The 135,677-nt window shown below is 40.7% G+C and overlaps 7 protein-coding genes across 10 annotated transcripts; 3 read left to right on the top strand and 4 right to left on the bottom strand.

Annotated features, from left to right (window-relative positions):
- The first annotated feature begins 24,829 nt into the window (after positions 1 to 24,829).
- On the top strand, positions 24,830 to 33,172 carry LOC310994252 (keratin, type I cytoskeletal 18). Of its 2 annotated transcripts, none has more exons than XM_083982861.1 (10): positions 24,830 to 24,873; positions 26,446 to 26,727; positions 26,876 to 27,001; positions 27,433 to 27,515; positions 28,005 to 28,161; positions 29,255 to 29,419; positions 29,802 to 29,927; positions 30,798 to 31,015; positions 31,554 to 31,582; positions 32,773 to 33,172. In XM_083982861.1, exons 2-10 carry the CDS (start codon positions 26,464 to 26,466, stop codon positions 32,886 to 32,888), a joined length of 1,284 nt encoding a protein of 427 aa, XP_083838987.1. In that variant the 5' UTR covers positions 24,830 to 24,873; positions 26,446 to 26,463; the 3' UTR covers positions 32,889 to 33,172. The 2 variants fall into 2 exon arrangements, with proteins under 2 accessions (XP_083838987.1, XP_083838988.1); XM_083982862.1 differs by lacking the exon at positions 32,773 to 33,172 and adding an exon at positions 32,443 to 32,601.
- Positions 33,173 to 39,156: 5,984 nt separating this feature from the next.
- Positions 39,157 to 40,377, bottom strand: rbp4l (retinol binding protein 4, like; the record flags this gene model as incomplete). Its single annotated transcript, XM_083984064.1, has 4 exons — positions 39,157 to 39,380; positions 39,471 to 39,583; positions 40,024 to 40,160; positions 40,261 to 40,377. 4 exons carry the CDS (start codon positions 40,375 to 40,377, stop codon positions 39,157 to 39,159), a joined length of 591 nt encoding a protein of 196 aa, XP_083840190.1.
- Positions 40,378 to 45,858: 5,481 nt separating this feature from the next.
- On the top strand, positions 45,859 to 54,457 carry LOC310995100 (rod cGMP-specific 3',5'-cyclic phosphodiesterase subunit beta-like; the record flags this gene model as incomplete). The annotated part of the gene is made up of 23 exons (XM_083984029.1): positions 45,859 to 45,965; positions 46,127 to 46,438; positions 48,035 to 48,187; positions 49,096 to 49,185; positions 49,320 to 49,460; positions 49,553 to 49,627; positions 49,762 to 49,826; positions 50,006 to 50,072; positions 50,199 to 50,246; positions 50,353 to 50,502; positions 50,683 to 50,826; positions 51,021 to 51,086; positions 51,245 to 51,394; positions 51,518 to 51,625; positions 51,733 to 51,842; positions 52,300 to 52,387; positions 52,479 to 52,579; positions 52,697 to 52,804; positions 52,884 to 52,947; positions 53,032 to 53,106; positions 53,661 to 53,744; positions 53,996 to 54,134; positions 54,405 to 54,457. Exons 1-23 carry the CDS (start codon positions 45,861 to 45,863, stop codon positions 54,455 to 54,457), a joined length of 2,496 nt encoding a protein of 831 aa, XP_083840155.1. The 5' UTR covers positions 45,859 to 45,860.
- A 2,314-nt stretch (positions 54,458 to 56,771) lies between these two features.
- On the bottom strand, positions 56,772 to 58,687 carry atp5mea (ATP synthase membrane subunit ea). Its single transcript, XM_083983208.1, has 4 exons — positions 58,627 to 58,687; positions 57,931 to 57,985; positions 57,007 to 57,105; positions 56,772 to 56,862 (listed from the first exon to the last, which is right to left on the bottom strand). The coding sequence occupies exons 1-4, from the start codon at positions 58,660 to 58,662 to the stop codon at positions 56,837 to 56,839; spliced, it is 216 nt and encodes a 71-aa protein (XP_083839334.1). The 5' UTR covers positions 58,663 to 58,687; the 3' UTR covers positions 56,772 to 56,836.
- An 817-nt stretch (positions 58,688 to 59,504) lies between these two features.
- fyb1b (FYN binding protein 1 b) lies at positions 59,505 to 74,403 on the bottom strand. 2 transcript variants are annotated; one of them, XM_083984282.1, is made up of 19 exons: positions 74,004 to 74,403; positions 68,172 to 69,162; positions 65,557 to 65,692; positions 65,390 to 65,463; positions 65,011 to 65,033; positions 64,651 to 64,700; positions 64,039 to 64,171; positions 63,601 to 63,760; positions 63,381 to 63,501; positions 62,944 to 62,963; positions 62,765 to 62,837; positions 62,543 to 62,629; positions 62,082 to 62,122; positions 61,525 to 61,597; positions 61,314 to 61,413; positions 60,912 to 61,074; positions 60,746 to 60,779; positions 60,623 to 60,654; positions 59,505 to 60,536 (listed from the first exon to the last, which is right to left on the bottom strand). In XM_083984282.1, exons 1-19 carry the CDS (start codon positions 74,004 to 74,006, stop codon positions 60,514 to 60,516), a joined length of 2,337 nt encoding a protein of 778 aa, XP_083840408.1. In that variant the 5' UTR covers positions 74,007 to 74,403; the 3' UTR covers positions 59,505 to 60,513. The 2 variants fall into 2 exon arrangements, with proteins under 2 accessions (XP_083840408.1, XP_083840409.1); XM_083984283.1 differs by lacking the exon at positions 62,543 to 62,629.
- A 1,550-nt stretch (positions 74,404 to 75,953) lies between these two features.
- ccdc80l2 (coiled-coil domain containing 80 like 2) lies at positions 75,954 to 82,332 on the bottom strand. The gene is made up of 12 exons (XM_083982986.1): positions 81,531 to 82,332; positions 81,361 to 81,449; positions 81,015 to 81,188; positions 80,700 to 80,851; positions 80,008 to 80,337; positions 79,583 to 79,823; positions 79,254 to 79,407; positions 78,351 to 78,487; positions 77,912 to 78,060; positions 77,633 to 77,736; positions 77,282 to 77,362; positions 75,954 to 77,003 (listed from the first exon to the last, which is right to left on the bottom strand). The coding sequence occupies exons 1-12, from the start codon at positions 81,814 to 81,816 to the stop codon at positions 76,672 to 76,674; spliced, it is 2,229 nt and encodes a 742-aa protein (XP_083839112.1). The 5' UTR covers positions 81,817 to 82,332; the 3' UTR covers positions 75,954 to 76,671.
- A 3,014-nt stretch (positions 82,333 to 85,346) lies between these two features.
- nnt (nicotinamide nucleotide transhydrogenase) lies at positions 85,347 to 117,571 on the top strand. Of its 2 annotated transcripts, XM_083983071.1 has the most exons (22): positions 85,347 to 85,585; positions 87,750 to 87,965; positions 92,084 to 92,313; positions 92,860 to 93,077; positions 93,548 to 93,635; positions 93,737 to 93,825; positions 94,193 to 94,380; positions 94,869 to 95,002; positions 95,172 to 95,363; positions 96,886 to 97,039; positions 98,309 to 98,470; positions 102,113 to 102,223; positions 104,689 to 104,834; positions 105,111 to 105,306; positions 105,946 to 106,179; positions 106,726 to 106,886; positions 108,233 to 108,412; positions 108,745 to 108,904; positions 111,631 to 111,712; positions 112,946 to 113,064; positions 113,838 to 113,953; positions 114,991 to 117,571. In XM_083983071.1, the coding sequence occupies exons 2-22, from the start codon at positions 87,812 to 87,814 to the stop codon at positions 115,135 to 115,137; spliced, it is 3,261 nt and encodes a 1,086-aa protein (XP_083839197.1). In that variant the 5' UTR covers positions 85,347 to 85,585; positions 87,750 to 87,811; the 3' UTR covers positions 115,138 to 117,571. The 2 variants fall into 2 exon arrangements, with proteins under 2 accessions (XP_083839197.1, XP_083839198.1); XM_083983072.1 differs by lacking the exon at positions 85,347 to 85,585 and having other exon boundaries at positions 87,628 to 87,965.
- Positions 117,572 to 135,677: the final 18,106 nt, after the last annotated feature.

The raw sequence follows: 135,677 nt of genomic DNA, 5'->3' as shown, positions 1-135,677 counted from the left end.
AGAGGAGTCGTATCGGAGATGCACAGCAAAGTATGTTATTGCTGCCGGCACACGTGCGCATCCACATGCGTTAACTCATGACCCTGAATAGAAGGAGATGAGAGGCCGATTCGAAGACACGTTGTGCCTGTGGAACGTTAGAGGACTGTGCCAGTGCCCACACACACACACACACACACTCACGTACTGTACCACCGGGACATTGGTCCAAGATCAAAGCTGGACTATAATGAGGTGAGGGATTTTCTACTTTATACAAGTTAACACAAAGGGCTTGTCATTTTGTTGAAGTATGCATATGATTTGTTTGAAATCTACACTAGAAATACTGGTGATTTGAATTTGCTCTACCACAAACATCAGGCGGTCGGAGTCTTTAACCTTGGCCATGTGCTTGATTTCTACAGGGACCAATAGTAATGCAAGATTTGACAGCTTTCTCATACTCAGAAGCAGAGATGTGACCCCAGGGCGCTGTTTCAGGGCACAAAAACACAGGGGCTTGACTTATAAGGGAGGTCGACGGCTATCAGCTCTCAGACACCGCCATTTTATTCAGAATATGTAAAAATACACCTTGAACTTTTTTTGTTTTGTTTTTGCTTACTTTAGATGGAGCTCTGATAGTGTAACTACTAACTGCGTTTTCTGTGCTGGACGTTTTCGACTGTTTCCCACAAGTGTCTTTTCATCCAGTAGACAGCAAGTTCAACAGTGCACACAGCTTATTGCCAAAAACAACCATATATTTTCACCATGTACAGTAGCTCCATGTATACATGCTGCAGACAGGAGTGTGCATGTCTCCGTGTTTCTACGGGGCGTCACTGACAGTAGTTGCAGAAATCCCCTTCACAAGGTGTGGTCTGAACCTGCAGCTTACACAGGAAACGTCTGACAGACCTCCTGACCTGGACAGTGGGACAAAGGGAGGAGGGGAAGAAGGGATGTAAAGAGAAAAGGAGGTGTGGACAAAGGGAAACATGGAGGAGATGGGGACAAGGGACAGAAAGGAGGTGGCAAATAAGAAAACAACGAAGAAGGATAAAGGGAGGGAAGTTAAGTAGAAGGGAGGTAAGAAATTAAAGGAAAGTAGATGGGACAAGGAAAAAGTGATATCCAGAGAGGACAAGGTGGGGGAATGACTTGAAAGCAGACAGACAGCAGACTTTTTTTTGAAGGGGGGGGGGGCTTGGAGGTTGTTCAGTGGCTGGCGGTGAGGCCCTAGGGCTCGTGGCAGGCCTGTCTCCATGCGACTTGCAGGAAGCAGAGGGTCATCGTTGTTTGACATGGGACCGCCACAGGAAACGGGCTCTGGCACAGGAAAGAAATACAATACAGGGCTTTCACAAGGCTACAGCCCGCCTGGGAGCCCGACGCGCTAAAATACTCAAACAACCAGGCTTGTTCATAACACACGACTGTCAATATTCCCATTGTTCGGTGTCACGTTTGACATAATAATATGAAAGTTTGACGCGGGGATGGTCACTAACAGTCAGAGATGGAAGATGTGAGGTGTGTTTTTCCTCCCTCAGTGTTTGAAAATGATGAAATAACAAAAAATTGATTTGCAGCAGCAAACACACCCCAATTATACTCATGGTAAATTAATCGGTACCATAAGACTCCCCTTATTCAGGATTTATGAATGGTTTATAACTACTTAATTAATTGCAACTCATCTCTAAGATGTTATGACATATTAGATAAAAAGAACAACAATGACTTGTCACTTGCCAACTCGTGAGCCCACTTGCTTCTATACCATCAAGCCGCATATCTTATTGGGGCTGAGAATTTTTTGTTTTCTCCATCAGCATTTGTGTCTGCCCTCATCAGATATTAGTCAAATTAGTAGAAGTTCCACCTCCACCACATCGATAAAAAGTTTCACATCAGGTAAAATGATACAGTATTAATTTGATCTCACCATAGTGAGCCTACATCAATATATGAAAACTGTGTTACAACTTGTTTATAACTGTTTATTTATGATTTAGAGTTTCCAGCTGTATTGATAACCTATTAACAAACATTTATGAATCATTTATATAGGGAGTCTCGCTGTAAATTGGTACTAATTAATCTATAAAAAAATAAAAAAAAACGTGAACACTAAATTTCTATTTTCTGGATCACGTTATCAATACATTTCCTAAGTAATCTTCTCTCCTATGAGACGTCTGCGCCTGTCGTGACATTAGAGAACTGCACATGTGGGTGCACTTGATTTCACAAACTTTGAAAAATGTAGGTGTGCTTGATTTGTTTATGTTGGTGTGCCTCCCCAGACGGCTTCTTCTCTTTGTGATCTTTCAGACTGTACATGTTGCTGAGTGCAGCTTTCATGTCTCCTCTCATCCCCTCAGACTGCACAGGGCGGCTTTGAACTGACATGCAGGTTGCTATATGTGTAAAACACACCACCAAGCACCAAAAGGCTACAAGTACCAGCACTACATCCATGACCACTGAGAGCTTCAAAAGGGGGTAAAGTCACACGCACACACACAAACACATGTGCTCACATACACAGCAGACAGTGTTGTTTTTAATCTCTTGTGTTTTCTGAGAAGAGACTGGTACATCTCTGAAAAAGAAGATTTGAGGTTACTTCCATAAGCTTCAAACGTTCAACAACCTCATCTTACTAGCATTTGAAACAGTCAGAGTTAAGACCGAAAGTAATTAATTTCAATGCAATAACTGTGCTCTGTGCTTCATCTTCAGAGACCAGATGTATTTACTCTCCGTCTTGACAGTGCAGGTCTTTGAGGGAACAGAAAATCAATGTGAGGAAACCTTTCATATTATCTGTGTTGCTCCACACAGTTTTATAAAAAAAAAAAACCTCCGTTGACAAGGATTTGAACGACTGCACACAAGAAATGCAGCACGGTCTGTGCCGAGAGGTAAGATCCGGGCCTAGTTCGAGATCTTCGTGAGGATGTGGAAATGAGTTCTGCTGCTCTCTGGTGCGCCCGGACGCTGAGTAATCTCACTGTTTGCCAAAGTCAGGGATGTTGTGGATGATGAAAGAAAATGTGAGACATATCTGGTCTGAAGAGCCAATTTCCTGTGTACAAAGCTGTTTGCTGAAGGTCTGATGATTTTTATGTTTTATTCATCCTGGAGTCAAGCTGTTTTAATAATGGTTAATGCAAAATAGACTTGAGTGGTAGAAGGCCAAGACTGTGAGATGTAAACACAGAATGCTGGAGATTATTACATTTCATATGAAGTCTTTAAAAAATCTAATCTATTTTATAAGTTGATATAACAGCTGTTTATTCATACTTACAGTATATGCGCATATGGAGGCACATTTATCTTGAGATGTGTTAATGGCCACTGAATTGCACTATGCTCAAATAATTGGTTCTATAGCTGATAAATCCTGCGATATGTTGAGCAGCTATAGTGGCTATAGTCGGTTTATGCCGAGCAGAGATTTTTTTTGCTGAAAACCATGATGAGAAAAAACAAAAACAGTGAAGTTGTGGGCTGGAGATCTAAAACGATGAGCTGAGAGATGCTATAAGAGATACTGGTCACTATAAGAGAGACTTGCACATTGTAAGTGGTCATTTAATCCACTGTTAACCAAAAAATATAACTACTATCCACTTTAAATGTATTTGTGAATGTATATGTTGAGGATTTATTGTCTTTAACCACTGATAACACGTTTGCACAGCGACTGGGATTAAGGGGAGTTTTTAGAGAATTCACCTGAAGATCACAAACACCCAGAAAGCTCCCACTGCCTAAATCTGCGTGGTGACAGAGTGATGACCATCACTTGTGTTTTGCATTCCAGTCGGACACGCTTCACAGCCGCTCTTCTCATGCTCCGGTTTTGCCAAACGCCTCTGAATGCCGAGCTTAAGATAACATTTGGCAAATTTCGAAAGTTTCACTCAAGGTGTGAGCTGGTCAAAGACAAGACGGAGCAGGAGAGCTCTCGCTCCACAGCACTCTAATGACGCTCAGTCACACACTCGTGGACAGACACTGGAAAACACTGACACATGTGAATGCAGATGAACACAAGTGAACAAATGCATAGCAAAAAAAAGACACATGCAAGTGTGCACATCAACAGCAGTGATAAATATCTTCCCACCACGCATGAGCTGTGATTAAATCTATAGGACATAGCTGACATTTTTGTCCATATTTTGATATAATTACAAAGCAGATGTTTTATTTGTTTTTCATGGTAGGTAATGGAGTTGTATTTTAAGTGATTCAAGACATTAAGAGGGATTTTCTGAGGGCTCAGTGAACTCTTGAGTCTGTTTAATCCGTGTGTTTAAAAATAAAACTGCAGCCATTTCTTTTCACTGCGTGTTTATTCTGTGGTATCTGAGTAAATGGACTAATGTGAAGTATGTGATGAAATGAGATGTCGAAATGACAGCTCGGCCTGTTGTCGCACAGCTTAACACTCAAGAAGTTGTGGTCTCGGAGCCACACAGAGCAGTGTTTATTTGTCTGCAGGTGTGTGTGCACGTGAGTGTGAGAGGATCACATAAAGCGATCGCAGCCACTGCGTGTTTGTGTTTTGCTTGTGCATTTTTGTACATACTATGTGTGTGTGTGTGTGTGTGTGTGTGTGTGTGTGTGTGTGTGTGTGTGTGTGTGTGTGTGTGTGTGTGTGTGTGTGTGTGTGTGTGTGTGTGCGCGCGTGCATTTGTGCATGTATGTGAGTGTGTGTATGTGTGTGTGGTGCTACAGCTCCTTCTGGGCTGGCCTGTGTTTATCTTGGCCCGATCCCAGACCTTCATCACTTCTCTGCTGATAGCTCCATTCCTCCATCCCTCTGTCCCTCCGGCTATTTACAAGTCTACCGCAGACTGCCTTTCCCTGCGTGCCAACATCCAATCCTTTTTCTTCCCCGTCCTCTCCTCTCCTCTCCTTTCCTCTCCTCTCCTCTCCTTTCCTTATGTGAAATCCTTTCCTTTTCCACTCTGCCACTCTCTCTCATGAGTAGGACATGCTACAACACAGCTCTCACAGTTAGATGATTAAGTTTTTACACTAGTCTCACTATGCGCACTTCCATTAAAGGCAGGTGATCATTTCCCAGCAGACTTTTAGCTTTGTTCTATGACTCTATAACAATGAAGCAGCATTCACAATACTAGTCACCATTAACTTTATATTATACAGCAGTGCTTTTCCAGCTGTGACATGGCAAAATAACTTAATTGGCCCTTTTTATGTCATTATTATAAGACAAATATTGCATAAATTGTAGTAGTTGCAAGTTGTAGTTTTGCTTGCTTTAGACTTTGAAGTGAAATTGGCTTCATGGTGATATTTGACATCTCAGTCAAGTCCAAGTGAAGTCTTCAAGTGAAGTCAGTAAACCCTGCAAGCTCGTGTTGATGTTGTTCTTCTGCATACTAAGTCTCCTCTATGCATTGGCCCTAATAATCAGTTGTTTATATTGTGTCACTATGCGAGACCCATCTGACAAGGTCGTAACTTGGAATTTGAAAGGTTTTGCAAGTAGGTCTTGAGTCATATAAGGTCTCTCTGGTGCAGCCTGTGGCTGTGCAGAGTAGTGAGGAGCCGTACAGTGCAGCTTGTAGCCTCTGTGCTTTTACTCTAGATTTCTTACTCACTGACAAACTAATGATAATCAGATCACTGCTCCTTGTCACCAAAGTTCAACACTTTCCTCTAAAACCATATGACGGCTGCTACTTGACTCAAGTCTAACATGACTCAAACCACCTCCAGTCACTTCAACTCTTATCATTCTGACCGTATTAAGAGATCAAAGGGAGGTCTGTTAAAGGATCCATATACTGCACATACACTACCAATACAGAGCAGCTGAGCATTCACACATGAAAGCACACACTGAACTCCAGCCAGCAGTTAAAACCCCTGCTAGTAGCCAGAGTTGACCTGTTCCCAGGCACTGGGAAGCCCATGTCGCCCTAATGCTGTTGTGCTTGCGGTTTCTGCAAGGTATACTGAAGCATTCCTCGACCGTGCGCTCATCTAAACAGTGCTAGTTAAAAAGGACGCGCAGCGGCTCGGGCTACACAGTTGTGGCAGGGCTCCTCTGGGTGGCTCCTATCTGACAGAGGGCTCAGAGAGTTTTGGGTTTCCTACGCATGTCAAGGTAGGTTAGCTATTCCCAGTGTCGGGCCACTCCGAGGCCCTGGTGGGCTATCACTCACAGCAGGGCCCTCTGGAAGCCTCTTTCCCTCCCTCCACGCCCTCCTCCCACCCACCGCCTCTCATATACTGACGCACAGCCTGTCTTCTGGCTGTCGACCCTGGTTTACATGTCAGCTTTTTGCCCCCTTTTTTTTTCTTTTTTTTTTTTTACTCCGTCTGTGTCTCCCAGACCTTACATCCCCTCTGTCTTGCTCCGTGTTTTCCACTCAGATCACAGTGTGTCAGAGTACGGTTCTCACTTGTCATCTTTAATTTGTCTCCAAACCAATTCTGCATTAAAGTAAACTCCTGTTGCTCTCTAATTGTCTGCAGTCCGCAACAGGCCATAGGGAGAGCTGGGTTACACTGCTGTAGGTGTTGAGGCCACAGTGAGTCATCTTTTGTTTTTTCCTGGAAACATCATGCTCACCGAGGCTGCAGCCTGAGAATAAGATATCAGAATCGATTAATCACAATGTCTTTAAGTAAAGGGAAGGACACCTCGTCCTCTCCTCTCAGTCCTCACTGCAGTGTCGCTGTGAGGCAGCGAGAGAAAGAGAGAGACAGTCCAGTCCTCCCATCTCACTCGTCCACGCCTCAACACATAAATAATCACACCACTTCCAGGTTTACCTTGCCCGTTAGCATCCTGCATTACACAAACCGAGCTACAACACTGTTGCCTAATTGTGAATGCAGGCAGTTTGTGAGTCAAAACTAAAATAACTTTTTGCAAAAGAAAAATAAACTGACAGGGATTTTTCCTGAGAGGAAACCTTTAGTTTACTATATGACATGTTTCTTAATAGTGCTAAAGTGTTCAGTGTTCTTTAAATAAACAATGTGGAGTTTTGCATAGTGGGGCATGAAAGAATGCAGGAGTCTTGCTGCCCCTCTCACACATGTCAGCAATTTGGCTGCCTTGTGTATTTTGGATGTTGAAAAAAAAGGAACATTTCAAAGTAAACGAAAGAAGGAAAGTCTTATCCGCCTGGCAGCTGCGCTCCGGACCAAATTGCTTTCAGCTGATGCGCTGCAGCTCAAACTTGCTTGGGTAATGTCAAGTGATGCATTGCAATACTGAGAAAACAACACAGACAAAAAATAAATAAGGAGGAAAAGAAATGCTGGAAAGTTCCAGTGCTTATTCAGGCAAAGCCCACAAACCCCCCAACAAGTCGACATGAAGACATACTCATGAACAGTTTTACTTTGAATTTGCACTTTTTTTTTGGTTTTAATGTAATCTTCATTTAGTCATGTGGAGAATCAAACACAGCAGATGTTGCATCCGTGTAATATATCCATCCTATTATTATTTTTCACATTTTAAGCATCTACAGAGTGATACATGTAAAGGATCAATAGGATCAATTTATTCATATAAAACAAGGAAGAAATGAAAGGAAGTAAAACACATATATAATATTTATAGCCTACTTTAATTTCAGATGGAGTTGTTAAAGCTAATTTGTCTGTGGATGTGAAGGGCATTCAATGAATAAATAAATAGATTTAAAAACTCAATAAGGTCAAAAAAAATCAGGTCACAACATATCGGTTTATCAAAGCTCAGAAAATTCCTTATCTACCGTACATATAGTCCTGGACGTAATGATGATGATAATATAATTTATTTCATACAATACATTGTGTAACTACACGCTGGCATCTGGAGCTACCTGACAAACATGCTGCGGATGCCAGTTCAAACAAACACGCAGGCAAACAGATGAAGGAGCAAATCAAGCATTACAAAAGATTTGTTTTTCTTTCAGCGCACAGGCGTGCTTGCACAAATATACAGAAATATTAAATCTTCCAGTACATCAATAAAACCTATAAATCACAAATGCACAGGAAATATACACACTGATATGTTTTCCACACACAGGCATAGAATAAATACAATTATGTTTCAAGTTTTTTTTTTTTTTTTTCCTTCAGCAGACTGGTGAATATAATTTTCCATGTTGTGTGGAGTTTTTAGTGTGTGTGACATTTTCACCAAGGATCATCTTCAGTTTAAAATATAGAGCTCAGGTTTTAACACATGCAGGATTTCATATTTACACCTTGAGGTCACAACATTTCCTCCAGTGCACAACTGTCATCAAGCTCATTTGTACATTTCATAAAATTTTTCACACGTGCACATTTTTCATATCCAATAAAATGTCATAAAACTTTTTTTTCCCCCTCCTCCTCCATAATGGTTTCTCTGTTTCTCCCTAACCACGGTGTTGCTCCAGTCAACAGTCCAGAGGTCCAGCAAAGCTATTATGTAATTTGTTGAGTGCACCGTTTAAGAGCTGCTGGGCTGTGTGGATTTTAGGAGAAGTCTGTGCACGCCAGAAAGCGAATGACACCAGCAGATACTCGCCTCCGTTCAAAGAGAAAATAAAGAAAGTAGAGGCAGAAACAGCTGATACTGTTGTACAAACAGATTTTCTGACAGACTGATCATCTGTTTACAACTTCTGTTTATTGTTTAATGTGCAGAGCTGCACCCCAGACTATTACTGCATCACTGCTGTACTCAAAATCACACTTAACTACACACTATAATGGCTATAATGTTATTATAGCTTATAGTATCACATATTATATATTATTCCTATACCATAATATTCATAATAATGTGAATACTGTAAACACCTAGTGCATACTTTATAACAATAGCTGTACAATTAATCTACCTCCCTCATGCTGCAGTATGAAAAATATGGAATTAGGAGACTGTAGAAAGATGTAATAGAACAATTTAAATGTCCTTTATATGAAGCCACACTGAGGTGTTAAAAGCCATTTATAATTTACACAAATGTTAATGTCAATGTCAAGTTCAGGTATGCAATCACACAATGAAGCAATAGCACAAAGAAAATATTGTGGTATTAAAATAAAAAAAAATAAAATCTTGTTATATGGCTCAATATAGAGACAGAGGACATATTTCACTAACCCTAACCCTAAGAAAATATGGGGAGAGAGTCTGTGTCTGGGAACACTGGGAGTGAATGGTATGGTCAGTATCCAGTGGCCACCAAACATACCAAGCTAAGCAATTTGAAATTATATCATGTCTTTAAAAGGAAAATACATCTTTTTCCTCACTGTTGTTAATTTTAGAACATGGAGAAATAACTCCGCTGGTGTCTGGTTCATCTCAGTATTCTAGCTCTGACAAAATATTTCCCCATCACGAGTCACCACCTGCACACCCTTGACTTTTTGAGCAAAAACAACATAGTACTTTAAACTTGGCACCAAAAAAAAAAAAAAGTTTAGGAAACCTTGGTCCCGGCCAACTAATCCGACCAGACTGGTCCGAGCTCTGTTGTGTGACAAGAACACAACAGGTTCACTTGCTCTCTCCCAGCCCCCAGCTCTGTTTACATTCTGCTGGCAGGGGGATCTGGAAGTGTTTGGCTCGGCTCTGCACTCACTGGGAACTATCAGACAATTCACATTTTAAACTATTTTGATATCAGCTCTGTGGAGAGTTGCTGTTTCCCTGAGAACATGACTTGCCTCTGGGCTCGGGGGCCTGCTGCACCGCCAGAAGAATAAACAGAGGGAGGAGGAAGAGAGAGAGAGAGAGAGAGAGAGGCGGGGAAAGACACAGAGAGGGTGATGGGAAGAGAGAGAGAGAGAGAGTTCCTCAATTTCCACAGTAAAAAACAAAAAAACAAAAAAAGTGTAATTACACTGCAGCCACAGCCACTTCTCAGTACCTCTTACTGTAACTCTGAGGATGACCCAGTGTAAACACACCATGTAGACAAAACCGTGGTTGAAGATCACAGACAGATTTCACAATGTTGGTCGAAGGATGGAAAAAAACAGATAAACAATAAAAGGAGGAAAGTACAGAGAGACTGTATATGAGAATTTTAAAAATGGTTGTAATGTATTTAGAGAAGTGTTCTCCAGGGTGGAGGTGTATGAGGTGAGCAGCCAGATCTCTTGTGTTGAGGTTAAAGGTGCCAGAGTTAGAGGGGAAACCTTCAGCCTGTGTTAATTAGGTGAGTAGTTAAGTTTAACCCTGACCATGGAGCGCCTGGAGCTGTGTGTGTGTGTGTGTGTGTGTGTGTGTGTGTGTGTGTGTGTGTGTGTGTGTGTGTGTGTGTGTGTGTGTGTGTGTGTGTGTGTGTGTGTGTGTGTGTGTGTGTGTGTGTGTGTGTGTGTGTGTGTGTGTGTTGACATACAGGGTTTGAACAAAAATAATAATAGAAAGACCTTAATAATAAAGTCAACAGCTCTGCAGTTTGAGCTCATAATGTTCATGCTTGAGAGGTGTCAGAGGTGTTGATCCGTCCCAGAGATGAATAAGTGTCTTTCTGTCTTTCAGTGAATGTCTCTAAATTCACGTGTTTATACTTGTGCTGATATGTGAATACTTGGTGATTCAGGTGCTGGATTATATTACAGTGTGTGTGTGTGTGTGTGTGTGTGTCAACAGTGCTCTACTTAAGCATGGTCTTGACTGACTTGTAATTTACTTCATTTTGATCCTGCTTCAGTTCTAAATCAGATGAAGTCTGACATGACAATTTGGTGAAATGTGATGTTTTGGCTTAGAATAAAACATCAAATTTAATGTATAGTCATAATGATGAGAGATGAGAATATTTTACATTTTACATGGTGCTGTAGCCTATGTATGTTTTTGATTTGAGGTTAACATGTCAAATGCGTTATGTCATTTTGATGTTTGATTTTTATTTAATTTTAAATCTTCTTCTTTTTAAAATCTTTTTAATGAATTATGAACAAATTGTCTGATGGATTTTTTATTGTTGTTTTCTCTCCAGTCAGTGTTGCATCGTATTTAAGAATTTGACTAACAAACCAGAAACGACGGCCGTCCTCAATCGTCTCGTGTTGCTTTGGAGGCTCGATTAAAGCTGACACACAAGCTGCTAATTGCAAGTCAGCTGCATGACTCACTTGTGTAACTTGTCTCCCTTTAAATTGTGATATACAGTAGTTCTTATAATTGTCCATGACATTGCTCATAAAAGATACATCCACACCATTATGAGCTGATGTGTTGTTTTGTCCATTCTTCTGGATGCATTTGTGCACATCTGTGTGAGTGCACATGCACATGTTGCAGGCTCAAATCTGTAACAACCCTCTGACAAGTCAACAGGCCCACCTTCTCTGCTTCAGGTTCGAATGACCTATTAGCCAAATGTGTTTATTCAGTGTTTAGTCACTATTACCCTCAGTATGATCCCTGCACTAAAGGGCTAATGGCTGAAAATTTCCCCCCAGCCTGACTTCACCGTAAAATAATTGATCGCATGTGAGAGCAACTGGCACGCGTTTCCTCTTGTTTTCTAAAAGAGGTGATATCATGTGGTCCGCCTCCCTGTTCAGTTCAATACAGTTCAATTGTATTTATATAGCATCAAATCATAACTTTTACCAGCTCGATGCACTTTATAGAATAAGGTCAGAGAGAGAAACCAAACAGTTGCACCACGAGCAGGGGGAAACTGAGCTGGACTCAGGGTGGGTGGGCCGCCTGCGTCGACCGGTCAGGTTGAGAGGAGAGGAGGAGAAATGTGGGAGAAAGAGCAGGACCAGCTGTACATACTGTTGCATTATCGGACTGGTTGCTGTAATGGTAATAACAGTTTGTTCGTCACCGAGATAACCTGATTGCTTCCGGTGCTGTAGAAAGAACCAGAAGGAGGAAACAGAGGGATGGATGGATGGATGGATGGATGGATGAATGGGCGGGCAATGTGGTTATCAGTGAGGCACTATGTGGCATTAAATCACACATCAGATCATTTTGATTTTATCGTTTAAAAAAAAAGAAGAAAATACACAAAACTGCCCCAAAGTTTCCAAGCTGTGTTTTAAACACTCTGTCATTACGCTGGCAGGAAATTGTCCTTTATCAAAAACTAAACTAAGCAGCACAAGTTTTGCCTCTAAAATACATCCCCTGGAGATAAAATTTTCTGCTGCAGGGGTTTATTATTTTTTCCAGAAACATAACAGTAAATTCAAGAGAACTTTTAAATGTTTTTCTTTCTTTTTCTTCTCTGTTTTGACATGTTTCTCTCACGTTAGCCATTGAGACGACATGGTCAAATACTTCCCCACTGATTTCAATTTGACCTTCAACATCAGCAGAGAATAAATACAGAGAAAAACAACAAAGAGTGGAAGTGGTTTGCATTTTGACACATTTTGTGTGTAAAATAATAGTCTATGTGAACGGCAGGAGGATGTGTGTGTGTTTGTGGTGATCGTTTCCTCTGCTTAATGTGTGTGTGTATTTGTGATCATTCATTGTGTCCATCCCATGTAACACTACCCTACGTTTGGTGTATTTGTCCACTACATGAAGGGGCGCACGGCTGTGTATGTGTGTGTGTGTGTGTGTGTGTGTGTCCCCTATATGTTACATTTACCTAAACTGCTGCTCTCTCTTCTTCCTGCTTCATTTTGACAAATTTGCCTTTCCAGGAAGCCGCTGAGGTCAGCACAGCATCTGTTGCTACTTAGGCCCATGATGCAGTCATGACCACTCATGTGCACACACACTGACACACATACACACAAACGCACACACACACATGCACAATTGCACATACATGCACGCATGGTGCAGGAGCTGTATTGTATAAATGACTGAAGAACTGAGACCCAATCAGACATGAAGACGTGTTTAAAGTTCCCGAAGTGACTTTAAAGAGGAGTCCAGGTCTAGACCCTCACATTTAAGGGGAGGGGGGGTTAAGAGAGTGTATGTGAGGGGAAATGGATCATTATTTTAAAGGGTTTTAAATTAGAGTTATGGACAATTTTTTTGCATTATAGCCATGACAGAAAAGGAATATGAATGTTTGAGAAGGTTCAGTCTGTCAGAGGTCTCAAACAAAAGCTCTATGACCTCATGCTGTCTTATCATCCTCATTGCATGTGTGCATGTATGTGCGTGTGTTTCTTCTTCATGTATCAGATTACAGACAGGCGGACAGTTGTTGGTTTCTCAGAGCTGCAGCCAAACTGAACAGCACACCTGGATAGTTACGTTGGCAGCTCTTGTCTGGCCAGAGCCGTCCTCTGCATCAAACCTTCACTCTCAAGTATTTAACTCTGTCAGTTTTCATTCCCTTTCATTCACGTCTCTTCGCCCAAAACCACATTCATGACCAAACATGGCCTGATCCCATCAAAGTGATGCTTCAGGATACCTCAGAGAAAGCCTCAGATGCATGGGAGGAGAGAAGAAGATGAAGAAGAAGACGCCCGTATTGCTCCCCTGGTTTTTCTGGAACTGGATTGAGGAGACAGTGAGATGAGAGAAGCCAGACAGACGAGAATCTTTCTGGTTTTTCCTGGTTTGGTCCGAAGCCACAGGAACTGGGCTTCACAGCCAAATCCCCGAGCAGAACCGACGTAACCTCAGCGGGTTAAATAGAACCCAGAACCGCAGATCGCAGACCTCTGTCTCGGTATGCAGAGGGGTCTGGATTCCAGTTCAACCTCATGTTTGTTTTTTCACATCCATGCCACGATGAGAAGCAAAGATTAAATCCTACATATTGTAATTGATGATTGATCGAAGTGAAAACAGAATGAAACGCTCCATTTATCACCTGTGGATAAAGAAACAGAGAAAACCTCAATCTGCATCCACAGGGCAGCGTTATTTTGTCTTGCTAATGGACACATAGTGGATCAATTATTATCAATTATGCCATTTTGTGCAGATATTTGCATTTTTACATCCTTTTTTGCATAGAAAACACAAATGAGTGATGAGTATAGGTGGATTTTTCACCTTTCCACATGCTACACGGCTTGCAATCTTTTTCTCTACTTCCTGGTAGGGGGAAAAAAACCCTCCTTTACTCTTAAAAGGTGAAGAAGCTTTGGCTGCTTCTGCTGCACAGCGAGGAGATGTTGAGATGTTAAGATGTTACGATGCTGCCCCTCAGGGTGACGGACTGTGCCGTGGCCTGCCGTGTTAACAGGACAGACGTGTTAGAGGAGCGTGGACCACCCCATCGCGGCTTCCCTCAACAAAACTCAAACAGATGTGTAATGAAGGCCACTGCATGCATGAGGATGGCGGGTGTACATATATATGTGTGTGTGTGCGTGTGTGTGTATAATCGTTCTCACCTGTGTTGCGATGGGTGTTAATACAGCCCCCTCTGTGTAGAGGCAAATGGATGCAATACAGTGAAACCCCTGCAGAGTTCGACCCAGTCAGCAATACCCTTTTCTTTTTCTTTTTTTTTGTCTCTCTGCCTCTGCTGATCTTACATCACCTCATCCTACACTTTTCTTTTTGTGGCGTCCAACATTTTCATTTTGGTTTTCTATTTTTATGGTGTTTTAGGTTCTTTTCCCCCTCAGGGTTTACATGAGGAGTTAATTTTCATATTCCTTTTGCATGATTCCCTGTCTCCCAAAATCCTACCTCAACTGACAGCCCCCCTCCTCCACTCCACTTCTCCTCCTGTACCTCCCCTCCTCCTCTTCCTCCTCCTCCTCCCCATCATCCCTACCTTACAGCTGTTGTTTTGGATTAGTCAAATAGCTCCTGTCAGATCCAGTGATCCCTCTCCTCTACCACCCACCGAGCTGTGCCACACACTCCACACACTCCACACACTCCCCGTCTGTCTCCCCCACTTCAACCTCTTCTCTCTCCGCCGGTGCACGTGCACACAAACCGTACTGACGTTTCTGACAGGTGCGTGTCAAGGTGCGTCCGTGAGGGGCGGGGCCGTGAGGTTGCCGTGGTTTCAATGGGCTCCCCCAGGGTTTTTATTTCATTCTTTTCATGTCCAGGAAGGCGCGACGGTGCTGGTGTACCACTCACACCTCTCAGCAGAAAAAAAAAAAAGGAGGGGGGGGTTTGTTGTTCTAAACCGGACAAGGAGCGTCATAAATTCCCAACATTTTACATCCCTGGAATTCACCTTTCTGCTCCCCTCTTCTTCCTCTTGTGTCTGGAGGAGTCTTTTCACAGACAACTTTATTATTTTTCTTCTTTTTTTTGTGTGAGATTTTGACAGCTGCAGGTCTGGTCATCCATGCTGGGCGAGACAGACTGACACTGAAAGGGATTTTGACATGATGATGGCAAGAGTAATAGTGTTATTTCAGTCATTTGGAGAAAGGGAGTTACTGTGTGCGAGTGAGAAAGAGAGAGGGGGAGAGACCAGTTCCAATAGCATAGCACAGCAAAGATATGCATTGAAGCAGAATCGGGAGAGGTGCTGTAATTTGACAGCAACATGTCAAATATGATGTTGTTTCAGTGATTACAGAATTGGTTTCGTTTGGAGTTTCACTGATACAGTATAGGGGCGCGGTGCAACGATAACAAAGGAGTAGATGTTACTGTTGAGAGTGAGAGGCAGAAATCTGTCTCCTTATCTAAATGTTATTTATTGAAAGGCAGCTGATCTCATATGTCTGTGTCTAAGATTTGTGTTTCTGGAGACCAACAATCAGAATTGAATCCAACTATAAAACTGAGAGTTCACGAGAGAGTAAAAGCAATGATTCACCTATCATTCACTCCGGTTTAAACATGTTTACCTCCTTTGTGTATAGGCAATGTTTACACTTTAATATATTATGATAAAATGGCAAAATTAAAAGCTGGCGCGGTGGTCCACTTTTCTACTTCACCCTGCTTTCAGCTCACTCAGTCCATATTTCTTTTTCCCGTTTTAAAACAAGAGTAAAAACAATATTCTTTTAATTAGACTACTGTCTGCTTTGTCTCAGGCTGCACATATAATGCATGGTAGCTGTCAGCTCTTTATGACCATATGTATCAATCACATACATGTATACACACACATAGATTGATGTGGTGGCTTTAATCAGCTAAATAGCTCCACGCTAATGAACAGTATTTCTAACCAGTTAGCAGACACTATTATAAAGCCATCAGAGTTGAACGAGCTGGGTGTGTGGGTGTGTGAGATTGTTGAGTTATGGTGAATATACACTGACTGTTTTGATCTTTACATAAATGTATGTTACGCCAATTTTAAAGTTTTCCCACAACCTCATGGTGTTTGATTTTTCAAATTTATAATCTCACCAGAGACGCATGACGACCACGTCCAGCACCTTATGCAATTATCATTAAAGATCTTAATTTATGGCCATAACACTACCCTTTTTCCTCCCCCTCTTCCTCTCTTGCCTCCTCTCAGCCTCATCTTTCCATCCTGATGTTTTCTCTCCATCGCTCCCTACTGCCCTGCCTTCTCCTCCAGCTAAGGACAAGATCCAACCTCCTAGGCTTCCTCTGTAAGACAATGGCAGGGCAAAGGAGCTGTGTGTGCGCAGTGGCATGTGTGTGTGTGTGTGTGTGTTTGCAAGACTGTTTATTTTTGCAAATATACTACAATACAAAATCTGTACAATTTCTCTGATTTTTATCCGTTCATGTTTGTGGCTTTTGTTTATATGTGGCTTTTGTTTACAAAATTTGAAGCAATCACGTGTGTGTATGCGTACGTGTAGATTTATGATGCCGGAAACAGTGCCTGTGTCACCGTAAAACAATAGAAGATTCCTAGTGTTGTTGCAAACACACACACACACACACACACACACACACACACACATGTGCACTCTTTTGGCACTCACTTCTCCTGAGACTTCACTGCGGCAACCACAAGGAACTCCCTTCCTGCTGCAAAGCTGGCAGAAACCCCCCCCCCCCCCCCACACACACACACAAACACACACACTGATGGACACATCCCCCTGGGCCCACAAGTCATCAGGATAAAGCTCCAACATTCATGTATCCTCTTCTCAAAAGTGCGGGTAAGAAATGAAATGAATAAATACAACAAGGGAGACAGGAAAGTGAGGATGCAGGAAATAACAGTGAGAAATCTTGTACGTCCACGTACGAGCTGTCAGATTTATTTATTTATGAGATTATGGATGTGAGAACAGAGAAAGAAAAGTGTCAGGTGTGCGCTGCCCTCGTATATCAGCTCATTGTCCTTTCCTGCTTTGACAAACTATGTCATATGCAGCCATGTTGGAAATCACTGCATTATTGTTGCAAAGAAAATGATAGATTTGCAGTGTCTTGTGTTAGCCTATAGCCCGCAGAGTCTGGGCCGTCTTCATGAGACAATAGCCTTGAATACCAGTGTTCTCTCATAGAGGTATAATAATCTTTCTTTTCATGTAACCCTTCCCCCTCTGTTTCGAGGGAAGCACTGATGGCCCACTTCAGATGGACAAAGATGTTGTAGCCACCGTCCTCTCCCCCCTCCCTCCTGTGAATGCAGACAGTCACCCTGACATAAAGCTGATATAAAATACATCAGATTAAGGTTTTTTTTCATTGAGATTTTCCTCCAATTCTCTTTCACAATGCAGTAACAGTCAATCAGCTGCATAAAACAGCCTAAATATAGGGTTTAAGACTTGTTACACTACTACCCACAGCCGCGGCTTGTAATTGAAACTTTTCCATTCTGTTTTTTCTTTTTTCTTTTTTCAAATGCTTTGGCTGCCGAGGGGAGATTGGCAGCTCTGAGTGGCCAGCAGATGAAGCGGCTGGCACGCTAATGAATAGAACGCTGATTGCAGGATCCCCAAGATGCAAATTACTGTGCCTGCCACCCCTGACGACCGGCAATTACCGGGCCGCCGCGGCGGACGCCTCGTGCATATTCATCTCACCCGCTGGGCATATTGATCAACAACTTACTTCAAGCAAGAAGCAGTGAAATGTATCATGTCGCTCAGTCAATGCTAAAAAAATAAAAATAAAACACTTTCTTAACCTGACGTCAAAATTGGCAGAGTTAATATCTAGTAAGATGGGCGCTTTAACTATGGAAAGACTATTAATTATAATCAAGCTCAGGTACAGGCTAATTGCTAATATGTCACATTGAAGAAAAAGTGATAACATGTCACTCATTACAAAATTATCTTAGTTCAAATATTGATTTTGGTGAATATTTTACCTCATTAACTGCGGCTTTAAAGTTCACTGCCCACAGCAGCTTTAATTTTTGTCTCACATCTTGACAAATATTTCACTTTCACTAATTTTCTACATTCATTTTGTATTTTAATCGTTTTCAGTGGATACATTCAGGGGGGGTATTAATAGCAGTGCATGTTTTTCCAAATTTACTTCAAGGCTCTTACACTTTATTAATTCAATTTTATTTGGTTTTAACAGGCATTATTACTCAGAATTATGTCATTATGATAATAGCTGTTCATTAGCGACTGTGTTAAAGTGACGAGCGGTGTTCCTGTTTTCATGCTGCCAACACACACCTTTACTTAGCACATTATTTCAGCCATCTATTTACCCATCAGTGTGACAGCTCAAGTTTTCTTGTTTTACTTTGTATTTTGTTTGCAAGTGATATTTTGGAGAGCGTACTTTTTATGGAGTCACTCCTGAGGACATGCACATACACATACACAGAGAGAGAGAGGGAGAGGGAAAGAGAGAGTGCAGACTTCAGAACATGGATTTATGAATATGAAAGGGCTTCTTTCAACAACAACGGAAAAACAAGAGCGCTGCCAGAAGTTAATGGGACCCAATGAAGGAAAGCTGAGCAACATTGGATTTTGAGCTCTCTCCCTCAAAACAAACATCCAATAATCACATTAGCAGTGGATCACAGAGCTGTATCATTATTGTCTTGGGTGTTTTGTCTAGTTTAGAGCCTGAGTTGTTTTGAAAAATATGATATGAAAAGAAACTTACTCTCTTCAAATTTCTAAAATGATTTGGAGATTTTGTCCCAGCCTCATTTATTGTGCTCACTTAATTGAGTGGCCCTAAATGCCACAATTCCTGCAGTATATATACTGTATATATTATATGCAAGTATGAAGATATATCAACTGTTATTTTCTAATTTTAGTTACCAAGAGCAACGTGCAATTTAAGGGGCAAATGTCTGCATAGCTGTCCAGTATTGTGTACATACCCTGCCAAGACTCCATGTAGGGCAGTAAACAGCAGACTATCAGTTTCCTACAGTATATGACCTGAGAACCAGAGAACGGCTGTTCAACAATTACTTTAATGCATATTTAAAATAAAGCTTTGGAACAATAGGTTACATTAAATTACAGCATGTTTATGGAAAATCATGGTGTAGAGCAAATACATAAAACAGTAGTATCGTACTATGGGTTCGTGTGGCATATCATTTTCCAACTCCAGTCAATCCCTTTTCAAGCCAGTGAGAAAAGCAGAGCAAAAACACAAGATACAAAAAAATCTCTTGTGTTGTGTCCCTTTTCCAAAATTACCTAACAATGCAAACCATAATAAAGTAATAAAAACAGTAATAAAAACAGATTAGCCTATTTCCCTGCTTCTTAATCGAGAATTGAGATAGTATTAAAAGTGAAGCTTTAGCCTTTTGAATATTCGTATCAGGAGCTCATGGCAAAACTTTCATTAAAGGTGCTGCCAGTGTGCCACTGAGCAAGGCACTATAGACTCACTTAAGTGTAGCAGTGGCTCAGCTGTCAACAGAGCTGCTGTCGTACCACTAAGCAGCTCCCAAAGGTGCCGTCCTCCCTCCTTCTCCTGCTACTTCCCCAGGCTGTGAACAGGATAAGAGTGTGTTCGTAGCCAAGTTTCCCCTCTTAACACACACACACACACACACACACACGTCTTTTCCTTTCAACTTTTCATACACTCACCAGCTATGCATATAGATCGGTATCTTAAATATTACCAACCCTTCTGATAACAATCTCCACACACACACACACACACACTGCGTGGTCTGACGTGTTTCTGTCACACAAAAGCAACCTGCACTCGGCCTGGGGGGGTGGGAGGTGGTGGGGGCAAATGGAGGAGGAAAAAAAATAGAAACTGGTATTTAAAGCAAGAGAAAAGAAAGAGCACATGCAGGTGCTGACCTCCAGAGTTGCTCACATATGTCGTTATCTGTGTGTAATTTCTCTGCTGCAGATTCTTATCCGCTTATCAGAGAGCGGCTGGTGAACTGAAGTCCACCCATCAAACACTGACTTGGGGCCTCAAATTACATCAATCAGAGTCTGGAGTGGAGCGGCAGTTTGAGTTCCTTAAATTGGTGGAATAACGAATCTACTTCCCTTCATTACCTTAGATTTAAACTTTTGATGGGGAACTGTGAGAAACAGAGCAGAGGCAATGAATAAATTGTAGAAATATTTAAAGCTGGACAATACAAAAACCTCTGGGTGAGACTTTTCTCAATAACATAGTTTAGTGTCGTAAAATTAGATGTGATCATGTTATTTATTAAGACAAAGTAAGTGATTGTTAACAACAGATTGCTTTATGCATAATTTGGTCTACAGAGTTTATCACATCTCTTTTCATGTCTCTTTGTCATCGTTTGACACAAGTTTTGGGATTTGACATCGTACTCCTATGATCTGTAGTGATCTCGTTCAGATTTTCTTTGCTAAAGAGAGTGGTAGAATAAATCTTTAATGCTGTCAAGGGGTCATTTGGCCTTCAGGCAACCTCCGGTCGATGATACAGAAAAACATAGTGATTGATAAAAACAGTGCACAACTTACTATACTTGACTATTAGAAACATATCTGACAGCAGAAACCTTGACTTGTGACCACAGGAAAAGCACTTTAACAATGGAGTCAGCAGAAACAACCAAAACCCCTGACACTGAAGCATCTTAATGGAATTCAGCCATCAATCGTTCTGTTGTTTACACCTGACTGTCAACATGTCTTATAAGATCCTATTATGCTCATACATCCTGTTAATATTCTGTGATTAAGATTTAAGGCTGCAGAAAATAATCTGAACCAAGTGTGACTCACCTGGAGCAGTGACACTGCATGAGTGGTAAAACAGCAGTTTCTCAAATCTGTGGATGTGTGCCCTGCTTCTATACTGTAGCCAAAAGATGAAGATCATGAATCTAAAAAGACAGTGAGGACTGAGGAGGTTATTTATAGAAGAGACATTCTGCTGTCTATGGATGATTTAGATGACTTTTAAATACCCTTGATATCTACAGTAATGTATGTTTTATTAGCACATCCACAAAGTCAGGCTCCATCATGTATCTCCAAATTTGGCGATTTGACAGTTTTGAGGAAAAGGATTAAGTGTTTTCACTCAGCTGAGAAAATTCTCAACTCGCCTCTGAAGCCAAATAAACATTTTAAAGCCCAACTGATTACCCTGCTTTTCTTTGCTCGTGAAGAGTCGACAGTAAACAAAATCAAACAGTAACTGGCATTGGTGAATTCTCTGTCTGTCTGCCTGCCTGTCTGTCTGTCTGCCAGAGTGAACACTTGTGAGTCCTGCCTGCTGCAGAATTGCAACAGGAAGCAATCACTTCAGGAGCAAAACGACTACTGCGAAGGCGTCAGCTCGATGATTTCTCCCTTTTCACAGGCCTTTACCTGATGCTGCTGACGAAGCAGCTCATGCCGCTCTACAGTGGATTTGGTCTTTTGAATTGTTTTTGCATTAGCTATGGCTGTCATATTACAGTAACCTATCTGTGCTTTGTTACCACTTTGTTACAGTAACGCTTCCTTCTGCATCACTACAGTACATCATCAGCAACTTGCAGCACAGCACATCCCTGCAAACTGACAGGAGGGTTTTATGTGCTGAGCTGTCGTGCTGATTTTAGAGTGAATGTCATGTACAAATTTGTTTTTCAGCACCAAGAGTAAACCATAACATTTTCTGTCTGTGTGATTTATTATTTTTTCAAGGCTGTGCGAGTGATGACCCAGCCCAGCAACGTAAAGTCAGCATGGGACTTCTCTGTGTCTGCGTGTGTGTGTTTTGCTGCTGTGGTCACATGATCACTTGTGACAGGGGTCATGAGGGGTCAAGTGGGGTCATGAGTAGTATCCTGACATCCTGCCAGTCTAATCACCTGTTTATTTATTTAACTACCAAACTCTGATCCAAACTGACCTGAGAGTGAGGTGAAAGAGAAAGTGAGAAAGTGAAAGTGAGAGGAAGGGTTGATTAAAGTTCAGTTTTGATTCATCTGCTGCAGGGACGAGTTCCATCCTTAGGAGATTTTGGTCTAATGTGCACAGCAGGCCTTGTTTAATTACGTTTACATGAGTCCTTTCTGTTAAGTCACATTATTTACTCTGTAGATCAAATATGCAATAAACTGCTCATGGATGTTAATGTGTATGAAATGCTCTAACTTTTCCATCTGATTCCATAATGCTGCAATTAAATATAATTGTTTTGGATCTGAGGGCACACAGATCTGAAACAGTAAGCTACAATAAGAAAAAGTAAATTTAGACACTCAGCTGAAATAATGAGGAAAGTGTGGCACAGTCACCACAGTAACATGGCTTGTTGCTGCCCTCTTTTGGAAAGTATAGGAGCCAGTTGGACTGTTCACTTTGCTTGTGTTTACCAGCCGTCACCACATAGTGGAGACAGATTACAGCTTTAAATTTCAGTCCAATGAGGGATACGATCCAACTGGAATGTGCACTGGGACAACAGCAACTTTATTTTCCACCAGAGTAAATGGGATGAATTTATGAAAAAAAAAAAAAAAAATTACAGTATATGTCCCACATTGAAACATGTTCACTGAAGACTGTGATTTTACTCCATAATCATGAAGGACCTTTCACACATTTCACTTTTTTCTTCACTGTTGATTTGATTCCTATAATTTGAAATTATTTAGTTTTGAGAGGTGCCATACAAATAAATGATCATTGTATATTCTAAAATGTTGGAAGTTCACTGCCTCAGTCATAGCCACAGCACCAGCAGCTTAAAAGAAGTAAATATTACAGCAGGCCTGCTATGGCCACAGTTTTTATGACAATGTGTTAATTTAAACATACTTTCAACAGAGCAGTATAGCAGTGATGTCATGATGTCATAAAATGTCAGAAAAACTATATAAAAGTGATTAACTAATATAACCAGTATAGCTACTCACTATAAATTCTCAAATGAAATTCTCAGGAAGAAAACACAGTGTAATGCAAATAGAACCATATATGCCGAGAAACACAAATAACATTTTCTTCCATTTCCCTTGAATTTGAATATGCTAATACAAGAACCACAACGGCTTCACACACACATTTGTAATGTTGCACATACCTCTATGTTTCTATAGGACTTTGCATAGTTAAAGTTCACACAAGGCGTTGTGGGAGTGAAAATGAGAAGTAGCCTACTGCATCATCAGTCTGACCTGTTTTCTTGTGTCATTTCCTGTGGGAACATGACATGGGGCAGCAGGACACTGTGTGGCCGAGGTCAATAAAGGAAGTCAATATTGACCATAGTAACGTTGATACTCTACAACGGTGACTAGCTCACAAACAAACACACGTGCATACACACATTAGACATATTTGTGGGTGTGTACAGAGTAAACAAATAGTAGTAAACATCCATTGATGGATTTTTAGGGGGAGTGGTGAAACATCCAACTTCAAAACATACAACTTGACATCTAAACTGTGTTTGCACATAAACTTAGCACAATGTAGTGACATTCTGGCGGCTGGCCACACTGACCTGTTTGAATTGAGCCACCAGAGCCCACATCATGTTTGTTTCAGCTTCTCTGCCTCTGAGTGACTTGTTGAATATTTTATCTCTAACAGGTAGGGTCAGGTTACAGAGAATGACTAACAGGGGAGCTCTAGAGAAGTGGCTCCACCCACCAACAATAAAGGGATGGTGACAATAATGAGCTCTTTGCTGGGGCAGGTACATGGGAGGGATTGCTTTAGCTCAGAGATGCTGTTAGTTTGAATACTAGCCTATAGATTTAGTGTTGAAAGCTGCACTTAAAAAGTTTTTATATCTGTAAAATGTCATGATCAGTTTCCCTAAAGGAACATAAAAATGGCTCTCAGCTCAATTGTTTTGGTTTTACAAACATCAAATATACCCTTGTGGTTTAGCCTCACCGCACTCACTGCAGCACCACCCCACAGTTAGCAGCTATAGCTAGTGAACATAGTTAAGTCTTGAGCAGCGAGGGACAAATGCTTATATTTATGCTGTTCAGTTTTGGTAAAGCAGCATGAACACTGGGCTCAGATGCACCAGGTGATGCTAATGTTGCTAATTTAGATGCTTCCTGACATATGAGTATCAACTTTTACTGTCAACATTCAGTTTATGTGTCGATGATCCCCCCAAGGTTTTGAAATCAGCTAATTGGGAGTTGGTTTGCCACTTGAATATTCTGCAGAGTTGGACACTGTTTTACCATTCTTCTGCTGATGGAGAAAATTTTCAGAGCTCACCTGAAATCCAAGTTTTAAAGGTCTACGTGTGAGCATTATTCATTATTTAAAGTCACATTTACACAACTGTGATGAAACGACTTTAACTTAAAATTTTCATAGATGTGGATTTTAGCTCAGATAGCTTAGATCAGAGAGGTCAAGCTGAAATAAAAAATGTCACCACTGACATACATTCTACATTTTTCATTACAACACTCCTGCGCAGGCTTCTCAGGTCACTCAGATGGAAAGACACCTCCCGACTAGAGTTAGCTCCTCCCATTTCCTGCACACCTGCATATAAACTCACCTGCTGCTCTGTGGCTCAGAGCCTCCTGCATTCCTCTGGATCCCACCCTCACTTTAACACTGAAGTTAATCCTGGTAAGTTTGATGTTTTCATTCTTTTTAACCATTAGAATTATTGAAATTGATTATTTCATTATTTTCAGCAATTCTACTTTGAGTAAGTTTAATTAAATATGTTCAGATAATAAAAAACGAAGGCACTGATCTTAATCAAAATGAGAAAAGGAGATTAATAGAAGAAGAAAATCTGTTTCTAAAAGCCTAGAAATGAATTGTATTTTTCTTGTTTCACTTTCTTTTGGAGTTTACAGCACCACTAACTGTCAAGTGAGATTTAAGGAAACAAAACAAAAAAACAAACAAATGAAAATCATTTTCCGATTGAACAAAGTGCCTCCTTGTGAAACAGGAATTCACTCTGAAATTTTTCCTGATCATTTTCCCAAGCTCTATCTTCCATCTGAACAAGGAGCGTCTGTCTCCTGCTGGGTCCTTTGTAGTGTTGTGGGAACGATGTTGCAAGGATCAAGTGACAGAGACACAGAGAGGTTCCCTTGACCGCTAATCTGCCACTGAAACTCTGCTGAGCAACACACAAAAGCAAGCATGCGCGAAACCGCACGCACACACACATGCACACAGACAAAGATACCCTGTCCTGTGTTTGACATTCAAACACAGACTAGTCTTTGCTTGATGTTCAGGAAGTAATACATTTAATCCGTCATCAAATGAGGTTAAAGATGTTAAATATGAAAACCATCTCTGTAAATGTTCTTTACATGGTAAATGGTAAATGGTCTGTATTTATATAGTGCTTTTACTATACCTGAACGATACCCAAAGTGCTTTACAGTACATTGCATTCACCCATTCACACACACATTCACACATGTTGAAAGAAATATTTATTATTCCCAAATTTTTAATTTTAGAATTTCTTTATGAACATTTAACTAGAAATATTTAACAGTCTAAACCTTGATGAAGCCTACGGAGCCATGTTTCATCTTTTGTTTTTGTTTCTGTTGGATGAATCCTCCATTAGTCTACTCTTAAATATAAAATTCATCTTATTATCATAGTAATAGGCTACATGAGTGTCCTCAGTCCTGGTGAGAGGCTCTTCTTCGCCCCAGGGTTGAGCTCTGCTCATTTACATTTTGATATTACACTGACTCTTAGAATGACAGACTGAAGTGACTCGTCACTCAGTCATCTCTTCCATACAGATGGTTACTATGGACTTATTTCATCATTTACAGTGGCCGTTCAGCTGTCTTGAACTTGAGGCCCGACTTGTATTTCCATTAAGGTCTGGCCAAATACTGGAATAAAACACATTTGCTAAAAGGGCCACAAAGGAGCTTTCACTGGAGCCAGATCTCATGTAACACTAGATTTAAATGACTGCAATAGGTCAAACACTCTGGCGCTTGGGCTTGTGTATTTTCCTTGTGACGTCTGTAATTTAAACATCCATCCACTCTCTTCTCTGAGAAATGGACCTGCAAGAGCTGTAATAGCCACAACATCTGTGATTGTGCTCTTGTGCTGTTTCTCTCTTCACATCTTGTCTTTACAGGTTCGCCAACACAACATTGTCTAATTTCCCACTCTGTGCACTGCTCTCTGTTTTCTCTCCAGCCTTCGCAGCCACCCATCATGGCCTCCAGCATGTCAGTGAGGAGTTTCTCTATGAGCCGTCAGCCCTCTTTCTCCAGTCGATCTCTGATGGACACCAGCCGCGCCCGCTCCCGGGCCTCGGTCTCCTTTGCAGCAGCCAGCCCGCTGAGCCGTACATCTTCCATCAGCCAGGACCTCAACGGGCCAATCAGCTTCCAGCTTAACGGTCTGCACGGCAACAGCACCAACGAGAAGGAAGCAATGCAGAGTCTCAACAACCGTCTGGCCAACTACCTGGACAAGGTTGGGGACATTGCACAGTGCTGTTAGTGCTGGGATGTTGGCCAGAAGCCAGATATGTGATGGGTGTATCTCAGTTCGGAAATGAAATGATACGATACGCAACGAGCTGATGTGCTTTGATCACGAAACTCGGTTTGTCTGTCTACAGGTGCGGTCACTGGAGCGCTCCAATGCAGACCTGGAGATGAAGATCAAACAACTGATGCTCGACCGCGTTCCCAAAGGTCGTGACCTTGATTCCATGATGGCCCAGGCTCATGCTGTGGAGCAGGAGGTAGGAGATGAGGAAACATGGTGCCCCACAAACATAAACTGTAATGTTCTGTCAATGTCCATCGACAAAGCTCAAGGTTATGATGACATTGATTATTTTACATAGACAAAACATTCATGCAAATGCACCACCATCTCATTCCTCAGAGGCTGTATCTGACCTGCATTTGATCTTTGAGTTAATTCTGTACTCAACAGGGTCAAGGCGAAGTTAATAATTGTTTTAGTTATTTTGACTAAAGGGAAGTAGTTACAGGTTAATGAATTTCAAAATGTGTGAGCTTACTGTACAACAATGCAAATCTTCAGATGTCTTTTCACTTTCTACTATAGGAACAGACCACAGACTGTATTCTTTCAATAGAGTAGAGTTTGCTGTGGAGACAGGATGCTGGACATACAGTAACTCTGTCACATGTTAATGTTTGTCAGGTGAGGAAGAAGACTTTGGAGAATGCTCGACTCATGCTGGAGATCGATAACGCTAAACTGGCGGCTGATGACTTCAGAATCAAGTGAGTGATTACTGATTACATTCTGGAGATGACCAGCTCAAACTGGCTTTGGTTGGTTTGTCTATTAAGATAAGATTCATCAAAACCTTTTCAATGTAATCCATGTGTTCGGTTTGAACGATTTAGTGCATTTTTTCACCTGTAGATCACACTTACCAGACTTATAATTTAATAATCAAATATTTTCAACATCTACAAATGTGATATTATGCAACTCAATTTAATGTAAATTATGATTATTATTGGAAATTATTGGGTTTGTACAGCAAACGTTTATTTTTACCTTTTGTGCAAGTATTTTGACCCATGACTATAATGCAAAGAGACATCAGGGACAGTTCCATCTGCAGGAATCTGAGCTTTGAAATTTCTGCATAATTATATGAGGCACTTTATGCTACAATAAAAAAGAAAGTAAATAAACACTGTGTAATCTGTCTGCAGAGGTTTTAGCACACTGTTATACACTGTTGTTCCTTTCATCACAAGGTGGGAGACGGAGCTGGTGATGTGTCAGTCTGTGGAGCGAGACTGTGTCGCTCTAAAAAAGGCCAAGACCGACCATGAGCAGATCATTGCCTCTCTGAGGGGAGACCTGGACAGCCTGAAGGAAGAACTGTACTTCCTTAAGAAAAACCATGAGGAGGCAAGTCTGTTTGTCACTTAGGCCTCTCTGTTCTCACTTCTTTTAAAACCTTCTGTGGTTATTTTACCTCTCTGACATTTGACATTTCATCTCATTTTCCTTTTGGACCTCTCTCTCTCTCTCTTACTCTCCAACCGGCTCTCACAAACAACAAGATGTTTGATTTCCGACTGACCCAATTTTACGTACTCACAGGATCTTTTTTAGAGAGGACAGAAAAGGACGTGTAGGGAGGGAGGGAGAGAGAAAGGAAGAGGGTGGTCCTCTGGTTACTACAGACAAAAGGAGCTGGTAGATCTGGTTTCTCAAACCTGTTCTTTCTGTTTAATCAGCTGATCCAAGGCGCCGGACTACTGTCCTCTGGGGGGAAGACACACTAAGATAAACTTACCCCCTCTCATCAAAGGAAAGAACGATCTCCCTCTTAGTGAATCAACACTACACAGATCCAATTCATTTATGATACCGGAGCCTCAGATCTGCTGTTGGATGAATTTCAATTTTAAATTTTACACTCGAATGAACAAATGAAGCCTTATTTTATTTATTTTAGGTTGTCTGTGCCTTTTTTCTGTAGATCATTTCTCCTCTGAGAGAAGTTTGACTCTCACAGACACACAAAAGCAGCATCTATATAAACTAGTAAACCAGATCACAGGTTCCAAAATAGATGCTGGACACTTGAGAGTTAAATATATATCAAGAGTTAGAACAGGCTACATCACATTAAAATAAACGGTATGTGGCAAAACCGCAATGTTAGAGAGAAGAGAGAGTGAAAGGGATCCACCGTGAGTGTGCTGGATGTATGTATGAGGGTTGAAAGGCCAGGGGTAAACTGAGCTCTGCCCCATCAACTATTAATGGAGAACATCTGAATAATGAAGATGCCCTCACATCCTCTCTGCCATCCTGTGGTGTAGGATTCACACAACTGCTCTTGGTTCCATATGTCACCTGTTAACAACACAGACTCGTCCTATACATCCAATTATCCACCAATATCCAAAGATGACGCCGTGTTACCATTTGACGTTCTTCTCATTTAAATATAAAAGCAACACAAATTATATGAACTGTTTTCTTCCTGCAGGAAATTGAGCAGATGAGGTCTCGTATCGCCAGAGATGAGGTGAACGTGGAGGTGGACTCTGCCAGTGGCCCAGAGCTCGGCACTATTTTGTCTGACCTGCGTTCGCAGTATGAGGGGATTGTCAAGAAGAACAAGGAGCAGGCGGAGCAGTGGTACCGCAAGAAGGTGAGTGGGGAAAGTGCAACCAAGTGAATCAATGAACACTCTTGAATCAATCATGCCCAGGGGTGGACAGTAACAGAATGGATTTGGTAGTAAATTTGGTCGTATTTTGTAGTTAATTTGATTAATTTTATATAGAGAGCATATAAAACACTGTGTTAATTACATGTTTAATGACACTTTCTTTAGGCTTTAGGCTCTTTATGTTCGACACTCAGTCAGTCAGGCTGTGTCAGTCATTAGGTTCTGTAAACGTGGAACAATTTGCCTGAACAACTTTGACTTGTAATGGACTAATATTTGACCAGGAGGTTCGAAACTTGCGGTTACACTTATGTTGAATGGCAAGACTGATGTTTTGTGTGTGCGTGTGTGTTCCCTCTAGCTGGAGACGGTGCAGAACGAGGTGAAGGAAAGCAACGAAGCTCTGAGGGGAGCTCAGGGCGAGCTGACTGAGAGGCAGCGCTTCCTGCAGACCCTGGAGGTGGAGCTGGAGGGTCTGCACAAGCAGGTGAGCTGCAGCAAGAAAGGAATGTGATGAGTGGAGTTAGATTAATGCCACACAGTCTGTAGGGTCTTAAGGAACTGAAGGTACTTTTTGGCTCCATAAGAGCTAAAAACAACAATGAGATTTGGGACGTGAGCAATATGAAACTTACCAAACAGCTGTAAAACAATTGTCTGAGTTTTGTTTGTGCATTGGGAAACTGTGAAAAAACAATTCTAGGGAACTCCAATTAGTGCTGATTCCAAAATATGATTATGAGTATTAACTTTTCGCAAAGCCTTGTTGATTTACTGTGTTGTGTTAAGGGGAGTCGGATTTTATAAGGGATTTGTTGAATAACAACACAGAGCTCAGGTTCAATCTCAGTCAGACCTGTGTCCTAATTCAGGCATTTCCATGTAACCGCATCGTACCAGCGTCTGGGGAAAATAGTTTTGTTTTTCTCTTGTGGTAATCCCGTGTTGACAGTCAACACATTCTCCCACACTGCCAAGTCATACAAGGACATTGTGGATTGAGTTGCTGAATTGTACTGAGGATGAGTTTTGGTGGTGAGATGGGTAATCATGTCTGGGCAGCCAGTGTTTGCTTAGGATGCCAAGGCCTTGTCAGCTCACAGTATCTGTGGATAATGGTTTAGGAAGTAATTTCAGAATCAGGAGGTATTAGTGAGGTTTTCATTCCACTGGTAAACACCTGTGGAGACAGGAGGAGGGTGAAAAGCTAGAACTATTTTATTGTACAAGTCACTGGTCAATTTCCTGACTTGGACAATGGACAATCATAAGCAACATTTAGCCAACTTAAAAAAAAACACAATGGGAACATTAGACACAGGTGTACAGATACTCTCTTCTTATTTTCTCTCCTCAGATAGCAGCGCTGGAGGGTAATCTGGGCGAGACAGGTCAGAAATACTCCGGCGAGATGGAGCGGCTGCAGGCCACCCTGAGCCAGCTGGAGGACGACCTGTCACAGCTCAGGCTGGACATGCAGCGCACCAAGACCGACTACGAGCAGCTGCTCCGCATCAAGCAGAACCTGGAGATGGAGATCGCAACCTACAGGCGCCTGCTGGAGGGAGAGGAAACGTGAGTTTTCATCAATCTCATGAAGCAGTTGGAGCTCATTCACTTTTGCTTTTAACATCACCATCATCTGACTGTTCTGGAGTCTCGCCCAGTCATCATCCACTGTCACCACCATTAAGTCAAATTCCCACATCTCAGCAGTTACCCTGGGGAGAGTGTTGTAACAAATAGAAATGACAAAGAACTACAAAAATAAAATCAAAGTGCCCATCAAATTCTCAGATTTTTCCTTCAGGGTTGAGAATTAAATGAGAAAATCAATAAATGTTAACCTACAAGCAGACGCCCTTCACCATAGCTTTGCACAAAGACTGGGAACAAGGGGAATCAACTGAGCCCCAGCTCTGTCTGAAGGTGACAAATCCCCATTAAACCATGTAGGTTGAACAAATTACTATGAATTTATGATCTTACTATATTTACCGGTAATCAGAATGATGCAAATCTTCTCAACTAATAAGCATACCCCAACATTTTTCTATATGTATGGCTTTTGTATAAAGGTTGGTGTTAATTCTGTTTCCTCTCTGTCCCTCAGAATCAAAGAAGTTCCTCCACCACCGAAAAGTGAGTCGCCGGCTTTCGATTTTTATCAGATAAAAGAGCATGAAGTCACTTTCTCTATGTCAGAACAACAGACAAACCCAGTGTAGTAATACCACAATAGAACAGCAAATATGGCTGCAGTGGTCAGGAATTCAGTCTGAATGCATCTTATCACCACGTGAAGGAAACACCAAGAAGGTAAAGAGTGATTCAAGTAATGATTAAATGATGAAGGAGATAAGTCGGGCAAATTGTTCACATATATTTATTTAATAGCAGTGGCACAATCACAGTCGGTCAAACCTTGTATGGATTCATATGGGAATCGGAGACACAGTCATACTGAGACAGACATATGTTCTTTCACACGCCCCTTAGAGACGACTAATGATAGTTTTATGAACTTCCAAAGAATGCAAACACCACTAACAGCCTAGGTCCTATAGCATTAAATATGGGTGTGAAAACACTTAAGCCAGTGTTGTAACTGCGTGTTAATCCGACTGAGTCATGCTGCAGGATTAAGAAAGTGGAGGGTGTTTTGAAAAGGTTCGTCTTACAACATCTAAAAACAACACACACACAGTCTAAGAAAGAAAAATCTTCATGAGACACAACATGTCTGATGGTCAAAGCTGTTTTTATGAACCAAGTGTTTTCAGTGGGGAACCACAGGAGTATATGGATAAACATGAAATATCTCATTATTTCTCATGTCCCCTCATGATATTTGTTCTTCTTCCACACTCTTCTCAACTTTCTTTTCTTATCACCTCTTCCACCTCATCATCTCTCACCTCTCACCTCTTCTAATCATATTTCACTCTTACCATATCAATTTCATAATCTGTGCATTATCTACTCTTCTTTTGACATCTCAGCTTACACCCTCAGCTGTGTAAATCTCATATAATCTAATTTAAACCAGTCTTTTCTTATCACATACATTTCATATAAATACATAATAAATTGTTATATGTGTTATTTCAACTTCAGCTGTTTCAAATCATTTGTTTCTCAACTCTACTCATCTCCATCTAATCTTGATCTCACCTCATCTTCCTCTTCATCTTCATCTTATTCTCATCTCATCTCATCTCATCTCATCTCATCTCATCTCACCTCACCTCACCTCACCTCACCTCACCTCACCTCACCTCATCTCACCTCATCTCATCTCATCTCATCTCATCCGGTCTTTTTCTCTGCAGAGGAGCCTGATGTTCGAACCAGGAAGATTGTGAAGGTGGTGACACAGACAATGGTCAATGGCAAGGTGGTGGATGAGTCCAGCGAGGTGGAGCAGATTGAGGAGACCAAGAAATAAAGGAAGCAGATGAAGATTAAAAAAAAAAAAAAAAAAAAAAAACAACACCACCAACAACAACAGGAAGGTGCAGAGTTCCAAGTTTGAGAGAGAAAGAGAGAGAGGAGAGATGTAAAGCTCAACTATGTTTTATCTTTTCAGTGAAATGTTTCAAGGTTTGTTTATCAGTGACAAAATGATTTTTGATGGTAAAAAACAATGAACACTATGTTCCATATTGTTGTTACTGTAGCTATGCATGCTTATATCCATTTTGAATACAGATGTGTGTGTGTGAAAGGAACCGACTAACCAGTGCTATATTCTCATATTGTTTTACTAATACAATGTTCTGTAACCAACATATTTATTTCTTAGTGTGGTGAAGTTTACTATAGTGAATGTAATACATGCTTCTTAATCGTCTTTGCTGTTTTTGTGTTTGTATCCTAAATAAAAAGTTTCATTAACCAAGTGCATGTTTATGTCTTTATTCTGATGTCACACAAAAAAAAATGATTTTTTTCTATAGCTACTGGATTCATGAAATGGCAACATACTATACTTTGTTATAACTATTTAAAGTAAATAGTAAAAGTAAAGTTTTGAATCTTGCAGTACCTGCAGAAGGTATAAACAAGTGCAGATGAGATTTGAGATTTATTCATTTTAAAAAAAATGGGACACATATATTGACATTTTCATGTAAAGATGTTTGAGCCAAGACTAATTTCTGTCTCTAGTCTAGTAATTCAAGTTCATTCATTTGAGATCCTCTGTAAGTCAGAGCTGTACAACAGTATCAGTTTACATGTGAAGATTTTCAGTTTATAAAATTAATTACACTTAATTATCAACAAAATGACCTGCTTTTCAAGCTCCCATTTCATAAATCATGAAAACTACACATGATCAAAAGCGACAGTGCTGCCAACAGCAGTTACACTGATAGTACTTATCCTCTTTCCAGATGTATGATGGAAAGATGATACCTACCGAAAAATGAGATGAAAAGAAAAGAGACAGCTGCCGTACAGTTAGTTTTGTTAGTAAATGTCAAATTGTAGGCGAGGTTGTTATGTGGTAATATCCATCAGTCAAAGCATGTCCTGCAGGTGTTTTATGGCACAACAATTCTGATAATGAGGTAGGGGGAAATTTCTTCAATGAGATATACGGTAATAAAATCATTTCCTCAGAAGTGCTGGGTGATGCAACTCTACATTACTCAGACATTGATTGACACTGGTTTAACTGATAATGATGTGACTGCTTGTCACAGGGAATTTTTTCTCTGTTCTTATAATCCCTTAATAAGCACCTTCTAAATGAGCACACACTTTGCTTGTCATGACTTATAAACGCCACGGTGACCCCTAGTAGCCTTATCATTTAACTTTAAACAGGTTTCAATCTTAATTTGAAAATCATTAAAGGGACAACGAGGAGTTTCTATTTGGTTATAAAAAAGTCTCACGTTAATGTGGATGAATCTACGTTACCCACACTTGTATGGGCCCATTTTAGATAAATATATGGTTTTGTCTCTATCGTTATTTTGTTATTATTAGTGGTGGTGGAAATGCTGGGCGAGCCGACCAGCGTTTCTTTACTTTCGGTTTCGTGGCGAGTCATGAGAATAACGCAGCCGAATCGCTGTTTATGGTGGGAACTACGACGGTATGTGATCGTCTTTGAACCTCTGACTTTAATTCTTGATGAATGAAAACATGAGTCTGTCTTGCGCCGGTCAAAGAATTTCACGGTGCGCGGAGGCTCATAAATGTAGTGTGGAAACACTTCGCTTTTCCAAAACTCCTCGTTGTCCCTTTAAAAAAAACAAAAAATATCAGTGAGAATAAGTTAAAGACAACTTTTCAGGTTCTTTGGAGCCAACAACTCTACAGAGACACGTTTTCACAATTTTCACATTTTCTCACGCTGATCCTACAATGTTAAACACAACAGCGCCAGTTATCTTTTATTGCCGATAACTGTGCTACACCCACTGTGCCTTTATACCTATTAATTCTGCTAAAGACATGTTGAGAAATCGCTCCAACATGAAACCCCTGCGCTGTCAAACTAATTAGAGGCGACCATCTTCGTGATAAATGTAAAGATTAAGTGGACACATCTACTGAAGCTAAACATTAAGCCAATAAAAATATCTCATGTCACTGTACAATCAATGGTGCCTTAGCCTGGACACCGCTGATCCCATGAGCACCTCATTGCCCCTCCCCCACAGCTGTGATGGACTGACAGTTTGCAGAGCAGCTGAGTTAGATGAGATCAAAGAAGCTGTAAAAACAGAGACAGAGAGTCGGCCATCACAGTTAGCTAACAGCTCAACAGGTTGCCATGATTTGAATAATGAAAATTTAGAATATTTACAGTATGTCTTACACATAGCCACTGATCTAAATAGAAAATGATATAGCCCTTTGAAGCAACAGTTGTCCTCAAGTGGAAAGTATTTGAAAAATGAAAGATAAGATCCAACGTTTTAATATTAAGGCCAGTGCAGCTCAGATGGTTTATATCAACTAACCCCACAATAAAAGCTGTTCCCAGATTCTAAAATGTACTTTATGCAAGTGAGTGTCTTTAAGTTGCATTATTGTATTTTCATATATCTGAAAACATTCAGGTACTACTTTCTCGATATAATGTGTCAGTCTAGTGCTTACTCCCACTATTTGTCCCTCAGCGTCTCCTCACAGAGTGAAGGCCGAGGTCTCACTTCAGTTCCTGTGATGTCATCCACCATCTATTGGCTGGAGCTGTTCAGTCAAATGTCACTACACAGCCAGTAAAAGGTGATGCTATATTCAAAGTTGTTGGGGAACCAGGGATGCAGTAGATGGAAATAAAGTTATAAAAAGTTTTGGCAATTTGAGTGGCCACATAACACTGTTGTTAGTAATGTTAAATGTTGTTTTACTGCACTCTGGTGGGCACATCCTGTTATAACAGCTAATAAGTCATCAATACAGAAAAGGTGGCACTGGCGTATCTTCATATGCATAGGATATATGTGTATGAACACTGATACTGAATGATTAGAGAGACTTGACACTGACAGTAAGATTCATGATTGTGACTGCAAATGTCAAAAAACATAACTGAATGAGAAGCGAGACACTGATTCACAGTAGGCTGAAGTTAGGCTAGTTTAAGTGTTGTGTAAAGTCTTTGCCGCTGGAGAATGACATAACTCTGACAGACACTCTAGCTATAGGTGTTTTGCCTTGGAGCAAACTCAAGCAGATAGATCTACTAATATGCTAACCTCTGTCTTATATAGTCTACAATGAAAATAGTCTTTACAGTTTAGGTTTTAAGTTGGAGTTTTAAAAGCAGCTATGGGTCTGCAGTAAAGGTGAAATTACATCACCAAGGTGGTAAAAGGAAGTAAAGGGACATTTTAAAATTTGGGCCAGATCCAGTTAATAATTCAATGAATTTGAATTTCATTCCGGTGAATATTGTTTGACAATGGTGGAGGTTTGTGTTCTCTGAGTGCATCTTGAGTTTGTACATCCAATCGAATACAAATCATAGACTAATCCAAGACTTCAACAATAAAATATGCCCTGGAAGAGAATATATTGCTTACATGAGATAAGCCATTACACAAGTATAAAACATTGTTTGGGTTTAGCTGTTTGATAATTACAGATGGTCTCACTTCCAGTAAGGCCAAAGAACTGATCCCATCAGAGGTAAGCTTGCTTTGGCCTGCTACCCCTAACACACTGTCCAGCCAAGCTGTGTATTCACTCACAGGGAATTGGCTGTCACACAGCTCCATTGTACAACTGAGATGCTTTTCCAAACAAAACACTAATACTGCTGAATTCTTTACACAGTGCACGTTTCTAAGATCTCACTATAATGAAAATGTTATGATTTTAAACTGACAGAAGTAGGTATAAGTTTAATAATATTAACTGACTACTACAGGGTCATGTTTGCTGCATTAATAGGTCAGAGTAAAAAGAGCTTTGTAAATGTAAGATTTCTTTCTTTGTCTAAAAATGACTGTCCTACACATTAAGTGAGCTCCTCAGGAGTAATATATTGATTTACAGCAAAGCTCTGCCATTATTGGCTCTGGACCACTGCCTTTCAGCTTGTTGCATAACACCAGCAGGATTACACACCATCTATAGAAAAAAACAATCTTGGTTTGTCTCCCTGCCTTGCTGGCTGTCTCTAAGTATTGACCTCATGTGGCACCGTGGTTCTCCAAGACAACATGAGTATTGTTAATAGAATATAACAAGCATCAAAAAGCTGCTTTCTCCAATGTGTAGTTATCTTTGTATTCCAAGTAGGGTTGCCAACTCTCTGAAGTGAAAATAAGGGACAGGGGACATCGGGCACGCACGGGGAGGCGGGGGCGGGCGCAGGTGCAGGTGCGGAAGGTTGGGCATAAATAAATACAACATGATTTTTATTATTATTATCATTATTAATATTTTAGTCAAGCAGTCTAACAGTTAAGGTTACTTTGAGGAGCAGTGAATTACATGTGATTAAACATCTTGCAACAGGCCTTCCTGACAGCTTTGCTGTGGTTCATCAGTGGTTCCCAACCTTTTCTGGCTCGTGACCCCTTTTTGACATCACAAATTTCTGGCGACCCTGTCAATCCAGATGCACCAGCTCAGATATTTCTAATGCTGCAACTCGATTTAAATTTGAGAAAGTGAAACTATAGAATACAGTTGTTTAGGGTTGTGTGTGGTGTTTTAATCATAATTTTAAAAAGAATAATAATTAGTTTAAAAAATATTTTTATCAATTACTAGACATTTCAGGCGACCCCATTTGAATTCCAGGCGACCCCACATGGGGTCCCGACCCCAAAGTTGAAAAACACTGAGCTATACTTTCAGATTGCCGTCTTCTCTGTCACTGCTAACCTATCTATCAACCAGATTTGAGTCAAAATAAATATATATAATTATTAATACATGCTATATCAGCCTCCTGAAATAGCCTACCTGGTGAAGAACAAACTCCCTAACTCCTCTGAAGATCTCCTTCCACTGTGGTTGTCTGAGTCCTGACCCAGGCTGTTTATCCTCAGAGATTCCTCCGTGACTAATGCAGACATTTAATTGGGAGATGTGCGGTTGGCTCTGTATAAATGATCTCTCACGTTTTCCTGCCATTTGTGTTTCTTTTCCCGTTCTTTTCTACACGTCTGCGGTCGTTTTTTTTTTCGCCACCGCACTTGCATCAGTCACATCAATGAAAGCGGCTTCGCAGGCGTATCCGAGCAACACTTAAGCGACCCAGCAACATAACGGTGTCCCATTGGTCAATGAGAGGCTCATTGAGACAGGCAGAGTCAGCAGCGGCAGTCACAACTGCACTGGGTCATTAATAAAAATCGCCCGACATGGATTTTCAAAAATACGGGACAAAGTGCGTCCCGTATCAGTTCAATAAGGGACATGTCTTTTAGTCTCCAAATACGGGACGATTCCGTATTTCAAGGGACGGTTGGCAACCCTAATTCCAAGTGAGACGTGACTGCAGAAGGCTCCTGACACGACCCTTGACCCGTGGAGCACACTAAGTACCCAAATAGTTGTGTTAGCATAATAGGACTAAGGTCTGGAAACATCAGACCACCAGTAAGCCCATTACTTCTCAGTGCGTATTGTGTTGGGTTTGATGGCTTTTTCCTGGGGCTCAGGAGGGATCACAGTCACTTACATGGCCAAAGTGCAACATGTTTTCAAGGCTGAGCAGGTGACCAGTATACTTTAAAGTATTCATACCTCAAACAGTCTGTGTCATTTTTTAAAAATGTTTTTAAAATGCAGGCTTGACAGTGAAATAGCTACACAACGGCAAAAAAGGACAAACTTTCAATAGTTTTTGTTTAGAAAAATATTTTTATTATTTTATTTTTCGCATTCACTCAAAACACCATGGCAACAGTGACAATTTCCATGGACAAATAACAACAACATGAGAGACAGAGGAGGAAATTGATTTTTTAAACAAAAAAAAAAAACAGATGCAGTTCTTGGAAAATCTTGAAGTCGTGGTTGAACATGTGCAGGTTTTTCTCCATCTTCGCTTTCTTCCCAGTCTCTCTGTTGTTTTGCATCTGTCCATTCACCCCACATGATCACTCCCACATACACAACAATATCTCTGACATTCACTCTCTCACTCCCTCCCTGTTTCTTGCTCTCCAGCCACCCAGACTGCAGCTATAGCTGGCGACAGTCCCCTGCCTTCCTTGCCCTGCTTCTTCTCTTTAGCAGGCTCCAGACTGCAGCACGGGCTGGAACTGTCCGACCATGCAGATATCCTCCTGTTTCTGACGCACGACGCGCTGAATGGCGGGGGGCAGGCCGCGGGGGTTCCTGGAGAAGATGAGGGCGTAGCCGTCTTCGCAGCTGCCATCTTCTTTCAGGGTGCGGCAGGCGTAGGTGATGGCGTAGTTGTCGTAGTCGGTGTCGATCACCCAGTAGTTGTCACCTGGTTAGAAGGAATGGGAGATGTTTGAGTAAAATAGAAATTATAGGGTGTAAGAAGGGTGTGTGGCTGGATATGTGTGCACTTTTTTACCTCCACTGGACAGGTAGCTGGCCAGTCCCTGGTAGTTCATGAACATCTTGCCAGGGGTTGTAGGGTCGGGGACGGAGTACTGGGCAGCCATGTCAGCGCACACAACCCAGAAGCTGCAAAAATAATGATTCAAACATACCTTTTAGTCATAAGCACTTTAATTGTATGTTTTTTGTTTACAAGAGTGAATCCAAGCCAACATTCCTGGGTAAAATCCCACCTCTTCTAATAGTATTTCTTCCTAATCCTTCCTAATCCAGGGAAAACCCACTTTGTAGCTAATGCTGTTCAGAATGTGCTTCTGGAACATCATACCTGCCTCTATCTTAAATCTTAGGGTGGACCTTGAGCAGAACCTGAGCACTCTTCTTAACCTTTGATCCCAGAAACGGAGTATTTGAGCTGCCCACACCCTAACCCTCCCCCCAGAGAGTCAAGAGGGTCTTTGTGCCTGAACTGACCCTTTACCCTAACCTGAGGGGCTTTAAAGAGGTGCGGGACCAGCAGGTTTTGCTTTGGGTCGATAGAGTTCTATCATTTTTTGTGGACTTACCCAAACAGAGTGACACGTCCCTTGGATGAAGCAGTCATGGAGCCATCGTCATCGATGGTGTACTCGGCTGAGATGTTGTCCTGCAGGAACAGGCCCTCTGGATCTTTCTTCTGCAGTGCGTACCACTTGCCTGCATACTGCAATAGAAAGACGGAGAAGAAGAAAGTCAGAAACTGTTTCAAACTCTCTCTGAACATACAGAAAAATGTTGTTTGTGGGTGTTTTGATTCAACGTACCCTCTTGGGGTCAAAGTCTTCCTTGACAGAGAAACTGTCAACGACACAGGAGGCAGACAGAGCCCGCTCTACACAGGCAACCAGGACCAGCAGCAGGGCCAGCTTAGAGGATCCCATCCTGAACTGAACACAACCATGAAGAGAAATCATGATCAGAGGAGTATTTTATTTTTTATTTTTTACTCATGGATACAAATCTAAATACACATTTTAGGTCCACCAGCAGCTGATATATAGAACAATTGTCAATGCACTGTCAATACTGAAATATATAATATGAGATAAAGAAAACAATAGCATGTGAAGTTCGATTTCAACTTATGCTAGAGCAATAGAAAATGTGCAGTGCAGTCTTAAAACAAATTCTGTTTTAAACTGACAATGCCAAAAATGCAACTTTAATCTAAACATACAACGACATTTCCTACAAGACACCAAGATCATGGTTATCAGACAGAATGCAAAGAACAACAACTCTCACTCCAAAATCCCCAAATCTACAAGGTGAATTGTCTTCAAATGAGTAACAGCTCAGTTTCTTACCTGTTCTGGTTCAAAGTAGCGACAGTGATTGAACTTCTAGTGCTGTTTGTGGTTATCCACCAGATTGAATCAGAGGTGTCAGACGCTGCCTTTATATACACCCTCCACAGACAAGCTTATGGCTGATTTTCATTGCTTGGAACTAAATAAGGTGCTTAAATCTAGAGCTAATCTTGTTGGGTTGAAATCCTTACTGTAATCTGGCTTCTATGTTCAAACCTGCACAAGACTGTAAAAACAATTAGACCTTTATGTAACTGAGTGGAAGTGCAATAAAGCTCAGACACAAACAAGCTGACAAATGAACTGTACATATACACAACATACAAGAAGTGGTTGATTGCATTAAAAATTTGAAAGTTATCATTTTATTCAGTTTGGATCATATTAGCATGTATGCTGGACTCTTGATTTAGTGAAAGAAAATGCTAAACACCATGTCCAAATAGCTAATGCAGAGACTGGAGACACGTTTACTCTTTTTTATCAGATGTGTGGTTTATAAAGAAATGCATGAATATTCACACATGTGATATGATACATATGATTCCCATAGAACTGATTCACATAACTAAAATTGGTCGCACCATAAAATCTTAAGGATCCGCATCACAAATGCATAAAAAGATCATTAAGATAAAATATGTACTTAATGCAGCCATTTCTGCATACAAAACTACAAATATATGAAGTTGGTTTCTAGAGAAAGTTTCACATATAAGCCACTGCCAGCTGACCACAACAGTACGAATGGTACTAATCCATGTGTGAAACAAGACCTGAAAAACTTCCAAGACTGTGTAGGATCAACAAGAAAAGGAGTTTAGACGCTGTGAAATTCAATTGGTTATTTACATTTTCTTTTCTTTTTTTCACTGAACTGGCATTTCATTGCAACAGGTATTGAGTTAGTAATTACACTTTCAGAGACTGAGCACTCACAGCAACAGTGAAGTCACAGAGCATGACAGAATGATTCAATGTCAGGCAGAATTTCGAGAATTAAGAAAAATGCTGCAGAAGCGAGATTATTTTAATACTTGTGTCAAGGTGTAGTTGTATTAAAAAAAAGTTTTATATTACTTTTCAGACTTCTTGGCCACTCACAAATGGCAACTATCTATTTACACAAAAGTGCCACACAGGACTAACAACAACAATATGCAAAAAGACTTAATGGACTTTATACGTCTACATAGAATTTGAAATCTCAGTTTATTCAGTTGATTAACAATTACAAAAATGTACTTCATTTCCACATGTATCTTACATGCTTGCACATGCATGCATGGATACACCAAACACAGAAGACACTGCAATTGTGAACCTGTAGACAAAAGCTATAAGAGAATTAAAAACAACATCTCCTGCCACTTCTTATTTGAGAGACTAAATAATACTGACTACCTCATTAACTTACCTTCTTTTGCTGGAACAATTAATCCGTAATCCTCTGAGAAACATGCGGTAAGCACGTCTAAATCTTACAATCAATGCGATGATCAGATGATAATAATAATATCATCATTGTTAATACAGTTACATAATGGTTTATACACACTACACTGTGTTTATAAGACTTTCACCACAAAAAAGGATCATGCAGGTAATCTATATTAAATATCATGACAAAAGGAGAAGTGGGTTTTATTGTAATTATAACTTGTGGTTATGCACCTGCACACAGACACATACATCTGTGGTGAACTACGAACCCTCATTTCCTGGATTAACCGCAGCCACATGAGATTACAGCTGTCATAATATATCACGTAATGATGTCTAGAGTCTTCTCCACATGTAAGTCTGTTCTCATATTATACACATTCATTTAATTAAAGCTTTAATCTCTTGCTTTTGCTTAAAATAGAATCATTAGATCACTGCTCTGGTCTAAAACTATATGTAATAGTCTCTTCATTTAGGATACAGACAAGCCAATGAAGACAGACCATCTATTTTTTGCACTGACTGTGCTGCTCAGTACTATAATCCTACTTGTGTAGCCTGAAATGGATCATAGACAGAAATAGACTTACTATACCCCTTTTTATAGCTAGGCTAAACACACCTCAATTATCAATTAAATGAGTAAAAACAAAGTGGACAAATATGGAGGACCAGAGATGTCAAATGAAAACACATTTTCCATATTCTTATAGGTACAAAAAGAATGTATAAATCAACTATTATTCCATTAATAAATAGATTTAACAATGGATTAACAAATTTAAAATATTCACATTCTGCTATGCAATGGGGTTTCATTTAGTCTGTATTTTTTCTTTAAATATTTATTGATGGATTAATATAATAAAGTTCAATAAACCCTTTTTCACAATGTCTTTTTTATGCCTTATGAAATTAATGAAAATACTTTATTGCACTTATATCCTGTGACATCCATGGTCCCTCCCCCAGGTTAGGAAATGGACCAGAGTGATTCGTTGGGTGAATTGATAGAATTATATGAGGATTTAATGACAAGTCAGTGTCTGACCCGATATCTCTTCATAAGGCCACTTACAGTAAAGAAGTGAGTGATTGATAACAAGCACTTCTATTGGTTCCAATAAATTAACCTCTGATCTGAGAACTTCTGAGCCTAAACATTGTTTCATCAACAGAGCCTTCTCAAGGCTGGCGGTCATGACCATCAGCTGATTTTGATTGGCTGATGACCAGGATAGACCCGTGGCAAGAGCTAAGAGGATGATTACACCCTCTGCTGATCTTCATGACTACTGTGTTTATATCTGTTTAAGTACCGTCACGTTCAGCGGCTGGGCAAACATACCGCTGCGGCGCTGCCTTAAACCTTAAGCTTATACTGTAGGCCTACATGCCACTAAACATGGAGGCACCTCCTGGTATTCATGGTTGTGACCCCATGGCTTGTGTGAAGGGAACAATATCCCTAGTTAAGTATTCTTATTTTATTAGCCACTCTGTGTGGGATTGTCACCATTGCCATTACTATTATGTGCATGAAACAACCTTCTGCGATCACAACTTATCAAACAGAAGAGGTCCAAGCACGTCAGGGTGTATTTGAGGATGTTCTTGGATTCAAAAGATATGGGTCTGCTGCCCCCCTGTGGTGCTGGTGCATGATAGCACTGTAAGTAATAAGTGGCTTGTAATGTACAGTGGTAGTGTACAGTCCTGGCTGCATCATTACCTACCATAATCACTAAGCTGTCACCAAGCTTAGTAGTTGTAAGTTTGGCCTTAATGATAAGTGTCATGTGTATAGTGAAATCTTTACTACAGTGTCAATGTTCAACTGTGGTGGCTGCAAAACTTTGTCTCAGTATCACCAGTATTTTATTATGGTTTTGTGTGTAAAGCTGAGATCAAACTTGTCAACAAATCACATTTTTTGTAAAAGTCTTTATAATTTTTCACATTATGGCATTTTTTGTGCATCAGTAATGTCTCTATTTTAGCCAGTAGGAATATAAATGTTGTCTGTGTCACTCGGTTTGTTCAGCTTTTTCATCCAAGCTACAACAATCTAAATCTATGTATAATGACATACATTCATGGTCCACAGGGGACAAACCCCACTGATTTTTGCGATCCACTCCAACAGGTGCACATCAAATACACACTCTTATGAAACAGACAACCTAAATCACTGTCCCCTCCCTCACTCATTCTGTCTCTCCATCTCAGACACACACCTGCCGTAATCTATTATAGTGGACGCAGATTATCTATTTGACCTTTTGTTTAAGATGTTTATGAAACCTTATTACAGACCGGTGCTCCCTCCTCTGGAGAAACACAGAACAGGCCTTTTCTCCCCACGTTGTTTGTTGCTGACAGAACTTATCTCATATTGTCAAATTAGCATCTGTCGTCTGGTTGTCTTCACTCTCCCGGTTTTATCATAAAATCAATGGTAGTCGGTTCCTCATCTCCTACTGTAAATCTATTACCAGTCAATGTTGTGCAAACTCAGAAAAGTAGTGTGAGTGAGACTGCATTAAAGATTGCATGTGGAGAAAGGTGGAGAGTTGGGGTGCTGAGATAATCAGCTAGTGTCCTAACTAAATAGGGCTTATGCCAGAGGAGGCCTTGTTTAATAAGGACTTAAAGAGCTTGTACAGGTAGGCCGACGTGTCTGAGAGACTGTATGTTGTAATGAAACATGACATACAGCATGAAAAATATGGGAAATATACTGCAGATGTGATAAACAGGAAACATGCATCGATGTGTGTACTGTGTGAGCTGCATCTTCATCTCACAGCAGTAATGATATACTGAAGGGGGGTCAATCACAGAACAGATGTTTGGTAGGAATTTGTCAACAATATAGAAAAACCCAATAAAAACACAGGACAAGTTAAGACCCGTCCTGGACGATACATATTGTATAAAACAATCAAACTGAACTTGTCTGAATTGTATGTGTGGAATAAATTTTAATTTTCACCCAAGTGCCTGTTTAAAAAACGTTGTGTAACCATAGAGAATTATATTAAATCATATTAAATCATACAGTTTATGTGATACATACAGCAGATATTTCATCCTCAATGCAAATGGCAGTGTGTTTCTTTGGTGGTACACTTATCAGCACACAGGGGGCTGGATCATGTGGCCCCGTATCCATTACCAGATGATCAGCTGACAAGTTTAGCATGGGCAGATCCCTGCTAACCTTCAGCACTATCTGCTGATGACACAAGGATTGTTTGGATCCAGCCCTCTGCCTTCTCCACAGGGCTCTCCCTCACTCAGTGCACTCATCCCACCAACAGGGGGGGGATTATCTTTATTTTATTTTTTTTTTACCTGTATTTGAATGTGCCCGCTTCTGTCTTCCCTCTGCAATACTTGGATAAGATCTGTTCTTTCTTTAGGGGATAAAGTGGAATAAACCAGCCGCTGTGTGGATTGTTTCAACTATTTAGTCTTTTGTGTTTGACTCGGAGAAGCCCGGACGGAGCTCATTTGGAGCAGTGTTGGACCTAGTGGGAGCTCCATCACTGATCTGAAGAAGGAGAAAACAGGAGTATTCGCGAGAAGAGGAGGAAGAAGGAACCATGAGTGCGGAAAAGGAAGATGTGGAGAAGTTTCTCCAAGGGAATCCAGCTTTTGCCTCTCAGTACTTTTCCAAGAAGGTCAGCGAGTTCCAGGAGCTCAGTCAGGTAAATGAAATTATTTCTCCACTTCTTTATGAGGTAGAAAAGGAGCTGATAGAGACAACTGGATTTACCTGCATAAACTTTTATTTTTATAACATTTATTATGATGGTCTTAGATCTTACTTAAAACCAAAACTTGTTTGTTTTTTTATCTCTTTGTCAAGATTGAGGAAAGTCAGATCTTGTATGACCTGATCAAAGACATGCAGGAGAACATCAATGTGGAAAAGGTGGTCTTCAAGATCCTGAAGAGGATCACCGCTCTCATCCACGCCGACCGCTGCAGCTTGTTCATGTACCGGCAGCGGAACGGCATCGGAGAGCTCGCCACAAGGCTTTTCAATGTCAGCGTGGACGCAGAGCTGGACAACTGTGTGGTGCCACCAGACTCTGAGATCGTCTATCCACTGGATATGGGAATAGTCGGGCACGTGGCCCTGACCAAGAAGACTGTTAACGTGAAAGATGTGACAGAGGTAAGGGGAGAAAATGACCCAACGGCAAATAAGCCAAGGCTTGGAGTGAGTAAGCCCTGCGGCTACAGATGTTATGCAAATCTACAGTATTGCATAGTGAAATTAGTGACACCACCACCAGGTGTCACCACAAAGTTCATCCTTTAAATCCCACACATGGTGGCTTTAACTAAATAAATAAATATGTATCTTTTTAAAGGCAAACTGGTCTGATAGTGGACCAGTTTTTGAAAATCCTTGTAGCTCCTAGAGCAAAAGTGACACAGCAAATAAATGTGACTGTGTTACAGCCTTCCTGGAAATGTTAAAACTGTATTCTGCGCAGAATCTAATGTTTTGAGTTGGAGTTCAGAATTTCTAAATCCAAATTTAAAGTAAACTCACCCGTTAAATTTACTTGTTCGATGTTTTTCTCTCCAAGAAATTATCCCAGTAAACTGGATGTGGGTCATAGCTAAAAAATGGCATGTTAAGTGTTGATAGTCCATATTTGGAAAAGGCAATAAATCAATAATAAAAGACAGACACAGATCTACCGTTAAAAGAAAAAAATTGAACTGGGATCAAACACTATTAACTAAATGATGAAACCTGTGCAGATGTGTTAACTCATCTCCTTAATACAAGAAAACAACCCCTTAGCTAGTAGTTTTTGAGATGTTATACAACTGATCAACCAATCAATATCCTATTCTGTCATGCAGATTTGATATGTACAGTGGATATCAACAATATGAGGTGCAGAGGAATTGTAATAAAGGCATTTTAAGTAGAGGAGTTTTACAATTACCCATCTGTTTATGCAAGAAAAATTACATTAATGCACATATAAAAAAACTGAGTGTGAATATGTATTCATAAATTATAATTTGCTAAGATTTTATGACTAGCGCTGGCCAGTTGTAAAAGAAGCACTGATGTATCTATGCTCGACCAAGTGAGGGTGTAAATCTCCTTGTCAGACATAATCCATTTATTTCCAGATCCCATCAGCCTCTGCTCTAGCTGTGGATTAGACGCCTCTGACATTTAGTCAGCAGTCAGCAGGAATCTAAAACAGATCAAAACTAGTTCACTTTACACTGGCCTGATACAGTGTGTCAGTGGTATACTGTACCTTTACATCAGCATTTTAATGGGCCAGACATGTATATCAGGTTCAACATCTTGATAAATGTCTTCAAATGAATGATGCAGAATTATGTCTTTCCAAGTTTAGTATGGTGATTTCAGAATATTCATCATTGGGATCAAGGGATTTTTTTTTAGATTCTTCATTTTAGTCTATTTTGCCCATTCAAGGCCTAGAGCTACCTTTCTATAACAAGGCATTAAAAAACATTCATACCTCAATTGACTTGATAGATAATATACATGAATATATATAATGTTTACTAATACTACTAATAGCATGCCAGAATAAAAGGCATACTATACTGTAGCTACTAGAAATAAATAAAGTGTTGGATCAAACTTCTTTTTCAAAGCAAATATTTGAAATAAGAAAGTGTTAGAGTAACAATGAGGGTATTTTCAATTACAGGTGCGATACATGTAGCTACATGTACTAAAAACATAACATTTTCTCTCCTTTAGAACCAGCACTTCAGCTCCTTTGTGGATGAACTCACAGAATACCAGACCAAGTGCGTTCTGGCTTCGCCCATTCTCAACGGTAAAGATATGGTCGCCGTCATCATGGCTCTAAACAAGACCACAGGACCACATTTCACTGCTGAGGATGAAGATGTGAGTTCCAACCACACAAAGCACACACTTCAATTTAATATCTACTTTTGTCTCAAACCAAAAGATAGTCGGGTTTTGATTGTGGCACTATAGAAATAAATACAGCTGCTGTAAAAAGACAACTGAGTTGGTTCAAGAGTGTCACTACAGCTGGGAGGGAATTCCCCTGCAGCCAACTGGTAGATTATAAGTGTTTGAGTAGAGTGAGTTCATATACTGTACGTCAGTCACGTCATTAATCCATCACGGTTGGTGATGTCATCCCAATTAGGAGTACACTAAGCTTTGAAATGGAGGTGATGACGGGTTAGTAATGAACCTGGAGCCACAGCAAGTTAATGACGTAACTACATAACTGCTGGACAGTCCAAGTCACACACAGCAGGGCTCAGACGGCTTAGACAGGAATATATCATTTTCCCATGGCTGGTACTGTGACTACTGTTTGCTGCTTAATATTTCATTTAAATTAGTCAAATAAATCAATGTATTTGGCATGCTTGTTACCATCGGTTGATATTAATGGATTTCATCACAAACGTTAAATCAACACATTACATATTTGGCTCCAGTGATGCTGTTTGTTTTAACCAAATAATCTAACTCAATATTACCCTTGATTATATAAGAAAACATTTCATGGTTTTTTTTTTTTTTTAAAGAAATTAAATGTTTACACCATATTGGAACAAACCAACAGAAGACAAAATAAAAAGTAGACTGGAGGAAGCTCCATGGTTAAATAACACAGACTATGAATCATTACTCACTCCTTATCATGTAATCTGTTTATCTAGATTAAATCACATCAGACATCATCACATATCATTGTATCATAAGGTATCACTTCTGTTTTGAAGAAAATCTTTTTCTCATATCTCTTTCTTTTCTCTCCTTTATTCATTTAGCTTTTTTTAAAGTATCTGAAAGTTGCCACATTGAACTTGAAGATCTACCATCTGAGTTACCTGCACAGCTGTGAGACACGTAAAGGAATGGTAAAGGACACACACAGATGCACTAATAAAGCAACATGTATTTAAAACCACTGCATTTACTTTGTGATTTTGTGGCTTAATGAATAACCCCCCACCTCTGTGTATGTGTGTGTGTGTGTGTGTGTGTATCCTAGCTTCTTCTATGGTCTGCCAACAAGGTATTTGAGGAGCTGACAGACATTGAGCGACAGTTTCACAAAGCCTTGTACACAGTCCGAGCCTACCTCAACTGTGACCGCTACTCTGTCGGCTTACTTGACATGACAAAGGAAAAGGTACTTTGTGTTTTTGCCTGTACCATCCCACATTTTGTGTTCATGCATTTATCACCAAAACCAAAACTTTCTTCCTCTACGTCTCCTTCTAGGAATTCTTTGACATCTGGCCTGTGCTGATGGGAGAGCAGGCTCCCTACTCTGGCCCTGTAACTCCTGATGGCAGGGTGCTGTTTTCAACTCTTTTTTTATTCCTGTAATATTTTTTATCAACATTGAGTTTGTAGATATTTGTGTACTTGATGCTGTCCTTGTTTTTTTTTTCTATTCTTATTTCTGCGTTTTAATTTTTTTTCTTCAGGAGGTAATTTTCTACAAAGTGATTGATTATATTTTACATGGTAAAGAAGACATCAAAGTCATACCGTAAGTGCACACGTTTTTTCTTTTTTTAATTCACCTCAGTCTGAACATGCTGTGATGATGTAGAACTCATTTGAGAAAATGCTTAAAAACAATGTCAATTGACCATTAGCAGCTTGGACACAGTTTATGTTCACAATCACATACATGCTGTCTTGTCTATTCCTACATCTGCCACACAGCAATCCTACTCCAGACCACTGGGCCTTGTCCAGCGGCCTGCCAACTTATGTTGCTGAGACTGGTTTGGTGAGTTATATATATATGTTTTAACATACATTTCAACAAGCTGGTGATTCAGTCAAGACTACATTTAACCATTGGCAAATTTGACCCATTAATGAGTTCTTTTGATTTGATTTTCTTCATTTCTAGATTTGTAACATTATGAATGCAGCTGCTGAGGAGATGTTCAAGTTTCAGGTAAGAGACTGGAAGAGAGAAAAAAAATCTTATATAGGTAAAAAAAAAAAAAAAAAAAAAAAAAAAAAAGTGTGTCACATTTCCACTGCTTGTTCTCACATTGCAGACTGAGCCCCTTGACAGCAGTGGTTGGACCATAAAAAATGTTCTGTCGCTGCCTATTGTCAACAAAAAAGAAGAGATAGTAGGAGTGGCCACTTTTTACAACAGAAAAGATGGAAAGCCTTTTGATGATCATGATGAGCAGCTCATGGAGGTAACTAATTCATTCATACATCACTTACTTAATTACAATTGCATGAACGTCTATTACTGTAGTATCACTGCAGTTCTTAATAATTTAGCCTCCTACACTCCCTGGGATGCTGTATCTGTGTTATACAATAGGCTACACACTGTGCCATTCCTGACTCTTTGCGGTTTCCTTCTTTCTCAGGCTTTGACCCAGTTCCTGGGCTGGTCAGCTCTCAACACCGACACTTATGACAAAATGAACAGGCTGGAGAATCGGAAAGACATTGCTCAGGACATGGTGCTCTACCATGTCAAGTGTCGGGATGATGAGATTCAGAACATCCTGGTCAGTACTGCATTTGATTGAGAGACTAACAACACGCATCTGAAATAGTCAAGCACCCAGCTGATAAAAACCTATTGTTACACATCCTCTGTTCAGTTTGTCTATTTCACCTTTTAGGAGGTTTAACTGTATTTATGCTTAACTAATTTGTAGATCCAAGCAAACAACTGCAATGTTTTTCTCATTTCTCCCAGAACACCAGAGAGCTTTACGACTTGGAACCCAGAGATTGTGAAGAGGAAGAGCTGTTAGCCATACTGGTAAGACTTTACTGCACTGTATAGTATTTTAATGTGTCCCCTGACTCTGAGTGGCATTAAATCTGTACAAAAGGTGACAGATTTGAGACTTGACATGTCACTTACCAGGCTTGAATGTGCTGTGTACTATTTTATCTCACTGTTCATTTGCCCCACAGAAAAAAGACCTACCTCAACTGATTAAGAAGTATGAGATCTACGAATTCCGCTTCTCAGATTTCCCCTGCTCAGAGATGGACCTGGTGAGGTGCGGGATCCAGATGTACTATGAGGTCGGGGTGGTCAAGAAGTTCCAGGTCCCTCAAGAGGTGATCTAGAAACACAAATCAACATGAACAAGTTTAATATATTTTAAATAACTCTTGAATTTACAATCTCCAGCTCTACTTATATGAATATAATTCATTGGTTGTCTTCTCCTGACCTTTCAGGTGCTGGTTCGGTTCATGTACTCTGTCAGTAAAGGCTACAGAAAAATCACCTACCACAACTGGCGTCACGGCTTCAACGTGGGACAGACCATGTTTACACTATTAACGGTATGATGTGGTGCATTATTTTAGCCTGCACCTACAGAAGAAGATGCAGTAGTAGTAATGTCTTTTCTTCTTTGATGTTATTGATTTTGTGTATTTTCTGTCCCTAGACGGGAATGCTGAAGCGATATTATACTGACTTGGAGGTGATGGCCATGATCACAGCAGGCTTCCTGCATGATATTGATCACAGAGGGACCAACAACTTGTACCAAGTCAAGTAAGTCGCTTGAAATCTTTTCACTTTTTCAACAACCTAAACTTTGGCTCCACAACAATGCTAAATAACGATTGTACATGTGCTGAAAAAATGTTTTAATTTAGTTTTCAAATGTTCAAAAGTGCCATCACATTCATTGTTCATCAATTTACAGCAACTTGAAACTTTCTCTTTTGTCAGTCACATCATTTTGCAGTGGTAATTGAAGTTTAAATGTGTCCACATTCATGGTGTGTTCATGTGCTGATGTCTAGATCAGAAATGTGGACTTCTGACGCAAATGTTAGCAAGCCAAATATTCAAAGGCATGTTAATCCTTTAAGCTGCATGACGATCTCCTGATAGAGTGTAGAGACAACAGTGAAACCAGGTGTGAGTTTCCCTGTTATGTTAAGGCCCCGTGCTTGAAGCTGGTGGTGGTTGTTGTTAATGTCATGTTTAACCCTACTGATTCCAGATCTGGCAACCCTCTGGCCAAGCTACACGGTTCCTCCATCCTGGAGCGACACCATTTAGAGTTTGGAAAGTTCCTGTTGGCTGATGAGGTGAGAAACTTAAACCTAAATTTGACTGAATCCTCCTCCTCATCACTAACTGTGACCAATGACCATTTCTCTCCTTTCATCTCACCTGCAGTCACTGAATATCTACCAGAATCTTCACAGGCGACAGCAGGAGCATGTCATTCATCTCATGGACATTGCAATCATCGCCACCGACCTGGCTCTTTATTTCAAGTCAGCACTGTCACTTATTTACTAACTCTACCTGCTCCTTCATTCCCTTTATGTCTGTACGCTGGAAACACACTGGTAAAAAAAACAACAACAACAACTCTGCATTTACCTTGTTAGGAAAAGAACCATGTTCCAGAAGATCGTGGACCTCTCACACACATATGAGGATGAAAAGAAATGGGTCGACTTCATGTCTCTAGAAACAACCAGGAAGGAGATTGTCATGTAAGTCAAACAGACACACACATAAAGTTAACTGTTTATTTCTTTGTTCCACTAATTCCTGACATCTTTTCAATTTCAGGGCTATGATGATGACTGCATGTGACTTGTCTGCTATCACCAAGCCTTGGGAGGTGCAGAGCAAGGTGAGGAACCCAACAAAATCTTGTAAATGAGAGTCTCAGGAGAGTTTTCTGTAAAGATAACTGTTGCGTTTGTGCATCTTTCAGGTTGCCTTGTCTGTCGCAGCAGAGTTTTGGGAGCAGGGTGACCTGGAAAGGACAGTACTGGAGCAGCAACCCATTGTGAGTCACAGTGTGCAATGTGCATGTGTGGGAAATGTGCACTTATCAGTAAATAACCATGTGGGCTGCAACAAACTTAAATATTTAAGTTTTCTTGTTTAATCATTTGTTGGATGAAATGTCTATCCCAGCGGCAGTCTAACACTGCAAAAAATATTTTATTTTAAATGATACAGAGAGCAAAGGACAAACCCTCTCATTGGAGAAGCTGGAAGCAGATGCTTTAACTCTTTTGCTCAAAAAAAAAAACTCTTTTGTGGGTCTATAAAGCGGAATTCAATAAATTCATGCTGTAGTGTCAACAATTGACACAACTGTTGAAAAAAACATGATGTCCCAGGCCAGGTCAACTCATTATACTTTCTTCCTCCTCACTCACTTGCTTTAGTGCTGCCAGTAATGACATGAAAGTTGTATTACAACAGTAGTAATGTTGCTGTGCAAAGCCAGGAGCGTGGCCTCTTTTACCACTAAAACAGCAGTTGTTATCACTGAGGTAGTGAACAGATATGTTGCTCTTGAGTGGAACAATTACTCTTTGTTCCTCCCACCAGCCCATGATGGACAGGACCAAGTCAGCTGACCTTCCAAAGATGCAGTGTGGTTTCATTGACTTTGTCTGCACGTTTGTCTACAAGGTAACATTTCACGTTGGCTGTATTTTTTCACTTTACTCATTTTGAATTAGTGTATATCAATTATGCTTCTTACACACTGGGTCTGAAACAAATACATAAAAATATAGGCTTTTTAATGAGTTGATGATTTAGTTCTCACTGACAGTAATTTTAATGGAGCATGAACAAGTATGAACAACTTTAAACCTGTTACTGTTACTTCTGTAACGTAATGTATTTGCATTATTTATGTATGACTGTTCTCTGTTCAGGAGTTCTCTCGCTTCCACCCACAAATCACACCCATGCTGAATGGCATCCTTAATAACAGGAAGGAGTGGAATAATAAAAAAGAAGAGTATGAAGCTACACTCAAGACCGTGGAGGAAGCTCCTAAAGAGCCAGCTAAAGGTGCAGTAATACTTTATCACACAACTGCAATGAATAGCTAGTTCACCTGATGTTTCTGTCCTTGCCTGTTTGAAATTGCGGAGTTGGTACCGAGAGCAATAAGAACACCAAAGCTAAAAAGTTGAAAAAATGTTGCTATCATATAGTTAGGCCCTATTTGTTTATCAGATGTAGCCACAACACAAAAAAGAACATTTAACCTTTTTTCCTTTAACCTTAATTCAGAAATATACTGAGTTTTTTGACTTATTCTTATTCTTTGTCCACCAGCTGCAAACAACGCCGGTGGTGGAGGTGGCTCCAAGACCTGCACAGTGTGCTAGAAGGTCAAAAAGCTGTGCATCTCATGACAGACTGGCTTCATCATCACTTTCAGAGCCACAGCCAGTCAGTCTCATCGCCAAGAAAAAAGAAATGCAACTAAGTCAAGAAGGTGGATGAATGAGTGAATGCAAAGCACTGATAGTATGTCCTCAGTGAAACTGGTTTCCATCAGAAAAAGGCCTGAACTGGAGGAAAATCCTCACTTCAAATTCTTTGTTTTTAAATATAAATTAATACTCAAAATGATTTTTGAATCTCAGGTTTTCACTCATCCTCACACACCCATTTCCTGACATTTTGAGTATGGATTATGGATTATGTTCCGTACAAGTTTTACTGCAAAGTCCAAGGCACTGTAGATAATATATCATGTTTGGGGCATTGTTTTCAGACAGATTGTACATTGTACATTAATGTAATATTCATTTTAGGTTTTCAGAGTGTAAATTCTGATACTTGGTAGACTGATCTATAACTGAACTACTGTACATATATTCGAAATGATACTTTCATGTTCACTCCTTCCAGTCACAACATTTACAAATGAGAGTCTGTTTACCTTGACTGCAGAGAGCCAAAGGTAGATGACGAGATCAGGGCTGCTTCAGGAAAAGATGCATATTTGTGAAGAGTTAAGTTACCGCATAGGAATATTAATGCAATGGCATAGACATTTACTGCCTGCGAAGAAGCCTGTAGTTGCTTACTCATGATGCCTTCTTACTGTAAATACATGTGAGGAAGTAGCCAAGATTGTTATTGTATTTCATGAATATTCAGTTACAGATGTCTTAAATGAAATAGAGCACAATGAAGCCCAGTTACAGCTCTGGAAATTAGTTGGTTCCATATAAAATTTATTTTATTATGAATAATTGGATTCCAATTGTTTTTAGGCATAAAATAGCAGGAGCGACTGTGTTTCCTCCAACTGCTACTGCTAGGATTTCACCCGAGGTGAAATTTAATACGTGACTTCATCGTCCTTTCCTAAAAGGAGCAGGGTTCAGCCACAATGCACCAACTGGGGACTGACTCCAGCTCTGAACCCAGTGGCTTCTTAATATTCATAATATGCAACATAAAAATGGATTTCTATGCGAGAGGAAAACTAAACATAAATGCAGAGACCTGAACTCTGTAGTGAGGCACTGGTGCAAACCACTAGCCCATCATGTACCTGCAGTAACCATCTCTGCAGACATTTAAGGTTCCAAGGGAACAGAGCTGTTTAAAACAGCACGAGGGAGCGAATTCAACTTCTTGTAAAAACTTGTATATATTCCATACCTCCCTGTAATTATAAAAAAAATATTTTTCTAGGTGAAATTTAGATGCTTATTTTTTAATTGGGGAATTAGTGATGCATGCAGGCACTGGCAACTAAGTCAGGTAATTTTGTCCCCCCCCCCCCCATCTGTTGAATTATTGTTTTATCAAGCTTGCCTCTTTTTACTGATGTACAGCTGTGTATCAGTCATGACCAACTTGCATTAGGCAATACATTTACCTAAATAAGCTGCAGACCTAATCATAACATTTTAAATAGACTTTATTTACTTTATGGTCAGTATTTTAAAGCTTGTCACTTCATGTGCTCCATGTGTACAATGACGAATAAAGCAAATGTATTTTTACGAGGCATCTGAATGAATGAATTATGTTATGAATTAGTTTGGTAACTCACTATTCACTGAGGGAGTTCACTCTTATAAAACACATCACCAGCTGAATTTAGTAGAATTAGAGTCATATGTAGCTTCATGAAATGTCACCAACCTCCACTGACAGTCTTTTAGCCATCAGTCATAATACAATGGTGTGTGTGCTATATACAGTACATATATAATGCGGTAAGGCACTGGGGAGTTTATAATGAAGGTTACAATATTATACAACACCAGAGTATTGAGGGAACACTTCTGTCCACACTGCACTTTCTTCTACTGGTCCCTGACCCCAATCCTGGGATTGCTGCTAAACTAGGCCAGGATTACAACCATGCTCTTGCCTTAGGCTCATCTCCTATTGAAGGGCAGGTACGCACACACGCACACGTACACACGTACACACGTACACACACACGTACACACGTACACACACACACACACACACACACACACACACAAGACACAAAATGTTTATGCTACAGAGTGTACTTTCTTTGCATTTAAATTTAACTGGAATAATTTGGTCAGTATAACTAACTAAAAGAAAGTCAAACTGCTTTGTTTTGTATTTATTTTATGATAAATTAACCTGGCCACCCGCCCACGCCCACCCCAAAACCACAAATCACACAAGAACACTGAATTGTTACATGAAAAATAATTTCTCTTTTTATTGGCTTTGAAACATAACAAAGGTCCAGAGATATTTCATTTGAGGATGGTGTCTGAATTAGCTGCAGAAAGAAAGAGAACAAGAATGGAAATGTGTAAATGAGCCATGTTTTGATGCATTTGATCATTATCATAACCAACAATGACGGCTGTCTATGTGACAAACAAGTGGAGACTCAGGAACTAAGTGAGTGTGTGTTTGTTACCTTCAGACAGCTGTTTGTAGATGCGCTCCTGCTCCTCTCTGGCCTTTTTCTCCGCCTCCTCAACCTTCCTCTCCTCCTCAGCAATGGGCTTCAGGTAGTCTGAACAAAAACAGCAGCACAGTCTGTCATTATTTCAAACACTAGACATTTTTCATATAATGCTTATAGCAGTGATTTTCCTATTGACAATTTGGGCAGGATTAAGCAGATATACAGTATGTTAAGTAGATTAATATATGCTTTATATGTGAGACCGTATGTCAGTACAAGTAGCTATAAATCACACAATTAAACATGTTATATTTCATGAAGGTTTAAAACTTGAAATGTTGCAATATGAACTCACTATAAGTCCAACATATTTTACTTTTTACAGTGTTTCTAAAGACCGTGAAAGGACCTGCAAATTATTTCTGTAGATAACAAGTTATACTTCAAAGACAGGCTTGCATTGGCTTTCCTTTATCAGACTTGTTACACAATACATGAACAGAACAGTGCAAAGTTAAATGCATTAAAAACAGAAATTAAGTTTGCACAATGGTAACCACTGCCACAAACATGCAAATCGCAATGTTGTAAATACAGCACAACAACTTTAGAGTAAGGCCCTTTTCACAGTCTTGCTGCACTAGAAAAAGCACAGGTGTTCCTATAAACATTAATTATTATTAATTAACAGTGAGCCACCAGGAGCATGAAACCACAGAGACTGAATGGATTTTATCCACCATTATATCTGTTATTTACACCTATGGTTTTCCTACTGTTACATGTTATTCTGTGTTATGTCTTCAAGTACCTTATGTTACAGGTATGTGTATGTCACATTCAAGCAATTGTTGGACAGCTCTATTCAAGGACGTAATGTCCCTTTTATTAAACTGCGCGTGAAGTCTGTACAGACCAAGGACATCAACTTACCAAACCTCTGTTTGCCATAGAAGACGCCAAACAGGAGAGCAGACCATCTGGCCGTCTGAAATAAAGTGATTCACGTGTGTTAACTAGGAAAACAAACCATGACTGACATGTCAGTAAAATGAGCTTGCTTTAACAGTTTTTTCAAGATGTCCGCAACATTTCTTCTATGCAGTGAAAGGTCACACTACTGACAACAGTTGACAACATTTCATACAGCTCTTCTTTTGATAGTAGCTACTCAAGGTTTGTGTTAAACAAACTAACTTCAGATAAGTAGCTACACGCTCAGTCTTAGCAGTTAGCACCGAGCGGGGCGAAGTTCAGCTTTACTCTGACCTTTCTGCTAAAGTGGTTTAGCGCTGGTTGGCTGTGTCCTGACTGAAATGCCACGCTGGGCTTACTGTAACAAGACAACGAGTGATAATAATCACGGATTTTGCATCGCCAACATGTGGGAGATCCAGGGTGGCAAGCTGTTTTAGCGGCAGTGTGTGTTTCACCTGGGAAACCTCTCAATGTCACTGCTAGCAAACACAGGTTAGCACGCTAACACAACAACTAGCGCTAGCGCTAGTTCCCTGACAGCTGTTTATAATGAGGTGACAGCTACGGGTTTAGTTTGAGCTCTTTCAACTAAACGAATAATGTCGTGTTTATTTAAAAAAAATTGTCATATAAAATATTAGACATTATTACCTTGATGAGCGGTGACACTGCGACCGGAGGAACCATGGTGAAGCGAGGAAGTGACTTCCGGTGCAGAGCGGAAATGAGTTCAGTTTTTTTTTCTCTTGACAAAAAAAAACAAAAAAAAACGGTAGCTATTTTCAGGCAAACCTAATTTCGCTGAGTTTAATAATATTTTTTAACCTTCTTGTTTTACTGAAACGACAGAGGAAACCGAAAAACAGTCGGTTAACCAGCTTTATGAGGTAACGTTATACTTCCAAAGCTAGCAAGAAAATTTACAATTAGCAAAATGAATAAATAAGTAAATAAATAGCTAGTTCGTTGTAACGTTAGTTGTTACGTTGCCTATATGAGGATGGGAAACATGGTTGTCATTAACTTACTAATAGAAACGTACATAGGTAGGTTAAAATTAATTTTATTCTGTGTATTTGCTGTAATTCTATCGTCTTTTGATATTGCATGGTGATTTTATGTTTAATTTTTTTTTTTTAATCGTATTTCCGGTTTTAACCTAATTAAAAGTGCAAATTTACTTACTTACTAGAGTCCATCACCATCAGCTCCTGTATAAAAGGAACACATAATAGCCTACTGGTCGAATTGTTTGCATTTTGTAAACAGCACGATTACAAGTGTTCAATGTGTATATCATATTTCAGGGCCCTTGTCAAAATCTGAGCCCTTAGTTAATTTGTTCACAGTGCTTGTTCACACTCCTTCATTACTTCATCAGGTGACATTCATGTTTCTAAAAGTTTGTCTGACTCTATAGGACACGACTTATTGTGGGTCCTCCTACCTCACCTGTGCCATTTTGGTGTAAAACAAATGTGACACTGATGCAGTTATGATGACATGACAAACATTGTTATTAAATTCAGTCTTTGGTTTTATTTCTGAAGTATGGTGTGAAGATGACAGCAACTTTTAGTCTAGTGACTGAAGTTACAGTCTCACTGTGCTTTTCTTTTCTTGTAGTTCCTGATGGCTGCCACTAGATGTTACTGATTCTCCTGTTGCACAAAAACTGCAGAGTGAAGGCCATCACGAGGAGAGGTATTTTGCAGATTTTTTGAGTTGGAAAAGCAACTTAAACGGTTCTCATTTAGCCATGCACACATCATAATTTTACATAGTTCTCAGGAATTACACAACATTTTATTGTGCATGTGGGTGACACATGTTTAGCTAACTACTGAGGCTCTTAAAAGACTCTTTTTAACAGAAAATACATTCAGAGAATGAAAATCAAAAGCACTTTTGTTTTTTTCAAAAATCACAAGTGTCATAACTTTATGTACAGTACGCAAAATCACTTTGGCACTAAAACTGTTGTTACATCTACATGTTGAACCCTGATAAAAATAAACTATAAAGTTATGGTCAGGATGATATCAAGGACAGAAATTGATGAATAGCAAGAAATGTCTAAGTGTCATTTAAACATGTTGCTATTCTTCTTAGATATAAACGTACAAGGCAAGCACACATGTAAAGTCAGTGCAGTGAAATTTCTTCAGGCACTGCAAGACAGGGGAAATAGGAAAAAACTCAAATATGCAAATACTGTTGTTGATCCAATTAATGTTTCTCGTTTGGCTGAGATGTTGCATGTAATATAATTTTATTGTTGTTTATCAGTTACATAGTTTTGTTTGTTTGTTTTTACATCAAAGCCAACCTGTTCCTAGATCTCTAAATCACTGCCCACATGTCTAATTAGTTTTCAGCAATTCAGCATTATGCAATAAATAATGAAGTGAAAATCAAACGACAATTCAGTCAGATTTGCAGGCTAATTCAAAGCAACTCTCAGTGTATCAGTAATAAACATAATAAATAACATGAACAATATCTGTGTAAAACAATAAACCTGATGCAAGATGACTTTCAATCGTTGTCATAGATGCAATCTGTAAAAAGAAAGAATATTGAAAAATGTATGTTACTGAGGAAATCGTAATCTAATCATGAAAGAGTTAAGATAAAATGAACATACCATCTCCAATGTCATCATAGATGTCACCATCACTGAAAACAAAAACAAAATGATCAGTACTTCATGATCAGTATGTTGTCAAGTCTGTGGATTAATGGATGCGTGAGTGTTTGTGGTACTTACTCTGAAGCAATGTAGCCGGTTGAAACGTAACCAACTGTTAGAGACAGATACACAAGATTTTAGACAAGTATGATCCGATTTTTGGAGTAAAGAATGAAAAAGCTGTGTGTTAAGAAATTCTACATGCACTGATGAATAATCTTGGTGGCATCAAACAGGTACTCACACTTTCCGTCCTCGTTCCGACAGATCAATTTGTTGTCCACAGCTTTAACAATGACGTCAAGTGTCTCCCCTGCTTTGATTGACAGCTCTTTCCCACTCCACTTCTTATTCGTGAGTGTGGGGACAATGGTCACCTGGTACAGGACCTGTATTTCTCCATCGTACTGAAAGGGATCCAATATGATATTTTTTAATTTCTTAAGTTTGTGAGTGTGAATACACTTCACACTTCATATCATTGTTGATATTATGATCTTTTAATTAATAGGTTCTGGTAGGTATAACCCTGGTACATTACATTATCATTCAGAGGGGAATGTTGTATTCATACATACAATATTTACTGTAACAGTTAAAGGAAAGACATGATAAGTATATTTAAAATCATAGTAGAGAGACATACTTTGAACTTTTTCCTGAACTCCTTCTCCTCTTTCTCAAACTTTTTCTGCTTCTTTGGGTCCATCTCTTCAGGCTTGTTTTTGCCTTTTGGGATTGGTAAGCTGGACAGAAGCATAACAAGATGCAAGATGAAAATATATTATCATTTAAAACTATCAATCTAAATCGATGAATGCTAAGGTTATTAAAGTTTGAAATTGATGTTACTATACCTGGGCTGGGACGGAGGCATATTTTGAGAGTCAACATCATCGTATATCTCTTCATCTATTGCTGCTCCTGACTCTGTGGTAAAAAGTAGAAGTCAGTGAGATAAAATGGCATTAACATTCAGGGGAAACAGTTTTAATCAGACTATATAACAAATATTTGTACTAAAAATATTTGTGACTTGTAATGGATATGCACACTGTGGCTGGTGAATCTAAAATCATACTGTACATGAATTTACACCAGGGAAAACATTTCCTGTTAGAGATAAAATGTAAATGATCAAAGGAGTGTTCTTTTAATTGAGAGCACGTGACTTTCATTGACAAGAAGTGCTAAATGCAAAATGTAACATGAGAGAAACACAAAAAAACAGAGTCATAATGTCAGAAAAGTGACTACAACTATTGTGATTTTATAACAATATCTCTGCTTGCTTATGGCCAAACACTGCTTTCATAAGGGAAGGCAAAAGGGCAATAGAAAAGTGAGATAGTGAGAAGTGTCTTTCATTGAGTGTCCATTCAGTACATGGCTCTATTATCACAGTGATTGATACCTGAATTCCCGTCTGCAGTGAACTGGCTGGGTGGAGGCACTCTGGCACAACAGAGGGAAAAATATTAAAATGTAACATAATTTGAATCATTTATACAACGTCATGAATTAAAAGTGGGTTAATGAATGACAACACAGTATTTTTTATTAGTACACTTGTTAGAACATGTTTTTGTTAGGAGATACTACTTAGATTTTTCTGATTATGTCAACATCCATGCATCAATCAAAGGCATGCAGATAACTGAACAGGATTAGTGCAATCACAGGTCATCAGCTGTACATGCAATAGTCAATTTGTAAATGAAAGGTGTTCTGTGTTATTCAGACATAGGTGAAGTTGTTGATCTGGGGGAGGAAATCAACGTGGTCCATTAAAAAGACAGAGACGTCTGAAAGGTGAGGGATTAACAACAGTGGACGGTAGATCTGTGATCAGTCTTACTACTGAGTGTATTTTACACTTTAGTGCTGGGAGTGCGTCTGTTCCGGTCAAACATCCGCAGGAAGCTAAGAGGCTTCGTAAGAGTAGACCTGGTGTCCAGGGGACTGGAGATACCAACCAAGCATGAAAAGACTTGCATCTCTTTTTAAATATCTCATACAGTACATCCCCTCCCCATCTAGTATTAACAGTCAGACATTGTTGTTTATAAGAAAGTTTAAACAGATTTCAGTTCCCACCTGACTTCCAGGTTTGGATCCAAAACATCATCGTATATTTCCCCTCCATCTCCTGGTAGTGGGGGGAGGACAACTACAAGACAAACACAGAAGTACATTTTAATTGGTGACATTTTTTATGCTAGCAGAGCAAGACTGGCATTAATGAAATGAATGATTATTGTAAGATTAAAGCATACCTCCTGGTCCCTTTTTCTCTCTGGAGACAGAAAAGAATCGGTAAAATCAATGTTAAAAAACATTAATGTGACTCATATTTTAGTGTCATGTTTAAGGGACAGACATGGGAACAGTATCAATTTTCTCAACTGACTTTTGATGAAAAAACAAATTATATAATATTAATAGTATTTCTCTGGGTGTTAAACTTTTTCCTCATGTTCCTTTAAGAAACCGCAGCACCAATTAAGCTTCCTAAATATATCAGTTTCATTTGTTTAGTAGGCCTGGTGACTCATCCTGTGTTCATTAGGCTCATTGGTATTTTTAGATTTAGTGCCACTCATCACTGATGTTTTCTAATTGGAAATTTACAGTGCAAAATGGACTTCCTTTTTTATTTGTAAAAAGTGCAACCAACAAATAACAATATAGTATATTTTCACATTCCCGTTACCTGGTATCAGAGGGGGCGATGTCGATGTCATCATAGACCTCAGGGTCGTACGACTGCTGAGGCTGACGGTTCTTCAAACTGTTGAAGTCAATTTCCACTGCAGTGGTCTTTACATAACCAACTGTTGGAAACAAAGTGCCAAGTGAAATATTGATTATTATTATTTCCCACCATTGATTGCAGGTGTGTAGCCCCATGAGACAGACGATATGTGACATACTTGATCCATCCTGCGTTTGTCCCAACCACTTCCCCTCTGGGTTGCCCTGGACACGGATGATGTCCACGCAGTCTCCCTGCTTCAGTGCAAGGTCGGTTTTACTGCCCTTACAGTCCACACGAGCCTTCCCCTGGTGGATGACCTCCAGCGGGCCGACCAGCTACCACACACAGCCACACACAGACATGTTTGAAAATGTACACTGTACATTTTTGTATGGATTTAAGAACAGATGAGGTGCTTTCTCTAGATGGGGCAGAATAGTTTTGGGGAATATACTTTTATGAACTTTGAAGCTGAAGACAGGGGTAGTTGACAACTGGAAAAACTACACTAACATGTCCTGGCTCTCGCTCCATGTTCAGCATACAGACATGAGAGCTCTTAACATCCCAGCAGGTTTACAGTAGCTGATGCTTCCTGTCCTGTCCCACTCACTTTAAATTTCTTTCTGGCATCCTGTTCCTTCTTCTCTCGTTCCTTCTGCTCCTTCTTCTCAGCCTCCAGTCTTTTTTTCTCCTCCTTCTCGTCTTTCTCTTTCTTCTTTTCTTGTTTTTGTTCAGCAGCTTCCCTTTTGAAAGACAGAAAGACAGAGTGTTTTGACAGACGAACAAACAAACTGCACTCGCAAAATGTGTCCTTCTTTGACAATTACAATTTATGTAATGTAGGAGTAAACATTCCGACTTGATTTATTTATTAGTGTTTCTTAATTAACTTATAAATCTTAAACACTTAATGAATTGCTAAGATTTGATCACATGGACAAACAAAGCAGCTCAAAAATGTATCTGTCTCAGAGTGGGAAGGAATAACATCTTGTAGTGCTGTTTAACAACCACCAGAGAGTAGTCTTAGGAAAGTTAGACAAAGCTGAACTGGGGCTGGTTAGAGCTTAAGTCCCCAATCAGCCAATAAATAAAATAGATAAAAACTGAGTTTGTCCATCTGGACCCAGACAAATCATTTTGATTGCTCAAAGCGGATTTAATGACATGGCTAAATTGGTTAAATGTGCAATAAACAGTTTAACATTTAACATTCTCTCACCATCGTTCATCAAGGTCCTCATACATCTCTCCATCATCATCATCCTCCTCCTGGACAGAAAAGACACACAGAAGTCATAAAGCAATTAAAACCGGGGATTACTTTAGGACGTGTCTTTCATACACCATATAATGCAAAATTATATGATGTAATAAAGTTCCAGGTATTGTCATCAGACTTTTTATAGTTTACATAATTAGTCTACATATTCCACCAAGTTTATTAGTCACGTGTCTTTGGGTGAACACATCCTTGTTCTTATCTGTGTGTGTGTGTGTGTGTGTGTGTGTATATGTGTGTGTGTCCGCAACAGATGCAAATGTGTATTTATGTAAATGAAAGTAATTCAGCGTGTCTCACCTTTGCCCTCTGACTGGGATGATCTACAGGTGAGAAACAAGTGAATCATGACTATTGGGAACGACGTTATGTAAAACAACATTTTTGTATCATTGGACAGGAACTATGGTTTTAACTAATATCACATGCAGTAACCAGCCCAAAGAAGGTAAGAAGTCAGTGGCCGTACAGTAAGAGAGTCAATGCATCAGTAGGATATGACAGATATGGTTATGTTATTGAGTTCTTTAATGTGCTTTCTAATACCAGTATGTTTAGTGTATAAAGTTCAGCATTACACAATCCTGTGCTGTCTTCCTGCGGTGCTAAAAACAGCATGGTAGTCTTACGACATGGTGAGCATGATGCATTGCTTTTTAAATAGTGAACGCTACTGAACCTGCAGATGATGGTAGAGGCGGAGGGGAGCTGGTAAGTTCATCAACATCATCATAGAAGTCCTCTTGCTGGATCCTAAAAAGTACAGTCAGGGTTTACCTTCAATCAGTGGGAGCAGCCTTATCCAGATAATTAATACAGTATATGCCATTTGTATGTGTGACTTACATGGATGCTGGGTGTCGTGGGGGGAGACTGGGGAGTGCAGACTTGGGGGGCGGAGCAGGGGACACATTGCTGTTATGGTTCATGGGGTGAGAGGATGGAGGAGTTGGGGTGATGGGCTTCTTAAATGTGGCAGGACCTGAAACAAAAACACAGGGTGTGACTGTCTACATACAGAGCGTAGATAGATATCTGTCCCTGGGGTAAGTAGGGGGTGAGTAGTTTGATTGCCCATGCAAAACAAACAAGTCAGACAGGTCACTACAATCAATCTGACAACGTTAAACACTAAACTACAGCCAAAGTTTAGTGTTTGAAATCAAACCTCAAAAGATTTTTTTTTTCTTTTAGCAAAATCTTGCTTAAAAGCATTTGTGAAAATATTCTGAAGCAGAACAGCTCCTGACAGGGTTATACAGTATTTTATAACTGGATTAGTATTCAAAGTGTAATAATGTGGAGGCAGCTGGGACTGGCTGTAGCTGAAGTGGAGTTATCACAAAACAGAAATACTCATGTACTTCAGTAGATTAGTTACATTCCACCACAGCACTATAGGTCAACGGATCACCAAATATGAAGGAATCAGAACAGGAGACTCAACCAATAAAGTAGCTAATATATATGAAATGAAACCTTATAAAGAGACGTTGGTTCACGTTCACAAATTCTTCAGGGTGATATTAAACAAGGGGTTAACATAGGGCATCATAATAAGGAAGAAATAGGTTATATGGAAACAACTTTTGTGAAAGTGCATTGATAACATTCTCATCTGTCCACCAGTGTTTGCCCATGTTTAATGATGCATGTCACAAATGAGGAATGCCAGTTACAGTTAACAGTTAACCTCTGAATGGATAGAAATTCAGATCGGTGTGTGTCTAAAACACAACCTCTCACTCAAAACTATCCCTGTTTGCTGTAACCTACTTCCCCATGTGGTGAAACAAACTCGGCTGTCAGAGCGGAGAGCACGGGGGGAGGAGAAAGGAGAAACTGGACAGGGAACTTGACCGAGGGAAATAGAGGAACCAAGAGTGTTCATGTGACTTTGGTCTGTTATCTTATCGCTACTGGGGCATTTGTTTAGCCCCGTCTTTGCAACTTGCACAAATTTTAAACAGAATGCATCAGTGAATAAGCACGTGGAAAATAAAAACTACGTTTTAAGGCTGTGATGCAGAAACAGAGGTTGTGTGCTGCAGAGCTGTTTGGCCAGATAACCTAAAATAACCTAACTGTGGACTACTTATTGCTAATGTCAGTGAAACCACAATGAGGTGTGAATCAAGTCTCTCTTCACACTTCAGAGAGGCCTCAGTCTGTAAAAAGCTGCACTACTAAGAAACACACTTGAGACATCCCTCATGTTTTTGGACCTTAAAACAATTTACCCTGCATTGAATCCTTTTGATGAGAAGGTCCTGTTTTATATTACAGTGTGAATTGGACTAAATGTTGTTTATTTACATCTCATTCGAAATGGCTCCTCCTGGCTCCTCTCCTTCTCCTGTACTTTGTTTTTTAACTGATTGTCGCAAAGTTGTTTGTCCAACACATTATAGACTTCTTAATAGATTTGAAAACCTTCACTGAAAATGCAATAGAATGTATTTACGGTATGTGAATTGTGGATATTGTTCATCACATGGTTTTTATTATGTCTAGAAACGTTACAGCACTAACCTCTGAAACTGACAAATAGAAGTAAGTTAAGCTCTGTTTATGCATAAAGTCTCATTGTGGTCAAGATTTGTTTTGCAAGAGAGACACATTAGGTATCCACACAAACACTTCAAGACAAGTCAGTGACCTAGATTGTAACCATCAAATTGTAAGATTTCCTCATTATTTGATATCGTCACCTCCCTGCATCTGTACAAAGTTTTGAATGGTGTTTCTCCACATTGCTAGTAATGTAAATCTGGTGGAGAAAAAGAAAGTGACTTTATTTCCTTTTTGGCACAACCTGAAAAAAAAAAAAAAGTCACCTCAAAGAGGGTAAATATCTGAATCGGTCTGAAAAAACCACAATGTTTAGACTGTTACAATAATCCAGAAATTCATGCAAAACTGTGATCGCAAAAACTGTGTTATCTCACGTTGCAAGTCACCACTAACATACTCAGTCAGAGCAACACTTCTGAGAGGAAGCTGTGTCAGCTTGTGTGATATCCATAGCTAAATCGTCAGTTCGTACATTTATGTTAAATTTGTTGGATTTAAGGGCAAACAAAATGTTACTTTTGGGATTGTTCAGTTATACTTACATAGAAACCAACAACAGCTTTAAAAATAGGTGTATAAATAAGCAATGTCCTATTTTGACAAAGCACTTTAGATGTGTCTGAACCTACAGACTTTCTAAATGAAGCGTCCCTGTTTGGGTTTAACCGTTGCCTTTAAAGTGTGATCACACATCTTTAGCATACTGGGTGTTGATGAGGACGGTGAATTTATTTTGGTTGTGCCTGTGACTACACTTCAGTATGCTGCACAAACAACTTGCACATTAGTTTACTACAGTATGTTGCACCACAGCAGTGACAGTTGAGTTATTTGTATAAATATATCAGCGGTATATCACTAATAAACAAACTCAAAGTGCAACTTACCATTACCAGGGCCCTCAGCATCTCTTTTTATGTTCTCTAGGTTGACTCTCGGGGGCCGGTTAGGTTTGGCAGGAGCGGGACCCAGAGCTAAACTGTTGGGCAGTGGGTTGCGCTTGGGGCCGGAAGTGGCATCGCCATTAATGCTGCTTGGTTTGGGAGAGGTTGTGGACGGTCCCCTCAAGCTGGGTTTTTTATTAGATGGAAGTTTGGGAGGACCCACCGAGTTAGTTGTGGTGACAGGCTTTTTGTTGCCTCCACCACTGTCTACCTGCTCATTCTTGTCCTTCTCCTTGTTGAACATACTGTGAGCAGTCCTAAAGTTGGGTGCAGACTTCAAAGGTGGAGGTGCCACAGGTGGAGGTTTGATCGCAGTGTCTGTATTTGCCTGTTCGTCATTTTGCTGCCGTAATTTTATCATGCTGCTGCTGGGCTTTTGTTGCAGCAAAGGTGGTGCTCTGGGTACGGAGCTGGTAATGGGTGGCGGTGGCGGACCCCCACCACTGTCTTCTTTTATCCAGCTGGGCTTGGAGCCGACTGACGGAGCTGGTTTAGGAAAGGCAGGTTTGGAGTCGGACAAGGTGGAGCTGAGGGAGGGCTTGTTGAAAGGAGGCTTCTGTGCCAGACCTTTAACTTCAGGAGGCTGTGAGAAAGGCTTCGGGGTTATGTGCTGTTTGAAAGGTCTGCTGTTGGTGTCTTCCTGTGCGTTGGCAAACCTGTTCGCCAGAGCTTTAGTTTTGTTTGGCTCATGTGCGTCAGTGTCACTTCTACTGGATACTGTATTTTTCAGGAAAGCTGGTTTAGGAGGAGTACTTATTGCACTGCCAGAGAGGCTCTCCAAGACAGGCTTCTTTGTCTGTACGGGTGGGCCGGAAGAGAGGGTGGGGTGCAGTTGTTGCTTGGGTCGTCCACCTGGTGTGGAGGAAGACTCATCAGTGCTCCATCCACTTGTTTGGAAACGGGACATGATGGCCTTCACATCAGCTTTGTTGGCCTGTAATGAATGGAAGAGGATCAGAGGCAGAGCAAATGAATGACATACTGTACAAAACTTCAAACAGGAACAAGGCACTTTGTGAAAATCGAATTAGGGTGCGTTGTTAGTGCCAGTATACAAAATGATTTCAGTGAGCATGTGCTAAAATAGGAACTGAATGATAGGAAAGAGAGAGAAGGACCCATCGGACTGATATAAACATAGGAACAGAAAGTTGCAAATCGTTTAAAATACCTTCATAAGTCATTTCCTTCTCTTTTTCTGAGCTTTTTATTCAATCTATGAAATTCCTGCTTTCACTTTAAAAATGTATTCGTCTCTTTTCCCAAGGCCACTCACACTCTTCTCATATACAGAGAACATGTCAAACTACTCACACAACTGTGGCTCAGGAGGAACAGGTTGTCCATTAATTGCAGGGTTAGTGGTTCAGTCATATTCAAATAACATCAATCACTCAAATTAGCCTCTATCCCCAAATAAAAGAAAGAATGAATCACGTCTTTGTTCTTCTCTATTGTTTTAACAAGAAAGTAATACTCTGCACAAATCAATTATCAATCAGTAATAAGAGGTTTCCAATCATGATTAGCAACCAGAAAACTAAAGTCAGACTACTTTAACCCATACAGTTTCCTGCTTTTATCAACTGCAGAAACTATCAGGGACTAACAGGGAGCTGTTTTGCCCTTGGACAAGGGTGGTATTTACAATACAGTATGTTTGTTTTGTTAAATAAGCCCTAGCAGTAAAATGGTTTAATGATGCAAGTTAAGTGTTTATTGCATTGAATTAATAGTCATTGTGTTGCTTTGGCTATGACACAGAGCATGAGCCATCTAAACATCTGCTATCAGGAAGTCTTTCACATGATAAAAGTGGAGAATGACCAAATGTCGGAGGAGGTGCATCATTAACAAGTTACATCTTCTACGTGCACAAAAGCCAAACACCGTTGGACAAAATAGTCTCATACATGGACCCAGTCACAGCCACACCTATATTAATGAGACTGGTTTGACTGGAGTCAGAGACACCACACCAGGAAGTAGAGATAAGAGCATGAGGACAGACAGTCAGTGCCATTCCTACAGCAGAGCAGTAGAAGTGAGGGGAACATGTGCAACACAAAGTATAACAATACGAAGATAAATGGGAAGTGAACATCAGATCAAGTGTATGTTGTGTCACCCACCTGGAAAATGATAAAAACATATCCCTTACAACTTATCATGCAAATGCCACTCTACTTTGAGTGTGTAATGAAAGCAGAACAAATGGAAAATGTTGTCAGTGACACGTGAAGATTGGACATTTTGCAACTTTGCAGATTATGTTTATAGAAACGTGTGGTTTTTTTTTTTTTTTAACAAATATGCATGGACAAGTAGTAATGTCATTTTCAGGAAGGTTGCTTCTGTGACTCAGAATCACTAAGTAAAAAATCACATAGTATCAACCAAAACTAATTCCGTAGCCACCTCCCATTTTGTTTTCACAAAGCATGACATAGCATAATGGACATATGGGCAGTGGATCAATGGTTAAAGCTGGAGGACAAGTTTTGATGCACCATAATCCTTTGTAACCATCACATTATCACAGAATACACTGGCTGTCAAGCATGCTGCTGCCGTCATGGGGAAGGAAGCTATCAACTCTTTACATTAAAGCAGAAGTAAGCGGAATATTTGTGTTAATATCACATATTAAGTCAAATAGTTATATCTTCTAAAAGGAACTGCAATCTGGAACACACTACCCTTACCCATAAAGGAATGCCCTACCTTGACTACTTTTAAGAGCCACCTGAAGGTATGGCTCAGAGCCAACCAAACGTGTAATCACCTTTAATGTCCTAACTGCATGCTTCTAATGTACTGATCTGTCTTAACATATATTAGTACTAGTAATGCGTTGTAATATTGTATGTGTTTATGCTATTTCCTACTTAAAATGTAGGCTATTCTAACCTTTTGTACTGTATTGTAACACCAACCTGCCTAGAGGACTCCAGATGGAAATTAGCCCACGGGCTACAATCTGGCACATTTACACGTACTACGGTACATGTTTTATTAATGTGCATTGTCCTGACTTCTAAATAAATAAATTACAAAAAATTACAAATCTTCTGACGGCAATCACTTACATAGAGTGTTTGGTCCGAAACACGGGTCTGTCAGTCACTCTGCTCTGCTGTAAACCCAGGAGAAAACGTCTTGTATATTTCCTTGTATCCTACAAGCTATATCCAGTGAGGAGAGAGAACGGCATGAAGGGCTGTGTGTGCAGCCAAGGGATGCGCGTGAATGTGGTGAAGTAGGGACGAGGACCAATAGATCTAACTAACGAAGTTAGCCAAAACGACCGGATCGTTTACTTCTGCTTTAAGCAACAATTTTAAGAAAGTGTGTTATAGGTGCCAGAAAAATAGATTCTGGGCGGAGTGTCACTTAAGTGCAACCAGTATCATCTTTCAGCGGTGGCGTGACAAAATGTGTGAACAGTTAGCTTAAAAATGAAATCAAAAGGGAAAAAAAACAAGAAGAAAGTTCCCTCATCGTGCTTCTGTTTTTTCAGCCGTGGTAAACTTAAAATTACTCAATATGTTCTGTACCAGACAGTTGCAATTACTGCTTCTCTAAACATCCGTGCAGATGCAACTTTGTAAAAACCTACAAATTATGTAAAGTCCTGGAAACACATTCCAGTCTGGTACAATAAAATACATCTGCATTCGTAACTCCAGACTCCAAAATGACTACAAACATGTATCAACAAAGATTTACCACCATTACCTTCATGAAGGAGTTAATATAGGACGGTTAGAGCAGACTGCATTAGGGTATACCTAATAAATGGGCAATTTGTTTAGGGTATATTCAGGTTAAGTAATGGTTTCAAATGGATTTACTCCAGCTACCAAACACCCTGACCCTAATTAAGCAGACACAGTCTACACGGCTGCCCAAAGTTGGAATTATTATTTTTTTCTTCTCATGAAAAGACTGGGACAATGTGATTTATTATTGATAGATAAAGTGAATATCTTCTCAAAACTGTATTGATGAATCTCTTCCAAATATGTCACAGTGAAAATTAAACCACAGGAAACTTTTATAATAGGAATAAAAAGAGGAATGTGTCTCAAAGACCGGTGAAGCTTATTTTATTCTAATGATAAAGAGATTTACACTAATACAACGTTTTTATTTATTTATTTATTTTTAAAGTACATTCATCAGTGACAAATTGTTTACATGCTGAGTTAAAGCAAGGGGGCAGTTGTCGGTCTGAGAAGTGAAGCTCACTTCCACGTTCAACAAACTGCAATCCCCCCGGCTTCCTCTGGGGGCTGGTGTCAGAAAGCAGCATTCTCCATAGACCCCCATGTTAAAATCGCCGACTTTACATCCTCAATAAACATGTTAAAAGCCTGGTGTCAGAACGTTTTTTGGTCTTAGTCGATAGTTTCTACCCCCGCACACACTCTGAGGGGGGTGAATTTTTTTTTAACTCTACCGTTTTACTATTATTAGATTAAAACTCTGGCGCGGAAACGTTGAGTGACAGGTCCGAGCAGCTCCGTGGACAGCTGCTTCGAGGCCAGTGGGCGGGTTCTCAGCCGGCCAATCCAACATGGCGCTGTTCAGGCCGCCATATTTGAGTCACAAAAACGACTCCCCAAAACCAATGGGTGACGTCACGGACGCTACGTCCATTCTTTTTACAGTCTATGAGTTAAAGACATTGGAGAGCATTGTCTTAAAGGGATAGTTCACCCAAAATTTAAATTAACTCATTATCTACTCACCCTCAGGTCGACTAAGGGCTGGGAGAAGTTTCAGAGCTATCCGTGGCCTCTCTGAGTTACAGGGGGTCTCGGCATAGCAATGCATGTCAATATAACGGTTGCAAATGGATACAAACTGTCTTCGTAACAAAAAGACACACCAAAAAACATCCAAATACTTCCATGCTGCTCGTATGTAATGTCCGTCTTGTATTGAAATTGTCTTTTCTCCCAGCCCTTAGTCGACATGAGGGTGAGTAGATAATGAGTGAAATTTCAATTTTGGGTGAACATCCCTTTAAAATGTCCATGGGTAGTGAGCATGATGAGAAGAAGAGACGACCACAGGGTGCTGGCCACAGACCACAAGCCGATGAATGATGGTGGATAGCTTTGTTTGTGCAAATACAAATGCGGTTATCTACGCAGTCAGTACATGGCATGCATGTATATATTTCAAGTCTATCGACCTGTTGAGACAGAGCAGAGAAAGGAACAAGCTCTCCGGTTCAAAGCAAAGAGGAACCATTGTTTCTCATTCCTTTATGTTGTAAAGTGGAGGCCAGTTGCCTTGCCCAATCTAGCTGACACAAAACTGAAAGAAAAAAAAACTACCCTAACCTAATGGTTACTTCTTCTGTTTTTACACAATATGTGTGAAGAAATTTGTCAAATGATGTCCTAAATACCAAATGCAAAAATATTAAATGTGGTCTAATGGGTGGTAAACATCGTAGTAAAAAAAACAAAATCCTATAAATCACTAAAGGGACTTTATAGTCCAGGCTCTGGTGAAGTTACCACTAAACTATATAAGATATGACAGCTTAATCTCTCTGAGCATGATGTTGTTAGACTCTACCAGTATGTTATTGTTATTGAATGTGTTTGTATGAAGAAATATACATAACAAAATTTGTAAAAGTCTTGAAAAAATTGAAATAACAAAGATTTCCAATCGCAGCTTTCAACCCATAGGAATTCAAATATTTAGAAGGTGATGTTTTTACATCATTTTAGCTGATTAATAAGTTGTACTCACCATGTTGAGGACAAATCCAGGGGGACTCTGCTATGTCCAAATGGTTGGTAGATAAAGTGGTGAGTGTTTGTTCGGTGTCGCTGTGTGAGTTTCTGTTGCTGTCGAAGAGAGAGAGAGAGAGATACGGAGAGGCTGTGAATCACAAAGCACTGAGTGTGAGAGTGTGTTTGTATGTTGGGGGATGTATACACCAGCTCTGCTAGTGACATAAGCGGTCTGTCTACAACTGACTACTTCCTCTCCCTTAGCAGTGTGTGTTTTGTGCAAGTCGCACTGCCTCTCTTATCTGTATGTGTCAATCTCACTGATTTGCCTATCCCTGGCAAACTCCCTGCAGTGTCCCTGTGTGTTCAACAAACTAATGGTCACTCAGTGGAAAACCATGATGAAATTGTTTCTTAGCAACTGTGTACAACAACAACTTTAAAAAAACGACTTGAACACAGACACAGTGTGAGTAGGTGAAAAGCTACAGCCATAGACACCACATCAAAGGATGTGTCTACTGCTAAAAGTTTAAACTAGCTGCTCTGTCTGACCACACTGAGGCACAGAGGAGGCTCAAACCAGTAGGATGCCACAAGCTCATACCTGTTACATGTTCTAATGTTAAGTCAGTAAGTAATTTACTAATTAATGTTGAAAATGCAGCAGATGTTGATGTGAGTGTCTGAGAATGTCCTTTTCTTTATTGGTTGATCAGAGGACAAGTGCATAAAAGTTTAACAATAGATAAACATGTACAAATATACATGTAACAGCAACATGTTGAAAATTAAGTTAGCCTAATCTCTCAAATGACTTTACAAACTTCAGATTGGTCAATGGATCATCACAAGGAGTTGTAAGATGTTGCTATACATTATACACTGAAGCTTCATTATTAAAATTAAAAATGCATCCAGCAAAGAGACAATTATTCACCCAAGCCAGCATGGGTCAACTGAAACAAAAGAGAACATGTAATTAGGGGTTCAAAAATATAATGTGATATGAAATGATGACATTTATTATAAATTGGATGCAGCTTTTTTGTTTGTAAACTTGTTTTCCTGAGAGTTTAGTTTTCAAGAAGACCATTAACATCCTCTCCCAGGATGCACTGGGATCATTATCCTTTAGGTGACACAGTCTGAGGTCTCTCATTTGCTTGCCTGCCATTTTATTCATTTATTTTGGAGGCTCATTACACAGACATGTAAATTTTCACTTGGAGACTGTTGCACAGTCACATCCAGCTTTCTGTTTCACTCCACTTCCCCACTTCTTCCTCTTCTTCTTGTCTATTTTTATACATCATTCACCTTTCTTTAGTTTTCTGTGTAGATTTTTGAAAGTTAAGACCACAGACTGTAAAGCCACATATGCAGTGGCAAGCACTACATTACAAGTGAAGGAAACATTTATTTAGTAGTTATTTTTCTCTTTTCCTTTCATGTGAATCATTTTACTTTGGCATATTTCATCTTTACATTTCTCTTCCCCCTCAATTCCTCCACGCTCTGTTTAATGTTTTGTTTCATTTGTTTTCACTTCACATTCCACGCACCTAGATATTACTGTTAAAATATTACTGCCAGACTTTCACTTCGCCATATGATATCAACAATTGAATTTGGAATGTTTTAGGAAGAATTTCCAAATATTTTTTTCCACAACTGACAAATCATAAAAATGCATTTTAAATAGGTTTACATTTGATGAGTGTTTTCAAATCTGCACTGGTAGAAAAAGAAACAAGAAAGAGTAAATGTGGAAATAAAGTTCATAGTTTATTTTTGTTTAGTTCATTTTACAGACTTCCTTCTCTGTTACTGTAAGATGCTGCTGACCTCACAAAAACCAGCGACCGCATTTATGCACGTGTCCATTTATGCCGTGTCAATTTCGACGCCTACAGATTTCTTTCGAACTGAATCTGCATATCTTCTCCTCTCATGGAGGATAGTTCTCTAATTTGACATTTGGAGTAAAGTGACTGTGGAACTTCTGGTACCAATTTTGCATACATTCAAGATATGTATTTGAACAACTGAAAAACTTTGTACTGTAGTTTAAATTTTGCTGTTAAAAGAAATGTTATAAAAGAGTGCCCCTGGGGCCCCTCATCAGTAAGTCATTGTTTTACTGACCCTGAGGTGTCAGCAGACTGCAGCTCTTTAAAAACAGATGTTTAACCCAAAGTCAAACAACAAACATTTGTTTCATTAACTAGTTTCGATTCCAGCATCACAATGTCTCAACTGAGGAACTTTCCATTTGCGTTTCTGTACTACACAGTATGTGTTTGAAATAGACTGGTCAGATGTGTTGCCAAAAAGCACCCTCTGCCTGGCCCTGTGTGGACATTCCTCCTTTTCCCCTGTTACTGCAATCAGCTAAATAACAGAACACCAGCTTTTCTCAAGAGCAGTTGTGCACATATGCTTTCATCAAGACTTCCTTGAATGAAACCATTCAACAATGTTATGCTCCACTTTTCAGATTTATTATCTATTGAAAGAGAAGATCCAGCTTATTTTGGCATCCAACAGATTTATCATCATTATTTATTACAAACGGATTAGTCCTCAAGATGAATCTTTCAGGTCATTGTCATTTTACTGAAAGATAAAGGGAGTTCCCCCTCTCTCCGCTCCCTCACCCTCCTGCTCTTCCTTTTTCTTGATCATTGTTCTGAACCATGATAGAAGTACGTCTCCGTCCTGTCCTCATCATAGCCGGGATAGTGTCCTGCCTGGCTGCCTCCCCTTCCTCTGTCCTCAGGGCAGTGGATCCCCAGTCTCTTCTGCAGCTTTTCCTCCTGGAGGCGAAGCTCCATGGAGTCCACCAAGTCGTAGATGCTATCCAGGGACCACATGGGTGATTGAAACCATGCCTTGACATCGCCATCCTTCCCCACGATCAACATGCTGAAGTAGTCCTTACTGATCTTCAGCTGTTCTCTCAGATTGTTGACCATGTCACGGGATAACGGCTCAACTTCACTTTGACTGTGACCTGGAAGAAGGATAATGAAGTGAAAACTAAGCAGTGCACTTCACAGATGGATAAAACCAAAAAAACGACTATTGGGAGTTAAACAGTTTCACTCTTCAAAGGAATCTCTTCAAATTTCACACAAACATCATTACGACTCAAGGATGAACGGGCTAGACTTTTAGTCAAAGGTCAATGTTCAGAGTTATGGTGATTTCATAAAACACAGTTATGGCCTTGGGAACATAATTTTTCAGTGATGCCTTAATGGAATTTTTTCAACTTTCAAAATGACTCACCGTTTAGTGGAAATAACTCAACAGTTCCTGATGCCTTGTCTCCAATTCCAGTCAGCTTTAACATAGCAAAGTGGCGAATTCCTGCAGAAAGGAACATCATTTAGCTTGTAGATTCAAATTAAGTTTGTAGATGTTTTTTTTTTTTTTAGCTTATCTTACTGTACATCAGCTAACTCTTTGACCGTTTCATATTTGTATATTCATAATGAAATCTAATTTTGTCTTTGTTTGCCTTTTGCTGTTCTGAGGGTTAGAGGGAAAACCTGACTAACTCTGTCAATGCTTTTGCATATTTTTCCAAAACCGACAGAACGGACAGAGACTGTGTTGTTTGTGTGTTGTGTTACTGACCCAGGTGGCACTCCTGTCCGTTGAGAGCAGAGAGCTGCTGTTGGAATGAGTAGTCGTCCTCAGACGGAGCAGAGATGAGCAGCAGTCTCCTCTTAGACATGAACCTTAATGTGCATAAAAATGGTCATTCAACTTTGAATGCTGTGGTGTGGGCCAGTCAAGCATAAATCTTTACTTAAAGAGTACTACTTGGAGTTCATATCAGTAAAAAAAAAGGCTCCAGACATTGTTGCCTCTAGGATATAGGATAATAACGAGCTCTGAATTACAGTACTTTACCTGAGTAGGGAATTCTCAGCCTCAGGCTGCTTGTCGTTGGAGCAGACAGGAGGACTCTTTCTTTCTTTTTCTTTTTCTGAGTGCCTCGAGGGAAGGTTGTCAATGTACTCGAACAGAGCAGAGGTTGATGGTGGAGCTTCAAAGACTCTCTGGGAAAAGAGGAAAGGTAGTTAGATAATTTAGAGAATGATATATGAGACATAAGGGGAGGAAAAAACACACAGATCTCCTCCTAAAAATGTTTTAATGAACAGCTAAAAAGGGAATGCAATCTGAATGGTTTTAATGGTCTTGACATTGGATGCGACAGTCGTGCATCTTAAAACTAGACAGACTCCAGGTGTGAGCTTGTGTAAAAGTGGTGCTGAAAAGGAACATAAATTCTCAGCTGCATTAAAAAGGACAGAAAAGACGAAAACAAAAGTAAAAGGGTTCTTACATTGGGTTTGATGTCGTAGTCCGTGACGGTCATGGAAAAAAGGTCAGGGGACGAAAGGCCGAGCTCTGCTCTCAACAGGGAGACCAGGCCTGAATCCACCACCTGCTCTGATTGGTCACTGAGTGGAGTCACTGAATCTAAAATACACATACATATTCATATTTAAATGAATGTATACACATGGATATGAGGGAGTAGACAATAACAGGAACACATGATGAGATCCAATACCAGTGTCAATGTCAGTCAGTCACTCCATCACTTTGGTTCAGACTGAAATATCTCACAAATGACCAGATGGATAATGACCAACTTTTACACGTTCATGGTTCGAAGATAATTATTAACAACGTACATTTCCATGGAGCACAGTTGTGATTTGTGTTTTATTGCAAATCAAAGGCAAAGGTTAGTGTGCTCACATGCTAAATTGATATATCTTACCCTTTAGATCAGAGCAGCTCTCTGGTTTTAGTGTTTAAGTGCGACCTTGTCGAGCCTCTAGCATGGCTGCAGACTCTTGTTTTCCATTAAATCCATTAAACAGCTGCAGTTCAGCTGCTGACTGAAGTCTTGGAAGTCAAAATATAAACCTAGCACGACAACAAATGTTGGCAACCCAGCGAGCAGTAAGTCGCAGATTCTTTTTTCGTCTAAATGAATTGAAGTAAAGAGGATGAAGCATGGGACACACCAGTATGAGTTAGAACAAATACAAGATAATGGTACCATTGAAGCCGTATTTGCCTTAGTAAAAGGTACAGTCTGTTTCCTTGATAATATCTGAATGACATTTTCTGATTACTTGAATCACCCCTAGAGAGAACCCAACCAAATGCCTTGGATGCAAATGTTCAAACATACAACATCACTTACACATACAAATGTACAAATGCTTCCTACCGAGCTGCTGGTGCTGCAGTGTGAGCGTGGCGTCACTGCCTTCCACAATGGTTGCCACGGTGATCTTCCTGATAGCGAGGTCACAGTGATGCTTCTCGTTCTCTTCTTTCTGCTGGATGTAAAGTGACGCATCTCTGCTGGGCGTCGAGATCAGCTACAGTAGCACCAGGACGACACACACAAACAGGCACTTCGTTCAGACTAGGGCGAGGGTACGGACGAACAACAGATACAGTATGTGTTGCATGCATCTGTAATATGGATGCCACTGTGCATTAAAATATGGGAAGAAAGGCAGACAATAGGATGCAAAAAGAGAAATGTCTCACCATCAACCTTCTTGTTCCCCTTAAACTGTCCAAAAACTCCCTCAAGGCTGCTTTATCCTTGTCACTGGCCTCTCTGTTGGACTTTTTTCCTCTTCCTTTTCCTTTCTTTCCCTTTTTCCCTTTGCCCTTTTTCTTAGAGCTCTGTTTCTCCCGTGTGTCATCCTTTACATTCTTCTCTCTGGTATCCTCATTGTTTTTCCCTCCGTGTCCTTTTTTCCCTTCTTTCACAGTGGAGTCAGGCCTGCAGTGCAATACAAAAAGTTTACTTTGATGTTCATCCAGCACTGTCTGTTTGGTGTGGAGGCATGGCATACAGTACCATATGGGAATACAGAAGCTAAGCACATTTTCAGAGAAATCAATCAAAGCATTCAAGTTCAACCTTGTGTTTGGAAATTGGAGAAGAAAAAATGAAAACACAGCACCTGTCTTTCTTCACTTCTTCGTTGCTCCTTGACACCGATGGAGAGCTGTGCACTTGTGTCTCTTTTTCCTGTCTGTTCGAAGTGGCCTGACCACCACTGCTTGAGTCCTGTCCCCTCGTGGACCCCACAGCAGGAACCTTACGGATGACAAACCGCGACCGTCCACTCAGGATGTCCTGGACCTTATTTTTCAGGGCAGCTTTTTTGTCCAGAGGTTTTTTTTGTAATGCCACCACAGAGGTAATGTTCGCTCGCCTCTGAGGGCTCAGCACCATCGTCTTCTTCATCTTTTTCCTTTTCACCACAACCTTCTTTTTAGCTGTTTTACATCTAAATTAAAAAGAAAACAACAACCTGATTCAAACTGTTCCAAAGAAGTCGATTCATATTGTAGTGAAAGTCAGAAAGGAATAACACACATTGACATCTTTTACACAGTGGTTGACAGTTTTTTTTTTGCACATGATGAAGTAATTAGTAATATTATAGACAGACTTAACAAGCACAAACAAGAATTACAATCATATGCATCAGTGCTCCTAGAAATGGAAGAGAGATTATCCAGAGGACACCTCACAACCCACTCAAGACAAGCGCTGAGCTGAATCATTAGGGATTGAAACATCAGATGTAAAGCACTCTTTAGTTCTCTATTACTACAGTGAGGAACATGAATAATGGTATAATGAAACCTCAAGTTGGATCCTTTTCTGGTCACCTTCTCCAACCTCCTCATGGGGAACTGATCTATGAGCTCCAAAATGGCCTCAACACGGACGGGATAGGGGAACCGCTCACTGACCCGTAGATTCTTCTTCACGACCAGCATGGTGAACCCTTGCTCCTGAAACAATTGTTAAAACCAAAAGAAGAGAAAGAGAAAACCAAAAGTCAACCACAGTAGAGGACCCATTTTCACGAACCTTTGTTTTCTTAAAACTGTCTCAAAGACAGTGGATTCTTTGTTTCTTTTAAGAGAATCAAACCGTTAGCGGCTCACTGGTTACCTGGTTGGTGAGCTCCAAGTAATGCAGCAGCTTGGTGACAGTGTCTGGGTCTAGACTCTCTACTGTTGCATCTCCTTGGAAAGTTGTCTTCTGGATGCGACCTTCCATCATAGCGTTCTGAATGATGGTGATGATAAAGGTGTCTCTCTCTGCCAGACGGCAATGCAGCCCTTCCTAAGAGATAAATCAGAAATAAAAAAGAAAGAAACAGAGTCATGTTAATATAGTGCGATATACTGTAAAATAGTGAAATTTCTAAGTGTTATTTTCAGATATCAGATAAAACATACAAAAAAAACCCTCCTAAATCAACACGGTATCTAGAGTAAATGAACAAGTGTCGTACCTGCTCCGTGTCTTCTAGCTGTTTCTCCATCATACGCAGATAATGGTCATTGTGTGATGGGGCTGTAATCACCCACAGCCGCTTTTTACCTACAGAGAAGAGCGATGTAGGTACGGTAAGTAGGCAGGCAGACAAATACAAACATCAGCATATCAGTTCATTTCTCTTGCCTGCAAATTCAGACAGAAAATCCAGCTCTGGAGCCAGGCTTGATGATGGCCCCCCGGCTTCTCTGTTCTCCTCTCCATGTTCTCTGTCTTCATCCAAACCCAGTCCCCGCTCAAGTCCTGGAGGGAGGTCTGAATAGTCTCCCCAGTCCCTTACATTAGGGTCCAACTGTTCCTTGGGCTTGCTTCGCCCCGCTCCAGGCCAGGCAGCAAGACAACTCAGGCAGCTGAGGCTCCACAAAGCAAGAAACAACCGCAGATGCGAGTGTGAGTCAAAGAAATTACACATCCTTATACTGGCAGATTGGTCTGTGTGTAGATCAGCTGGAACTGGTTAGGCCCTCACAAATCCTCTACACATTTGTGTAGTGCTGTCATATAGGCAGCGATGTTGCAATTGAAACAGGTGAGATTGACCCACAGGTTGTTTAAAAGATAAAAAGATGAAAAACTTCCATATTTTGAATCCAAAAATTCAGATCCCCACCAAAGGTTGATGCATTCTGTTAAAAAAAACAACAGGTGGACTAAATCAGGAATGGGTCCCAGAGATAACAGAGATGGTAACTGCTCTCACCAGCAGCGAGAGACTGACTGGGGAGATCTCACTGTGCTTGCACACAGACACACACTCCTGGTTCACATTATACCCCGGGCTTGTTAACAGGAAACTCCTGGAATTTTCTGACTTCAAAGCATTTTCTTGCTCAAATTTCTCTCTCTCTCTCTCTCTCTCTCTCTCTCTCTCTCTCTCTCTCTCTCTCACACACACACACACACACACACACAGACACATGCGCACATGCACACAAACACATGTATTCTCTGTGTGGTGCTGTTTTGTTTCACAGCTGCCTATTTCGCTGTCCATTATCTGCAGAAAAACAATCCCCCACATTTATACTGCCATTCAGTGCCATATGGACAAACACATTGAAAATCAACCTCATTGTTGCGTAACATTAGCGGGGTAAAAGGGGCGATGTGAGGGCATCTGCCATGTTCTGTTTTTGATCAAAAGGCTGAATGCCTACCTCACCTGATTCAGTGGGTATAGCTGACCCACACCTCTGACCTCACCAGTTCCTGGGGGAGTGAAGAGACGGCATCGCTGCAGATATGAGTAAAAGATTCCAGATTCCAATATCTGTTCCTGTCCTTTAGGGGTTGGCAAAGTCTATGACCCGTGTGTTGCTGCAGACATGGATAAACTGGAGGCTTCAAGGCAGAGCAGCACTTTGGCAGCACTAAAGTCATTTGTCCAAGATGAGCTGAGGCTTTTAAATGAAAGGAAATGGCAGCAACCATAAATAAACCTGACAGGTTAACAGACAGTGCAGTCTGAAAAAGTTCACGCAGGTTCAGTTCAGTTCAAACGGCGTGAAACAGTCAAATGCGCCCATAGGTGAACAGCAAACAATTGTTGACTTTCTGCCAGGAAAATGTGCTTATCACTCCCTCGGCCATCTACAGTACTACATCAACAAATGACACAAAGAAAATTACACATGTCATGTATTTACTGTACACTGCACTTTTCAATTCACTTGAACTGACTAGAAAACAGAGCAGCACACTGAAATACACAATGAGAGGAGAACACGAGGAGTTAAGAGCAGCATTCATTGAGAATCAGATTACAAAGTGCGCGATAATAAAATTCATATGAGAATGGGATTTGATTCACGATCTTCCAGTTTACTCCCTTTTGATGCAAAGGCAGTGTCTGTCACCACAAGTCCAACTTTTTATGGGCTTTGATGGAGAAAAAAGTTTTTAATTTTCCAGTTGTAAAATGTTCGACAGGAAATTGGATCAAATGAAAAGTTTTTTGTGTGCAAAATAATAGACAGTGAGTGCATGTTGAGAAAAGGCTTTCTTGTCGTAAAAACATCAGGTGTCAGACGATTAGGTTTTAGTCTGGTGGCGCATTTAATATTGTTTTCCATTTTATTTTTGTGTGTTAATGTTTTTCATTGTCATTCGCAGTCAGTCACTTTCAAAACAACGATATGGGGAAAACACACAAAAGAGGAAGAAGACCGTTTTCAGACTGAAAGATGAATATATGCAACTAGAGATGACATTGTAAACACAGACTACTAGACAAGATACAGGTTGTAGGTACAGACTTTATTTGTAATGGGTAGTAAAGGCAGAAACATCCCTACACCTGCTTACTGACCTCCAAATTACACCTGTTAAATTTATAGTTTTGTTGTAAGAAGAAAAAGAAACTGAGGAAAATGAAAATCAAAGAAGTGCAAGCAAAACCAATTCAATTAGAGGGACTATATCTTTAGGGTGCAACGCTTAAATGAGAACCAGGCGTAGAAACAACGCATTCCACTCTGAGCCTGATAAAAAGAACCAGATGATCGCTGTGACCCTGTGAGAGAGTATATCTTCTCTATACAATATATACAATACTGTAAATGGAAGCACATGCTGGTGCAGGGAGAATAGATATGCTGAATATCAGATAAACAAAGACAGACGAAGCAGTTACTGCCGGTGTTTCCTTGTACAAGTGTCAAAACAGGTTGTGTCTCAATTTTTGTTTTTCATTAGCAGTTAAAAGGAAACCCAGCCATACTAACATGTCCTAATTAGCACAGAAACACAGATGTAATGTGTCCCTCATAAGCACTACATTTTACAGGATATAATTACTGGAGAAACAGGGACACATGTTGTAATTGTTCTTGGGGACCACAGGCTTCGCTCCAGTTACTTCAAATCAAACTTCACTGCTTCTCTGACTGAGATTGAAGACGCCAAAGAGGGAACGTGGCATGTTCCTCAGAGAGAGAAAGTAGGGCAGATAACTGACCCCAGTAGTAATCTAACAGAAAGTGCTCTAATTCATAGCTCTCTGCTATATAACACAGAGGGACTACACAAACTGTCTGGGGAAGTAAACGTATTCTCTAACATTAGTCCTTAGATTTTAAGACAAAACCATCAGTATGACCTAATCGGCTGCAATCTGTTATATAGCAGGAGGTTGACATGATATGGACACAATCCTCCATGGCAGTGTTACTGTACTGTCATCACTTCTTCTTGTAAATGAATAGTTTAACTTGTCCAGGTATGAAGCATAGGCAGGGAAATTTACATCAAGAATATTTTCACTGGAAAACCAAAACAATATTTAACTTGTGTTTACAATCATCAATAATGTACCAGCACTTATTAAGGTGTGAAGTTGTGTGAATTTAGACTGGGGTCAATAAGGATAGATAGATAGATAGATAGATAGATAGATAGATAGATAGATAGATAGATAGATAGATAGATAGATAGATAGATAGATAGATAGATAGATAGATAGATAGATAGATAGATAGATAGATAGATAGATAGATAGATAGATAGATAGATAGATAGATCAGGCCAACATTCAAATTGTCTAATATTGTAATTCAATTTGTTGTCTTTAGTGATACTTGATATTTCATGCCATATGTTTTTGTGGGCTAAAAAAAATAGTAAAAGGGCGACACTCAGTGGAGGTGTATAAAACTGCATCTTCCGTCTGTCTTTAGTATTAGGACGCCATTTCTGATGTTTGCAGTAAAATATAGGCTGATAGGCCTATGTTTATAAAATGGTACAATATATAGGCTATACTCTGTCGTCAATAGCTTTTTAGCAAAGTGCATTGATGTGTTTGTTGTTGCTGTTTATGAAATCTACTCATGCATTAACTCATTTTTCATATAAGTTTGTGTCAAAAAAAGAAGTGACAAATCGGTTTAGTGTAGCAGCCAAAATATGACCATTAATGTTGTTGTTAGATTACAAAATGTAAAGACGGAGAAGTGAATTTCATCGAGCAAAACATATATAAACAGGCATCTTGAATGGCTTTTCTCTTGCCCCGTTGGCCAGGCACAGCCAGCACATCAGAAGTCATCGGATATCCTCTGAGGCGTCTCATCATATGATCCAGTAATATTGAACACCGGCCGCTCGCTCCCTGCAGACATCTTCCGGGTCGACAGAAAGTTGCTCGCCTACAGTGCTGCACAGAGCCAGGACTGTCTGCAAAGGTCAGTCGACTTTTACCAGCCGCTCAACTTTTCCACTCTCGCTTTTCACCACGCAATTTCGTTTCGGTTTGCATCCTTGTGCATGTGTCAGTGGGCTGTTTCGACTCATTTTGAACGTCGCTTTCATACGCAACACAGATGTGCGTTAGCTGCCAGCTAGCGCGCTAGTTGGTTAGCTCATTGTAGCTTCCCACCCCCCTCCTCCTCCTCCACCTCCACCAACAACACCACCACCACCCGCCGCCCCGCTACATTTTACGGGCAGTGGAGACAAAAAGAGAGAAGAGGAGCTGGGCTGAATAATAACCATATTGATCTCTGACTAATGGATAAACTGCACCGAGCACTGGCTCAACAACAACAACAACAACAGCACCACACTTAATCCACCAGTTTCTGCGCCTCCAGCGCTCCTGTTTTCACAATGAAAGCTACTCATTTAAACCGAGCAGCACTTGTTTTTATCCACAGCCAGAGGTTTAAGAGACGCACCGGGGCGAGTCGGTCCTCCTGACACGGGTTTAATCTGGCACTTTCCATGACAAAGCATGAAAGCAACACAACGTTTTGCAAAATGGTCGTGTTCATTCATTTTGGCTTGATGAGCTAACGTTAGCACAAAATAGAGAAAGAAAAAAGTCATTCATAATATGGTGACGTGGTAGCTTGAGTGCTTTTTAAACGACAGGTTTGACACGATAAAACAACAAACACAGGCTGTAATGTGACTATTAATCATGTCTGCTCTACAAACAGCCGGTCTTTGTGACAGTAGGTTCTCAACAGCCCTGTTATAAGTGTTGAAACTGAAAGTCAATTTCATAGCGTAATTGATCAACAGTTTCCATTTCAGGGTGCAGATTTGCTGTGTTTCTTTGTTTACGTGACAATAAAGAGGATATAAGAATTTGAAGACTTTTAATGGCACAATTTTGAAGGGCATTTTTTCCACAACATAGTTTTGATTTTAAATCCAGACAGCTGATCAAGTAATGCAAAATATAATCAACATAAAGGATACTGGAAATCCATGCGTTCAGACCTCTGGGCTATGATTGTATGACTTTTATTGAAAGGAAAGATTTATTGGTTAGAGCTGCAGTGATTAGTTGACCAACAGAGAAAGAACCTGAAAGAAATATTAAGTTATTGTTCTACTTTTTTTTTCTTTTTTTTTTTTGCAAAAATGTCAATAAGAATTTAATGCTAAGTGAATATATATTTGAGTTTCACATTAAACAAGACATTTGAAGACTAACCTAGCCTAACTTGGCCTATGTGGAGGATACAGCAGCCATTTTCTATTCATCAAATATTAAGGTGCATTCATTAATATAGAAAATGATTTGATGAATTGATTGTTTAATATTGAAAATACCCCAAAATGTAAAAGTTAAGAATATATAATAGCTCCAAACACCAAAACATTAATTTAGCATTTAGTTAAAAAAGGAGGAATGTGCAAAAGCTGTTATCAGCAAATAACAGACATTCTTACTTCATAAATGATTTGAGTTAAATGTGTTTATTACTCCCAGTTTTATTTGCTTTGGACTCTTGAACAGGGGGATGAGGGCACACAGGATGACAGAGTGGCAGAGTTTATTGCCAGTTGATTCTAGTTCAAACCCTACTACACCAGCCAAGCTATCCCAGTCTATCCCAGTTCCATTATCTCCCTTTAAAGTAAACATGCAGTCGGTCATGGTGTTTTACCGCCACAGAGTAACTCATTGGGCTGCAACTGCAGTTGTCCACAATTTTGTGAATATACACATATGTGACCCATTTTGTCCCTCTAAAAATATCTTTATTGAATATAGGTCAGAAACATTCATACGTTTGTGTGATGGTAAAAACCTTGGACAGATTCATTATGTGGACCCAGCGGTCAGACTATGTTTAGGTACAAATGCATTAAGGAGTGTTTTCTTAGTGAAAGTGACCTATTGCTTGAACAAAGGTCGTGTACGCATGTGCACATGAAACTGTGGGTGGGACATATTTCTGTGTTTACAAATCAAAGTGTGCAGAAAAAGTAGTGCGATACTCTTATTTTCACTTTCGAACTTTCATCCTGTCACTCTTCTTCTCCCATAATCCCCCTCCCCCACTCCGTTTGTTTATGCCCTTATCTCTCACCTGTCTCACGTCTCTTCCCTAGGAGGGGTGCTGCCTGTCCTGTCGAGCTCCTCCTGGTGTGTGAGTGTCGGGTGTGTGTGCACCATGGCGAGCCTCCTACGCGTAGTGGCGGCTAACTGCTCGGCCCCTGTGTTCAGCGGGGTTTCCTCCGTGAAGCTGCAAAGCGCCCATACAATAAAATCAACATGCCTCCGCTTCTTCAGGACCAATCAAGCTCTTGGACGATGTGCCAGTCCAGGTAAGACACTACTGTATACATGTGCATTTAATCCTACAGCCAATGCAGAAACAGTGGATTTGCCCAAACCTTCACCACAAATCATTTCAAGGTTGTGGCAGTGAAAGGAGCTCCACTGAGGTCACGGATTTTACTGTGTCACAAGAACCATAAAAACATGTCTTGTATGCACAACATGCATAGAAAGCATAGAGGTTGTGACGGTGACAAAGTGTCCCAGTGTCACCACAACCATAAAATCTCCAGTCGTCTCTGAGCAAAAAAGACTTGATATGCTGATAGTGTGCTAGTGCTTTTGACATGTGATTTACTGACAGAATACCTGTGCTGGTACATAATGAAAGCTAAGATAATGAGATTAGCAATAGCTGTTTAATTGTACAGGGACTGCATGTCAGTTTAACAACTCATAAGCTGTATCTCAATTTCATACACTCATAATGCGTAGATGGATTTTAATTATTGTTGGCCAGAACATTTCTAACCTACAGTAGATGGAAATGTTTCCTTGCAGTACAAAGTCCTGCAGTAAAAATCTTAGTAATTTTAGTAAACACAATAGAGTGTACAGTACAGTATACATGTTTTTAGACTCATCAGTATTTTTTATAGTAGAAGTGCTAACCATCATAATTGGATGGTTAAATTCAGGGCTATAAGGCTGATTTTCCTCCTCTTTGAAACCCAAGTCAAAGACATGTTTCCCTACTGATATCTGCATGAAGGCAAAGCCACCTGTAGCTTCTGTGTGTTTTCCCATGCACATGTGAATCAGGTGCAGGTGTCACCCACTCATTATATAAACATAGACAGAGGTGATGTTTTCAGTAAAATTGCACAACTCACAGTTAATTCAATTGTATGCTATTCATACTGTCGTCCATTGTTGGCCCTAGCAACTGGTGAAACACATCTACCATTGTCATGTAATTATACTGTAGAGCAATTGTTCATGCATTCGTTTTCTTTGCATGCTCATTATACATTGTAAATGTTGTGAAGAGGTTAATCTAGTGTTTAGGCAAAATAGAGATGAAAATATCTATTAAAGGAAATCCTGCAGCTTTTTTATTTTATTTTTAAGTCTGAACAGTGTTTTCTAAAGGTCAGTGTTGCTACCTTTATTTGCTCTGAGCTCCAAGGTCACATTCAGGATAATGCTGCCCTGAGGCATTATTCTCCATTTTTCCATGACCTCACTCTATACCCACTAACCAGACAGAAGGCGTGTGTGTGTCTGTGTGTGTGTGTGTGTATGTGTCTGTATGTGACTGTGTGTGTACTGTTAAAGCCGGTGCCAGCTGGTTGCAGGTGCCTTATGTCTGTGCACCCTGCGCTCATGATTGTTGCCAATGTCCCTCTATCGATGTGTAGTTGAGAGCTGAGTGTTAAAGGGGTGCTGGTGACCTGGTGCACAGTGACTAGAAGCTGACATTCCTGCAGTTCAGTCAGCTCCAGAAACAGCTGGCAGGGACTATTCTGGACACACAAGTATCAGCTTACAGCTTTCCCCTCAGACATGTAGAGGAGGGGAAAACTCCACATGCACTTATTCTTTGACCTCTGGAGAGCCTATAGATGTACAGTATAGACGGAGGCAGCACGTTGGTGTGAACTGAGTGACCCTGTGCCTTAGGAACAGACTGTTGTCATGGTTAAAATTGCTCAGATGATTATTGTGGGACTAGTTTTATGGAATTAAAGCACCAATTACGCTTCTTGGTTAGCAGGTGCTGCCTAGATACACATTCAAACTGAAAACAGGGCCCAGGGGTTTGCTTGCTTTAGCTGCTGGTGAGACAGATAAATACAATCTATATCAGAGAGGCAAGTTGGAGTCAAACAACCAGGAGTTGAAAGGCTTATCAGACTCCAAAACATGGTTTGACACTCCAAGGAAAGATAGTACTCCTCAAACGTTATTACACAAGCGCTGTGTTAAAACTGAGAACAATAGCTTCTGCTGAAATTGCATATGGGAGAGAAGGGGGTTCCAGTTTTTCACAATGTCATGAACTGAAGTGCTACATGTATTTCCTTCCTTGTATGAGTAAAATTGTGCATTAAGCCACTGTTGGAATAGTGAAATAGTCTGCCACTTACAAACACAACTGAGGCCCACTCACACACACCAAAAGTTGCAAGGATCCCCTGCTGTAACACATCCTGGGACCATCCAGAGTCCCTGAGAGCATCTCTTTAGTCTTTAGGTCACGTTCAATCAAATTTTCATGAGCACCTCAGGGGCTGGATTCGTCTCTTGTTGGTGTCTCTTTCTGATAGCCACTTATCTTTAATCAAGATGGTAGAATTTAAGGGTTATTATTATGTCACCTCTTATGTAAGATCACTTAGAGGTCATATTATGTAGACTCTAAACAAGGTAATGCTCACTAGCTTCCTCATCCTATAGTGTTGGATGGACATACCACCTTATGTCCTGGTTCTGAACATTTAAACAGTATTTTTGTTCAGTAATATGATAACCATGGAACAGACTACCAATCCTTCTGTCTCTAATCTCTTAGTCTTAAAATCACTGCTACCTGACTGCAAAGCTGTGCTGGCAGAAACAACAGTTTACCAACAGTGGGACAAAGCGATTCTTGGTTTGTAAGATTTTTTAAAGAAATCTAATGGAAACGTGGCAACAGTTATTTTAGTTTCACTGTGCTGTGGATTAAAAAAAAAAAATCAAAGTTGTCAGAGGAGGACAGGTCACCACTTCACCACTGCAGGGTGAGAGGAAAGGCAGCCTGTCAGAGTCTCTGGTGTTTATATATAGACGAGGAGACAGTGGGAAAAGGCTGCAGTGGAATTTTCCGCAGGAGCCAACAGAACATGTGACCTGCCCGCTGCTCGCACACCAGAATAAGAACACCAGAATTATTTTCAGCAACTTTATTCAGTTTCTGTCTTACTTCACTCTCGGGTTGGTAACTCATTAGTCTCCTGTGTTCTTTTCTATTGTCATTCCCATTTTGAACTCCTCTCTTGTTCGTCCACATGTTGGAACAGCTGTGATTTGACTAGCAAAAATCTTGGACAACAGAGCAAAGCTGTCTGGATCCACAGTGAAAACATTTGTCTGTGTCTTAATTTCACATTTTAGAATATAAATGGTCCGTGTGACATTAACAAAAGAGAAGTCTGGCAGTGATTTACAGTCTTTGCTTTCTGACCACGATGTCCTCTATTACTGTATCTGATCCTGCAGTGGCCTTGGATGAAAAGTCGGCCGACTCTGTCTGTTATGTGTTCACACATTGAGCTGATTAACATTAAATTTTGTACCTAAATATTCATAGTTCACAGCATAAATGTATGACCAAGCACTAATGACTAACACTCATTTCCATCACCCTCTGATTAGCAACTACTCGCAATTAAAAGCTGGTGAGAGGGCAGCATGTCTGTAGACTGTATATGTAGTATTCAGGGTCACAGTGTCCTGTAACAACATTACTGTATTTATGGTCAACTCAGTGTGAACGCAACTCATGGTCATATACACAGGTGGCTGCAGTGGTATGAAAAGCATGAAAGAGTATTATTTTTATTTATATATATATATATATATATATATATATATATATATATATATATATATATATATATATATATATATATATATATATATATATATGTGTATACAGTGTATATATATTTCTTTTTTTTAACTGTCACACTTTTTAAATCATGAGCTTCAGCTTGTGCAAGAGAGAAAGTCAGGCATACACATACTGTATATCTGCAATGATCACTTCAGCCAACAAAATAGCTGTATCTTGTGTATATCTTTCTGTTGTGTTGACACACACTGTGCACACTTCTTACATCCACATATCTGTGTTTTTTTAAACTATGCTGAGAAACCTTGTGCAAGACTTGTGAAAAGCCTTTGGAACAACCATAATCTGCTTTGGTCTCTATAGCCTGTTGGTTACGAAAACAAATTTCCTCATAATAGGTTTCAATGAGGCCAGAAATAACAGTTCATTAGCGTTGGCACGAGTGACCCTGTCATCATTAAGCAACGATACGTGAATAAATGAGTTCATATAACAGCTGTCACTTAGCTCACATGCCCCTGTATCGTTCCTCTCTGTCTCCTCCAGGTATTCCATACAAACAGCTCACAGTCGGCGTTCCCAAAGAAATCTTACAGAACGAGCGTCGCGTGGCGCTGTCTCCTGCTGGTGTCCAGGCGCTCGTCAAACAGGGCTTTAACGTTGTCGTGGAGTCTGGAGCCGGAGAGCCCTCCAAGTTCGGTGATGAGCAGTACACTCAAGCTGGAGCAACGATTAAAGACATTAAAGATGTCTTGGCCTCCGACGTGTTGGTTAAGGTAGGATAGAAGTGAAAGGGAAGAGTGGGAACAGATGTAAGAAGAGGTAATAATGGACAAATGAAGGAATAGGGTCAGACAGTTGGTGTATTGAACATGATGGCTGCTTTTTGCACCATGTGCATTTGGTAGTGTTTAATGGAATAGATAAGAATAGAATATATGTCTTTATTGTCATTCATACATTATATCAAGATTATATCTATAGTCATCTATAGTATTGCAGAGCGAAATTGCATTTGCATTAGGCTGAAGAGGGAGAATGACAGAGCATGGGATTATGGGAGAGAGCCAATGCTCTGAGGCTAAAATGACACATATCTGTGAAGTCTTTACTAGGACATGGTAGTCAAGGCAGAACAGTGGAGAGGGTTTGGTCAGAGACAGAGTGAAGAATATGATAAACCGGCCGACACATGCAGAATTTTTTTCCCAGGTGTGTAAATGAAAGAAGTGTATGTTCGAGGAGCAAAAGAGATTTTAAGGTGTCATCAGTATCCTTCATGTGCTCAGACTTGCCTATTGACCGATGTTGTATGCCTCTAGGTCCGTGCTCCCACGTTCAACGCAGCTCTGGGCATCCATGAGGTGGAGCTGATGAAGGACGCAGCCACTTTGGTCAGCTTCATCTACCCAGCTCAGAACCCGGAGTTGATGGACATGCTGTCCCAGAAGAAAACCACCGTCCTGGCTATGGACCAGGTTCCCAGAGTCACCATCGCCCAGGGTTACGATGCACTGAGCTCCATGGCAAACATTGCAGGGTATGTGCATGGTGCCTTCAACTTTGTTAACTGTTTCAATGAGAAGGGTCACCTTGAAAGATTACCTACTAGTTGTGAATGTGTGAAAATACAGGTCGATTGTGTATTAAGTCTGTGTTCATACACTGTTAACAATTTAGTTTATTTTACAATTCTTTAAAATATAAATAATCAAGCAAGCAATCTTCTACCTTAAAACACTTGTAGAGTTGGTTAGCAAGCTAGTTAATTGGCGGGTTAGTTTCTGCTGCAGTATTGTTCACAATATTCATACAAGTACAGTATAGTATTGACATTAACAGCAGGTGGCGTGTGATTAAAATATTAACAAACAGGATGTGTGGTACTGTGGTTGATTATTTTGTTATGCCTTAATTGGACTTGTTTAAACACATGAATGAATAGGTTATTATAGCAGTTATTTTGATTGGGTGTCACTATTAATTTCCTGTGTTCCTCTGTAATCTTAGGTACAAGGCCGTTGTGCTGGCAGCCAACAGCTTCGGACGCTTTTTCACTGGGCAAATCACAGCGGCTGGGAAGGTTCCACCTGCAAAGGTGGGTAGTAGGAGTGCGTGTGTTTTTCTTCTGTTTTGAATATGTGTTCATGTCAGTTTAAACTTTTAACACCCCACACCATGTTATGTGTTTTTGAATAGGTGCTGATCATCGGAGGTGGCGTGGCTGGATTGGCAGCTGCTGGCTCTGCCAGGGCCATGGGAGCCATTGTCAGGGGATTCGATACCAGGTCTGTTTCTTATATGAAATGTATAAATCGAAAGATTGAGTGATGCATGAATTAAATTATTGAATTTGATAAAATTACACTGAATTACATGCACAGTTGCACACTGTCTGCATTATTATAAAGAGAGGTGATTTCTGATTGTAAATACAACACCGGTACATTAGTATTGCTGAAAAATGCAGATAGGAAAAACTTCATAAACTGTTTATAGTAAACTAAAGCTTTGAGTTTTATGCAGCTTAAGGCATGCTGCCATACAGCAGCGTTATGAATGCTGTTTCAATGACAAACACATTACCAGTCTATGGAATTGCGATTTTTCTTTCTGCCTGACTAAGAAATAACCTCTGACCTCTCCCTCTCTCAGAGCTGCAGCTTTGGAGCAGTTTAAGTCTCTGGGCGCCGAGCCTCTGGAGGTAAACCTGAAAGAGTCAGGAGAGGGCCAAGGAGGCTACGCCAAGGAAATGTCTAAAGAGTTCATTGAGGAAGAGATGAAGCTGTTTGCTAAACAGTGTCAGGACGTCGACATTGTCATCAGCACAGCGCTAATCCCCGGTATGCACAGAAGCGCAAATTGAGGCACAACATAAACATAGAGTCTAAATTTAAAAAGTGAAGGGCACGTTTCTTTGATACTGTGTACAAACTCATATAAATAGTTTTCCCCTCTGGTTGTGAAATATCTGGAATATTACAGAATATGAGACATGTATTCTGGGCAAGTAGTCAGAGAATTTAGAAATAAAAAAGGACAAGTCACGGAAAATTGAACATTAAGAATAACCTAACCGGAATGTACCAGAACATATTTTACAACAACTTCACATTTGTTCCATGACTGTGGGTTTCAACACTTTCGTACACGGCCACAGTGAGCTCACACTAAGCTGTTGTGAACGCTTGTCACTTGGTAGAACATGATGTGACCTGGAAGTCTGTGTACCTTTGTAGCTTGTTCTTCACGCTTTTTAATTTGAACCTTAATATAAATTTAATGTGACAAATAATTCCTTAATGCCTCTGTGTTCAATTGACCATTGCAGGCAGGCGTGCTCCCATCCTCATCACCAAACCAATGATAGAGAGCATGAAGGATGGCTCAGTGGTGGTGGACTTGGCTGCCGAAGCTGGAGGAAACATTGAGACCACAGTGCCGGGCGAGCTGTCAGTATACAAGGTCAGTGCACGCACTATTCACACAAGTTCCAATAAAAACCAAAATGTAATGGCTGTTTTTGACTTTTGTTGATTGTCTCTTTTAGGATATCACACATCATCTGTCTATCCCTGTCTCTTCCAAGTTGGTGCAACATCACAAATTGTGTTCTTTCTCTTTTTTCTTTTAGGGAGTGACCCATATTGGCTTCACAGACCTGCCCAGCCGCTTGCCAACCCAGTCCAGCACTCTGTACTCCAACAACATCACCAAGCTGTTGCGGGCCGTCAGCCCAGACAAGGAGAACTTCTTCATGGACGTCAAGGAGGCGTTTGACTATGGAACCATGGACCATGTTGTCAGGGGATCTGTCGTCATGCAGGTATGAGGTCTCAATGAAAAATAGGCATAAGGAGATAAACAGTGACAGAACCGAGGATGCACCAGTCACATTGTGTTGTGGGTCTCTGCCATGGTCACTAGATGTCACCCTAACAACACTTCATTCCCTTCCTACTCTGTTGCCGTTTCTCCTCAGTAGACTGTGCAGGTGCATGATTTTCTAACATTATCTCACAGAAATTAAGCTCTTAATTTAGCCCTTTAAGAGGGAATGTTTAGTCACTTAAAAGTTGGTTAATAATGACTGCGACAATTACATTATTTAATTGCAGTAAATACAATTATATTATAATTTGTGTGATCTGTGGCAATCTACTCCTCACAACGTTTTGTGCCTTCAGTCATATTGGCATTAGTTTTTATTTTTGATATATGAATTAATGAATTTTAACTTGGTCGATATAGTTGTGGCTAATTAAGGAGTTAGATGGAGCTCTGTGTGAAGTATTGATCTGTTAGTACAGACATGCAGGTTATGGCTGATAAGCTTAGTTTAGATTACATTTTCCACTGTCCTACACTGAACAGCTCCCCTCGTTCTGTCCTTAAGTGTTAAACTGGTGTCGTGCTGCTTCATTTTTCAGCAGTAAAATGACCTGAGTAGAGATCGAAGGCACCGGTCTGCAGTAACCAAACTCAAGGGGTCCTTAGGTCTTGAATGTGGATGTCAGCATCAGCCCCCAAAATCTATTAACTAACTACTGTATGATGTTGAGGGAGTGTTGCTCCACCACCACTTCTTCTACTGCTTTATTTCTTCAATAGTCATGTTGTTTATTAATAAGCAGCAACAGTTAGGTCCAACTGTATTCTGATCAACTGAGTTTTAGCAATTTTTATCATCTAGTCAGAATAATGCTTAAATCGGCCAATCAAAATGCAGCTTTAAATCAAATCAGAGCCCGGCCACAATGACTTGTGTACCAAACTTGATCAATAGAAATCATGTTCTGACATGTTGTTTTTATCCATAATCCAAGAATTCGCTAGCAATTTGACAAACAGTTAATGTCTCAGACGAGTGGGTAAACATGGATGTAACTAGTCTGAGTTGTGGAGACATACAACTGTGTAATTTTAGTAATTTTTTACACAAATAATTTGCTCTAATCAGACGCAGTCAACCTGTGGTCAATTTGTCAAGTAAAGTATTTTGACCCATATCTGATCACAGCAGTGGTCACGCGTCTTACAAATGAGGCTGAAATGCAGATATTACTTACTGTACCCACTGATCATTAGTTTGCGTACTTTGATCTTGACAGCACAGTCTAATGTTTCACAGATTAACGGATGCAGCAGAGGTCTTTGCCGAGAATCAGGTAATGAGATCAGGGAATAAAGGCAGACCTCGAATCACTTCTTAATAAACGTCATTTGATATTGTTGACATCACTAAGTAATGGCTGTCCTCACTTACCATTCCTCTCTTCTCTACAAGGTACGTGTTTCCTCTTTCTGCCTCTCACATTGTACCGTTCTCTGTTTGTTTTCACTTCCAGAACGGAAAGAACCTGTTCCCCGCTCCGCAGCCCAACAATGTGCCCGTTGCCGCTCCTCCTAAACCCAAATCTGTCCATGAAATGGCGGCAGAGAAGGCTTCACAAATCTCCCCCTTCAAGGCCACGCTCACCGCTGCTGGCATGTACACTGGAGGTCAGTCGTTGCCACTGAAACTGAATGTGCCATTAAATTCAGATTTTCTGCCTAAGTGGAGGAATCAGGCTGATGCTGCGTCGGAGTAAATTGGGTCTCAGCCGGGGGGGGTGTTGAGGTCCCGCCACAGGGTGAAGGGCAGGTTAACAATCAGCTTTTTAGGTCACTGCTGGAATGTGCACAGGAGGTGAGAAGTGACAGAGGCAGGTTACAAGCGCACGCACACACACAGACACCCTGTTAGTGTCAGGAAGTGTGCATTGTAAAAACAGTGTCACACTGAGTGTTTGTTTGATGTAGTGCTGCAGTGAGTGGTTCCCATGGTGCCACGCAGCCTTCTGTGTTAGAGCGCCACATACAGTTAATATGGTTCACACATTGTTTAGGTGCTGGAGTAGTTTCCTACTTAACACCACCACCATCACCACCACCACCACACAGCCACTGATGTTAACTGCTTTGCTTTTAAAGAGTGAGAACTTGGTTAGTGCTGGTTACATGCTTATTAGCCTGGTATGTAGCGTAGTCATTTTAAATCTTTATATTGGCCATTAAGGACACAGACAAGTTGCATCAGCAGTTGGTCTGGCAAAGACAGAACATGTTACACTGCACCTGTGTTACAAATTTAACCAGAAAAATTTCTCTTTGACTGATTTAATCCAACTAACAGGAAATAAGGGCAACATGGGTGGCCTGCCACATCTTACAGTCAACCAGATGTGCTTAGGAAAATCTCTATATCAGGAGTTTGTACTGTTTATACGGCTACTTTTAACACAGATAGGTTAGAAGTAGATAACAGCATAGAACAGTTAAATTAAATGTAGCTTACCAAAATTACACATTTTCTGACCATCTGTGGAGTTGTGTTTGGGAAGTATTTGTTAGCTCATGTCTTTAGGCTTCTAGAGAATAGAACAAGACAAACAACTTGGGACCCAATGTAGCACTTTTTTTGCAATGCCCTCTTGTATTTTGGGTTCTTATCCTAAAACACAGTTACTTTTGTACAACTGTTCTGTATCTGCAGGCAAAGTGTTGACTTTTGTCCTCAGGAAGAGAGGCAGATTCTATGGGCAGGACCTGTATACTATGTCCACAAAATTTGTGGATGCCACAGATTCGCTTTAATCGCTTTCACATGGAACAAATTTTACTTTGAATGGTTGTTCATCTTAGTTCATCTTAGTGCAGATTATTTAAACAAGTTCTGTCCCTAGTCGCTAAACTAACCCCCTTACTTGTCTCTGTCTCTCTCTCTGCCAGGTTTTGGCACCCTGCTGGGCCTGGGTCTGTCGGCTCCCAACGCTGCCTTCACTCAGATGGTCACCACCTTCGGCCTGGCTGGGATCGTGGGATACCACACAGTGTGGGGGGTCACTCCTGCTCTCCACTCTCCACTCATGTCTGTCACCAATGCCATCTCAGGTTAGTTGGGTGTAGTGGGGTGGATGTTGGCTTTGACCTCCTGATTTGAACTGATTACATCAAATAAATATCAATGGTGCATAATTCCCTACAAGTGAGACAAGACAGGTCCATATAGACTGAAGTTATTCAGGGTTAGGGTTAGTGACTAATATGGTAAGCTGTTATCTATTGCAACCTTTTAACTTAACATGTCATTTTTATGCAAAGTGTAGGAACAGCATGGGGCCCTAACCAAAAAAAAGTACCTGTCTCTAGCTGTCAAATAACTTCAGAAATGGTCTGTATAGGTCTCTGTGCCAAGCAATCCAATCAATCATTCAATCAAACTTTATTTGTATGGGATTTCTCATTCAAGTCAAGGCTTTACAGATGACTGAGAGTAGGGCTGCCCCCGACCAAAGATTTTCTTGGTCGACCAGTGGTTGTCATTTATGGCGATTAGCCGACTAATCGACTAATTTTGACAAGACAGGGCTCCAAATGTTTTTTTTTTTTTTTTCCTGCGACCAATCGACCGATGAAATCTTGATCGGCTAATGATTTTTTGGTCGACCAGTGCTTGGTCGACTATTTGGGGGCAGCCCTAACAGAGAGGCTGGTAAGATGATACAGACATCAACACATTTGAGACTAATGTACACAAGGGATAACAATGTTGAAATCTGTAAAATATATAATGGGGGGGAAAAAAAGAAAAAGAAATGCAAATTCACTAGAGCATAGTTTTCCTAAAATTTAATTTGCTATATTTGATAAAGGAGAAAATGTCCAAAGCACTACAACACATGAAAATGGAACGAGAGATTATAGCATGTAGAAAAAATATATAGGAAATACCACCAAATTATAGTGCAATACAACAGCAGTTAACACAAATAATTCATCTAAAAACAAATCAGAAAATATCGACTAAACCTCAAAGATCAAATGTGTCACATGTCAGTCCAGTGGCTCTTTGCAGCCTCTCTGGACTGAATGGCAAAAAAAACCTCAGAGAGCAACAAATAAAAACTTTAAAGATTGTGTCCTTATTGTCGGCTGCCGCTTAACACAGAGGGGTTAAGAGGTTAGAGATGTAAGTGCATGTGTGTGTTCTTGTGGCTTTGATCACTCAAAGACCCACACTGAGGGTAGGAAGTAACACACTGTCGGTGATCTTTGAGGGTCAGGGAAGTCCTCTGCTCGTTTACTCGTGTGCCCAGCGGGACGTCGGAGCTCGGTGGTGGCGTCCCAGCAGCGGAACAGCCAAGAGACAGTTTTCACTTTCTTTAAAACTTGACACCTATACCCTGTTTTCACATTCACATCTTCACGCCATTTTCCATGTTCCTCTGGGTTTATTTGACCTTTTTTCACTTCCTTCGCTAAACAATTCACCATCTGCAACTTCTGTCAAGATTAATCTATGAATGTCATTTTTAAAAATGTTAGACATATTTTAATGGAATCAGTTGAAAAGCCACAGCTCCACAAGAATCTGAGACCACACATGAAAGACTTGAATTAACATTAAGATTGTTTGGAGGCTCTTTTCTCCCGGTGTTGTCTGCCCTTGATTTGTCCACGTCTCTTTCTCTCTCCCTCTCCTCCCTGTCCAGGTATTTTTCCCTTCATATTTGCTGTGCCCTTTTTACCTTCTTTTTTTTTTTTTTTTTTTTCTGTCACTGACTGACTGTGGTTATGGAAACGGTGAGACCAACTGAGTTGTGTTGTTGTGCCAGGCATCGTAAAGACACACTCGCACACAATCACTCAGACATTAGGGAATCGTGTTGGAATTTAGGGTTTGCGTGAGGGACAGTTACATTCTTCATAGGGAGATTATAGTGTTACAACCAGGGGTGACTCTGACTGGTGGGTCACCTTAAACGTCTCAGACACTGGTTTCATATCCAGTAGCTGCTCATTGAAGTACGTCTTAATATCTGGTGTCTGATATAAACGCTTTAATCTACTTGAGAGCACTGATTCACAGCTACACTCTGCCAGTAGTACGTCATGTTGGTAACAGAGAAACAGCTACAGGTCTGTGTGTGTGTGTCTTTGTCTGTGTGTGTGTGTGTGTGTCTGTCTGTGTGTGCGTGTGTCCACTGATGCCTACTGGCTTTCAAGCTAATCTGATCATTCTGGTAGCCACACATGTTGCTAATCTCCACCTACATGGCGTAAACTGTTTCATCTTCGGCTTCTTTGATACAAACATGGCTTCACTGTGTCTGCTTGTCAGTTGTTAATGACTGGGTTCAGCCTTCTGATTGGGCACAATACAGTCTCAGTAATGCGATGGATATGAATATTACATTACTAGTTTATCAGTCATTATTTGATTATTTTCTCTTTATAACCCTATTACTGATGATTAAAAGTGAGATTTTGTGTTACATTAGAATGTCTCTTGATATAATGAAAATCTTATCTAATCTTATTAAATGTGAAGGTCTAGCTTTTTTTGCAAGACTAAAAGAAAGAATCATTTGAATGTGTATACAAACAGGACGAATAGATTAACTCTGAATGTCTCAGTCAAGAATCATATTCAGTAAACTAAATATGTACTGAGATACTGTAAAACTGGTAATAGATTTAACAGATATTGGGAATGTAGAAAGCAAAAACTCATCCAACAAAAAACAATCCAGATAAATATGGGGGGAAAAAGCACAGAACTGCTACAGAACATTGAGGAACACATGTGTTCTTATATGTCAATTTAAAGCTGTGTAAGAGAGGCACATATCTACTTTACCTTGCAGCATTGGTTTGCATCTGTGCCATCAGCAAAAAAACGTGCTAATCGTTACGGGAAAAGGTGATGATCAGCAGCTTGACTAACTTTGAAGTTATTTTGGTTCCAGGAAGCAAATCTCCAAATGCATGGAAAGGTTGTTGTTTTGGTCTTTCCCTATGCTCATCATCATGATAGGTCCAAATACTTCCTGTTGTAGTCGTTCTCTTTTGTAACAGTGGAAATTTTAAATAAGCTCATGTTTACGTGGCTTAACTTGTGAAATGATGTTTGGCAGCATTTGAAACTCGCTTTGTTTAGGCGCCGATATACACACAGGATTATAAACTCTGTCGGTGAAAAAGGGAGACAGGGTGAGAAGAGGTCAAACTTCTCCTTCTCCTCATTTGAAAATCCAATGCAACACCACTGACTTTAATCACAAATACGTTCGCACGCACACTCGCAAACACTGTACCTGTTATTCAACTTGAATTGTACATAAACAAGTCTGTGTGAATGCAGGCTCCAGGGGTGCTGTCTATTGAATCTTACTGCCTGTAAGTCATTACAGGACTGATGTTATCAAGGTTTCCTGAGCCTCTTTTGGTAAACACACTCACACACATTTTTTCCCTCTCTTTTTTATCTCTAAATTTCTTTTGTTTTCCCAATCTGGGAAGCAAACAGGATTTTGAGTTTAAGCAGACACCTTTAAAAGGACTATAAATGCGCTGATTACGCAGTTCTAATCAGTGTTGAGATGACTGTTTGCTGCGACCATCTGAATTAATGTTTTATTGATTTTTTTTTTTTCTCTGTTTTTGCAACATCCTCACGAAAGTTTTCTGTTTCCTTTATTATGTCTCATGAAAGTTTAGGTGTATGAGGACTAAAATATCTATGTTCTGCAGGTCTGACTGCTGTGGGTGGTCTGTCCCTGATGGGAGGAGGCTACACCCCAACAACTACTGCTGAGACACTGGCTGTGCTCGCCGCCTTCATCTCCTCGGTCAACATTGCTGGTGAGTCACCCGCACATAGACACCTCACAGTGAACCCTGCCAGTTACAGCAACCTAAAGCCAATAAAATATCAACTTAGGCTGAAGATTGAAATGTTTTATATTGATTATACAATAACATGCCTTTCGACCAAGTTTTGCAGCTGCCCTTTCTACCCACCTGCGCAGACCAGAGTCGGTGGTTCAGGCTTGGACCACACACATTCATTTCTGCTATTCCCCTTAATAATCTCCATTATAATGACAAAGTGTTCCTGGAGTCATTATAATACTCATCACTCTCTAATAGTCCTGGGAACCGGAGAGTGCCTCCAGAGCAGAGCCATGAATTAGTTTTAATTTCTCCTATTAGTACACAGCTAGACACCAGGAGAGACTTTGATGCAAGCAAATGAATAGTTAACTTGCATAATCAATCGGTTCATCCCCATGTATTGTGTGCTGTGGACACTATGAGGTTTTGAGTTTAAAGCAAGAGCTGTGAATCCTGCACAAGCTTTTTAGGATCTGTGGTATCTCCACGTTTTACTGCTTTAGGTCCCTTAACTAAAGCAAAAAAAAATACCACAGCTTTTATAGAAATGCCTAGTTTCTTTCCCACCCTTTGATTTCAATTTTGATGTTCTCCATGGCTTCAGTTTGACATGGACATTTCTAAGCGGTTCACCACAATACCCATAGACAACAACAGAAAGAAAAAAGAAATCAATGGCAAGTGATGAAACACAATGGCGAAATTTAGCTCCAATAAAACAGACGCTGGATTTTCTTTTAGTTTCTCTGTAGTCGTAAGATGTGGAAATCTATGGAAGACACCTGGTTATTGAATATCTTGAGCTGTTTCCATCTTTTCCCTTTTATTGCACCAGGCCTCTCATTTCTACTCGTCAGTGTAGGTGACTTCAAAGAAACTGTGGATGTGAACTGAATCTGGCTTATGTATTTCTTTATGACTGAAAAAAATGAAAATAGGTTTTTCCTGCTGCAGTTTACAGTACACAACTGCTCTGTGTAATCGGATTATTACACTAAAGGGAGAAATGTAATACTGTATGTAGTATTTCTAGGTTTCATGATTGCTCCCCATGTCTGAGCATGAACCAGTCGGGATGTCAATAGTTCTCCGTCTGTGTAGATTAAGAATCTTCTAGCTAAATATAAACCAAATTATATTATCGTAAACTTTATAACAACATCCACCAATTGCTCTGCTTTGCAGGATAGATAGCTTGATGCAAAAGCAGCATTCGCCACATATTCTTCCAGATCTTTTTTTTTTTCCTTGCAAGAGTAAATATTAACAATAAATTAAAAAAAATAATGTTGACATTGTTTTTGACCTCAAAATGGATGAATAGTTAGGATTTCAGATGGATAGTGTTAGACCCTGTGATGGTGTTGCTGATTTGCTTTTATTTTTGCAAGCTTTCTAAATATAGTGCCAGGCAGCAGACCCATTCTGAGGGGGGAAAAAATAACTAAAAGAAATGAATGGATACTGTCTTTGAGTTGTTTAAATACATGAACATTCCTCCATATTAATATATTGACACAGATTGGCCTGCAATAATAGTAGTCAGATTGTTATTACATGTTTTAACTGAGACAGTCTAAGACTAAAATTACATGAACTGAAAAGAAACAGGTGCTAGCCTCTGATTCACCCTTGTATGTACGAGTGCATGTGTGTGCACGTGGCTATAATCATGCCAGAGGGGAAAAAGGGAGACATACACAGGGTAAAGTGATCTCCTATAAAGCAGTGAGACACTGTCTGCTCCCAGGTTGACACTTTTGATACTCTCTACTTGAAATATTTACACTGACATAAAGTAGAGTCATTAAATTCCTAACATTGGTTATTGCACTTGGGAACAGATTGTAGCGATTGGCTTTAAAACACCTGTTGTCTAAAAATACATTTTACATGTATTGCAGGCAACTTGACTTGCTATCCCTACCCTCCTTATGCTTTTTTCTTTTTACATCAATTACGCTTTTCTTGTAGCCTGCGTATACCCATGCTGCCTTGCGTGAAACTTTTATTCGCTCTGCAAGTCAGCCTGGAAACCATGGACCCAATTTTTCCCTCAACTAGGGAGGCAATCACAGAACGACACACCGAAGCTAGTTGTTGATAGCTTGTCAAACCAACATGGTGGCAGACGCCTTGAAAAAAGAGCAATGTTTAGCGTTTTCGGGTATGATTGATACGATTGACTATAAGCTACGTACAGACGCATTTGATAGACATTCGTAGCGCCCAATAAACAGCTCTGGGCTTTCATAAACCACGCCTCGAATACGAAAAAATGAACAGGTGGTTCCTAGACCGAATCTCATTGCGATGAGGTCTGGTGTTAGCCAGGCTACTTTTCTTGTATATTACTATTACATTTGGTTTGTAAAGCATCTTTTAAACCTGATTTTGTGCTACTTTTTCTTCACTCTCTCCGTCTCACGCAGGTGGTTTCCTGGTGACAAAGAAGATGTTGGACATGTTTAAGCGTCCCACTGATCCTCCAGAGTACAACTACCTCTATCTGCTCCCCGGGGGCGTGTTCGTCGGAGGTTACCTCGGCGCTCTGCAGGCTGGATACAACATTGAGCAGGTGTGAGAGGATGTTTACGCCATCCCCATATGTGTAGTTCAAGCATGTATCTGTGGTTTCCTACAGAAACCATTTTCTCAGTCCCTCAGCCCACGACCATGTAAAAGTTGGCTAATCAGCCTCCAAATGTATTCTGTTTTCCCAGATGTTGCACAGGACCTTCCAAGTGAATCATTTGGCCTTTTTTTTCTCATCGTGTGGTCCCTCAATCCTTGTCTATAACCTCTTTTTTTCCGCTCTCTCTCTCTGTCTCTCTGTCTCTCTGTCTCTCACCAGATGATGTACTTGGGCTCAGGTTTGTGCTGTGTTGGTGCCCTGGCCGGCCTCTCCAACGTGAAAACAGCCCGTCTGGGTAATGCTTTGGGTATGATGGGAGTCGCCGGAGGCGTCGTTGCCGCTCTGGGCGCCCTCAAACCGAGTCCTGAGCTCCTGGCACAGATGAGTGCAGCCATGGCTGTAGGTGGTACCGCTGGTGAGTGTCCTCCACCAAAGAAAGAAGAGAACACAGACTTTGTAGATCTGCAGAGTTGTGTTGCAGAAGATGGAACGCCTCTTGAGTCTCTAAATTAGCAGACATGGATTTTGCCTCGTGTGTTTACGTGTGCATGTATTCCAAGCTTGGCCAGATTAAGCAGCAGGTGTGCCGAGTGCAGAGACTCTCTGTGATGTTTACATCAAACGCAGCATGACTAACTCCCCATCAGACCCAGGAGGTTTTGTCGAAATGATCAGCATCATGCATTACTCACTTTTCTCTCGCTTACTCGCAGCAGCTTAATCATTCAAATGCTAATACTTCCAGTTACAAAGCTGAAACTCAGAATAAATTATCCACAGAGACAATAATGCCTTTTTCCAAATGTTGCGATGTGTAAGGTTTCCTGACACAAGCACACACACGGTGTAGACCCACTCACAAACTTGGAATTTACCCAAACAGGCCTCAGCTGCAACACCTGGTTCCTCAGATGGACCCACTTCCCAGCAGTTCTGTGTGTGTGTGTGTGTGGGGGTGTGTGTGTATTCATGCATGTGCTTGTATTTTGCATTTTATTTTGTGTGTGTGGATCTGTCAGAACCACTGAACTTCATTTATTTGTTATCTCCTAAGGCCTGGGCATCGCTAAGAGGATCCAGATCACTGACCTGCCCCAGCTGGTGGCCGCCTTCCACAGCCTGGTGGGTCTGGCCGCCGTGCTCACCTGCGTGGCCGAATACATGATCGAGTACCCGCACTTCGCCACGGACCCCGCAGCCAACCTCACCAAGATAGTTGCATACCTCGGCACCTACATCGGTGGCATCACTTTCAGCGGCTCTTTGGTGGCATATGGCAAACTGCAAGGTGAGAATCTGACTCTGATCCGCTGATGTCTTCGAGAACAAACATTTACACAAACCCACACTCCATTTATATCCGTGCTATATAGACATGGTGACAGTTTTATTTATTTGAATGAGGTTTAAAAGAGGATTAGTCTGATGTGTTTATTTGAAATTGCTGTAGACAGTTGATTATCAACAAGGGAAGATGTGATGCTTCATCCCCGCTGTCGCCTGCAGCAAATGGAAAAGAAAATGAGTTCATCAGGTTCATGTGCTGGCACCAGTCCTGGCAGCCACACTGTAATTTCCATGTTGGCTGCAAGTGTTTCATAATGACAAATTATGCATGAGCATGACTTTCAGTTAATGACAAGTCTCAAGTGGTGGCTGCTGGAGGAAAGGCTCTAATGATAAATGCTACATGAAATCTTCCGCTTTGATTTCACCGTGTCTATGAGACGCTCACAGATGAATGATAAATGAAAGTGTTTATTTTCAGTTTTTTTTTTAATTCCAAGCCCCCGTTCCCCCTCGCCTTACCGTCATCCTCTTTGTCTCTGTGCAGGTATGCTGAACAGTGCTCCCTTGATGCTCCCTGGTCGTCACGCTCTGAACGCCAGCCTTATGGCAGCATGTGTCGGTGGGATGGTTCCCTACATGCTGGACCCCAGCTACACCACAGGCATCACCTGTCTCGGCTCCGTCTCCGCTCTCTCGGCCGTCATGGTAGGCCATGTGTTTTCATAGTTCCGAAGTCTGTTTTTGCACTCTGCGCGCCCGCTGAAGAGAAAAATCAGATTGGGTTTTCCTTACATGCTGACAGACTGAACATGTAAGAATGTTGGTAAAAGACATTTAATAAATATCAGGAAAGGGAAAAGGCATAAAAGAGTCAGAAGAATTTAATGCTGGAGACAGACTAGGATGTAATATGTGAGAAAAGAGACAACAGAAGGGATTTAGTGAACAAAAATGTCAAATAAGAGGCGTCTTGTACAGGAAACAGTAGCTGCCCAGAAATTCATTCAGAGTTGTTGAGCAGAGAGCTGGAAAGAGTCTGGCTGCCATAGAGGTAAGCAGGCTTGACTTTGTACATCTGCCAGGTTCCTGCTTGTATTCGACTCATTATATTGGGCTCCGCCATTGTTAAATCATGCTTAACTTTTGTAAACGTGCCACAGAATTTGTCAGAGACAAAGATGACGATGGTCAACGGCACAACGTAGATGTTTTCTCCTTAGCTGTAGTTAACACTCAGTCTCTTGCATGAGTGCAAAAATGCTTTAGAAGAGTATTTCTACTGTGGGTTATTGGGACTTACAACAGTAGAAAAGCATTTTTATGTAGCTTTAAAAACATTAAATCTCACAGGGGGGGTCATCATTAGTTTTTACTGTGTGTTTTTATCAGAAGAAAGGAAAGCGATTGGGTTGAATTATGGTTAATCAGTCTGCATAGGGACTATGGTCCTTTTTGAGCTTTACAGTTTCTGAAAACAGATTCTAATCAAGTGAATCCAGGCAGAGCAGCCAAAAGCAGAGATCACAGACTAATGTAATTACCATAAAAAGAAAAAAATATATACACAGTGCCGTGCTGCCGCTTCAGCGTTTCTACTCTTCTGCGTATCTATGTGTTGCTGGGAAAATCAGCAGCTGGACTTCGTCCCAGGAAAAAAATGATCAGAGTGTCCCCAGAGGTTGGATGGATATCATTTCAGTTATTTCAGTATATGAATTACTTTAAAGTAGCTGTGTCTGATCTGCAATCAGACTTTAAAGTACAGTGTGTAATGTGCCATATACTTCTCTCTATCATTTAGAACTGTATGGCAACGTGCACCTCTGCAAACCAAAAAAAATCACAACAATATGAATTTGATGGAGAAATATGTGAAACTAGAAAGCTGTTCTCTGGCCGCTTCAACTGTGGTGGTGATGGAGGGAGGAGGATCATTTCTCTTCTTTCATTCCAGCTGTTCCCTACATCTGCTCTAATCACTGAGTTAAACAGCTAATCTGACTGCAGCAGTGGATGAAACTCAGCTCCTGTTTCTCTCTTCACTCCTTCAGGGTGTTACTTTGACAGCAGCCATTGGAGGCGCTGACATGCCAGTGGTAATCACCGTGCTGAACAGTTACTCAGGCTGGGCCCTGTGCGCCGAGGGCTTCTTGCTCAATAACAACCTGCTGACCATCGTCGGAGCTCTCATCGGGTCATCTGGAGCCATTTTGTCATACATCATGTGTGTGGTGAGTGGAACACAGTCTTGATTTTTAAAGAAAGTAAACCCACTGAAATGTTCCAGCATCCCTGTTTGAGAGTAAAATGAAGCACTTGATGCGTGACTGTCGATGAGCACACAGCGGTTGTTCCCCTCCTGTCCACCAGGAGGGACTCTAAGTTTATCATTATTGGTGGAAAGTGTAGTGCCTCTATTTCAGTAAAATCTCAAGTGTTTTGTGAAGGAGATTTCCCCAGTTTGCCACAATTTGCTGTAAACAATCAGCAAAGTGTAAGCAAAGGTTAAGGTAATCATAAAGCAGGAAACACAAAAATATTTGCTCCCCCCCCCCTTTCTCAGGCCATGAATCGTTCTCTGGCTAATGTGATCCTGGGCGGCTACGGCACGTCCTCCACTGGCACGGGAAAGCCCATGGAGATCACAGGCACACACACCGAGGTTAACGTGGATCAGACCGTCGAGATGATTAAAGAGGCCCAGAACATAATCATCACTCCAGGTAAGACATGCACAAAAGCAAGAACACACACACACACACACACACACACCGCTGCACACTATTCAGAGGTCTTGTATATGAGTGGAAAAACATGGTACTTTGACTTTGCCAGTCACTTTTTTTTTTCAGCATTCGCAAAGTGTGTGTTCTGTTTATTTAACCTTTACTTGACCCGTGTTACATCACCATTTTGCTAGGCTAATTGACAAGTCATGGTAGAACGACTACACACACACTAACGCGCAAGGCACACACACACACACACACTCAGGTTTCTGTGTGGTCGTCAGTCCATGGTAAATAGACATTCTACAGTGCAGTGTATATACGCGAGGTCAAGGGAAAATTCGATGGGATGTGAGGGTATGTTGGGTTTTTGTTGACAATTCAAATGCTACGTTCAGAATTGCCTCAAAGTTCCTTTTTTGGGGTTAGAGCTAGGGGTCCAACCTTTGTTCCAGCTACACTGAGTTTTCTTCATTTCACATGTTTCCAATATATGACTCGTGTCTGTCTGACGTGTCTGAACCTCCCACTTGGACCGTTACGAGCAGCTGTCTTAAAACCATCATTGTGTGGCCCAGTGACAGTTCAGTCATCTCACACAGACTGTTGTGAGCCAGTCACGGTTTTCAAAGTGTTGTTTTACTCGCGTGGGTACATGTAAACACAGACTAAAGGCATCCAGCCTGCAAATTGGTGATTCCAGTCACAGCGCTGAGTGCCTGTATACAATTCAGTTTACAAGAAATGCTAAATTTAAATGCTCACATGGTTGAGAGGTGGAGAGAAACCTAAGTAAAATAAAGAATAAGAATAATGGAGCAACAGCCAAGGTAGAGACAAAGAGGAATATGTCTGACAGCTAAAACCAAAAATAGGCCAACTTGGAAAAGAGTGGGAGAAATGAACCAGTGGAAATAAAAAAAGATCTGCTTTTTTTTTTTTTGTTGCCTTTTTCTTAAAAAGGTCTAGAATCTATACCACAGCAAGAGGAGTGGGCTGATAAAAGTGCTATACATTTCTTTAAAAGATGAAAGAAAAGGATCATGGTAAACAAATCAGAGCTAATATTAGAAGAGGAAAAAAAAATGTGAGTAATTTTATAATTAAAGTCTAGGCATCACAAAGTGTCTAAACTTTGAATGTTTCTTTGCCAGTTTGAGTTAATAAAGTGTGTAAGTACATTTTGCTGTTGTTGCACAGCGCCGACTCTCACTCAGTCCCCTTGTTTCCATTTTGACCATTCTCCCTAATTGGAGCCGTCACAGTCACTTTGCCTGATTGACATCTGTGGAAACGGTTAAGACTCTGCCTGATAAACATAAGTGTTTTCCTGGCTTCGTCTGGCCCATCTCTCCATGGTCTGGGTCCACTTGTTTTTCTTATAGGAGAAACTCCAGAGAGAATATTGGAAGCACAAGGAACCAAAGACTACATGTGATCTAAATGTAGTGTGGGGGGAAAACCATTAAATCTGTACTGCAGACAGTCAAACCATGTTTCTTGTAGAGTTAGGTTTTTTTTTTTTTTCACTCGCCTGAATTAAAATGTTGTCATTTTGATTTGTGTGTTGAAACAAGACAGTTTCTGACTGGTTGTTGTGACAAGGCTAGTAAACACCACTGGACCGTTTGACGTGTGTTTGTGCATGTGTGACGGTGTGATAAAAATCAAGTACCACACACCAGCATTATTAAACCTAAGAGTAAAGGGACAACTCAAGGGGGAGAAAAACACAAAGAATTCATTGACACCTATCTAAGACTAAATAATCAGTAGTGAAAAAGAAAAGACCTTACAAATGATTAGAGAAGTTATTTAGGCTTTTAGAAGCTGTTGACCCACTCACACACTGCTCACCTTTATGTCTCACACTCGCACTCCACCTCAGCACAGAGCAGCACCATTGAAGTAACAGACTTTTGTTTTTTTGTTTATTGTTTTTTCCCTTTTTCTTTGCTTTTTAATTAAATTATTTGTGGATCACACGTGTTTGATATTAATAAGTGGTATTTCTGATCAGACACATGCCATCTTCCGCCACTCTCATGACATTCAGGAAGTAATCATCCACCCACATTAAAGTTGCCCACAATTTCTGTCCATTTTCAGGATTTTGCCAGTTTGTCTTTATTTGTCGAACCTCCAAACCAGCTGTTGGCGATACTTACACATTTCTCCCACGATTATCAACGTAGGAGTCAAACAATTCAGAACTGCTCAGTTGAAGTCTCACACTGCTGCACTGTTGTCATGTTTACGTGGGGCATTCACAAAATACAAAGCTGCTCTCAGAGGAGGTGCTCTAAAGAGAGAGAGCAAATGAAAGCAATATCTGACAATAGTGTAGTCGACTGTGCGTGTGTGTGACTGTCGCCTCCTCCTTCCCTGTCCCCAGTTTCCTGTTGCATTCTCATTGGATAATCATCTCCTGCATCAGACTCGTCTCTATGGTGGTCCAACTTCAAACACATCTTGTTTTTGGATACAGGAAAATCAAACATGTTTGAAAACTGTCACAGCGTCTTGGACAGTTCACGATGAGGTCAAGACTTGTCTCAGAACGTCTTGTGCTGGACAAGCTGTTGAGACTTCCGCACTGATACAAGGGGTTTTTGTCTTTGACAAACAAGTTGTGCCATAAGTTGTGTTGTCTGCTTCTCCGAGGTTGTGAAAGCAGCTCATTCTTACCTCTTTTTTCTTTCTTTTTTAATCTCTTTTAGGTTATGGACTCTGCGCTGCAAAGGCCCAGTACCCCATCGCTGAGTTGGTGAAGATGCTTAAAGATGCCGGCAAGACAGTCAGGTAAAGAGGATTTACATGTAGTGCATGTGAATCTGTTTGATCAAAAAGAAAACTAGCCATCAGAGTTATGAAAATTGTATGCACAGATGGACAGACAGATATAGCCAGTATACATAGATGGATGTACATGTAGATCAAGGGTATAGATGTAAGCAGTACCATGAGGGGAAGAAGAGGTTTTGGCCTGGATGACGAGAAGATGATATAGGAAAGATAGGAGGGGAACTGTGTGCAAAGAAAGCATGGGAAAAAGGAAACGTGAAAGAGACGAGAGGAAAGGTACAGCGGAAGCCTGTGTAATTGTCCTGCCTCAGTCGTTTGATCCTGGCTGTTGCAGCTGCTGCTACTTAGAGCATTTGTACTTGATTAGAGGAAAGTGGGTGGTCAGTGAAAAAGAGAAAAACCGCCTTCACCCTGATTTCTTGCTCTGTTCTGCTTTCTAATTCAAACGCATTTCTTCTGTTTACCGTTTTCTGATTCATCTTCTGTACTCTTACACCTTTTCTCTTCCCTCTTGGTCTTTGTGTGCTTCTTGCCATTTCATTCCTCCTCCTCCTCCTCCTCCTCCTCCTCCTCCTCCGCCTCCACCTCCCCCTCAGACACTGCAATATATCAAGAGTAAGAAGTTTGGAAGCACAACACACTTTCTGCATCCTCCCGCTCGCAGACTGCACGGAATAACATGAAGGGCAGAAACTGACTTTTTCAATCGGCAGCCACAGTCGCTAATAGAACCCAGAGCTGACAGGCCATCTGCACTCTGTGTCCGCCTAAACTCGCCCCAACAAATAGAAAATAAATCTTCAAATGGTGGTCGCTCACATGGCGGAGTGGCTAAAGAGAGAGCCAGCCACTAGAATTCAGTGGCTGGTGTTAATTTCCTACCCTGATTACATGACATGGCTAATTGAGTTTGAGAGCTGTGTATACCCAGTCACACACATGCACAGAGAGTAATAGATGGTGGAAGAGTGCAGTGGGGAAGCCTGTGTGTAACCAGACTATAATCACAAACTTCTCTCAGCTCCACTTGTCTGAAAGCTCCATCTTATTGTCTCATCCCCCAGCCGACGCCATTCATCTTCATCTCTCCCTAAGCACCTCAGACATTGTCTCTCTCCCTTTTTCTCCCTAGTAGAAGGTCAGGTAAAGTTAACGACGGCTAATAACCCGGCCTGTAGATGAGCGATTGTGTCCAAGTCTTCATTGAAAATGAGCCTTTTGTTCCCTCAGGTTTGGTATTCACCCGGTGGCTGGCCGTATGCCAGGGCAGCTCAACGTGCTGCTGGCTGAAGCTGGTGTCCCATACGATATTGTCCTGGAAATGGAGGAGATCAACGAGGACTTCCCTGGTAAGGCTGATCTCCTCTCATCTGCCTACGAACCTTCACTAAAACTTATCGTGACTCAGTATGTTTGATTTTGCTGCAGCTTTTTTACAGAGCTCACAATTGAAGCAGTTTGTAATTATAAGGAATGTCATTTTGGACAGAGGCTGACTGTCTTTATGCGAAGACATAAGAGCTTCACATTTACTTTGAGATCTCACCCACTCTTCATGAAGCCGACAGGTTCACAGTAACAACTGTTTTTGCCAGTAACATGGAAACATACGGTAATTAGTTTTTCCAGGGAAAGCCAAATCTGTTGCACATGGTCACGCTCTTTTTCATCATATTGGATTTTCTACCATTCACATTTGTGTCTAACCCTAAAAAAACACAAACTGTTTTGCAGGACTTTCCCCACAATATTGATCCCATCATGCACCATCACTGACTAAATGAGCCTCATATCCTCACACATCCACAATCCTCCAAAAACAGGATGCACAATCTTCCACAACTAAAAAGACTCAAATGATCATTAGCGCTGTTCATTTAGGACACAACACATGTTTGATGAAATGAGCTGTGACATTTTTGCTACACTGTGACATAATTGAGCTTTAGGATAAAGGGAGACATGTGTTTTTGAGAAATTTGATGCTCTAGAACAAATGTTATCTGAAACACAGGAGAGTAAAATATTGCATTTTAGAAATGCCGAAACGACTGGATTCAGATAAGTGTGGTGTGAAATGATGGCGATAAAGTTAATTTTAACGTGTTGCCTGTCCAATCAGACACTGACCTGGTCCTGGTGATTGGTGCCAATGACACAGTGAACTCAGCTGCCCAGGAAGACCCCAACTCTATCATTGCTGGTATGCCTGTGCTGGAGGTCTGGAAGTCCAAGCAGGTGAGACATCTGGGACATGAATGTGTGATGAATGAGTTTGTCCCGAAGCCCCAAATATATGAAGAGGAATGGAAGTTTTTACCACGACCGGACTGTTTTTTATCGCCACGGCTGAATGTTGCAGTCCACACCCATAGAGGGGCCTCCTTTTGAAGACACACACAAACCTAAAGTAACACACATACACACAGACACAGATCTGTATAGTTCCAGGTGCAGTCCCATCCTGATCCCATTAGTGGTGCCTGTGTCGCTGTGGAATGACGACATTCAGAGTATCCCACTGGCACTGATCCGAGATCTGGGATTTATACAACGCTCCCAAGAGTTTCCACACAAGTTTCCCCCTCGGGAAATCAAAGGAGACATTCTACCTCAACACACACACATGGCTACAGAGAGACACACGATCAGGTGCACAGATAGATACACACAGAGACGCTCAATTTGGATTTACAAAGAATCACAAATGCTTTTAAGTGGTCATTAATAAATGCCCAGTGATGCATGCAGGTGTCATGCGAGCATACACACCAACAGCTACTTTAACATTTGCTAGTTTTCAATGCTTGATAAATCAAGTGCAAGTAAAGGATATCTATATTGAATTAAATGTCAACAGCAGACTACAAAGGCATTTTATGTAATTAGATATCAAACTGACACTCAGTGGTTTAAACGAAAACAGGTTTGTTAAATATGTAAACGCTGCAGCAGTGAGATCTGAGCCGAGGTGGAATTCAGGCCCGCTTACAAAAATGGCTTTTTTAGATGTCACACATCCCAGCTGAGAGGAAAAAATCTATTCACTTTGTTTCTACATCCAAGGTCAACAGACATTGAAGTCATAGAGGAAGAGATAATGGCAGGGATAAGGGAAAACTTCTGTTTGAGAAGTTGGGATAGTTAAGTTAGAATTTGCGTCTCCCCAAAATAGTTTTTGAAAGCTTCTGCTTCAGTGCCGTCGTCTATAGCCGTCCATCCAGGAGCTAATGCGTGTGTGTGTCTGTGTGTGCCCCGCTCCTTCTCCATTTTAGGTGGTTGTGATGAAACGTTCCCTGGGCGTGGGATACGCTGCTGTCGACAACCCCATCTTCTACAAGCCCAACACCGCCATGTTGCTAGGCGACGCCAAGAAGACTTGCGATGCCCTGCAAGCCAAGGTCCGCGAGTCCGAGAACTAGTGAGGCGACAGAAACAGTGCCCTCACAAAGAGCAGGAGTGAATGAGGTAGAAGACAATGAGGCGAGGTTTTTCCAAAATAGTTTCAGCATTAAGATCGTCTTTGTCCCTCAAGTCAGCAAAGATGATCGGTAACATATAAATAATTGGCAAACCCTTCCTTTGATCTGTAAATAAAAGAAAATGTCTGTTGTAAAAAAACAAAACAATAATCAACAAAAGTAGGAGCCAAGCAATGCAGGTGTTGTAGTTTTTTTGTATAGTGCTCCCGCTGTGATAATGTACTTAAATAGAGATCTTTCCTCTACTTGACATTTCTTTTATCTGGACATATGAAAGGAAGGGAACGCCAACATGTGCTTTGTGTGATCTCTGGAACACCCAGTATAGTGTCGTCTTATTCTTAGACACCTATATGTATAATATAAAACAAGAATCAGAAACATAGATGCATTAAGATGTTAGATATGTTAAAGTTCATCCTTAAGATATTTTTAGCATATAGTCGTTCAAGGAAAATTTAATGAATTGGAATGAATGAGGAATAAAAGCAGACATGAAGGTGAACTATCATTTTGAGAGGCACTAACATTCTTCCACACTGTAAGGAGTCTCCTCAACCTTTTGTTCTAGTAAAGTGATCAATGTTCCCTTTTAGATCTATTTGCTGAAATACTATTGTCAGACACCGTGTGTTTTCCCCTTGATACCCTCTTTTTCTGTACAAGTGAAAGAAAAAAAGCAGAATAGTGAAACATTTTTGTAAAGTTCTTTCAGTCCGAGTTTTATACTGTATTGAGAGATTTTTGTATTCGGTCCAATAATTATCATCAGCCCTGACAACGACTATGTGATGACATTTTAGAAGCCTTAACCAGTCAGATAAATCCCGCTATTTGCCACGGTATTTGCTTTTTTTCTTTTTACTTGAGTGTGTTTTGTGGCCTCCACTAGTTCAGCAATCACACATGGATCCAAAACTGATCAAAACAAATCCATTCAAACATTTATAAGCATTTTTTTTGCAATAAACAAAATGGATCTGGCCTTCATGTTTGATGCAACAGCTGCACTGGTCATCTAAGTGATGACCAGTCTTATTCTGTACAAACACTTAAACATCTCTGATAGCTGAATGGATTTGATGATGTTTTTGACCCACGTGTGTCCCGTCTTCTTGTGTGGTTCAGGTATTACAGTACACGTGATGCTAGCCATTGGCGTTTTGCGGTAAAGAAGGGTTTCTTTTTTTCTTTTTTTTTGTATAAGTGAATGTGGCTCATCCACTCCAATATGTGTCCTCATTATTGCTCTAGAGGGAAATGAAGGATCACTGTTTGTAAAGTAGGGCCAGATGTTAACCTGACAGCTGTATGAAGAGTCTAAAAACAACGATGCAGTTTTTTAATTATATTTTGCCAGCACATTTCAGAACACGTGAACCATTCATTATTGAGTGAGGATTTCTTAATTGAAATTTTGCCATAAACATCCCCTTGTGCCAAACCTTCCATTTATTCCCTCAACCTGGATCAGTTCTACAGCACATATATAGACAGTTTGGCTGCTGCAGAACCAGCTGAGTTGCCCTTATTCAGCTGAGTCAACCAAACTAAAAACACCAGAACTGTAGTCCGTCGACATGAGTTTTTGTGGTCACAATGATTAAGTAAGAATGTGGTACATGGTATGAAGAATAACAGCCCAAGAGGTGACATGTCAGCAGCATTTGTCACATTTAACATTTCTACAAGTACTGTAACAAGTTTATCGCCCTGGGACCTGATACGTTGACCATGACAACTATCCTACCTCTCCATAAAATGACCAATAGCTTTTCCACAGGACCTTCATCATCAGACCAACCACCTTTTACTGAATCCACCACAATATATTTAACGGACCATTCATGTTCCATCCACACACCTTACATCTTAAAACTGACCAACTGCCTTCTGTTTTGTGTTCACATTGCATTTGTAAAACCATCAGACCTCAGTTTGCTGCTGGCGAGTTTACTGTATGTTATGCTAGTGTAGAGCTGCAGAAGTCATTAGTGCTCACGAGGGATTATTGTTCTTACATTTCAATTAACACACGCAACCGTAGTCTTCAGAAACTATTAGATTGAGTCGGCTTAATATTTGTAGGCTTGTCGCCATATTTGAGGTAACGATCAAATTAAGAGATGGAAAATCTCGATGAATTGACCAGTATGTCCCCCTGTACCTTTTTCTTTGTCTTCTTAAGGAGAGTATTTTTGTAAAGAGGCAACATATTTGTGCAGAGCAACAATGGGTTTGTGAAGTTGTACAACGTTTCAATGCAGCGAGTTAAGGAGATAAAATGATGAAATGTACTGTGAATGTGTTTTTTTCCGACCTTTTGTTTGTCATGGAACATTTTCATCCCTAATAAACCTGTATTTACACTAGATGTTGCCTGAAGGTGTCATTTCTTCCCTGACACACTCGTAAAGGTGCAACTGAATTCCCTATTGGTAAACAAGTTGATCCGCACAGTTTTCCCTGAGGTCTACCACAGCTTTGATGGTAATGCTACCTGCCCAGTTTTGTACGGCAGGGGTTTAAAACTCAAATATTTGCTGCAATTACCTGGATGAAGGATCATGAGGGGAAGGAGTTGTATCCACACTGGCACACATACTTCACCAGCGCAGTGCTGCCCTAAAGAGGGCAAACCAAATACTGTAAACAGATTGTGCAGAGGAATTAAAGCTTCAACAAAAATCAGCATTTTGATAATTGAATTGCCAAGAATATGGCAACTGATAGGGTTTAAAAGATGCCAAAACTGCAAGATTATCGGCCAGAGATTTTTTTTTTTTTTTTTTTTTTTTTTTACTTTTTGGAACTGGAGAGAAATTATCACTAAAATATAAATGAAATGCAGCTGAACAATTCAAGGTAACTTAACTACAGCACTTTTCTAAATGTCAGTCTCAAAGGCACTGAAACACAGCAGGGAGTCAGTTTCTTTTTGCCATCCTGAAACCTGGGTCATGCAACAGGCATCTCTTGTGTACAAAAAAAAAATGAAGAAAATAAACACAATAGCTTTGCCATGATGAGGGATGGTGAAGAGAGGATGCACACGCTGCTGAGGAGAACCACCTCTATAACCTCAAAGTGCAACAGAATAGGATCGCATGAGTCTGCCATGAGGGTTGGGATAATGACTGAAATGTATCAGTTTGTGTGACATTTTCACCTACAAGCGGCACTTGATTGCTATTCATCAGTGGAGAGTGAACTGGAGGTACTTAGAAGGGGAGTGGTGCCTACAGAAATAGAGTAGATTAGACCGTAGATAGATTTATGGAAAGGGGGATTGCATGTGTGTGTGATGAGGGTGGCTTCATCCTGTAACAAGTAGCACTCAGACAGGCTGTTATCTGCTCTCAGGCTGGAGGAGATCTGAAGAGAACTGTCACTCCCACAGCAGAGGCGAGATGCAGCGATAGAGATAAAAGAACGGGTGGAGAAATTACTATGGACTGTTATGTATGTGTGTGTTTGTCCGAGAGAGAGATTGCTTATTATGTGTCTATTTTGCCTGAAATTGCCATCTTGAATATGAGTACAATACTCATCGGTTTTCACCTAATATTTTTGAATATTTATTTTCTGATAGAGAAATATGCATCTGAAGGGTCTCAGGTCCAGACAAAGGTCTGTGTGTCTTTGTGGTGTGTGTGTGTGTGTGTGTGTGTGTGTGTGTGTGTAAGAGTGCGAGATGAGTCAGAGTCAGAGTCAGAGTATCTTTATTGTCATTATTCAAGATAATGAAATTGTCTTCGGACCCACGGCTTAAAAACACAACATACAATACAGTAATAAATAGAATAGAAAAATAAAAATAAAGAATACAATTTGCACAAGTATGTGGGGGTAGCTGCATGGAAATAAAGTGCATAAGTGCCAGTCTGAGTGTATCTGGGAGGGAAAGTACGTGTGAGTGTGTGTGTGTGTGTGTGTGTGCATGCCACTACAAGGGGGCGATAGCCTTCACCGCTCTAGGAAAAAAGCTGTTCTGAAGCCTTGTAGTGGTTGCCTTGATGTACCTGTACCGCTTGCCAGACGGCAGCGGTACGAACAGTTCGTAGCCCGGGTGGGTGGGGTCTAAGGTGATGCATCTAGCCCTCCTCTGGACTCGAGAGGTGTAAACAGAGTCCAGATCAGGCAGACGGCAGCCCACGATCCCCTGTGCAGTTCTCACCACCCGGGCCAGGTCCTTCTTGTCCCCTGCCGTACAGCTGCCGTACCACACCGTCAAACTGAGGCACAGGATGCTCTCAATTGTTGCTCTGTAAAAGTCTGCGAGCAGTTTGGAGGAGAGACCAGCTCGCTTCAGCCTCCTGAGGAAGAAGAGCCGTTGTTGGGCCTTCTTTACCAGGAGTGAGATGTTCAATGACCAGGAGAGGTCAGAGGAAATGTGGATGCCCAGGAACTTGATGGTTTCAACACGCTCCACCGCCTCCCCCTGTATACAGATCGGGGCATGTTGAGTCTTCCTGGACCTCCTAAAATCCACTATGACCTCTTTGGTCTTTGCGGTGTTCAAAATAAGGTTGTTATTTGAACACCACTGTATCAGGTGCTGGACCTCAGCTCTGTAGTGGATTTCGTTGTTGTCTGACACGAGACCCACTACGGTGGTGTCATCCGCAAACTTCACCACCATGTTTGAGGGGTGGATGGCAGAGCAGTCATGTGTGAAGAGAGTGAAGAGGGCGGGGCTTAGCACACAGCCCTGCGGCGTGCCGGTATTGAGGATCAGAGGGGAAGATGTTGTATTCCCTATCCGCACCACCTGAGGCCTGTTGGTGAGGAAATCTTTGATCCAGAGGCAGAGTGATGTTGTCAGTCCCAGGTTGTGGAGCTTCGCGGCCAGCGTGTCCGGTAGGACGGTGTTAAAGGCTGAGCTGAAGTCCACAAATAACATCCTGACATATGTGTTAGGATGCTGCAGGTGAGTCAGGGCTGAATGGAGTGCTATTGAGACGGCGTCCTCCGTGGAGCGGTTCTCCCTGTAGGCGAACTGCAGGCTGTCCAAGCCGGCAGGGATGACGTCCTTTAAGTGCTTTAGGAGGATCCTCTCAAAGCACTTCATAACGACTGGGGTCAGAGCAATAGGGCGGTAATCGTTGGGGCAGGTGATGGCTGATTTTTTGGGCACAGGCACAATAATGGAGGACTTGAGGCAGACAGGGACCATACACAGTTGCAGGGACAGGTTGAAAATGTCCAGAAAAACTTCTGCCAGTTGGTCAGCACATGACTTCAGGGTGCGGCCTGACACCGCATGAAGCATGAAGATCCATGATCAGATAAGTGCTGAGGTGACAGCCTCCTCAGCTTCACTCTATTGTCACACAGCCAGTATTTATCCAGAGCTCTGAAGGATAGCCAGCATGTTCCAGCCACAATAAGCCTCCATCCTTCCTCCCTACAAGAACGGTGTTCCCCTCTCTCTCTAAAAAAAAAAGTGTTTGTTTTGCCTGGCCTTGCATGCAATTTGATGTGGAGGGTATTTAATTATTTATAAGGATAGTGTTTTGATGAGTGAAATGCTTTTGAATCCGTTTGATGATGTGGATTCCATGTTTGATAAGGTCAGTGAGCGTGCATCTACATGTGTGAGAAGAAAACATGCAGTTGTAGATGAAGTATTTAGATTATGCTTCAGAAATAACAACACAAAAAAGTAAGGGGCAGGGCAGGGGGCACTCTCCAAAACACAATGAACCTGTAGATCTTTGGGTTCCTGGCATGAGGCAGTAGGTAACCCATCCAGTCAGTGTTTTCTTATTAAGTGGGCTTGTATTGCTGAAAAAGCAGGTCTATGTTCTTTTCAGGTTCCCATTTTGATTCCTCAACACACTTCAATATTGAAACTCATTCAAATTTCACAATGTTCATTTGAATTAAGATATTAGTGGTTGTATTTACTTTTTTCATATATTACGTACACTTTCTGAAATATTAAACTTAATATTTATGAATAATGTGGCTACCCTAAATGGAGATCTGCAATCACAATCAGTCTTCTTTTTCTTCATCATGTTTTTCTTCACTGGCAGCTGCAGTCCGCTAATCACGTAATTCCCGCCATCTTGCCCTGACGGATGTCCGTTAATTTTTAAACTGTCGAAGCTCCTCCCCCTCGTTAACTGCGCAGGTGCCGCAGAAATTACGTGACACTCTGAGCTAACAGAAAAACTGCGCAATTATTGACTCCGTACTCGCACCGATTTACGATTCAAGCTACTCCGGGAAAACAAAGTCCGCCAAGACGGTTTTGGGACTTTTTGGGAAGAGTGAAGTTTACAAGATTAGGCATAAGTAAAGTGAGTGAGCTGCCAAATTAGGCCTGGACTGGTACCTCAAACACAACACCGCCGGAAGTTCACTGTCCTGCTTGTGCTGGCATGGGGCTGCTGCTGCTCTCTCTCTCCTAAAAGGATTCCTGTAGGCTACTGAAAGGTTAAAGAACCACTGTGACTGACACTGCAGCTGGTAAGTTGTGTTAATGTTGTGTTTTGTGTGTTTGCTCCATAGACTGTAAAAAAAAAAAAAAAAAGGTTTGCTCTTTACATTTAGTAAGATGCTAATGCAGCTGCTGAATCTGCCTTTTGCAGTGGTTGGATATTTTTCTGCTGGTGCTTGTTTGATGTGTGCATTATGCTTTGAATTTGTTTTCATGTTGTAGTACGACTTTTATGATCTTAATTGGCTTAGGCTTTGAGATTATTGTTGTTGTTTTGTGTGGTTTCTTATTGGCTCACTGTAGCCTATATTATGGTAACATTACATTATTATGGGATGATATTTTTTTGAATCGGTTGACATGGGAAGCACAGTAAACAAAAACAAAAAAACTTAAATCAAATCAGTATGTGGTTTGACCACTCATTGCCTTGGTTCACTTGAATACAGTTCCTTCAAGGTAGGTACAGTAGGCCTATATTGTTCCAATTTATTGTTGATAGATTGATAGATTTAGGCTGTTTTTTTTAGGCTTAGTTTTTTTCTTCATGACACGAGATGCATTTTTGGGACTGTTGTCATCCTGCATAAAGGCCCTTCATACACAACTGGTTTATTGTGCTCTGTGGTTCTGCTACACTTTTTAGACTCATACTCTTCTTTGAGGAACTATGCAAGATTCTTTACCTCAACTATGCTACATCAATTGTTTGATGATGTCTTGTAACTTGTTACGGGGAGGATGGAGGCTCTCTGCCTTCCACCTAGCATCTCTTGGCCAAAAACCAACCTTGTAAGATCAGAGCGTCCGACCAGCTGGTGTTCCAGCTCTCGTCTCAGCGGCACCACAACACTAAAGCCGGTGTCACGGTGCTGCAGAGACGAGAGCTGGGACACCGGGGGCGACCGAGTAATTACAGCCCCCCTGCATCTGTACGTGGTGCTGAACCAGGTCACGTTGTTTACACTCTGCGTTGTGGTGGCTTGTCTGTGAAACGCGCGCAGATCATAGACTGTAAAAAGAATGGACGTAGCACCCGTGACGTCACCCATTGGTTTTGGGGAGTCGTTTTTGTGACTCAAATATGGCGGCCTGAACAGCGCCATGTTGGATTGGGCGGCCGAAACAGCTGTCCACGGAGCTGCTCGGACCTGTCACTCAACGTTTCCGCGCCCTAATTGGCCAGAATTTTAACCTAATAACAGTAAAACGGTAGAGTTAAAAAAAAATTCACCCCCCTCAGAGTGTGTGCGGGGGTAGTAACTATCGATTGAGAAAAAAAAAGTGCTGACACCAGGCTTTGATCATGTTTATTGAGGATGTAAAGTCTGCGATTTTAACATGGGGGTCTATGGAGAATGCTGCCTTCTGACACCAGCCCCCAGAGGAAGCCGGGGGGATTGCAGTTTTTTGAACATGGAAGTGAGCTTCACTTCTCAGACCGACAACTGCCCCCTTGGCGCAGATCTGTCCCACTTGCTTTCTCCCCCACTCCGTTGTGGGAGATCTCCAAAAGAGTAAAATAAATGCACATTTTTTTCTCTCCCCCGCTCCGCTCGAGCACGGCTGAACCCCGCTTGAGCCCACACGGGTGCGAGCCTGCTGCAGCCGCTGCTCCTGCTGACAGCAGACTGGGGGAGAAAAAAAGAAATGTCTTTGCTGGATGCTTTGGTTGGGTTTAGGCAATGAAGAAAGCAGTTGGTTAAGTTTAGTAAAAAGACCAGGTAGAGGCTAGACAGGCTATAAGCATAATGAGCGTCATTAATATGAAGTATTTGCTTGTTTTGCTGTTCATTATGCACATGATCCGTTTGACCCCAAAAAGGATCAATTGTGCAGCCTCCGTTTCCTTTCTGATTGCGTCCGTTCGGAGTGGGGGGGGTTTCGGAATAGAGGGTTTTCCCCAATAGCCTTTTCGGAATAGCGGGGTCTTCAGAAAAAATAGAAAACCCCGCTATTACGAAGAATGGAAGTCTATTTTCGGAAAGGCAGGGTGTAACCGTAACAAGTAATAACGTTATCCACCGCTCCATGTATTCCTGAAAACAACTGCACATGGCCGGGATGAGGGTTAGCAGAACAGCTGAAAAGCAACCAGACAAGTTCTCCTTTAAGTGTACTGATCGAGCTATATTGTAAGCATTAACAGCTGTTTACCTACTGTCTAGGAAAAATTATTCTGAATTCAACACCAAACTTGTTTCCTTACTTGTCACAGTCAGTCTCTCCAGGCAACCCTTTTTTGCTTGCATGCGCTTACTACTAGCTAACTAGCCCTAATCCCGCCAGCATGTGTCATCACTTCCTGATAGCGAGTCACTAAAGGGTCTAGTTTGCCCTGAAGAAGGGGAAATTTTAACTATTATCATGATCCAGTCTCTGGTGTGCTGAGCTTTCTGCGTGTTTGTGGGGAGTGATGAGGTCAGAGTCTAGATGCCAAATATCAACTTTGTGCATTTTTCCGATTCCAAATAAAAGATTTGTTCCTTGTGAGCTGGCGAAGAAAACCTACTCCTAAATCCCCCTGAAACCACTTCTTCCCTCACTTCCCACTATAGGAACCAAGCTGTTTCCAGCACTGCTAATTCAGCTGGCACATTTTAAATCAGTGGTGCACAGACAGCCTCGAGTCTGTGGGGTGTGCTTCCCCACACCACTCAAAACCATCTCTGCAACAAACCCACAGACCCTAGTTAGTCAAAAGAGAGAGAGAGTGAAAGCACATAGACTTATGCACATGAAGTAATCCTTGCTGAAGGGCATGCAGATGAAACTATGTGTGATTGGAGAGATGGAACACTGTGTTTGTGTGTGGATGTCTCTCCATGTGTGTGTCAAAATCAGGCCAGTGGATATGGCTGTAGTAAGTGATGAAACTTCCCCAACATGTATTAATAACAGGATCAACATCTGTTTAACATGTCTTCCAACCAATTGTCAGGCTATACATGAGCTACACAATGTCTCTGCTACTCTACTGACATGCATTATGAACATATAGCCTACAGTCTGAACTCACCACAGGGGGCATTATTAACTCTGGTCCCAAATCAGAGAAATCTGTTCTCGTAACCACACAGCAGAGGCTCATTAAAGCACATTATTGCTTGTTATGTTCATACTCAACTCAAAAATATGCCCACAATGTATTTCGTCCATATTTTATAAAGGGATCAGGTTTAAGTGGTTGAAAATATTAAACCTCTGTAATGACACCAAACATCAAGCACATCATCATGAACTTAAAGTTGAAAGCTTTTCAAATATTACCACCATTAACTTTTTTTTTTCAAAAAAGATGAAGATCCTAGACCTTAATTGTAAGATCTCACTAAAAGTGTTATGTAAACAATGTTAAAAAAAGAGGTTATATATTCTGATTATTTGCGTATACTTCAGTCTGTGGACTACTTGTAGTTTCTTTAAGATAAATTGGTTAATGAACTTACCACTATGGAACTTTATTTATTTTATTTCTTGCTCCCATCTGTCTATTTTGATTTCAATTCCACATTGCTCTGTTTGCTGTCTTGAGGAGGAGGTCTCTGATGTAATTTGAGCTAACCGTATGACATTTTTAAAATCGGTATATTTACTTCTGTCAAAAAAGTACAATACGTTTTACTGTGATAAATCAGGGGAACCACCATCCTAATCTATCACTACAGCGCTGGTCTTGTTATAGCTACAGGTGGCGTGATGATGATGGTAAGAATGGTGGACCTCTCCACGAGAGGAATCTCTTTCATCCTTGATCTCAGGCATGTTCCCTTCCTTAATGTCTAATCTGATGGTCTTAACAGCTTGTTTGGAGAAGCCTTAAAAGCCCCCAGATCCAGACTCTTGGATAGATCGTCCCATGGACACACACACAAACATACACAATGTCTGCCCCAGACTGTCCTGAAGACGTTTTGACTGTGACAGCCAGAGATAAATGTGGACACACTAACGTGGCCAGTGAGCAACACAACCGGCCTCTTTACTGTTGAGTTTCATTGCTGCTCAAAGCTGGATAACATAAACACTGTGGGAGTGTGTCCTTTTAAGCTGGTTTTATTGTCCAGCTGCTTCTCAACCTCTGGATGTAAATTGTTGAGAGGGTGGGATGGAAGGATGAGAGGAGAGGGGCGTAAGGTGGAGGGAAAGAGATGAGGGGGTGGTTAATGTAGTGGTAGGAAGTGAGTGGATGAGATTTTCTCTGAAGTAAGACAGGGGTGTGTGTGTGTGTGTGTGTGTGTGTGTGTCTCTGGGCTTGTGTGTCTGCATCTGTATGTTAGTGCATAATGTGTCATGAAAGCGGAGGCATCACAAAGTTCAGAGAAACAAAATGTTTATTGAACCATCTTCCCAGACCACTTAGCATCAGTTTGTTATTGTCTTGTGGCGAGGCGAGAGTTGTAAGGGCAAAAAGAAATGCAAAAGGAAACAAATTGTATTTATACTGAATGGTTAGGAAACCCAGCCTATGCAAATTAAGGGGGGAATCACACTGCAAGACTTTAAAGACGATGTAGCCTTGCTGTGGCTGTCGTCGGACACAAACATTGGGATGGGAATCCCAGTGTCTGTTATACAACTGTGGTACTTTCCACTATGATATTTCTTTTCTTTGCAAGATGTCATTTTAATTGATCATCTGTCTTGAGACAGTTATTTTCCCATGCTTCACATTTAACACATCTATACTAAATGGATGGGCTCTTGTTATTTGGCCCCTACTCCCATCACAAAGAACAGATCCCATGTAGTGACAGTCAAATAAATAGCCTAATGACCATATGCTGAAAAACAGCATCCAGCCTCTTATATTTTGGGTTGAGGGGGAAAAAAAGCAAAAATAAAATAATTTTGCATGCACTTGCGGTGAGTCCACCCGATTGCTTTGTAAATGGGAACTTGTTGTTGATCCGTCATGTGCTATCGAAGTTCCCTCTTGATTTAGTCTAAGCTCTTTAGTCAGACCTTTGTAAGACCTCTACTCCATACATTTGTGACACATTTGAAATCCCAGGTATTCTGGCAGTTTGCCTATGTGACTTTGAAGTTCATAGCATCACCCAGTACTACCCAAACGTTTGTTTTGTGTGCGTGTGTTTCAAGAACCTATAGAGCATTGTGAGAAAAGAAAATAGCTACTGTTGCAGACACTGGAAGTTGTTGTATTAGGTATATAGGTATCCTATATGCTGACGAAGTAAAATAATGTGAAGGCCAGTTTGTGGTTTGACAAACCAGTAGTCTGTGCTGAATGTGGTAATATTTGTATAACGTCCTTTTGTTTTCTGTTTCTTGTGAGAAAACATATTCCTTTTTATATTTATTGCAGAAAGGTTTTTAAATTACCCACAAGACAAAAACACAGACGCCCACAGCTTAGTCTGAGGTTGGGGTCAAACCTTCACTAACTTTGCCAAGTCCCCACTGTGTGAAATTGGGCCTGTCTGGTTGTAAAATGGATCATCTATAGGGTGGTAGTTTGAACAGCTCAGTCTCTGCAAGGGGTTGTGAGTTTGTGTGTTTATACTGTGTCTAGAAAGAGTGGTTCAGTAAATGTTGCTGTGGTCCATCTGGTCTCCTTTGTTAATTTTTTTTAAAACAATATTAGGGCTGGGTGATATAGGAAAAAAGCATATCGATTAAAAAAAAAATCATAGTGATCGAAAAAATTGTTGGCACTTAGCCCAAAAGAACAGCCAAGGCAGCCCAGTCCAGAGAGCAGAGGAACAGAGAGAGACAGCCGACTAACGTGTCGTGTGTGTGTGTGTGTGTGTGTGTGTGTGTGTGTGTGTGTGTGTGTGTGTGTGTGTGTGTGTGTGTGTGTGTGTGTGTGTGTGTGTGTGTGTGTGTGTGTACCTGCTGTAAATGATATGCTAATATATTCTATAATGATAGAAGGCTGAAAATCACAGAATGTGTCTGTTCTGATTATTCAGCAGTGTAAAGCTCAAGCATGTGGGAGCCTCCTTTCATACGGTATTTAATATCTGACAATAGCAACAGCTATCAAGATACAAATAGGGCAAAGTGGTGGAACAGGAAAGTGTGGCCTGAAAGAGGCACATGGTGAAGCAGAGCAAACTGGCCTTTGAAAGGCTGGTCCAGGCCAAAAGATTTAAAAAATGAATTTTATTTTTGCTCACCGGCCATAGCTCCCCACTAGACCAGTTTCACACTCCAGCCATTCTGGCCATTACAGTGATAGGAACCACAGTCAGTACTAAATCTGCTTTTAAAAAAAAAAAATCTGAAGCAATGTTGTCTTTTCCCTCTATTTTCTCCTTAGAGTACACCAGAATGCCTCATAGAGAACCTGAAATCAATGATTTGGGTGGGTGAGCGAACGCTTGTGGCAATATTGTTATCGAATATCGCCCAGGCCTACAATACCTCTCATTGGTCTGTTTGAGGATTTATTCATATTGGAGGGAGGATGCCAAACTACCAATTAGTGATGGCATTTACATAGCCATGTATACAGTGGCAATATGCTTTTGTTGGAGCAGAGTAAGCTCCTTTTTCTCCGCTCAGAGATGAGCGTCTTACTGTATGGTCTTCTCCAGAAATGACCTATCACTTCACACTTAAAGTTAACTTTTTTTTTGCTTGCTTTGGATTAAGTCTAATCCTATGGACTTGGCAGCAGAAAGCTTTTACATTTGCAGCAGGGCAGTCAAGGACAATGTACCCTAAAAATAAAAAGGGTCCTGGAGACTCCTGGTTTCTTAAAATGATTCACTGGCTGAAATCCTCTGGAAACCCATGCATTTTCTTTTATTGAAGGGGGAGCTTTCCATGAGAGTCGCCAAATAGAGGGTCTAAAGGGGAGCTTGAATCCCTCGTGATTAAACCTAATATGGTGTCCTGTATCTGGTTGGTAGGTGGTGTAGGTGAGTTTACTTATCTCTTCAAAGTGATGAAACTTCTGTTAATGACAGAAATATGGCCTAATCAAGAAAAGCTTTCTTTCAAAACCACAAAAGCAACCAAGGGTGAAGGGAAGGATTAATGCTGACAAGAGGCAGAAATGAGGGGAAAGGACACACAGATGGGAGAAGAGAAAAGATATCTGTCCCCTTATACACCCATTTTTTCCCCCTCCCTTGCCCCCTATCAACGATGATGTAAGTGTTTTCCGACACTTTTCTGGTGCTATCTTCTTGTGGTGTGACCTGTGTATCTGTTGGGGTGGCGGAGCGGTGGCTAAAAGAACAAAGAAGAGAAGAAGAAATTGAAAGACAGAGGCTTGTTTAGAAAAAAAAAAGAGAAAGGCATATAGTGGATGTGTGTGTGTGTTTTGTTTTTTTTGAGAGAAAAATGTCTTCAATGGGATTCAGGTATCAGCTGGATAACCTCTTCGGTGTCATGGGGGGGCCTCATCAGACCACACACAAAAGAGCGACTGACACAATGAAGGAGGGAATGAAAGAGGGATGGGGTTTCACAGCCGAGGTAGAAAAAGGAAAAACATCAGATCTTTTCCCTCCCTTTCTCTTTCTGTCTCACTCACTTTCTGCTTCTTTCTTAGTGTTTGCAAAACTACAAAGGGAGAAACACCCGAGCCCCTTATTTGGCCAGCACTATGTCATAGAAGGAATGTGCCACTCGTGTGTGTGTGTGCGCGCGTGTGCGTGTCTGTTTTGGTGTTTGAATGAGAGGGAAACAGCAGCAGCCAGCATACCTCACTTGCCCACCTACCTGAGAGTCTTTGAACACTCCCCAGCTGTATGGTGGCCCATTCAGTGATCACTGGCTGGTGTGAAGTGTTTGATCACACAGTCTGAATGGGTATCTGATGAAATCTGTATGTTAGCCAGGGAGACACTGATGCTGACATTTTGGGCTGGTGTTAGTGCCTTGCTTGCGCTGCATGATTAATCGTTTGAAATCTTGATTCACACCCCTATACACAATCTTATTCTTGTATGATAACGATGCTGCCGCGTTTGCATCAGCAGGGACATCCGTTGCATCAAACAAAGAACTCTCCTTTTTTTCTTGTATAAGAAATTTGGGCTTTTTTTCTTGTATAAGAAATTTGGGCGTTTGTTCTCGGGGAAAAAACAATTGAACTGAAAATGTGAACTGTAATGACCTATTGAGACTCATAATTTACAGTCTACGTGCATCAGTTGTAATTTCACCTTGATGTTCCAGCATACAGCATACTTATCACTGCTCTACTGACCTATTAGTAAAGTAAGACATCAAAGAAAAATGGAAGGGGGCACCAATTACTACTCCCAAACATATTGCAGTATGTTGAAATATTTAGGATTCTTTGCTGTAGTTGACGACTTTATCAACAAGTTCCAAAAAAGGTTGAGGGATTCTTCTGACTTTGGATATTTAATAGTAATAATCAGTTCCATGTTTTGTTTTGTTTTTTCTATTGTAAGAAAATTACTAGCAATTCATAAAGAATTTATTTTTAATTCCATATGGCAGATTACAGGAGTATATTATCACAAGATGGCTCTTGCAGCCCTTAATTATTCACTGTAGATATGAGTCGATTTGTACAGTACATGATATGCTGAATATCCTGACTCTTTCCATGTTCAACATACTGTATGGTATTTCAATCAGGGCCATAACATTGTAACATGGTGCTTAGTGGAGGCTACACGTGCTTTTGTTGTGGTTTATTAACGCTGCTGTCGGCGCGAGCGGACGAGGCAGCGCGCATTCGGTTTCTTTTTTCTTCTTCTTTTTTTTGTGTATGTCCGCAGTCCTCTACGAAGAATGCAACCATTGCATCCACCTGTTTTGCCCATGGTTTTGCTGTTTTTGCGGACCGGGACTCGTCATCAACAGCGCACCATCACCTCGACTGCAGGGAGCCCGGACAGCAGATCTCTTGACTCTGTCGCCCATCAGCATGCGTGCATGCTCCCGTCACATGTGAAGTAGAATGAGGGTCAAGTAGCTATCCCATTTAGAAAAAGTGGATTTGTTTTATTTAAAATATTTTATTTCATTAGGGGAAAAGTGGCACTTTCTGCTGTTTATTTGAATAGGAAATATTGAAAGACAAAATGCAATTTACACATGGAAATCCCACAAGCCCCGCCCCCTCAACATGTCGACACTCTATTTTGTCGAGGGGAGCATGTGTCGAAATTCGGTCATTTTGTCGACAAAAAGTCCCATCCCTAAACTCTTGTGATACCCACATCATCACATGAGTCAGGAGTTTCGAAATCACAGAAAGGAACTTGATGTGGTTGTGGGTGTTTCATGTCCATGTGTGAGGGATAGACAATAGATATTCCGTGCCATCAGAGAAGAGGGATGAAAAGATAGAACAAGAGGAGACAGTACACGGCTGTCTTGTCCTTGTTTGAATTTTTGGAACAGAGAACAAAGAGAAATCTGCCACCTCCATTTTTACTGAAAAGATCAATGCTCACACGCACATTGGACTGATTTATTGAACTGTTTATTAGATAATGGCATGTATAATCCATTAAAAAAACATTGGTCAATACATAAAAGCTTCAGTTATCATCTGGGATTTATTTTGTTACAGTAAGTGAGAATATTAGAAAGTGTTAACAACAAATTGTCTGTATGGAGCTTAGCTCGCAGCATGTGGACATGAAGAAGAAAAAAAAAACAGCTCAGATGTCAAAATTAAATGTATTTAATTTTGACATCTGAGCTGTTTTTTTCTTCTTCTTCTTTTTATCAGATCTGTCGCTGCAAAGCTTCATTTACAGCCATGAAGTAGAAAGTGCAAAGGGAGGTAAACTGTGGCCTTGTATGGCAACCATTAGGTCACAGAGCATGTGGACAAATGCTACATGAAGAGAGATGCAATGTCAACAACAAAGACCCAGATGTGGCTTTGATGATTGAATGGCAATCACAAGCTCGGACTGAATTGTTTGAGTGCAGGGCACACAAACAGGATATGATGGTGTTGATTGGAAGTAACACAGTATGCATCATTATCCTCACAAAGTTACAGTCCACAGAAAGTAAACTTTGATGATTGATTCTACAGTAAGTAATGAAAACCCTTCCAAGTAGTGTATGTTGTGACAGTAGCACAAGTATGGAATAACCTAGAGGCGGTAAACATGTATAAATCAAAATAAACAAAATTAACAAGTGGTGAAACTAAACTGCTGCAGTAAGAATCGACAAGACAAACTTTGCAGGCAATAGAGATCAGGAGTATAAAAAGGCTAACATGCACTGAGCCTGCTCTCTAATTCTGGTACATGAACAACTCAAATTTACAAACGGTGTCTTTGGCAAGTAGGACCTGTCGATATGTACATTATGGTTGTTGCTTTCATTTATGTGGCTGGCAGTTGGTAACAAACGTACTGTAGAAGGGTGTTGTTGTTGGGTGATGTTGGGTTGTTGGTATGAGTATACAATTTCACCAGATATGGCTAATTCCTGGAGACAGCATGTTCTAGTGTGAACTCCATCAGTATAAAACATTAGTTTGTTCATTCTGGGCCAGAACTGTCTCAGATGGCACATCAGCGATGCTACAGCACAGCACATGAAATAGGTCTGCAGACTTCTTTTGATGTGCAGGCCATTAATTGCTACACTACATGGTGGTAACAGACAAAGACTCTTTCAGTCAGTGTATAAATACATTTGCTTTGACAGTTCAGACCGACTGCAAACAGACAGTAATAAGAGAGAGCAGTCAATTCCCTGCCAATTGAACAGACTTGAATAATTTGACAGACTTTGACACAATGAACCGATTACAGCCAGAGAAAAATAATAGTGGTTTCAGACAGGAGAGTAATTTTAAATCAATCGCTCAGATAGGAGAAATGGAGTGCCTTGCAGATGTCTTTGGAAGTTTTTTTTTTGTCTCCAAATATGTCTTGCAACAAATACAAGTCTGTCTCTTTGACTATTGTTAGGTTGATCGATTCCAAAACTTGACAAAAGAGCCTTTCTAAAAATAGATCGTCCATAGATAGATGGCCTACAGTAGATGGATAGATTCTAGGGCTGTCCCGATTATCATATTTTCATAATCGAAGCTTCGACTGCTGGGGGGGTGCGCGATCATAACGTCTGACGAGGGCGGGGGGGGGGGGGGGGGGGGGTTGGGCTACACGATCGTAGCGGAAATAATGAAAGTAATGGCAAACAAACACTGCAAAGCTCCAAAATCAGGCAGGTTTCCAGGATGCCAAATAGCCTACTCATTTTAATGTATCAATTGCCGATGATAACCGGTGTCAAAAAGGAAAAAAGAAAAAAAAAATCGATCGCGGACCTCATGATCGATTACCATGGCAACGAACGAAGCTTCGAATTTTTTGGGTCAGCCCTAATAGATTCATTCATTGCATTGGTGCATCTTTTAATCTGTATGATCTACTTGCATTGATATGAAAAGTGTAACGAGGCCCTCCAACATTGCACGTATCGTATCGATCTTAAATTGGCATCCAATGTAAATGATCTATTGCACATTCAATGGCAAGAAAATAAACTTTATGTCCCAATGTGGATGGATTGATGTCTATCAACCGGCTCTATGAATCAACCTCAACCTTTTTTTTTTTTTTCTTTTTTTTTTGAGAAACAGTGCAACTAATATTGTAAATATGTTTTTTATTAAAGGTATAATATTTAGGATAGCGGTGCGGTTGCATATCGGAACGTATTCTTGATGTTGCATTCACGAGAAATCGGGCAGACATCAGACAGACAACAGACGCTGCATTTAACAGGATAAACAAGCGTATATGTAAACAAGTGGTCCGCCAGCACGAGGCAAAACAATACAGGCGTGACAATATGTTGTCATGGTGATGTCGTATTGTTTACCTGACCCACGTTTTACCGTCTTTCTCTCGTCGAGTAAAATGACATCCGGTTGGTTTGCCGACGGCGTCATTCAGGTGCCTGACTGCACCTGAATGCAACATCAGTGCCTCCGTCCTTCCTCACACTACACAGTGCTGACAGTTTTAACAGTTTGTTTTATTGTGAGAAGCATGTCAAAATTAGAGTGATTAGTTGTTGTAAAGGTCTTTGCACACTGAGTCCGTTTTTTTCGCATGCATTTTTCATATCCGTCATTCGACAAAACAGGCTCCTTGCACACTGAGTCCGTTGCGTTTTATTCGCATGCGTTTTTATTTTGTGCTCCAAATTTCGGAGAGGGAGACAAAAATCGTCACGCAGTGTGGTTCTCTCACTTGTCGAGAAATAAAAGAGAAAAATTAAAATATTGTGTCCATCCTGAGAGTACGCCAATCTGCCTGCTTGTAAATGAGCAGCGGAACTATCATGATCACTTCAACAGTTTATTATAGGATGTCAGTGGTCCAGTTTAATAGATATTGATTATTAGCTCACACAGTAAACAGAAGATGAACAATTTCCATTTCGGACTCGGTGTGTAAACATGATCGACACAACATGAGGTTGAATTTATTTTTTGAAGTGCGGCAATTTTGGACGAAAAAAACGGACCCAGTGTGCAAAGGCCTCAAGTCTTACATGTTTTTGAAAAAGATACTCCGTTTTCGTCACGTGATGAAGGTTCGTTGACGACAATATTTTGTCATAATTTTTGTTGATGAAAGCAACACTACTTGTATCATATCGCCAAACATGTATCACATCGCATTTAAAATGTATTGTTACACCCCTAATAGACAGACAGTGACGGATGTACGTGTGATTGACACATCGCATCACTGACAGGTCATGTCAATGTACAGGCCGTGTTGGTGGCGCTGGTGAGACAAAACATGATCCAATAAGGCTAAATATTAAATCTCTATATTTGAAGGATTTTATTTGGGACATTATCATAGCAACTATCACTTTGTGATCAGTGTTGCTTCACATTACTATAGCACTCATAACTATAGCTCATCGGAAACGGGCAACGTGAACTGACTGATCTTTTGCGGTACAACTGGTTTCTGGTCAGGACAATGTCACATAATTATACTATGCTTTTTGAGGTAACAAATTGGTTACATTGTACGCTTTAGTACTAAAAGAAGGCATGATGGTAAGGATGACGATGATGACTAAGAAGAAAGGAGGCTCAAATACGGACACAACAGAATATAGAAATAAACAGGAGGAGGAAAAATGTGGTACAAGAAGGGGGAACCCCTCATTAGTACGACAGTCCGATGAGTCACCTCTTGGAATGGTAATAAAAGATAATTTAGAGACGTTTTAGTGAAACTCTGATGTGTTTGTGCAGCCTGGGCCACACATTGCAGCAGCACAGCACAGTCTGCCAAGAGAACACTCCAGAATAGGAAATATTAATAAGAGGCCATGACCTGCCTGTGTGTGTATGTGCATGCAAGTATGTTTGAAAGTGTGTGTGCGTGTTTGTATGTGCGTGTCTTGAGATGTGTGTATGTTACAGCATCAACAGGAGATGTTACTCAGCTGTTGTAGTGGGAGAATCAAGGTCCGTAGGAAGATGAGCTGTTGAGAGTTGAAATTTAAAAGAAAGACATTATTTTTGTTTGGTTTGTCATTTTGTTTTCATTTTGTTTTCTACTTTTGATTCAATCTAGCATAGTTTACTGGAAAAGTGATCTAATCTAATAAAGGATAACTTTTTCGTGGTCGGGTTGTTATTGTTGGAGCGATTGTGGACAGAACACCATTTACAAACTCTTGGAAAGCTTGAGACAGACTGAAGGCAGAGCAGTGTTTGGTTGAGTTTCTAGGGATGACCGTGTGCGTTAACCAGCAACCCCTTTTGTCCAACAACTATTGGATGGGTTGCCATGAAAATCATATTCATGGTCCCCAGAGGACAAAGTCAACAGACTGTAGTTATCCAGTCACTCCCTCACAATGATCTTGAATGTATCTGAACTATTGGATTGTATTTTGTAGCTTTTCCTATAGTGTCTTCATTAAGTTAAAATGCTACTGTCCGTGTTATTTGGCAAATGTTAGCATGCAAACATATCAAACTCAGATAGTAAACACAATACCTGCTTAGCATCAGAGTGATAGCATGCTGTCATAAGTACCACTGCATGGCTGTAGA

The sequence above is a fragment of the Trachurus trachurus genome, assembly GCF_905171665.1.
Source record: "Trachurus trachurus genome assembly, chromosome: 12".
Taxonomy (NCBI): Eukaryota; Metazoa; Chordata; class Actinopteri; order Carangiformes; family Carangidae; genus Trachurus; species Trachurus trachurus.
This window is presented reverse-complemented; position numbering and strand designations above follow the sequence as displayed.

Excerpts from the sequence above, each read along its gene's own strand:
- nnt (XM_083983071.1), top strand. The coding sequence starts at position 87,812 with ATGGCGAGCCTCCTACGCGTAGTGGCGGCTAACTGCTCGGCCCCTGTG. Across the intron at positions 106,180-106,725 it reads GGCATATGGCAAACTGCAAG|GTATGCTGAACAGTGCTCCC; the intron begins GTGAGAATCTGA and ends GTCTCTGTGCAG. Across the intron at positions 111,713-112,945 it reads GATGCCGGCAAGACAGTCAG|GTTTGGTATTCACCCGGTGG; the intron begins GTAAAGAGGATT and ends TTGTTCCCTCAG.
- atp5mea (XM_083983208.1), bottom strand. The coding sequence starts at position 58,662 with ATGGTTCCTCCGGTCGCAGTGTCACCGCTCATCAAG. Across the intron at positions 57,106-57,930 it reads CTATGGCAAACAGAGGTTTG|ACTACCTGAAGCCCATTGCT; the intron begins GTAAGTTGATGT and ends GTTTTTGTTCAG. Across the intron at positions 56,863-57,006 it reads CTACAAACAGCTGTCTGAAG|CTAATTCAGACACCATCCTC; the intron begins GTAACAAACACA and ends TTCTTTCTGCAG.
- fyb1b (XM_083984282.1), bottom strand. Across the intron at positions 65,693-68,171 it reads TGCTGAGGGCCCTGGTAATG|GTCCTGCCACATTTAAGAAG; the intron begins GTAAGTTGCACT and ends TTTTTGTTTCAG. Across the intron at positions 63,502-63,600 it reads ACAAACGCAGGATGGATCAA|TTGGTTATGTAAAGACCACT; the intron begins GTATGTCACATA and ends TGTTTCCAACAG.
- ccdc80l2 (XM_083982986.1), bottom strand. The coding sequence starts at position 81,816 with ATGTGTAATTTCTTTGACTCACACTCGCATCTGCGGTTGTTTCTTGCT. Across the intron at positions 80,338-80,699 it reads AGAAAAGGATCCAACTTGAG|ATGTAAAACAGCTAAAAAGA; the intron begins GTTTCATTATAC and ends TTTTTAATTTAG. Across the intron at positions 79,408-79,582 it reads GGGGAACAAGAAGGTTGATG|CTGATCTCGACGCCCAGCAG; the intron begins GTGAGACATTTC and ends GTGCTACTGTAG.
- LOC310994252 (XM_083982861.1), top strand. The coding sequence starts at position 26,464 with ATGGCCTCCAGCATGTCAGTGAGGAGTTTCTCTATGAGCCGTCAGCCC. Across the intron at positions 26,728-26,875 it reads TGGCCAACTACCTGGACAAG|GTGCGGTCACTGGAGCGCTC; the intron begins GTTGGGGACATT and ends GTCTGTCTACAG. Across the intron at positions 27,516-28,004 it reads GCTGATGACTTCAGAATCAA|GTGGGAGACGGAGCTGGTGA; the intron begins GTGAGTGATTAC and ends TTTCATCACAAG.